The following is a 144,179-nucleotide window of genomic DNA, read 5'->3' as shown; positions in this document are numbered from 1 at the left end:
CCACTGGGCATCACATACAGCCCCAGCTAAAACTTTTCCAGCACATCATCAACAATCTACAACCTATCCTGGAAAACGATCCCTCACTCTCACAGACCTTGGCCAGTGCTCACTTACAGACAGCCCCCCAATCTGAAGCAAATACTCACCAGCAACTACACACCACACCACAGAAACACTAACCCAGGAACCAATCCCTGTAGCAAACCTCGCTGCCTACTCTGTCCCCATATCTACTCTAGCGACACCATCAGAGGACCCAGCCACATCAGCCACACTATCAGGGACTCATTCACCTGCACATCTACTAATGTGATATATGCCATCAGGTGCCAGCAATGCCCCTCTGCCATGTACATTGGCCAAACAGGATAGTCTCTACATAAATGGACACAAATCAGACATCAGGAATGGGAACATACAAAAGCTAGTAGGAGAACACTTCAATCTTCCTGGACATTCTATGACAGATTTAAAAGTTGCCATACTTGAACAAAAAAATTTCAGAAACAGACTTCAAAGAGAAACTGCAGAACTAAAATTCATTTGTAAATTTAACACCATTAATTTGGGCTTGAATAGGGACTGGGAGTGGCTGGCTCGCTACAAAAGCAACTTTGCCTCTCCTGGAATTGACACCTCCTCATCAATTATTGGGAGTGAACTACATCCACCATGATTGTATTGGCCCTGTCAACACTGGTTCTCCACTTGTGAGGTAACTCCCTTCTCTTCATGTGTCAGTATAACAATGCCTGCATCTGTAATTTTCACTCCTTGCATCTGAAGAAGTGGGTTTTTTGCCCACGAAAGCTTATGCCCAAATAAATCTGTTAGTCTTTAAGCTGCCACCAGACTCCTTGTTGTTTAGGTGCCTAAAAGTTAGGCACCTCGACTCTGAGCATTGAAATGCCTATGTCCCTTTGTGGATCCAGGCCACAGAGCAGCTGTGAACCCTGCTGAATTGTCAGGATAAGAGGGGTTTGTGGCAGCTTTGCATCACCAGAGTGATTCAGAGCACGCAACTAGAGTGTGCTGGTGAAACTGGCTGCTAAGAATTAACTACAAGTAAATGGTAGATAAAAACAAGGGATTATTTGGGCACAGTCACTTTACCAAAACTGACAAAAATCCATGAGATTAAAAGATGTCACTTGAAAACCTTGGGTGCATCAAATCCTAAAGCTCCTACTCACTGACTCAACAAATGGGAGTTCTGCTAACCTGAGTAAGAACTGCAAGATCTGGAGTTTTTGTGTTCTGTGTTTCAATACATTTTTCTCTCAACACCTTTGTTATTTAAATGCATGTTGTAGTAGGAATGAGCAAGAAATGGGTAAGATCTACTAACTGATATTAAAACAAATCCAGTGGGCCTGATTCTTCTCTCATTCACACTTTTGTAAATCAGGTGCAACTCCACTGAAGGTAATAGAGTTAAACTGCCATAAAACCAGGGAGGTCAGACTCATGCCTTGTGTGTCTCCAAAATGCATATTAACAAATTATTGTACCAGAAGTCCTGTGCCAGCATAAGCTACACAGATCTCCTTGTCGCCAGCAAGTTCACGGTATGTTAATTTTGGAAGTTTGGCAGTACAAAGCCTGGATAACATTGGGTTTATTTTCACTGAAGTTATGTTTGAAGCCATCTCCTAATGGTATTATCATGAAACTGGTTTCCCCAAACTAATAAAAACTAACCTTCACAATGTCTCAAAGAACATCACTCAGACCAGGGTGAGCTACTAATGGATTTGCTGTACGCCGTGGAGTTAGTTCTGTAACCCTTATTTATACTGAGTTGTGCTCCTAATTTCCATTGATTTAACCCAGATCCTCTAAGACAGCGGTTGTCAAATGTTAGCAACCCAAGAACCCCCGTTTCGATTTAAAAATTTTGGGGACCCCCAAGCCTCCCTACTTAGCCCTTGCCTCACCCTCTTCTCCAAGGCCCCACCCCCCTGCTCACTCCATCCCCCCTTCCTCCGTCGCCCGCTCTCCCCCACCCTCACTCACATTCACTAGGCTAGGGCAGAAGAGGGTGCGGCCTCTGTGAGGGAGTTTGGATGCAGGGTGCAGGCTCTGAGAGGGAGTTTGGATGCAGGGTGTGGGCTCTGGGCTGGGGCAGCGGGTTGGGGTGCGGAAGGGAGTGAGGGTTACAGGCTCTGACCGGGCAGCGCTTACCTCAAGCAGCTCCTGAAAGCGACCAGCACATCCCTCTGGCAGCAACTCCTAGGCGGGGAGGCCTGGGGGTCTTTGTGTGCTGCCCCTGTCTGCAGGCACTGTCCCTGAAGCTCCCATTGGTCGCAGTTCCTGGCCAATGGGAGCTGTGGAGTCAGCTCTTGGGACAGGGGCAGTGTGCAGAGGGGATGCAGGGATGTGCTGGCCACTTCTGGGAGCAGCGCGGACCCAGGGCAGGTAGAAAGCCTGCCTTAGCCCCATTGCGCTGCTGGACTTCTAGTATGCAGGAGGCGCTGGGAGGGAGAGGGAGGGAGTGGGAGGAGTTGAGCAGCAGGGCCCACAGGCCCCCTGGGGTACACCTGGGGACCCCTAGGAGTCCGCAGACCCCAGTTTGAGAAATGCTGCTCTAAGACATTAAGTGTTTTATCATTGGTGATACCATGGAATAAGGTATCAGACCAGTTGCAAACATTTATTCAGCAAGTGATCATGAGTGAAACGACTTTTGGTGGCCACATCTTGTTCATAATGAATGTTTTCCACACCATCATAAGTAGACCTGAAATTATATAGCAGAGGGGCTTCAATCAGGAAGCTCACAGGGAGTCTGACACACTGTGTCTGACCATGATCTGTGCTTGTCAGCTCCTAAACTGCCAGTATTAAAATATAGGCTGAATAAATGCCTGATTTGCAGTCCATCCAGATTACACACGAGATGGACATAATTTATTAAAGCACGTAACAGTTACTAGATTATTTTGAAATTAATGGGTTTCCCTTTGAACTGCGGCTGTAGTTATTCATATTGTTCAAATATTACCTCTCCTTACAAAGTGCTGGCTGATACTGGTGACATGATATATGCTGTTTTTTTCCTTTACTGGTAGATGTCTGATGTTTTGTTACTGCTGTGTCTCTGCCTTTTTTTTTTTTTTTTAAATGATTGTGTTACTTCTTCAGACATTTCCTTGGAACGAAAGTGGCTGTCAAGCTTTCATTCCCAGACTTATCTTAGAGGGATTTGCATTTTACTTGTATTTTAAAGCAGTCCCCCTGTGTTCCAGCCATTTTGTTGTAAATAGTCTCTTCACTAAAGTGAGATGTAGCATCAATACATAAATAATATGTCACAAGTTTCTTTGGGCTATTTACAGAGAAAGCACCATCTCTTCGCTCCTTTCTCGCATTTGAAGTACAGCCTTAGCATTAGAAACAATTCAACATAAATAAAACCAAAGCTCTGCTGAGAAGCTTTTTTAGCCTAATACCACTCAATGATTTGCTCAATATTATTCCCTCTCACCTTTAAAAGTCTAGAATGGCCTCACTGGCCTGATTCTCTATTGTTTTGCACCTTGTGCAGTCTTTTACAACTGTGCAAAGTGGCTGTAAAACATTGCCACCAGTATAAATGAGTGGTGATTCTGATTTGGTAGCATTTTACAACCACATTGCACAGGCATAAATAACCAGACAGGATACAAGTCAATGGAGAATCAGACCCTTTCCCTTTATCACTACAATATGCATCTGGTAATCCAGATTAGAAGCAGGTCACTGGATAAATGAGTTCATACTGAAATAGAAGCCTTATATGAGAGTAACTATAAAGCATGGCCCTTGGATAAGTCCTTAAGCCAAGTCCCTTGCTGCTACTGTCCTCTTTTTGTGTTCCCATCACAAGGACTTTGTTACTAGAGTGGCCCCAGAAATGATTGCTTGTGATCCTATTGTAGCATCATGTCTATATTTCTTTTGTAAGCTCCTTAGATCAGGGATTTGTTTTTATCTGTACTGGGAGGCATCTAGCACACTTCTGGATGCCATTAAAAAAGAAATAATAGTAAAAGAAAATAACTTTTTAAAAAGTACAAAGCAAATCAATTATTATTTGTTTTTATAAACACAAGGTGTTTGAAAATGCTACTTGATGCAACACTAACTGCAGTGCAGTGGAAGAAATTAAACACAGAACTTGAGGCAAGCAACAGTCATTTTTTAAAAAGTGCCTGTACAGAACCAGACAAACCTGTTAATAAAATCCTAAGTAATAATGTGTCTGGGGTCTGTCCAGTTGGACATCAAAACTCCCATGAAACACAGCTAAAAAAAGAAGGAATAAATTACAAGGTCCTGGCAAATATCCCCTCTCATTGGAGCCAATTCTGCTGAACATCCAATGCTGTGTGTGCTAAGTATTTGAGGAACATATAACAGCTGCTTACATGTGACAGCATATGCTTCAGCAACAAAGAGAGTACCCAGGGTTCTGGGTGGGTTTGTACAGCCTGCATTGAAGCCTGTGTCACTACACCTACACTGCTAGATTTGTCCATGTGATATAGGTGAAGCTAGCTTTGGTACATCTACCAGAGCTGCAACAGCACCTTGGATTGCAGGATAGACACACCCTTTCAGATACACCTCTACCCCGATATAATGCATATATATTGAATCAGGGGTGGGTAGTGTAAGAGGGTAGTGTAACCAGGACCCCCTGCTTCATTTGCTGCAGAAATTCAGAGGTGGGTAGTAAATGAGGAACGGGACTGCGTATAAAACAGAATGGTCTTATCATTAAGGCAGTTCAGTGCTGCCCTGGAGAACTGGATTGTGTCCCCTGCCAGAGAGTTCCTGTGTCATGCTAGTCAACCCACCTAAAGGAAACTTTTCACAAATGGCCACTAATTGTGGGTTTCTCATTTTCTGGATGCCTGACTTGAGATGCTGCGGTCTGACTTGCAAAAATGTTGAGCACTCACAGTTATAACTAAAGTCCAAGGGAGATGTACTTTGAACATATAAAGTGCTATATAATGTTAAGTACTCAGAAAAATCAGACCAAAGGTCTCAAATTTGGCCCTTACAATTAATGGACACAGTTTTTATCTTAAACTCCCTGTGCCTCAGTTCCCTATCTGTAAAATGGGAATAAGACTAGCCCTTCACCTCCTAGGGGTTTTGTGAAAATAAGTTAATGTTTGTAAAGCACTTAGATACTGTAGTCTTGAGCGCCACAGAAATATCCAGGAGGAAATTAATCATTCTGCCTTCAGAGCAGAGTTTGAAAAGTGTGCAGGGAATAAGGCCTGGGGGCCATGTGGAACAAAATAGTACATCTTTACCCTGAACGAACACAACCCGATATAACACGGGTTATATGCTAAACAAATCTCCTCTCTTTCCTGCTCCACCACATCATTACTGTTAGTTCAAAATCTTCCTTTTCTGCAGCTCCTGCTACATGGAGCAGCCCTTCTTTATCTCCACATCATCTCCATCTCTTTCCAAATCTCATCTCAATCTTTTCTCTTGTGCCTATAAGTCTTAAATAATTGGATGGAGAGAAATTAACTTTGTAAAAGCTATAAAACCTATTGAGATAGTATTTTATGAAAAACATGGTACAAAAATAAAGCTGTTTTGTATTGAACACAATGGACAGTACTGTGTGTGTACCTATATATGATTTGCTACACTTATTTGTATATTGCAGTTATAATACAATATTAAAATCAATCCACAATTTTAGTTGCTAAAATCAGGAGTCAGCTAATCTTAAATATCAACATTCTTTCTATACTTGTTTATGTTAGGAACCAACACATCCTAGTTCAATTTGTATAGGTATCTCTATAATTAAAATTATCCCTGGCATCTCAACAAGTCAGTGTTTCTTAGGGACTCTATCAAGCTATACACTGTTCCTTTTGTCCTATTTCTTGGGGGGATGGTGGGCTGGGGTTTATTTATTTAGTGTGTGTGTGTATGTGTATGTGTGTGTGTACACGCACTAGAAAATGAGCGTATAAAAGCTTTTATTCATAGCAGGCAGAAATCTGGTGGACGGGGCCAGAATAACTCCTGGGAAAAAGAAGACAGTAACAGGAAACATCCTCTCATCTGGGCAAAGCTAAATGAGAACTCATGAGGAATATTTTCCCAGCCTGGATAATTTTAGAAATGGCAATTTGCTTACTATTCCCTGAAAGAAAAAATAAAATAGGACTGATATCCTTAAATCTACACTATACATAATTGAAATACTACAGTACAATTTAGCCCTTTATATCACAATACATTCTTATTAGCTACGGGTAATGACAAATATGACAGAACTCTCAGACAGTTTACTCCTTCCCTCTGGCTTTATGAAGGCTTCAGAATGGAAAAAGGAAAGGAAACCTGGCTCCCCCTCACCCCCGCTACCTTGACCAGGACTCCTGCCTCCTCTGATCCCTTCCCTGGCTTCCTCTCCATTTATAAGATTTCTTTAAAAAATTATTTAATGATATGACAAACTGAGATCAAGTCTAGCAGCAAGAGGAATCAGACATGTTTTTCCTTGGAAGGCCTGACAAGCATTAGAATGATCCTGTCTCATGGGATTTATGAACTGGAAAAGATCTTCTCTACCAGATTACAGATTTAATATGTTCTTTCAGGATAAATATTTCTCAATCTGCAGATACAATAGCTTGAGTAAAATTACAAGGGCTATCAATCCTCCTATTCGGGAAGAACAATTGCTCGTCTTCCAAGAGGAGTTATACAAAGCCTAATCCTCTGTCCATTATTTTTCAATATATATACAAGTCGACGGACAGATTTTTGTGAGATGCAATGGGCCCCACAATCACCAACATGCTGAATACATCCAGCTGTATCCCGAGGCAGATAGTGTCATCAGCTTGATGTCCCAGTGACTGAGAGAAATAAGCACATAGAAGAAAAGCAGCTGGCTCCAGGTAAAAATCAATCCAAGCTCAAGATCAGGATGGTGTACTCATGCCACATGCAGATGATGAAGTATCTTCCAGACATAGGGTGCATAAGGTAATATATTTTATTAGACCAAGCCTTCGAGCTTACATAGAGCTCTTCTTCGAGTCTGAGAAAAGTACTTACAGCGTCACAGCAAAATACAAGGGGGAATAGATTGTTAAGCATAATGAGTTAACACATGTTGCAAAAGACCATTCTAGGCCATTAGTAATTAAGGAGGATGTTAAAACAACATCTACTAGGGGAAAACATTTTAAAATCAGAAGTCCTGAATAATTTGCATCTAAGAGTCCTAAAAGAGTTGGGTGAGGAATTATCTGTCCTGCTGATGTTAATTTTCAATAAATCTTGGAAAAGCAGAGAAATTCTAGAAGATTGGAATCTTGTATTAATATTCACAACGAGCAAGTGGGATGATCCAGATAATTATAGGCTGGTTAACCAGACATCAATACCAGCCAAAATAATGTAAAAGCTGAAATAGCACTCAGTTTATAATGAATTAAAGCATGTGAATATAAATTAATTCCAGTCAACATAGTATTATGGAAAATAGGTCTCATCAGACAGACCTGATTTCATTTTTGGATGCACTCACAAGGTCGGTTGATAAAGGTAACTGGGCAGATGGAATAGGATACATTGATTTTGTAAAGTATCAGAGGGGTAGCCGTGTTAGTCTGAATCTGTAAAAAGCAACAGAGGGTCCTGTGGCACCTTTGAGACTAACAGAAGTACTGGGAGCATAAGCTTTCATGGGTAAGAACCTCACTTCTTCAGATGCAAGTCATCTGCATCTGAAGAAGTGAGGTTCTTACCCATGAAAGCTTACGCTCCCAGTACTTCTGTTAGTCTCAAAGGTGCCACAGGACCCTCTATTGATTTTGTAAAGCCTTTGACATGGTACCACACCACACTCTGATTAAAAGCAAGGCACATTACAATATCAACAAAGCACCCATTACATGGATTAAGAACAGGCTAACTAACAGATCTCAAAAAATAATCATCAATGGGGAACCATAATTAAATAGGGGTGTTTTGGACCGGGGGTTCCCTAAGGATTGATGCTAGACCCAATGTTATTCAACATCATCATCGATGGTCTGGAAGTAAATATAACATCAATGCTGATAAAATTTGTGGATTCCACAAAGATGGTGGTGTGTAAATAATGAGGAAAGAGCAGATATACTGAGTGATGTGGATTGCTTGGAAACCTGAGTCCATGCAAACTAAATGCATTTTAATACAGCCAAATGCAAAGTTATACATCTAGGAAGAAAGAATGCAGGCCATGCCTACAGAATGGGGCTCTGTATGCTGGAAAGCAGTGACTCTGAAAAGAATTTGGGGTCATAGTGGACAAAGAACGCAAACAAGCTCCCAGTGCGATGCTGTGGCAAAAAGAGCCAATGCAATCTTTTGAGGGCTTGCCTAGTGATATCTGAACACTTGAAATTGGCAATATTGCATCACACCAGGAAGCTGGATTATCCATTGTGATCCTTTCATAGTCATTGTTTTCCAGGACACAGTTCCCCTATCCTGTAAGTATGACCTATGTTCTCTGTTACTAGAAACGTGACCTTGTATTAATATGCATGTTGTTCAAATGAGCCCAGCTTACCAAGTGATCCAGATTCTTTTCTATAACCGAGCTCTTGCAAACATTACTGGCAATATTATTATATTTTCTTCTAGATCACTTAAAGAGATTGAACAGAACTAAGCCAGAACTGGTCCTACAAGACCTCCTAAAATCACTCCTACAATGTTACCACACTATTTGGACTTAAGGTATGCCAGTACTTCAGGGGAAGTCGTGGCTGACTAACCTAATTGCCTTCTATGAGGAGATAACTGGCTCTGTGGATGAGGGGAAAGCAGTGGATGTGTTATTCCTTGACTTTAGCAAAGCTTTTGATACAGTCTCCCACAGTATTCTTGCCACCAAGTTAAAGAAGTATGGGCTGGATGAATGGACTGTAAGGTGGATAGAAAGCTGGCTAGATCGTCGGGCTCAATGGGTAGTGATCAATGGCTCCATGTCTAGTTGGCAGCCGGTTTCAAGCGGAGTGCCCCAAGGGTCGGTCCTGGGGCCGGTTTGGTTTAATATCTTTATTAATGATCTGGAGGATGGTGTGGACTGCACTCTCAGCAAGTTTGCAGATGACACTAAACTAGGAGGCGTGGTAGATACAATAGAGGGTAGGGATCGGATACAGAGGGACCTAGACAAATTAGAGGATTGGGCCAAAAAAAACCTGATGAAGTTCAACAAGGACAAGTGCAGAGTCCTGCACTTAGGACGGAAGAATCCCATGCACTGCTACAGACTAGGGACCGAATGGCTAGGTAGCAGTTCTGCAGAAAAGGACCTAGGGGTCATAGTGGACGAGAAGCTGGATATGACAGTGTGCTCTTGTTGCCAAGAAGGTGAACGGCATTCTGGGCTGTATAAGTAGGGGCATTGCCAGCAGATCGAGGAACGTGATCGTTCCCCTTTATTCGACATTGGTGAGGCCTCATCTGGAATACTGTGTCCAGTTTTGGGCCCCACACTACAAGAAGGATGTGGAAAAATTGGAAAGAGTCCAACGGAGGGCAACAAAAATGATTAGGGGTCTGGAGCACATGACTTATGAGGAGAGGCTGAGGGAACTGGGATTGTTTAGTCTCCAGAAATGAAGAATGAGGGGGGATTTGATAGCAGCCTTCAACTACCTGAAGGGGGGTTCCAAAGAGGATGGAGCTTGGCTGTTCTCAGTGGTGGCAGATGACAGAACAAGGAACAATGGTCTCAAGTTGCAGTGGGGGAGGTCCAGGTTGGATATTAGGAAAAACTATTTCACTAGGAGGGTGGTGAAACACTGGAATGCGTTACCTAGGGAGGTGGTGGAGTCTCCTTCCTTGGAGGTTTTTAAGGCCCACCTTGACAAAACCCTGGCTGGGATGATTTAGTTGGGAATTGGTCCTGCTTTGAGCAGGGGGTTGGACTAGATGACCTCTTGAGGTCCCTTCCAACCCTGATATTCTATGATACTGGCCTACCTAACCCAATGGGGATAAAAGTGATGATCTGCCCTAAAGGAATTGCCAGAGGGTTTGTCTCTGACCCACAGAGGACTCCCCAGAGCTGGCTAATCCTGCTAACCCTTGAAAGGACACGGATACAGCCTTCCGATCAAGAATGGGTGCACAAGCAGTAATACTTTGAAAACAAAAAGTCTTATTTATTTGAGAGAAAAGTAGGTGATTACAATATATTTAGTAAAGAAAGAAAGGAAAAGAAAAGGTCACAACATATACTATTCAGTAAAATAAGAAAGGAAAAAATTACAATGGATCATAGGTAATAAGTAAGGCTACATTTATGTCAGAGGTTATAGAAGTCACAGAATCCGTGACTTCCAGAGACCTCCATGACATTCTCTGCTTCAGCCCCAAGGGCTGTGGGACTCTGGAGCTGGCAACCAGCAGGGCCCTGACAGGGTTCCAGTGACAGGCTACAGCAGCAACAAGCAACTGGGGGTCCCTTACAAGGTTCCAGCAATGGGTCATGTGAGGGGAAAGGGGGACGCCTCAGGCAAGCAGCTAAATAAATATATGGAGATATACCTATTTCATAGAATTGGAAGGGACCCCGAAAGGTCATTGAGTCCAGCCCCCTGCCTTCACTAGCAGGACCAAATACTGATTTTGCCCCAGATTCCTAAGTGGCCCCTAAGGATTAAACTCCCAACACTGGGTTTAGCAGGCCAATGCTCAAACCACTGAACTATCCCTCCCCATAGCTAGGAGTGTCCCATTTTTCCTTTGGCAAATATGGCCACCCTGCAGCTCCCAGCCACCCTGGGCAGAGGGCCTCCCCCCAAGCTTGCAGCTGCCATGGGCAGAGGGAGATCCCCACAGCTTCCAGCTGCCACGGTGGCTGGGGAAACCATGGAGCCGCAGCAGCAAAAGTCACAGACAGGTCATGGGCAATAAACAAAAATTCACAGAAGCTGTGACCCATCCATAACCTTTATTAAAAATAACCATGACAAAATCTTAGCCTTAGTAAGAAGGCACAATTGGATTACTTTTAAAGATCATACATTCAATTGACTCAGAAATTTAAACAGACTATGAGATAAATACAATGTTGCAAGTTGGTACACACTGAACTTTTTATATATATGCATAAGGCCTCTAATATAATAACATAAGACTTATTACAATGTAACATATAAGTACCCAATGCAGATCCATAAAACAGCACTAGGACATAGCATTAAAGAAACATTGAACAATTATCATTCTGTGAGCAGTGGCCAGCCACTCACAGAACGGGGTAGGGCAGATCACACTCAGAAGCAGGCATCCAGACTTATTAAGGGACACACACAAGCACTCTTAAAATAGACAAAAAAAAATCAGACTGACAGTCCTTCACCAATCCCTCTAATTATTAGGGGTCCTTCTGCTCTGTCAATCACCACTCTCAATTCCACACTGCTGTCTGGTTACCCACACACAAGCTTGACAGCTGACTCCTTATAGTTAGTTTCTGGCCTTCTCTGATTGGTTGACCTTTCAAGCTGGGATCTCCGTGTGTGGGTGGCAACTCATTCAGCCAATCAGCCCTGCACTGACATCTTAGCTACTCCTCCTCCTGCCCCCCTGCCTCCAGGTGTTTTAGAGTGGGTTGAGTCATACTTTCTGAAATTTGTTCAACCTTTGTTTCTTACTTGCTATTGGCCAATGTAGGCACCTCAGGATGAAGACAGGTACTTAGTGGGATTTTCAGAAGTGCCTAACTCCCTTAAAGCACTTCTGAAAATACCACTAGGTGCCTATCTGCATTCCGAAGCACCTAAATACCTTTACAAATCTGGCCCTTGACTGGTTTTGTTTAATCTGTCTATTCAAGTCATTATTCTAATTGATGGAACTGGAATAAACCAAAAAGCAAAAAGACTCTTAGAAACAATCAATCCACATCTTTGTTGAAAGACAAAGACAGAAAGACGGTAAGATGGCCTCACTCAAAGAAATGAGTAGCTTCTGTTGTTTGATCATTTCAAAAACAATGCAAGTTCAGTTAAGGACAATTCTCTTTCTCTAAATACATACACACATACAACCAATGATACCATGGGGGAGAACTTTTGTAAATCCCTCACTGAAGTTTTACCACCATATTGAAGGGAGGATTGGGGTGATCTCTCTGGTTTTATGTACTTTTCCCCTCATCTGCATACCACTAAACTTATGCCACAGTGATTATTTATTCCTGGGACTCATAAAAAGCTACTGATGAGCAGATTGAACCAAACAATTTTTTTGTTTAAGTTGGACGGGCAGATACCCCCTAGTTCCCTACAAAGTTTCCACCCTCACTTCCAATTACAAAAGTTAAACACTGTGCTGTATCCTTGGTATATTTTTGAGGAACAAAGTATAAAAGCCTTTTTAGCAGAGTGCATCTTTATATAAGTTTATTTGCCTAGTTGTGCTGCCTCCTCATTTGATTACAGGCATAAGAGAGTTATTATTTAACTGCCAAAGCAAATTAATGGATCCCCTGGTCTCTCACTCCTCCTGAACACAAATGACATGCACTGTGAGCTTTATCACACACTAATGGGGAAAAAATTAACACAGGGTTTATTGCAAGCTAATTGGGTACACTTTTGTGGGAGCCTCTTGTTAAAATATTGGCAGGAGATCACTGTTAAAGACTGAATTTGCTAGAGATTAGCAGAGATAAAATCTAAATGAAATTAATGCCTTTCTTGGTCCTTTGTACTCTGTAGAAAAGATCTTGACAGGGGTTAAGACCTGAATATTTCCACTCCATGAACCTTCTCAATATAATTCACAGGGCAATCTGAAAACATATTTATATTTCTAACATTTAAAAACATTTTTATTCTCAAACTTTTTAGGCCAAATTCATCCTTCAGTGGACAGCAATAGGGTTTCACCAAGAAGTAATATGACATAATAATCTTAGTGGTTAGATTTCAAGAGTTCTGATTTTTAATCCTTGGAATAAGTCAGAGTATAACACTTGCACCCCACCCTTACCACAATCACACAAACAGTGTGGCTTGCTTTCTTTACAGGGAGGATTTGGATGGGATTCATACAAGTGGCTCAGGGGAATGGCAGGGCATGTGGGTCCTTACCTAGCCATTCGCTGGGTTTCTTTTTTGAATGAATATGTAATCGGGTCTGTCACAGAGTGACACTGGCCCTATAAGGGGGAGTAGGGCCAGTGCACCTGTGACTCATCAGCTTACTCCAACTGGGTTTTAAGAAAGGGCACCTCAGCCATATAAAGCAGGGAGTGCCTGATGACATACAGGGAGATGTGGTGAGTCAGAGTCATCTTTCTTAGTCAGAAAGGGGCAGGTGAGAGCTACCTAGGAGTCAGCAGAAGGTCTCTAGGGAAAGCTGCAGAGAGCATTTCTACTTTCTGCAGGACCTCTCTAGAAAGAAGAAGGAGGAATTAGTGGAGGGGCTAGCCTGCTGATCTTCTTGAGCCAAAGGCAGCACTGGGAGGCTGAGAAGGGCTGAGGGCTAGGAAGCCAGACAAGGAGCTAGCCAGCTGAACTTCCTGAGCCAGAAAGCAATGGCCAAAGAAGACTAGAGATGGCTGAAGACTGAGTGTATCAGAAGAAGATGTCTGCTGGCTCTCTGAGCTGGAGAGCTGGAGGACCAGAAAAAGTTGAGAACTGGGAGTTGGGTGGTGAAGAGGGATGCTGGGGCTCTGTGTGATGTATTGGCTGCACTATGGTTATGGGATTTGAATTATGGTTTGTGTATGGGCCTTTTTGCCAATAAGTTAACCCTGCAAGGGGCTAACAAATGGCAAATTCAAAGTTGATTTAAAAAAGTTTTCACATAACACAGAATTAGACTGTTGAACTTGTGAGGCACAAAATTTAGCAAGATTCAAAGAGCAATTGGATGTTTATATGGATAACAAGAATATTGGAAGATAAAAGCTCGTTGTAGGCTGTGTGGCCATGCCTCCCTGTCAGTCTCTGAAGGAGGCCATGCCTCTTTGCTGTCACGTGCCTATAAAGGTGAGCATTAGCTACACTTAGTGCTCTGGTCAGGCAGAACAGTACAGCTGTCAGGGTGGGGCAGCAACAGTTAGTAGGCTCTGACCTGCAATCAGGAGACAGCAATTAAGTACTCCTTGAGCCCCAGGCCCTCAGCCAGGAAAGCAGTGGGTAGGCTCTGGCCTCCAATTGGGGCAGAGTGGCTAAGCAGTCTAATATATGGAGATATACCTATCTCATAGAACTGGAAGGGACCCTGAAAGGTCATTGAATCCAGCCCCCTGCCTTTACTAGCAGGACCAAGTACTGATTTTTGCCCCAGATCCCTAAGTGGCCCCCTCAAGGACTGAATTCATAACCCAAGGTTTAACAGGCCAGTGCTCAAACCACTGAGCTATCCCTCCCCCCTTTGAGCTCAGGTGAGGGTTGCCAAATTTCTAATTGCACAAAACCGAACACATTTTCCCCACCCCCTCTTCAACCCCTTCCCCGAGGCCCCACCCAGCACTGCCCCTTCTCAGAGCCCACACTGCTCACGCACTCCAACTCCCCTCCCTCCGTTGCTTGCTCTCCCCCACCTTCACTCACTTTCACTAGCTAGGGCAGAGGGTTGGGATGTGGGAGGAGATGATGGCTCCAGCTGTGGGTGCAGGCTCTGGGGTGGAGCCCAGGGCTGGGGCAGGGGGTTGGGGTGTGGGCTCCAGCCAGGCAGCACTTACCTCAGGTGGCTCCCAGTTGTTGATGCAGCACAGCTAAGGCAGGCTTCCTACCTGCCCTGGCTCCATGCTGCTCCCAGAAGCCACCATGTCTGGCCCCTAGGCAGAGGTGCAGCCAAGCAACTCTGTGAAGTGCACACTGCCTGCACCTGAAGGCACCACCCCCACAGCTCCCATTGGCTGTGGGTCCTGGCCAATGGGAGCTGTGGAGAGGGTGCTTGGGAAGGGGACAGCACACAGAGCTTCCCTGATCAACCCTGCACCTAGGGGCCGCAGGGACATGCCGGTTGCTTCCAGGAGCTGTGCAGAGCCAGGGAAGGCAGGGAGCTTGTCTTAGCCCCACTGTGCTGCCAACCGAACTTTTAACAGCCCGGTCAGTAGTGCTGACCAAAGCCGCCAGGGTCCCTTTTCGACCAGGCGTTCTGGTCAAAACCAGTATACCTGGCAACCCTAGCTCAGGTGGGGTGCCTGAGGAGCACAGGCCTCCTGGCCTAAAGAGGGGAATGTACTTTCACCCCAGGGGTGAGGTGGCAGGGGGGACACGGGCCCGCCCAATTCCATCATGTCCCAGCCCAGGGCCCTAACATAAGTGGTGGAGTGGTCTGCCACTGGGTCAGCGGGGATCCTCCCACAACACATTGACCTTGTGTCAGGCCAACTCCCAACCATACTGTTACCTGGTTTCCCTGGGCCGCTTCCTTCTCTCCCCCTCAGGTGTACCTGCGTCTGTCATCTCAGGGAGCTCTGGCCAGTCCGCAGGCAGCAGCCCCAACAGCTCCTTGGCATCTCAGTCGGCTGGCAGCCCAGGAAGATCTGGTCAGTCATCAGGCGGCAGTTCCAGCAACTCCTCAGCATCTTGGTTGATTAGCGGTCCTGGGAGCTCTGGCCAGTCCTCAGGAGGCAGCTCCTCTGCAGGCTCCAGCAGCAGGCAGGATGCATCCATCTCCTGTGGTGGCTCTCCTGGTTTGGTCCACCAGGCAGCATGTTGTGCTCCCTCCCTGTCACTCTCTGAGGGAGGCCATGCCTCCTCGCTACACTCATGTTTCATGTCTTAAACCAATTTCTATCTATTCCTACCCAAACTATTAGGGATTAGAATAAAATCTTCCTGGAAGGCAGATTACCTCACATCTGCCTGCTTTGGGGTTTCTTGCACCTTCCGCTGAAGCGCCTGTGTCCAGCCACTGTCAGAGAGAAGATGCTCAGTTAGATGGAGCTCAGATCTGACACAGTATCATAAATTCTGTGTTCCTATTGTGGTGTAAGGTCATTTTAAAATGTAGAGTGCTAAGTAATTTTATCCCTCAAATTACTAAAAATATTTAGTCCAGAGAAACAAGAAATGATAGACCAGCTCTTACTAATTGTTTCCCTTACTGCCAATTCAGGGGTGTAACTCCTACTATTTTAGTCACAGGCTAAGTTCCCCCCAAGCTGCATGGCCGTGCAACTATGCAGCAGGCTATCAAGGGCCGTGCAGGCATGCAGCAGGGAGAGGCTCCTCTCCCCCGGCCCAGACCTCAGAGCTGCCACAGCCGGGGAGAGGTGCCCCAGCCCCAGAGCTGCTGTGGCCGAGGAGAGACACCTCTCCTCCAGCCCCAACCCCGGCCCCAGAGCTGCCACGGCCAGGGAGAAGCACCTGTCCCCCAACCCCAGGCTGCTGCAGCAAGAGAGGGCTGGAGGAAGTCCTCTCTCCCCACCGCAGCCCTGAGGCAGCCTGCACCCCAAACCCCTCATCCCCCCATACCCTACACCCCCAGCCAGAGCCCTCTCCCCAACCCTCTGCTCCAGCCCTGAGATCCTTCCCATACTCCAAACCCCTCATCCCCAGCCCCACCCCAAAGCCTGCATCCCCAGCCAGAGCCCTCATTCCCCCCACACACCCCAACCCTCTGCCCCAGCCCTGAGCCCCCTCCTGCACCCCAAACCCCTCATCCCTGGCCCCACCCCAGAGCCCACACCCCCAGCCAGAGCCTGCACCTCAACCCTCTGACCCAGCCCTGAGACCCCTCCCACACTCTGAACCCCTTGGCCCCACCCCTGCCACACATCAACTCCATATTGGTGCACATAACAAAATTCATTCCACACATGGATGTAAAAAATTAGGGGGAACATTTGTCACAGGTGCTCTTTTACATATCTTAGGGACACCATGACTAAAACTAAGATAAAACACCCCAATTGTTAATGAGGGCTATTTTATTATTAAAGAAAATAAAATAAAACATTAAACAACACAAAAGGTTACATCCATTACTATTTCTTCTGTATGCCTCTCTGTGGAGAGTTTTCAACTGAGATTACACCTTTCAAAGCAGGCCTGCCTTTGGGGCGACACTTTCAGTAAATTGAGACCAAGGTCTTATTTCCCAAAGTTATTGTCAGTCCATTCTTAGCATATCATTACGTAACTAAAACTGTTTATGGATGGGCAAAACAATTTTGTTTAAGGGCAGGTTGATCCTGTTTGGTCATCAGAAATAAAAAATAATTTATAAATGGCTAAAATAAGCAATTTTAACTAAATTGGAAATTGAAGAAAATATTTAAACTACTTACTTAGAAGAAGCCATCTAAGGAGCTGTCTAAAGACAAGCCAATTAATGAATACTAAACATCTTACATCCAACTAAATCCTGCTATTTTTCTGTTTATCAGTGTTTGGCCCCTGTCTCCTCTCTAGGAATACATGGTCTAACCCAGGGATGGCCAAATGACGACTCATGAGCCACACGCAGCTCTTTTACAGTTAAAGTGAGGCTTGCAGAGCCCCCACCCCCACTCTCCACCTACCAGACTGGAGGGGGAGTTCAGGGCTTTTGCCCTGAAGCAGAGTGGTGGGGCTAGGGGCTTTTGCCTAGTGGGGAGGAGGGATTTTGAGGCTCAGCCCGATGGGAAGCACCTGCCAGGACTCAGGGCTTTAGCCCCACTCTTGCTGAAGCCCTGAGCCCCAGCAGGCGCCTCCCGCGGGTCTGAAGCCCCTAGCCCCACCACCCTGCCACAGGGCAGAAGCCATGAGCCTTGGCAGGTGTGCCCAGCTCTCGAACTTCTGAAGATTATCGTATGCAGCTCAGTAAGTTTGTTCACCCCAGTCTAACCATTTGATGATTAACAGGAGAAACTGTTAACATCTTAAATTATAACTGCATTTCAATATCCCAGTAAAATCATTATCTGATTTTTACATCTAACCCCTTGGCAGTACCTTTGCTACTTCCATCTCACCATGTTAAAGTCTTGTTTGTCATCAGGATGGCTTCCTGAGGCTTCCCTGTTCTTAGCTTTCACTTTTCAGCTTCAGTTTTTCTTGCAGAGATGAGATGTTTTGAGTGTGTGTTTTATGTGAAAGCAGAGAGAGTTGTATGCCTTTTTCCTCTCATAATTTTACTGGAGGCAGAATACACACCTTTTTAGGACTGGTTTGAATTTAAATATTTTCTGTTGCTCTTTTTGCATTGGCTCAGTCCTTCATGGGTTGGTTTTGGTGATGCCTTCAGCTCCTGAATATGCAGTCTGCCTAATGAATATGCAACATGCTTCAAGTTGGCTTTGTTCTTTTCTGGTAGGAAAGCCTCAGATAACCTTTAAAGTTTGAGTTTTAACTCTTTATTTTTATTCAGTCCATTGTCTGTGACTTCTTCAGTTTCACTAGGGTTCACAAGAAAATTAAATTCTGTTTTTAAAAAAGTCCAGACGTTTCTTCTGTTTTTTATATAAAAGGTTTTAGTTCACAAAATAGTCCCTCAAATTCAGTAATTCTTCAAGAGGGCCTTCAAATCCAACTAGCCACTAAGGAAAAAGAATGACTTCCTTAACAATCTTTGATGAGGTGATTCTTCTTCTGACAAGTGGGGGAAGAGAGGCTTAAATTTGCCAAATAACTAATAAATTCTCAGTGAGCAAAAATATTCTATACTTAAATAGCTTCTTACATTAATAATCAGCCTAGCAAGGTCATTAGATTTCAGGTTGGTGTACAAAGCATTTTAAATAGAAACAATATTAGGAAATTACATTAGATATTTTGCACTTACTTTTGAAAAGCATGTATTTTAATTATTTGTTATTTCAACAATTAAGAAGTAAAGAAAAGGTTTTCCACAAAACATTCCCAACTGCACAAGTTTTTCCTAAATTTTTAAGCAGAGACTTTCCTATGCAAAGGAGGGGGAGAAAGTGCCCAATTTACAACTTAAGACAAGGATCCTCAGTGCTGCTTATCGTTGAAATAGCCTTTCATCCTTTTAGATAATTAGGTTTATTGCAGCATTTGTTTCCTTCAGATAAGTAATCTTATACAAGAGGAAGTTTGGTTTTTTTGACCAAAGTGATGTTTACTATCTACAGTTTTTTACAACATGCAATTAAAACTCCTATCAAGTATTCTCTACAAAGCATCAATCAGCATAATTAACATATATATAAAATCCTTCAAATCACAGAACAAAAGCAAATCATATAAAGGCCTGAATTTATAAAGGTACTTGGGTCCATAATCCCCAGATTTAGTCACCTGAGGGCAAGCCTACACTACAAAATTAAGTCGACCTAAGTTACATCGACGTACAGCCTCCGAAGTAATTAAATTGTTTTTGTGTCAGCGGTGCACATCCTCACCAGGAGCACTTGCCCGATTTAACTGTCAGTGAGGGACATTGTGAGATGGCTTCTGAAAGGCAACAAGAGTCAATATAAGCAACATAGCGTCTACACTGCATCAACCTAACTACATCGACCAAAGTGCTACACCTCTCACAGAGGTGGAGTTATTAAGTTGGTGGAGTGGGTGAGTTACGTTGGTGGGAGATACATTTTAGTATAGGCACTGTGATGGGGCATCTGCCCCATTCTAGCAGAGAAGGGATTAAAAGCAGTCTAAGGAGGCTGTGCAGGGAGCAGCCAATCCAAGAGCCGCCAATCAGACCCAGCAGGCCCATATAAAAAGAGCTGCAGGGTCAGAGGTGGTCAGTTGCTGCAGGGAGCTCAAGGGAGAGAACTGGAATGTAGTACCTCAGACAGGACAGCTACTATCAGGGAGCGGGGGAGCTAGAGAGAGAGCTCCTGGCTGGCTGCTGGGATTCAATGCCCGGAGAAGAGGGTGAAGAAGGTCCTGGGGCCACAGGAAAGTGGCTCAGGGAATTGAAGCAGCACTGGTGAGAAGTTAAAAAGAGGTAGTGGGAGGCTGCTAGCTACAGGGTCCCTGGGCCGGGACCTGGAGTAGTGTGTTGGGCCCAGGTCCTCCCCCTCACCACTGGGGAAGTGGCTAGACTCTAGAACTGAGATAACCCTCTCCCAGAAGGGGAAAAACACGAGAAGTGACACAGCTGGAGGACTGAGTCATGAAGAGGATGCTGCAGTAGTTGGACTGAGGCAGGACTGTAGGACGGACGGGGGGCCACTAGGAGAGGGTGCACTGGCAGAGCTAATCCCCATGGCAGCCAGCAGGAGAGGCCGCAGTGATGAATTTATATATATAATATATAGTGAGCGAAAGGTTTAAATTAAAATCTATGGATCAGATTCATCTCTGCACTGGTGCACGTGCCAGAATGGGGACAAAGGAGAGGCACTTGGATTTTGCCTCTTTAAGGCTGAGTGGGGTTAGTGCAGCTTTTGGTACAATTCTAACTTGTGTTTACAATAGCCACTGTGGGCCAATGCAGGGGCATAAATCACTGGGGCACGGGTCAGCGCCTTCCATGCCCCCCTTTTGCATCCATCTCCATTCCATCCACCCTCGGTGTGTATTATTTATGCCTGCCCTGGACACTAATATCAATAACAGCACAAAGGAGTGCAACAAGAAATTGTGAGGGATCACTGGCCTCAAACCCAGGCCCACGGGCCACAACTGCCACCCAGCAGCTCACCTGAATAACCAGGGAAGGGTTAGCTTGCAGGTAGCATTGCCCCCAAAGCTGCCAATTGGGGGAAACATCCAGCCCCCTGATTGGCTGAGGAGAGCTATATAAACCAGGAAGTAAGAAGAGGAAATTGTCTGAGCAACTAGAATTGCTGGCTGGCTGCTACTGTATTCATGCCTGCTCCAAGTTCCTGTCTTCCTATTCCACATTCCAGTTCCTGCTGTCCTGCCCTGCTCCAGGTCCCTGCCCCTCGGATTTATCTTTGATTCCATCTCTGGCTCTGACTCTTGGTGTGGCACCTCATGCTGTCTTAGGGTTTGATTCTTGGCTCTGACCACTAGGCTTGACCGCCCACATGCCAGTCATTGCAGAAATATGCCCAGCTAACATGCTGGTCTGCACATTGCTTCCCCAAAGAAGTGTGTCAGCAAGTCAGGGATTATGTCCAGAACCTCAAATTATTACCACATACAGGAGCACCGCCAGCTTTTCCGCCACCCTAGGCGGCGGAAGGTCCCACCCCAAAATGCCGCCCCCCCACAGAGGCGGCGGAAGGTCCCGCCGTGGAAATACCGCCGCGGTCGCCGCCCCCCAAATCTCAGCGCCCTAAGCGACCGCCTAGGTCACCTAATGGGTTGCGCCGGCCCTGACCACATACCCTAGAGAAGCAGCATATGCTAACCAGTAGATGGTGAGTGTGTATGCCACTGCTGTTCACAGGAGCAGCAATAGAACCCCACAACACAAAGCCCCATCCTTCCTCTTGGAATCCTACCCTAGCCAGCAAGATCCCGTTGCAGAGGACACAGCAGGGTGCACCTCTGTGCCCCATCCTGTCATCAGCTGTGCTAAGACAAGATTGGTGAGCCAAATTCTCTATTGGTGTAAATGGGCAAAACTCAGTTGATGTCCATGGAGCAGCACCCACTTACCAGAGTTTGTAAATCTGCTTACTTTACTAATTACAATAAGCCTGGACACCTTTTAGCCCCAGAGGAGAGTGAGTTGGGTTATACTCTGCCTCACACATCATCAGCTAAATTCATCATAATTAAGGCCTGGTCCACACTAACCCCCCACTTCGGACTAAGGTACGCAAATTCAGCTACGTTATTAACGTAGCTGAATTCGAAGTACCTTAGTCCGAATTTACCGTGGGTCCAGACGTGGCAGGCAGGCTCCCCCATCGATGCCGCGTACTCCTCTCGCTCAGCTGGAGTACCGGCGTCGACGGCGAGCACTTCCAGGATCAATCCGGGATCGATTTATCGCATCTAGACAAGACGCGATAAATCGATCCCAGAAGATCGATCGCTTACATCCGGACCAGGAAGTAAGTATAGACGTACCCTTGAACCAAAAATTTCAATTTGGAAATGCCACTTCAGTGCCTCATGGGAGTTGTAGTTCAGGTACCTCACACTTCTCGTCTCTATGGACTGGGCTCCCTGGCCAGTCTATGGATGCCATGATGCACTGCAGTCTCCCGACTTGTTGAGCCACCACATTTCATCATGGGAGTCTCTGGCCAAAGTGCATCATGGGAGATATAATCTAGCTGGGGAACCTAGCCCACAGAGGAGAATGGAGGCATGAGGCAACCAAACTAAAACTCCCATGGGACACCACGGTGACCTTGCAATATCAGTATTTTTGTTTCTGGGTGTTCCCTTTTTTGACAAACGGTCAAGATTTTCCACAAATACACTTTTTGCAAATAATTCATTTGATCAGAAACCCAATTTTCCATGTAAAAGCAGTTTTGACACAATTTTCCACCAGCCTTACATATAAAACCAAGGCCCTGACCATCTGCAGTGATTAAAATATGATGGAATTTTTCTGAACAGTATGAACATTAATGCAGATGTCCTGCTCAAATTTCTACTTGGGCAGTTACATCATGCCTACCCAGGGCCGGCTCCAGGCACCAGCTTCTCAAGCAGGTGCTTGGGGCGGCCGCTCCGGAGAGGGGCGGCACATCCAGGTATTCGGCGGCAATTTGGCGGACGGTCCCTCACTCTGCCTGGGAGTGAAGGACCTTCCGCCGAATTGCCACCGCAGATTGCGATCGCAATTGCGATCGCAGCTTTTTTTTGTTGTTGTTTGTTTTTGTTTTGGCTGCTTGGAGCGGCCAAAACCCTGGAGCCGGCCCTGTGCCTACCTACTAAAAATTCCCCGTATATCTTCAGTCATATGTGCCAAAGATTTATCTTCTCTTATTCCCAGTTATTTTAAACCATGGTTTGTGGATAGCTAGTTGATCAGAAAGTGATAGCTCCTCTTTATTTCCACTTGTTAAAATACATTAAATATATAACAATAGCTATAGATGGAGGTTATGCACTTGCAGATCGGAGAAGGGTGGTCAGTGTGCTTACAAGTAGGAAGTTAGGGGAAGATGATCATGACACATTCTCTCCACTAAAATAGGCTCCTCAGTGACAGGGCCGGCTCCAGGGTTTTGGCCGCCCCAAGCAGCCAAAACAAAAACAAACGAAAAAAAGAAGCTGCAATCGCAATCGCGATCTGTGGCGGCAATTCAGCGGAAAGTCCTTCACTCTTAGGCGGAGTGAGGGACCGTCCGCCGAATTGCCGCCAAATACCTGGACGTGCCGCCCCTCTCCAGAGCGGCCGCCCCAAGCACCTGCTTGAGAAGCTGGTGCCTAGAGCCGGCCCTGCTCAGTGAGCATATCTGAGAACTCAAAGTCTCTGCTATTCTTCACTGTCAGTGCTAAATGCTAAATTGTTGTGTTGTGTTTTCTGCATATCCAAGTTCTGATCCTGCAAGCTGCTGAGTGCCTTGACTGCTTACTGGAGTCAAGATCAAGCCCTTAAACAACTGTCACATTTCAAGGGTGACTGTATTTTAATAGTGGCCAAAGTGATTCTTCAATATACATTATGGCAAAAGCAGTCATTTGTTCAATCAACATCTGAAAAGCTCTTTGAGACTTACCTGGGTATAGGAATGTAATCATACAAGCAACCATGTTTTATTCAAATGAAAGATCAGAAGAAAGGAAAAACTGCTCGTGAAATAAAAAGGGTAGAGTTGGAGGAACAAAAAGTCTCTTCAGGCTTCTAAGAAGGTTTAACCAACAGAGTGTAAAACAAATAAAAAAGCATTAAAAAAATTGACTGTCTCTTTAAATATTTGTCTAGGAAGCAAATCAAAATGTTTCCTTTTTTCTTTTCTATTACAATTTCTGTCACAAGAAAAAAATATCAAAATTTTAAAGTCTATTTACACTCTGTGAATCATAATACTTCCTTGACTTTTTCAAACTTGAGAGTTTTCATTGGCTGGATTCTGGACACGTTATGTTTTTACTCCACATGTTACCTTGACTATAAACCTAAGGACCAGTGGAATGAATAAGCAATTAATTTAAAGAGTACTATAAAGCTCAAAAATATACCACACACTGCTATAATGCAGAGGCTATATTAGGTATTGATTCCAATACTTTATGTTTGAAAGAAGAATTGAAACAGTTCTACAAACAAATTAATTTATTAACAGGCAGAATAGAAAATGTATAAACCAGGCCTTTTATACACAGAAGTTGGTAATTTTGTGGTCTGCCCTAAGTGCTAAAGTCTATTGCTTTCAATAATTGACCCTTCTGTTTAATCTTTGCTTACTGATTATAAAGAACATACAATTACTGGATTTTGATATTCTTTATCTGCCAGTTGAACAAAATTAGCCAGTGTAAATATTGAATTTTCTTGGCTGCAGTCGCCTATCAGAAGACAGTTGGAGCATATCATGGTTATAAAAATACACGTATTGCATTTGCTGTTTTAGCTGTAGCTGACCTGTCCCTGGTTCAATTTAACAGTAATTGGAAGAAGGAGCATTTGTTTCAGTTGATTATCTAAAGAGAATTTGGAAATAAATTATAAAGTGGGGGAAAAGAAAAAGGGAAGAGGAGAAGAGAAAATCAAGTGAGAGAGGATTGGGAGAATCCTTTGGGAAGTAAGATATTTTCATATGAACATTTATAAATAGACTTCTTGTATATGGACAGATCAGAACAATCAGAAAAAACCCTCCTTACAAGGATGTACAGGCACTAACAGTTACATTATTTGCTGGCCTGTAATTGCAAAGACAGTGAGACTATTTTAGCCTCCTCAATGGAAAGTTAATGGCCACTGAAAACTTAAAGGATTTGCAATGAACCTTATACCACCTACCAAAACTGTAACTTAATATTAATGCAGATTTGGGGCTCTTGATTCAGAAGAATGTGTCTGTGTGTTAGCTTATGGGAAATTACTTGGTTAATTAAATCAGGAACTAAGGTGAGTCTCAGATTCATTGGGATGCTTGAGCTAATCTGATCATAGTTTAATTCAGTCTAGTCATTCTTTCTTGTATAATTTTGTTTTGTGAATAACTCATTGGGGAATGTCTATTTTAGGATTTTTCTAAAGTGCCTATCATCACAGAATGTAAGAATTTAGCAGATAAACTAAATGGGCATAGAGGTTTTCTATTAGACTTCTTGTATTCTTCTCCTGTCCCTGGTTATTGAGACCTTTCTTGGGGTAGGGAATTTGGGAATGAAGGTTGTGGGTTTTTTTAGTTTGTGTTTAATTTTGTGGGTGTCTCTAATCTATGTAGGTGCTTATTTGGCCTTCGTCACCACAGTACTTGAGCGCCTCTACTTATGGTAGAAATGTTTTATCAACATTTATTTTTATATCTTCTCTATTTCATCCTTTAACCTTGTGTGTATGTTTTATATTATATTCACACAAAATTCAATGAGATTACTCATGAAATGGTTACAGTAATGGGCCCCTATTCCTTAAGCAGCTTATACAGGCAAACCCACCTTTCCAAAGCACACTTTGTGTGAGCTTCTCATGGCACTATACAGAGTAAATATAAAAATATACCATATAAGCCATAACAATTCTAATACACAGTCAAACTACAATATATTAAAGCTTTTGATTAACTAATCGTTAGTGGTAACTCTATTTTGTAAATACCCTGCTGATGAAACACAAGCACTGGTGCGTTCAGTAGCGAAAGATAACAGGAACAAATATTGTGTTGACCGGAACAGGTTGTCCCTTCTTGTTGCCATTAGTTTCTATGGAAACATTAACTTCCAAGTACAATAGGCCAATGCAACATGTGGTACATAAGCACAATCTATGTCAAGGCAACTGGGAGGACAATTTGTGCCAAACTCCCTCTGATGTTAAAAAAAAATTAAAAACACTTATTGGAAAATGGAATCTTCTGAAAACTGGAAGAACCAAGAAACTACATTTTACATTTGTGTACTTTAAGCAATACATCAAGCAGAATGCTATCCTCCACATGGTATACTAATTAAAGATGAGCCAAAACAAGGAATGAAATCTAAAATGCCTAATGCCAATCTTCAGAGGTTGGGATAAATTGGCACCCAGTTCCAAACCCCCATTGGTACTGGCTGTGCAAAACCAATAACCAGCTGAAAAGTTTCGCAAAACTAAAGCCACTGTCAGTTTGGTCTATGCTGAGTTGCAATGTAGTTGCATATCCAAAAAAACTCATGTGGCCCTGAAGCTACAGGTGAGGAAGATTTATTTGCACCACTGCAGTTTTCAATCAGGTTTAGTACTGCCAACCTACCGACTGTTAGATTTTCTAGATGGGTCTCCATCCAGGCTTACACTGCAGAATTTATTATTATTTAAAAGAAACATTTGCACTGAGGCTTGGATATTGCAAAACAAAATGCCATATAATGACCCCACGTCAACTCCTCAAATGTCCTGGAAATAAAAGCAGCTCTGTAAAGCAGTCTTATGCATCAATAAAGAATACTGAGATGAAATATAAATTAACCATGTGGTTGTATTTATATAAAACAGTTATAACTGAGGGATAAGTGTTTTTGAGTCTAAGGCTACTAAAACTCAGATTTAAGGTGTCTCAAGTTGGGATTTCAGATATCTACACTACATTAATAGTCATTAATAGTCAAATTTTGATTTAAGTCAGGGGCAGCACCAGCCTCTTCCGGTGGGGGCGGGGAGGGCTGAGGTGGGATAGACAGAAAATTGAAGGGGGCTGCGCTATATTGGCACAATTAGCTAGGCTGCTGTTGATAGATGGGGGGAGTGGGCAGGGTCGGCTCCAGACACCAGCTTAACAAGCAGGTGCTTGGGGCGGCCAAGGGAGAGGGGCGGCATGTGCAGCAATATGGGGGCGGCAGGTCCCTCACTCCCTCTAGGAGCGAAGGAACTGCCGCCGAACTGCCACCGCCGATCTTGGCTTTTTTTTTCCCCCCCAATTGCCGCCGCCGATCGCGATTGCGGCTTTTTTTTTTTTTTTGCTTAGGGCGGCAGAAATGCTGGAGCCAGCTCTGGGAGGGGGAGCTGGTTACAGGTACAGCCCAGCATGGCTGCAAGTTCCTTTTGAAGAGACAGTGAGAGAGAGGCTAGCCAGGGAGGAGCTGACCGCTGGAGGAGGTGGAGCAAGAGGGGAGAGTTTGGAGCAACGGCCAGGGGAGCTGCAGAGGAAGGGTGCTACAGTCTCAGGGACAAAAAGAAGAACAGGAGTATTGTGGCACCTTAGAGACTAACAAATTTATAAATTTGTTAGTCTCTAAGGTGCCACAATACTCCTGTTCTTCTTTTTGCGGATACAGACTAACACGGCTGTTACTCTGAAACCAGTCTCAGGGACAGTTCAGCTCACTGAACACTCACCCAGCATTGTTCTCCGGCTCTGCTTTTCAGTGACACAGAGCAGGGGGGAAGCACAAACCCTGAAGTCGTGGTTCAACTGTGCGTTTTACCATGAGGTAAATAGCTCCCCTGTGGTGCTTGGCAAATCCCTGAGCTGGGTGCCTCTATGTGAGCCAGCTGGGAAGCCTTCTCAGCTGAAATAGTTTTGGCTTGCTTCTTCTCACTGTCTCTTCTCCACCGCTGCTGGCGGTGGTGCTGCCTTCAGAGCTGGGTAGCCAGAGAGTGGCGGGTGCTGGCCGGGCACCCACCTCTAAGGCAGCACCACCAACAACAGCAGTCCAGAACTGTAAAGTAAGGGTGGAAATGCCATACTATGCCACCCTTACTTCTGTGCTGCTGCTGGTGGTGGCACTGTCTTCAGAGCTGGGTGCCAGGCCAGCAGCCACCACTCTCTGGCTGCCCAATCTGAAGGCAGCACTGCCGCTAGCAGCAGCGCAGAAGTCAGAGTGGCAATGCCATACCATGTCATCCTTACTTCTGCCTAACATTTGACCTTTGCACTGGGAGGGGTGGCTACTGAGGGACTAAGGCAAATTCTAGGTTGGCTATAGCCCTCCCTCCCCCCAGAGCCGCCCCTGGTTTAAGTCCAAGATCACACACAAAGTCTCTGGCAGAATCCATGTCTCTAGACTCCAAATCCCATGCCTAAAAAAAAATTAGTGTCCATCATCACTACTTGTAAATGTTAGCAAGGTAATTTATTCATTTTAATGTAGCCCTTTCTCTCTTTTTTCCACTTATTACTGTTGGTCAGCATTCTGTCTCTGTGTTCATCCAATTCTCTCTTAAACCAGTTGCTTGGTCGTAGCTTACTATCTAATTATTAATTTGTGTGGTTGTGCTGCCACCATCTGGTTAACTTATTAGCAATGGAATTGTATATGGTAACGAGAGCTGGGCAAACTATTTGGATTAAAAGACGCAAACGAAGTGAAACACATTACCAATCAAAAATTAATCCAGGTTTTCTGGGGTCTATCAAGCTTTGGGAAAACCTGGACATACATTCCAATTTTGGTCTACTCACTCCTTCCCCATGCAATTCCTGCCACACCCTTTATCTTCTGTTGAGTTCTTGGGTGCCCGGTGTCCTGCAGCTCTTCTCTGCTGTTAGCTTAAGAGGCAATTAGCTGACCCACTCCCAACCTCTTCACCATCACCAACCTCCCTAGAGCTACTGCAGCCTGCCTGCTGGATCTTCAGGGAAACGGGCTGTTTTCTCACTTCAAGTAGGCAGCAGTAGGAAGACCTAAAAGGGCTTCAGAATGTACTGTGCTATCATGCATGAATTAGGTTCTATGTTAAGTTATGAAGGGAATGGGTGATCTCCTCACCCCCCACCCTATAACAAAGTCATCAAGAGGTAGTGGGGAAAGCTTGGGCCTACTGAGGAGATATGGGGGGCCTATGGAGAAAAGAGTTGTTTTAATAGACATGAATGGTGTGACCAGCAGACAGAGGTGTAGGAATGTGTTGAATGGCCAGTGCTACAGGCTGGGGTGCTACGATTTGAGACAGAGCAGCTCGATACCTGCTTGCATTCCTGAGGGTCCTGGTATCACAGCAAACTAGGTCCATCTTCAAACCTGACCCCCTTACTCCAGTTCCACTCATCATACTACAATCCTGGCTTATAGATTTGTGTAGAAGCCATGCAGAGCTCCCCAGCATCATATTAATTTCAGCCTCAAACTAGGTGAAATTCAGTCATTTTGGTTGTTTCTCTTTGAGTTTTTCAGGTACATTCAAACCTTCCTGCCTTCTCCTCTGCAAACGGATACCAGTGTGAATGGTCTTTAGGGAAAAACCAGGTTGGCCAGCAAGTTGAGCCTGATAACTGGTTCTGAATTCTCCTATTCTTGTGATGCAAACTACCTGCTGAGTAGACTTTTATAAAATAAAAACCAAAATGTACAAACCTTGTGAACCAACAGAAAAACTTAGGCAAAGGAGAGAACTACATGGAAAACATAAGCACACAAGTCAATTTTATTGGGATCTTATAAAGTTTCTCTCTCTCTCTCTTTGTGCATCGCACATTTGAAAGAAATAACTAGATCTAAGCAAAATATAAATATTCAGATTGCTCAGGTTTGAAGAATAACAGTTTTCAAACATTTCAAAGAAGTTTCTTTGCCGAAGTTTGAATCCATGGAACATACTCTCTTCATCAAAGGAGCAGGCATTATATTTTCATGAAAAGCCTGATGCATGAAATGCACCCCTGAATACTGCTGTTTTGTGATTTCTCATGATATAAAGGATTTATGACTGTGTTCCCTATAATAAGAACTTCTCATGATGGATAATAATAAATCATTATGGCTAAACCTAATTCTAATGCACTGACTGTATTTCAAAAGCTGTTTTTCTTTTCTCATTTGTAACTCTTCCTGCAGGTTGTAAAATATAGTGAGATTTATTTTTATACAGTGACCTTAGATATAATGAAATGTCAATACTCAGCTCTACGTGCATGTTTTCTAAGAACTTTTAATAAAAGGGAAAGGGAATCAAGCATTAATTTGGGAACCACAGCCACATTCAAAAGCATGCAACCATAAGCAAAAACCCAACCCCACTGTGAGTTGAGCAGTGTCATTTGCCTCAGTTTCCCGCTGGTGGGAAAGTCTGACACACAAATGTCCCTTTAACACATCACTCCCCTTTCCCTCTGCTGCACCCCACTCACAGTTGGCTGTGCTTGGTTAGCCAAGACTCAGCGTTCAGAGGTGTGTTCGCAGGGGGTTGCCTCCCACCCCAGAAAGGGGGGGGGGGGGAGTGTTGAGCAAAGTTGCCAGTTGCTGTGCACTTCTGCAACTGGCTGTTTGCCACTGCTGCGGCTGCTTTTCACTGCTGCTTCTGGATGCTCCCTGCCACTTCTACAATACATGTTCTGGGGTTCCACCCCTTAACCCAGATCTTTAGTGATTTCAGCTCTTAGTGATTTCACTGGGAAGCAAGGAACCTCACTGCCAGTACAGCATCTGCATTTTCTTTCCTTCTACTACTGTCCCAACAGCAGGTCTAAAATATAGTTTATCAGCAATTCAGCTTTGGTAATCACAGAACAGTGACTCTCAATTAAGCCTAGTTTAAACTCTGGAGAGAGTAAGGTCAAACAGTATCTAGAACTCTTTCAGAAACAGCCATACCAAGAAGTACAAACTCACACTCCATCTCTACTGGGCTTTGGCATCCATACCCCTGCTTAGCAAGCAGGGCCAGCTCCAGGCACCAGCCCAGCAAGCAGGTGCTTGGGGCAGCTAAGGGGAAGGGGCGGCACGTCGGGCTGTTTGGCGGCAATTCGGAGGCGGGTCCCTCTTGGAGCGAAGCACCTGCCCCCGAATTCCTGCCGAAGAAGAAAGCAGTGCGGTGGAGCTGCCGCTGGCGTGCCACCGATCGCAATTGCAATCACAGCTTTTTTTTTTTTTTCTGCCGCTTGGGGCGGCAAAAACCCTGGAGCCGGTCCTGTTAGCAAGTAAGGTTCAATTTAGGGTGACCCCTCTTGATCAGGGCAGAGTAAGTACAGTTCAGCTGCCCTTTACTCATTCAATAAGGATAACAACATTTCATTACCCCTGCACTCAAGTCTAAAGTGATTTGTAACCCAGCTCCAGCCAAAAGTGATCATTTTGACAAAGCAGCTCCATCATGCTGCACACCAGGCACAGTAGGAATGTCTATGCAAACACTGTCTCTTCCTGAAGTCTTTTCTACCAGCTCAACACCAGATGTCAAGAGAGAGCTCATTCACACCCTGCTTATACGTCTAATAAAAGAAACAGATGATACAGACATGTATCAGGAGGAAAGGCAAGGTCACATCACATTCTCCGTCCAAGAAGTCTCCAGAGCATCCTGCTTCTGCTACCAGCACCTGGAAGGGCCTATTAAGAACATGTAAGACAAGAACCAGAGTAGATTTTGGGAAGCAAGCAGGAAATCCCCTTGAGCAATGCTGCTGCTGTGTTTCTTGCAGGGCCACAGTGATTCTCGGCTGATTTAACAACAGGCTGAAGTCATACGCTGTCTGGTTTGGGTGCCAGTCAGTCTGATCATTTACATCCTTAGGAAGTAAAGTGACAAGGAAGTCCCAGTTCCCCCATTGGCAAACTGGAGAGTTGATCAGAGGCTAACAAACTGCCAGAGCATCTGGCTGTCAGGTGTAAGAGCTGCTAGCCAGACACTAGACCCTTTGTGGTCTCTGCACAAATAAAACCTTTTAATCCTCTGCATTGCCTAATATATTACAACAGTCAGTGTGCCGGCTGGGTTTCTGTGTGTGGCACATCCACAGACAGCTCCTAAAATCTGTGGCTCCTCCTAAAGGGGAAGAGCTCCTGATTCAGGAAGTAACCCCGAGAGTAAGATTGGAGAGGTGGTGCTGCCTGCCGTAGGAGAAGTGAAAATGGTTTTGGAATCAGCAGCACCAGGAAGGGAGCTGCTTCTGTCCCCTCTAACAGTGATAAATACATGTTCTGCCATTAGTGAGCTTGTGCCAATGTCATTATTCAGGGGACTCTGCCTGCTGGTGCTAACCCACCAAAACAGACCATGAGGTCACACAACAATATATAGATAGTAGTACGTGAATTTAAGTCTATTATAAGGGGAATGTTATTAGTTTCCTCAGGATTTGGAGGAAGTGAGAAAAGGAGTAATCTTATCACCTCTCAAACCTTTGTGATCTCTTTTTTCCAATAGGTCTGTCTGGGCTCTTGCTTAGTGTTCTTCACAAAGAGAAGCATTATAGAGACTGGAAAATAGTGTATTCATTTTTTTGTGGCAAACATACAGGTGAGCTGTGTAAACATGTGTTCTGAGATAAGGATACTTCCTGAATGTTTTCCCACCTCCTCCTCCTCATCTGTACTTAAGTGTATGTGCATGCAGACAATTGTATATGGACTTCATATTAAGAATTTGTCCATAACATCAGTTTTGGACCCAAGTAAGGTTGTAACACCCCCACCCCCAAACTCTCATGGGTTTGTTTGGGGTTTTGTTTTTAAGGCTCTCCTAATTTCTTCCATCAAACCTGCAAACTCTTTCCCTCATGAAAAATGGCAGCCACTTCCCATTACCTGTAGTTTTTCCATGTGAAAGCAAGGCCGCCTCTAGTTAATATGGCCACTATTTCCTATTGTTTTCAATAAGACAGAAGCCAGGCTTCCCGCTGGGAAGATGGCATCCTTTGGGCTTGAAGGTGAGGAAAATGGCCCGAAACTGTTAGGAAACAGGGGAATATGAACTGTAGGACTAGGAAGAAGAGATTTTTAAGGTTAATAGACATTAAAATGTGCCTTGAAAATCTGTTGTTGAAAACTACAGTTCTCTCTCTCTCTCTCTCTCTCTCTTTCCTCTTTTAGCTATCTGGTGGCAATCACCCCCAGGAAATGGGACATCTTGTCTCAGGACTCGGGAGCATTAATGAAGCTAAAGCTAAAATATACAATTCCCAGGAAAGGAAATCACTGATGCTTGACAAGTAAGTTTCCCACTATTGTTATTTTCTCAACCTAAAGACTCCCATTTACTTATGGACAAAATTTCCATTTCCCTTAGCCTAGCTAAGGAGAACCACTGCAAGGCGACAGGCAAGAATACCTGCTCAATTTCCTGTGTAGAGCCCTATTGTCTCCTATATGTTAATTAAGAACCAGAGAAGTGGAAAAACAAAATGTAGGTTTAAACCAGTTAGGAGTTGGTGACCCAAAAACCTGAAAGTTCCAGAGGTCAAACTTCCTGATACCTCAAGAAGTCTCTATGCATCATAGAATCATAGAAGATTAGGGTTGGAAGAGACCTCAGGAGATCATCTAGTCCAACCCCTTGCTCAAAGCAGGATCAACCCCAACTAAATCATCCTAGCCAGGGTTGGACTAGATGATCTCCTGAGGTCTCTTTGTCAAGCCAGGCCTTAAAAACCTCTAAGGATGGAGATTCCACCACCTCCCTAGGTAACTCATTCCAGTGCTTCACCACCCTCTTAGTGAAATAGTTTTTCCTAATATCCAACCTAGACCTCCCCCACTGCAACTTGAGACCATTGCTCCTTGTTCTGTCATCTGCCACCACTGAGAACAACCTAGCTCCATCCTCTTTGGAACCCCCCACCCCCTTCAGTAGTTAAAGGCTGCTATCAAATCCCCCCTCACTCTTCTCTTCTGCAGACTAAATAAGCCCAATTCCCTCAGTGTCTCTTCATAAGTCATGTGCCCCAGCCTCCTAATCATTTTTGTTGCTCTCCGCTGGACTCTCCAATTTGTCCACATCCTTTTTGTAATGGGGGGCCCAAAACTGGACGCAATACTCCAGATGTGGACTCACCAGTGCCGAATAGAGGGGAATAATCACTTCCCTCGATCTGCTGGCAATGCTCCTACTAATGCAGCCCAATATGCTGTTAGCCTTCTTCGCAACAAGGGCACACTGTTGACTCATATCCAGCTTCTCATCCACTGTAATCCCCAGGTCCTTTTCTGCAGAACTGCTGCTTAGCCAGTCGGTCCCCAGCCTGTAGCAGTGCATGGGATTCTTCCATCCTGAGTGCAGGACTCTTTATCTTTCATCCCAGTTAAGAAGATACACATTTTGTTTGCCTGATGAATCAGATAGACATCTCTCTTCATTCAATTATCTATCTTGTTCCTCTAATGTACTGTCTCAGTCTATCATAAGTCTTGACAGATATGATGAGTGTTAGATGTAATGAAAGAATATATGAATGGTATCTACTGCATTTAGAGGAACTATATAAAGGACTGTGTGTTCTCTCATGCAAGTCATAAACAGAAGAGATAGGAATGGGATAGCACAAGAAGGAAAAAGGAATGTTGAAAGATAATCACCTAATCAGGGTATAACTTTGGAATATTAAGAGCCATTGTTTAAAAAGTGGGATCCCAATTAATAGTTAGGGAAAGTGAACAACAATACATGAAACGAATTAAACCCTCGGACTAAAACAAGCATTGAAGAAGTTTGTTATACACTGACACCATCTACTGGAGAGCAACAGAAACAGCACAAAAACTGAGAAACTTGAAAGCTGAGCGCCATTTGGCAAATGGCCAGTAGAAATCACAGGATACCCTGGTCCAATGAGCCCTGATATCACGGTATATAAAACTGAGGAGTCAGTGATAATCCACCCAGTATTCCCCGTCCCGTACTCAGTCAGGCCTAAGTAGATGATAAAGGTTAGAGAGATTTCAGTCACACAGAAGGAAAATAATTAGGGCTGTCGATTTATCGCAATTAACTCAAAAAATTAATTGCGATTAAAAAAATTAATAGAATACCAATTTAAACATATTTTGGATGTTTTTCTACATTTTCAAATATATTGATTTCTATTACAACACAGAATACAAAGTGTACAGTGCTCACTTTATATTATTATTTTTTATTACAAATATTTGCACTATACAAATGATAAACAAAAGAAATACTATTTTTAATTCACCTCATACAAGTACTGTAGTGCAATCTCTCTGTCATGAAAGTGTAACTTACAAATGTAGAAATTTTTTTGTTACATAACTGCACTCAAAAACAAAACTGTAAAACTTTAGAGCCTACAAGTCCACTCAGTCCTACTTCTTGTTCAGCCAATTGCTAAGACAAACAAGTTTGTTTACGTTTATGGGGGATACTGCTGACTGCTTCTTATTTACGTCACCTGAAAGATTTGACAAAACTCAAAGAAGGTACCAGTGTGAGATTTCTAAGGATATCTTGACCCAAGGTTTAAGAATCGGAAGTGCCTTCCAAAATCTGAGAGGGATGAGGTGTGGCGAATGCTTTCAGATGTCTTAAAAGAGCAACATTCCAATGCGGAAACTACAGAACCTGAACCACCAAAAATGAAAATAAGTCTTCTGCTGGTGGGATCTGACTCAGATGATGAAAATGAACATGCATCGGTCCACTCTGCTTTGAATCGTTATCAAGAAGAACCCGTCATCAGCATGGATACATGTCTTCTGGAATGGTGGCTGAAGCATGAAGGGACACATGAATCTTTAGCACATCTAGTACGTAAATATCTTGTGATGCCGACTACAACAGTGCCATGCAGAAGCCTGTTCTCACTTTCAGGTGACATTGTAAACAAGACGTGGGCAGCACTATCTCCTGCAAATTATAACCAAACTTATTTGTCTGAGCGATTGGCTGAAGTAGGACTGAGTGGACTTGTAGGTTCAAAAGTTTTACATTGTTTTATTTTTGAATGCAGTTATATTTTGTACATAATTCTAGATTTGTAAGTTCAACTTTCATTATAAAGAGAATGCACTACAGTACTTGTATTAGGTTGTAATAAAAAATAAATATAAAGTGAGGATTGTACACTTTGTATTCTATGTTCTGATTTAAATCAATATATTTGAAAATGTAGTAAACAGCCAAACATATTTAAATAAATGGTATTCTATAATTGTTTATCAGTGCGATTAATCACGATTATTTGTTTTAATTACTTGACAGCCCTAAAAATAATCCAACGCTGATGAATCCAGGGTGTAGATTCAAGCCAGTTTATGTTGGAGATCATGACATTTTATTAGAAACCAGATTGTGACAATCCAGCTGCCTTTTTTCTTCAGAGCTGCAACACCTCAGCTAAGTGCAGACAGCAGACAGGCAGCAGCGATCCCATGATCCCCAAGGACTTTCATTAGAAGTCAGGGAATGGGTCATTCCTTTTTAGGCATAGAAGTATGATAATCTCTTTTTCTATAGAAGCTCCCAGGCTCTTAACCCTAAGGCCTTCTTTACTCACAATCCTCACAAGGAGAATCCTGCCCCTTTATCCCAGTTTTTATTCCTCCCCTTTGTTACTTCCTTAACTGTATTCTAGATTGCAGCACAGATCCCACGGCCAAAGGGGATGCATCACCTCAACTCAGTCTAGTGCCTCTTTGCAGCCTGACATTTTGGAAGTCTATGAGCAATATTATCTGCTCCTTCACACCAGAGATTTCCACCATCACCATGTATCATTCCCATGCACAAGGAATGCATTTTGCCATTATCTCTGAGCATTATTTGGTCCATTTCAGATCTTCCTCCCCATCAGTAACATGGAGGCTCATAGGAAAGTTGTGAGTAACACCGAATCTAGTTACAAAACAGAAATCCCTCTCACTTTAGCCTGGGGTTGTAGATGATGCTTCTGGACCAAATGGGATACTCGGACATTCAGGAAAAAATCTGCAAGAATGACATCAAATAGACTTCAGGACAAGTTTCTCCTTCAGTGGAGAAATGCTCATGTAGCACCCCGTATCCACCCGGTTTCCTCCTTTAGTCGTGACGATATCCTTACAGGTTTTGATGGACAAGCCTGGGTTCATTTGGATCCAGCCTCCTGCTCAGCAGGGTGTAATTTCTTTATTGTCTTCCCATGTGAATGTATTTAGCGGTGCCTCCACCCCCGTCATTCCTTCCTGGCAGGTCACCAGAGCAACTTGGAAGGAAAATGCTAAACACAGGGTAACCCGCACTTACTTGCCAGATAGTTGGAGACTCCCAAGAAATAATACAAACATATGCAATATATTCAACACAGTAATTAATATTAAGCAGGAGGTAAATATACTATAACAGGGTAAAACACTATTCTTAGAGTCACCGATCCCCTGGCTGACTCAGACACCATGTGAGCAAATAGTGAGGGCAGCTGCTTTACAAAAGGCCATGTGCCCTTTGTGGGAAGCTGAACCAAAGGATCAGAGAGCAGGCTGTTTTCTCCTAACTCTGAAGCATTTTGCAGCAGGGGCTTTTAAATCTATATACTTCACTGAGTGGTTGGTTAATTAGATAGCTGACTAGCTAACTGGGTGATTTCAGCAGAGGAGGAGGGAGAGTCTGCATGGATTCTGGTTGAAATCAAGCAAGCTGTGGGAAGATGTTGTTGCAGTGCATTTGGCTCAGCAGACTGCATAGATTTTGGTGATCAAACGCTGTAACTGAGACTCGGGTGAACTCAACCTAAGTATTGCTGTGGGGACTGACCTCTTTAGATTTAAATTGTTTTCTTTATTTCTGTTTATGTACAAATGTGACGCCAATGTATGTGGATGATAAAGTAGCCATGTTATGTTGTAGAAATTAAGTTGTTATTATTACTATTATTGTTATTATTACTATTATGTTTCTTTATCTTTATAAAGTTGGTACTTAAGAATTAATTTCATTCCTTTTGTTCTCTTTGAACCTGAATGTGGGAAGGTTGACTCTGTGCAATCCTTGCTGAAAATCCTCAGTGACTGAATTCTGGGTCTCCTGGTGCTTTTCTATGGGAGTTGGGGGTGGGGGTTTAGGCACTGGAGAAGGGTAGTGAAGTAAACTCTAGCCCACCCAAAGGTTATACAGATATGCCTGCTATCCTCCCCTGAGTCGACAGGGGCCCTTGTCCTTCTAAATAGTGTCTCTCTTCTCTCCCTCTTGGTTGCCTCAAAAACTCTGAATCTGCTCTGGGCTCCCCATTCCTACCAGGGATCGTGCACCTCTCCCTGAGCTACCAGCACACAGAGTCCCAGGTGAGTTCCTTGGGGTTACACTCACGTGACTCTGAAATAAGTGAGGGAGCATCCTCAAACTTGCTATGCCTTGAGACACCTCACATAACTAGTTGTAGTTGTACTACAATTGTAACATGAGACCCAAGTTCAATTTTTCTCTCCCCTGTGTTATCCTTTTGAATTTGAGAGAATGAATAAGAAGTTCTATGGAAGAAAGGAAACACAATCAGCCTGTCCTGCCAAACCAAAATCACAACAGACTCAGTTATTTCCAACTTGCCATTCTGCTGTCACTTAATTCCATCCAAGCTGCCCATTTATATCAACAACCTAACAGCCTTTTTGCTAATATCTGTGTCACAGAAATGCTTGCAGGTATGTCACCATTTTGAAGCTAACCTTAAAGTGATTATGTCAGAAGTCATATTTTAAAATATTACACACACATGCGCGCGCGCGCAAAGAGAGCGGAACAAACCAAAATTTTAAATACAAAACATTGCAAAAAAGCCTACTTCATTAAATATATTCAATAAGAAGTTTTTTTTAAAGGAATTGACATATCTCACTCTTTAAAACACTATATCCACCTTTTAATATATTTTAATTTTCAAAATCTCTTTTGCAGCATTCAAACTAATTTTATTTTACTGAGCTTTTCAGTTCTTAAAGTTCTAAATATGTTGAAATGGAAATAGGGCTGCATCAACTAACACAGGGATTCTCAAACTTCATTGCACTGCGACCCCCTTCTGACAACAAAAATTACTACACAACCCGAGGAGTGGGGACCAAAGCCTGAGCCCACCCGAGCCTCATGGCCAAAGATTGGGAGGCCAAAGCCAAGCCCCGGGCAGTAGGGCTCAGGCTTCAGCTTTGGACCCGGGCCGCAGCAAGTCTAAGCCAGCCATGGTGATCCCATTAAAATGGGGTCATGACCCACTTTGGCATCCTGACCCACTGTCTGAGAACCGCTGATTGGATCATTTGGGGCTGGGTCCTTCTGCATTTGGATTGTCTTGCTATTCTTATTTGTATATCTCCATTTCTACCCCTGCTCACCCACTGCATTCTAGCATCTATGGACCTCTGCCCCAGCATGGGTGGAAACATCCTTACATAGATCCCACCACCCATGTGCAGCAGAACTGCCCTGGCTCCTGTCAGGGGACTGAATGGTGGAAATTTGATGTCATTTATCTGAACTAACAACTTTGCCAAAATGTTTTGCTTTTATGGAAAGAGAGTCCCTCAAATGTGGGCCACTTTAATTCTGAATGAGAGTGTTCACTCGGGTTTAATGCAGTTTAACTAATTATTTTAAATTCACATCTTTACTTAATTTAGATTAATTTTCCTAAGTGTCCCCATGTAGACAATCCCCTAGACTTAAATGGAAGTGGCCTGATTTTCAGAGGTGTGGAGCACTGGCAGTTCCTGTCAACTCCACTGGGAGCCAGGTTTGGTCAGCACCTCTGAAAATCTGGCCACTTTTGTTTATGTTCCAAAATATGGATTTCTGTCACCCACATTCAAAAATTTTGACCCAAAAGTATGTAGGGTCCAATCTCCCATTTTTGCAGTTCACTTCCCTACAACCTCCTTGAGGTCCTACTCTCTCATCTCTTCCTGCTACTGCTTTTTACATAGAAACCTAGAAGCTTGTTGCCAGTAGCATCACCAAGCAGACAGCAGGCCAGATGCCCCTCTGCAGCTTCAAGGGACATCTCCTCACATTCACTCCCTGATGTGGGTGAGGACATCCTCTTCTAGCTCTTCCCCAGGGGACATTAGGAGCTTCTTTCCTCTCTCTGTCCTATTAGATTTTCTGGAGTTCCAGGGGCTTTTCTTTCACCCTTTGTCTCTCCACTTATGTCCCCAACCCCGTGGGTATGGTAAAGGAGCTTCTCCTCTCTCACTTTCTCTCTCTGTTGGAGGGGTCCCACCCCGATTTCTTGCCCATGGGTAGTGATACCTCTTTCTGTGGTTCTCTCCACTTTCCAGAGGTGCAGGGCTTCATCTGTTCTTGTGTCTACTGCAAAGGATCAAATGGGGAAGGAGGAACAGACTCCTTGGATTTAGGTCCGTTGGTCACCTCTTCTCCTCTGCTGGGAGATTGGGAGTAGTGATTAGTTCAGGATGTGCTAACTACCAAGCCCCCAGTAAACCCATTTTACCATTATCCCTAAATGTTATTAAGCTATGTGGCATCTTGTATCTCCTCGGTAACATGGAGGGCAGACAGGATCACAAAAGGGGAATCCCTTTCACCTCAGTGTGAGGCTTTTGAATCAATGTATTGTCAGACAAACCAGAAAAGATCTGGAGGAGCAACAGAAAAGAAATGTCAGATCAAGTTTCTCTCAGTGTAACTTCTCATCTGCACCTGAAACAATCTGAGGGGCATCCTCAGACCCCCTGTGCCCTGACATTATACTTTTTAGATTACAAGCTCTTCAGAGCAGGGATTTTCTCTTACTATGTGTTTATATAGTACCCAGCACAATAGGACCCCCAATATTGATTAGGACCTCTGCATGCCACTTCAATAATAACAAATTTAATTAATAATGAATAATACATTACATTAGACTGTCACTAAATGACATTGCATAATTGGGAAACTGAGTGCAAATTATTGAATGTAACCAAATAAATTTTTTTAATCAAGAATTCTGCATCACAAAATGTATTTGTTAATTTATCTTTACAACTGTAGTTCTTTTATAACACTTCATAATGTACAGGTAAGTGTACTATAGAATAGTGTGCAAAAATAATAAAGTCTCAGTATAATTTGCACAACTTCATTGCACTACTTTATGAATCTGTTCCTTAATCCAGCATAATATAAACATATAGGCCATTAATAAAGTCTTAAATATAAATTCATTCTAATGGAATACACTAGATAATTCAAAATTATTTTATAATGTCTGAATTTACAGCAAAGCAAAAACGCTAGTAATCTAAGTAATTTTGCAAACATTTTACTGTCCAGTTAGAAGCTTTCCTAAGTGGAAAATGAAACGCCTTTGATTATACTGTTATTTCCAGATGTTTAACACACACTGAATGCTACACTGCCACGTCAGATATATTCAAGCTACCTAGTTGCTATGGAAACCCTGTTGTCATTTTTTTATGTAACTGAAGCATGCACAAATTGGGTCAAAACCTTTGCATTCACCAAAGTGAGATTTACCAGTTTAATTCTGTTTGTTCATAGCAGCACAAACTACATGTCCTTTAAAGGTGATTTTTATAGTCTGGACTGTCATTTCTGGAACAGATATTAAATATAATTACCAAGCTTCATTTGACTTGGAACATTAAAGCTGGTTTCTCTGAATGTGTCATAGCCTAGAAATGTATTTTACTTTCTGTTCGGGAGAACAAATCAGTATGTGGGCTGATGGCCATTTGGTCACTGGCTTTAAATATCTGGCCACCAAAAACTTGGGTATGGTTACTAGCCATCATTTTAAATACTGAACACAAAACACTGGAATCAGTTTTGTGCCCCTTAAGTCTCCATTTTAGATAAGTGCAAGAAGAACAGGCCAAGGATATTTAGAATGCATCTCATTTAGAATCGCTCATCTCTCTTATGCTATCATGATGTCTCACAGTCCCAAGCAGTAATATATGTCCTTGTTGCTTCATATGGGCTAATTTCCCAAACTTGAGGAAGACTATGAGCAAAACTGACTGGGAGGAAATATTTAGTCAGAAAAATGAGAATGAAAATTGGGAGTCCTTTAAGAAGAGTCTATTAGATGGCCAAAAAGCCACAATATCACAATCAAGAATCAGGACAATTTTGGCTAAAAGCCCATTCTGATACAGTGGCAAAGTTGAGGCAGCAATTAGAAATATATACAGCAAATGGAAAAAAGGGGAAATACATAGCAAGGAATACAAGTTATGAGGCGTAGGTAATGAATAAGATAGACTAAAGGCAGAGAAAAATCCATGGCTGACATGACTAAAACAATAAAATGGAGTTTTTAGTACATTAGGAACAAAAGAAATCCTAGCAATAGTATAGGCCAGGGGTGGACAAACTTTTTGGCCTGAGGACTACCTCTGGGTATGGAAATTGTCTGGCGGGCCATGAATGCTCACGAAATTGGGAGTTGGGAGGGGGTGAGAGCTTTGGCTGGGGGAGCGGGCTCTGGAGTGAGGCCAGAAATAAGGAGTTCAGGTGTGGGAGGGGGCTGCAGGCTGGGGCAGGGGGGGGATCAAGGCTGGGGCAGAGGGTTGGGGCATAAGGGGGGAAGAGCTCAGGGGTGCAGGCTCCGGGCTGCGCTTACTTCAAGCAGCTCCCGAAAGCATTGGCATGTCCCCCCTCCGGCTTCTACGTGGAGGCACGGCCAGGTGGCTCTGCACGCTGACCTGTCTGCAGGTGACACCCCTGCAGCGCCCATTGGCCGTGGTTCCTGGGCAATGGGAGCTGCGGGTGCAGCACTAGGAGCAGAGGCAGCATGTTGAGCTCCCTGGCTGCCCTTATGCGTAGGAGCCAGAGAGGGGACATACCACTGCTTCCAGGAGCCACGTGGAGCCACGGCATGCGCAGAGCGGGGCAAGCCCCCTACCCCATTCCCTGGCTGTAGCACTAGAGTGGGACAAGCCCCAGACCCTGCTCCCCGGTGGGAGCTCGAGGGCCAGATTAAAATGTCTGAAGTGTCAGATGCAGCCCCCGGAAAGTAGTTTGCACACCCCTGGTATAGGCCCATAGATTGAGATGGTAAAATTGTTAATAACATTGCAGAGAAGGGAGAAGTGTTCAATAAATATTTCTATTCTGTATTTGGAAAGAAGCAGGATGATGTATTTTATCACAGGAAAATGAGGTAGTACTTTCTAGTGCATTAATAACCAAATAGGATGTTAAACAATGTCTGCTAGGGATAACTTCTACTTGGGTTGCCACCTGGACATGGTGGAGAAGCTTGCATATACACCTCTACCCCGATATAACACTGTCCTCGGGAGGTGAAACTGCGTTATATCGAACTTGCTTTGATCTACCGGAGTGCGCAGCTCTGATCCCCTGGAGCGCTGCTTTACTGCGTTATATCTGAATTTATATTATATCGGGCCGCGTTATATCGGGGTAGAGGTGTACTTAAGCCCCTAAGAGCGATGCCATCTGGAGTCCTGTACTCCTGGTAGGGTCACCCATGGCAGTAAACTCGAAGGCAAGGTACCAGACAAAGTGCAGCCCAGCACAAGTGATCACCAGGAATCCCTAGTCACAGACCCACATGCAATCTTGCCCTCCTCCGCAATGGCCCCAAACTCGTCCCTGGACTCCAATGGTACTAGCTCCTTAAATTTGAGCATAGAGTTCCATGAGTTAAAATTATACCCATTAGCCACTGGCATCTGGTCATAAGCCCATATCAAGGTTTTATCCTCCCTCTGATCCTTGATTAAGTTAGTCACTCTAATTAGAATGTTCCCCTCTTTGGGCAGGGACACCATTTCATTTTTAGGTAAACCTTCTGAGGGAACTTCCCATCGGACAAATCCTCCTTCTCCAGGATCCAACTGCTCACCTACACCTGCCAGTGTTGCAGGTTTGAGACCCCTACTCCCAGGGTTACTTGAGTTAATCCCTTTGGGAACTCTAGGGCTGTTTTAAATCCCCTCAGTACCTCAGATAAATGCTCCCAATCCCAATGCAAGATAAGGGCTAGGCTAGGGTTGAGGCACCACTACAGGGAAGTTTGTATTTTCCTCTACAGTCAATTGCACATATGCACTAGGAAAAGGTTTGACATCTCAGTGAATACACTTCAGAAAAATAGTCTCTCTGGGGCTCTCAGTGTTTGGGACCAGGTCGTGCTAGTCCAGGGTCCGCTCAGGTCCAGAATACATCAGGCCCATCACCTCTGTTCCATTTATCCAAACAGGATACTTTAGCTGGCTTTCAGTGGTCCACACCTGTCCATAACCACACTCCATATAGGGGCATTCATAATACCAGTGACCTGGGCACCCGCATGAAAAGCAAACCCCCATTCAATCAGACACTTGAGAAGTCGCTCTAGACCCATGTTGCCTGTCCTACCAAGGTCTAGGTCTAGGTATTCGACCGCCAGGGTCATTCAATCCTGCCCCCTCCCCAGGGTAGGAAGGGTACCTGAATTCTCCACCTGTTGTGAAGGGGTTGACTCAATGCTGGTGTCTCCTTTTGGCCAGTCAGAGCATAGCAACTCTCTCCCCAATGGATGTCTCCTGCCAATGGCCTCTTCTCCTCTACCTCTTCCTGTGACTTGGCCCTCCAGCCAGGTCACTTTAAAGTCTCATCCCTTCCAGGGTTGTCCACAAACAAAATGCAAGGGGAATTAATACAAAAAACCTTCATACGAAATAGAGGGGAATGATTCCTTCCCAAGGTGCAACAGAATCTGGTCCACCCTCCCCTCATGGAGGGGCCTTTGGGAAGCAGTCATCTGCAATTCTCCTGCCTTCAGATAGCCTTTTCCTCAGAAGCTGAGGTTTGGAGGTCTGTTCTCTTCCCTGATCTGACAACAAGTGAGCTGCTCTGCTCCCCTTTTAAGCTCCTCCTCCAGCATATGCATGTCCAGCAGGTATGGCAGGGTGGAGCTGCCTGAGCCCAGAGAAGCTTCTTAACCCCTTGTTGTTCAGCGTGAAGTTGAGTGGGCTGAAATGTAGGGTGGGCTGAAATCTCATTGGCACTTGCCTGGGCACCCATCTGGATGCCAGTATGGCCAATGCCATTGACATAATTATCACATGCTGTGCACTCCATAATGCTTCTGAGGATAACGAGGAGTGCTTGCATCCCGATTCGGCATAGGACAAGTATGGCTTACAAACTCTGTCCAGGTAGCTGGATCCCACATAAATGCACTCTGGTCCTGGTTCCCAGCAGGCATGGGAAATCAGGGATTCCATATGTGCACACATCATGGAACAGCAGGGAGGTAGAGGGTGGCATCTCTCTGTGCCGAGGAACATCTCCCTGTGCCAATACTGGAAAAACACATAGGGGAACAATGGCATATCCATGTGGGGCTACATAGCTGTATGAAGGTTTTGTTCTGTGGCCTGATTTTAGGAGATTAATATTATTGTTTAGATAATATGGGTTATAGGCTCGCCAATTAATCTGATCAGAAGATAATAAGGGTCTTGTCCCAAAATCAGGCTACACAGAGTTTGCAAAGACCCTCGAGATGTACTTTATGTTTTAGCTCATCACCACCTATCTAGGATAAAGGCCTCGAACATATGTATGCTAACTTGCCTTAGCTCAACATACAGGATCTAGCCTGTAGGTTACTTGTGTTACAGCCAAAAATACTCTAATACAAATCTATAAACCTATTGTAATAAAACAAATATTCAAACCCATAAGAAAGATATATAAGCAAGCAAGCAGGCTAGCTCTATTGGCTACAGTTCCCTGTAGCTGACGGTCATTAGCTGTTCATTCCTGTGACAATTCACATGACCTCTCCACTCCCTACCTTAGGGAGGGATTTGTGCTGTTGAGAGCGGTGGCCAAGTCATACTGCAGTCATTGTGCAAGGCTTGTGTCATAACTGTTCACGCTTGTTTGCAAATCTCTGTTATTGAGAGCTCTCAATCTCTCCTAACGACCTTATCAACATTTGCTTTTGGGGTGTGCATTCGTTCTATTTTTATAACTGTTGTTTTTCAGTAATGCTAGCTGCACTTAGCAACTGTTACGGAGCACTAATCCCAGGGCTGAAACAGGTCAAGGGTTTTTGCAAAGGCGGGGGACATGAAAATGAAGGTTAGTATCAGATGCCTGTATTGATATTTGATTTGTGTTTCATTTTTCTGCATGTGAAACAAGCCATAAAGATGTTTATCTAACCATTTCCTGGGTTGTGAATTCAGCTGCTTTTAGAACAAGTAGTGCTTTCTGTAAGCACGTAATACTAACTGTACTTTCCCTGCCCCTCCCATGTATCCTTGAGACTTCAGATATTTCTTAACCTGGGGGGCAGGGCTGTGATGTGGGACAGACAGAAAGGTGTTCGCAGTATGATGGCACCAGAGAGTTACACCATTGCTCTTCATTTGCTGTGAATCCCAAACCTGAAAACCTCTTACAGTCATCATACTTAGGAAGGGGGTTCCACACTCAAGTCAAAGAAACTATAATATTTATTCAAACTAGTTTGTGGAAGGTGTAATTGGAATATTTTAAAAAAGAAATGTAAACCAACAAAACATAATGGGACTGAATCGGTGAAATATGGCCAAATGTTAATGTTTCTGCTAACCACCCTAAACAGCAGCTGGAGCAGGAGGAGGCAGGGCTGGTGGTTCATGGAGAGTGAACATGGCAGCAGGCGAGCCCTGAACTAATTCGGCCACTAATTCTATGGGCCTTTCCATTAGGGCATGCTCCCCTGCTCTAAGGCATGCCTGCTGCTCCATGAACCAGTTCATCAGCATCTCTTCCTGCTGAAGAGCCCAATCCTTACATACCCTAAGGAACTCAAACTGCTCATGATTTCTATTGTCCACACCAATGAGCAGGTCCTCCAGGGTCCTTCTCCATCTGCCTCGGCGGTGATGTCCTGCCCTTCTGGTGGAATGATTTCCCTCTCAGGAGCAAAAGATCCTGGCAATTCAAAGACAACTGTAGCATTATTTTTTTTTTCCTTTGGAAGAAGCTGAGAAATTATCCCACATACAAAATGATGAGGTCTAAATTAGCAGTAACCCCTCAAGAAAGAGATATTGGAGTCATTGTGGATAGTTCTCTGAAAACATCCACTTAATGTGCAGCAGCTGTCAAAAAAGCTAACATTAGAACCATTAGAAAAGGGATAGATAATAAGAAATTATTAATGCCTCTGTATAAATCTATGGTATGCCCACACCTTGAATACTGCATGCAGTTCTGGGCGCCCCATCTAAAAAAAGATATATTAGAATTGAAAACGGTACAGAGAAAGGCGACAAAAATTATTAGGGGTATGGAACAGCTTCTGTATGAGGAAAGATTAAAAAGATTGGGACTTTTCAGCTTGGAAAAAAGACGACTAAGGGGGGATATGATAGATGTCTATAAAATCTTGACTGGTGTGGAGAAAGTGAATAAGGATGTGCTATTCACTCCTTCACATAACAAAAGAACCAAGGGTCACTCAATGAAATTAATAGGCAACAAGATTAAAACAAAAAAAAGAAGTACTTCTTCACACAATGCATAGCCAACCTGTGGAACTCTTTGCCAGAGGATGTTGTGAAGGCCCAAACTATAACAGGGTTCAAAAAAGAACTAGATATGTTTATGGAGGATAGGTCCATCAATGGCTATTAGCCAAGATGGTCAGGGATGCAACTACATGATCTGAGGCCTGGTCTACACTTGGGGGGAGATCGATCTAAGTTACGCAACTTCAGCTACATGAATAACGTAGCTGAAGTCGATGTACTTAGATTGACTTCACCACGGTGAGCCGACTGTTCCCGCTCCCCTGTCAACTCCGCCTGCACCTCTCGTACAGGAGTCGATGGGAGAGTGCTCGTGGGGTCAATTTATCGCGTCTAGACTAAACGCAATAAATTTACCCCCGCTGGATCGATCGCTGCCTGCCGATCCGGCGGGTAGTGTAAACATACCCTGAGCATCACTAGCCTCTGTTTGCCAGAAACTGGGACTGGATAACAGGGGAAGTATCACTTGATGACTGCCTATTCTGTTCATTCCCTCTGAAGTATTTGGCATTGGCCACTGTCAGAAGACAGCATAGTGGGCTAGATGGACCATTGGTCTGACCCGGAATGGCCACTCTGATGTTCTTATAACCAGGGCCGGCTTTAGGATTTTTGCCGCCCCAAGCAAAAACAATTTTGGCTCCCCCCCCACCCGTTTTTTTCTTACCCCCACCCCCAGCCCCACCTCAACTCCGCCCCTTCCCAAAATCCCCAGCCCTGCCTCCTCCCCCGCTGGCTCTCAAGCCTAAGAGGGAGGGAGGGGTAGGGAGAAGCAGCGCGTGCGCCGCGGCCACTCGGGGTCTCCCCCTCCCTCCCGGGTTTGAGAGCCTGGGAGGGAGGGCGAGCAGTGGCGCGCGAGCGGCAGCAGCGGAGGTGAATTAGGGCGGCCGGGCACATTTTTAGTGGCGGCATGGCCCGCGCCAGAATGCCGCCCCTAAAAATGTGCTGCCCCAAGCACCAGCTTGTTTTGCTGGTGCCTAGAGCCGGCCCTGCTTATAACATAACTTTGTTGTAGTAGGCCACAATTTTGATACTTTTCAGCATTCCAGAAATGCAACTCTTAGACTATCCTTGCTTCCCAGATAACTTTTGTAGCCTCTGTGGAAAGTGCACGGGCTAATAATGGTAAGATACATATACTAATGTTTTTAAACATGTAAAATGGTCATACAATGGAGATACCTGGAGAGGAGTGATTGGGAGGAATGGCCTCCTTGATCTGGACCCGAACGGTGAGTTATTATTGGACTTCTGTGCTAGTTGTGGATTGTCCATAATGAACACTATGTTCGAACACAAGGTTGCTCTGAAATGTACTTGGTACCAGAGTACCTTGGGCTGAAGATCGATGATAGACTTCATAGTTGTCTCTTCAAACCAAGGCCATATGTTCTGGACACTTGGTTGAAGAGAGGGGCAGAGCTGTCAACTGATCACCACTTGGTGGTGAGTTGGATCCGATGCATGGATAGACATGGGAGGCCCAAATGATCAGTGCAGGTCACCTGGGAATGGCTGGTGGAGGACCTTGTGTGGAAAGAATTGAATTCCCACAGCTGGAAGAACTCCTCCTGCATTCTGGGTAAGGTCTTGGATATTGAGTCTGAGTGGACCATGGTCAGGGCCTCAATCATTGAGGCAGCCACAAAAAGCTGTGGCCTGAAGACAGTAGGTTGCCTGTCATGGTGGCAACCCTAGGACCCACTGGTAGACAGTAGTGGTAAGGGAAACTGTCAAGTCGAAGAAGGAGGCCTTCCGAGAAATTCTCACGAACAGGACTCCTGATATGGCTGAGCGGTCCTGGCTGGCCAAGAGGGCTGTGGCTCTCGGCAGTTGTTGAAGCAAAAGCCTGGTCTTAAGAGGAGTTTGGAAAGACCATGGAGAATGACTACTGGATGGCCTCAAAGGTGTTCTGGCAAACCATTCATTGCCTTAGGAGGGGTCAGCAGCGCATTGCCCAGGCTGTTCTCAGCAAGTGAAATACTGACCTCGACTGAAGAGCTTGTTGAGAGATGGGAGAAGCACTTTGAGGAACTCCTCAAACTGATGGACATGCCGTCCTTTCAGGCGGCAATGTGGGAAACTTCTGGTGAGATTGGATCTATTTCTTTTGATTAGGTTGCTATGACAGTAAAGGAAGCAGGGGTGGATGAGATTCATCCAGAGATGTTGAAATCATTGGACAATGCTGGGGTGTTGTGGTTAACATGTCTCTTAAATGTTACATGGAAGGTTGGGGTAGTGGTACCGATCTTTAAGAAAGGAAACCAGAGTGTGTGTTCCAATTATAGGGGGATCATATTCCACAGTCTCCCCAGCAAATGCCATAGTGCTGGAGAGGAGGTTACACCCGTTAGTTGAACCTTGGATTCAGAAGGAACATTTGGATTCTGTCCTGGACGTGGAACAACGAACCAGCTCTTTGCTCTCTCACAGATATTCGAGGGGTCATGGAAGTTTGATACTCTGGTCTACCTTTGTTTTGTAGACCTGGAGAAGGCAAATGACCATGTTTCCTGACATGTCTTGTGGGAAGTGCTGCGGGAGTATGAGGTACCAGTGCTGCTTTCGCATGCTATCTGATCCCTCTATTTTCAGAGTGAAAGTTGTGTTTGTATTCTTGGCATTGTTATTACAATGGACAAGCTATCAAAGTTCAGCCGAACTGTGGAGTGCATCTGATACTGGGACTTACAGGTGGCATCTCTGCTGTTCACAGATGATGTCCTTGTTGCTTCTTCGGACTATGGTCTCTGACGTGCACTTGAAAGTTTCTTTGCTGAGTATGAACTGGCTGGAAAAAATTGGGCTGTTCTCTCCAGGTGAGGGGGAGCAGTTGCCCTTAGTGGAAGAGTTCAAGTTTCTTGGGGTCTTGTTCACGAGAGAATGTAAGTGTGAGAGTGAGATCGACTGGCGGATTGGTGTGGTGGTGGCGGCAGTGATGCGGGAGCTGTACCAAGTGGTAGTGAGGTGGGAGCTGAGTTCTTAGACAAAACTCTCAGTTTACAGGTCGATCTATGGCCGCATTCTCACCTATGGTCATGAACTTTGAGTAATGACTGAAAGGACAAGATCGTGGGTACAAGCGGTGGAAATGAGGTTTCTCTGCAGGGTGGCTGGGCATATTCTCCGAGACAGGATGAGGAGCTCGGCTATACGGGAGGGCCTTGGAGTAAAGCCACTACTCCTCTGGATCAAGAGGCACCAGCTGAAGTGGTTCGGGCACCTGATAAGGATGCCCCCTGGGAGGCTTCCTTTGGAACTCTACTGGGCATGTCTCACTGGGTAGAGGCCCCGAGGCCAACCCAGGACATGCTGGAGGGATTATATCTCCCGGCTGGGCTGGGAACGCTGGGGAATACTCTAGGAGAAGGTGGAACCTGTTGCAAAGGACAGGGAGGTCTGGTCCTCCCTACTCTCCATGCTGCTGCCACGACCCTCACCAGGAAAAGCAGCATAAAGGAAGAAGAAGAAGAAGATAGCCATATTGTTTCAAAGGGGGTGGGGACGGAATAGTTCCTTTCAGGGCTATGTCACCAGACTGCAATTTCTTCTTTAAAGACTGGCCAACATTTGAAGAACATTGTGGTTTTCAAGGTACCAGAATGGAAAAGAGAGGTTCCTTTCCAATCCTATGGAGGAGATCCAGCAATCTATGTCAGAGAGATGTTTCTGCTAATGGCATGGCCCCAACTGCTGCTGCAGTGTAAAAGTGAGCAGCATAGCTCAGTCTGGGGGGGTCTGCCGAGGAGGAAGGACGCTTGGTAGGGGCTCCAGCCCAGAAGCCATTACAGCCCTTACCTACGGGAGCTAAAGAGCCCGAGACCTGGACCAGAGGTCTGCCGCTATCGGAACCCCAGGGACCGTCCTGCGCTGAGAAGCCTGGAAGCCCCGATACCCTATGGACTGCTGCTGCAGGAAAGCCGGTCGGAAGTGACCCAGGGAGGGAAGGGGGTAGTACCTCGCACCCTCATGAGGTCAGCATGTTTCAGTGGGAATCTCCGCTGACCCTATGGCAGACCGCTCCAATGCTGTTAGGGCCCTGGGTTGGGGCCCGGTGGAGTCGGGTGGGCCCAGGCCCCCCTACTGGGGCCGCCACCCCCCTGCTGATGGCCTCCAGGCACTGACCACTAGGTCACCCTACCCTGCCTCCGAGGGTGGCTTTATTGACTCTGGCCGCTAGGCCATCCTATCCTGCCTCCAAGGGTAATTATATTGATTCTGGCCACTAGGCCACACTACCCTATAGTCAAGGGTGGTTGTATTGACTCCGGCCATTGGGCCAAGCTTCCCTGCAGAAAGAAGAAAAGCCCTATTGACTCTGGCCATGGGGCCACACTCCCCTGTAGTTAAGTGGAGTCCTACTGACTCCGTCCATTGGACTACATAGCTCAGTGGCTGAGTGCAACCATATTGATTTAACCTAACCACGGGGCTACCACGCATGTATCTCACCCCAGGGTGACGGGGGGTACTGGCCCCGCAACAGCTTCTCTGAAGTTTCAGATAAGCACCACAAGCCCCTCACCTCTTCCCTCCACAGGGTCATCACACTGTTTATCCCACTGCCAGATCAGATCCTTCTCCCAACCCTGTTTCCACCAGCTTGTGCCGCATGGCTCAGTGCAGGGAGAGGCTAAACACTAGGGACAGGAACATTAATAATCTTCCAAGGGACAAAGGAGTGCTGTACTAACTTTTCCTCAGACAACCAGAGTGTTCCCTTCCCCTTCCTGACCAACTCCTCCTCCAACCCTACCCTCCAGCCCATTCCACTTGGCACCCATTTGTAAGGGGATGGTAAGATCAGGGGTGGGAGAGAAAACACTGAAGCTCTGTGTCTTCGAAGGAACAAAAGAGCTATAACTAACTTTCGACAACCAACTATGAGTTTTCAGATTTAAAATTTTTATTAAAACTAATGTTAAAAAATTATATAATACACAGGTTAAAAAAAGTGTGTCTGTACATCTGGATATAGTGCTTAGATTATCCACAAATACAAAGTTTGTTTTAAAAGTCATAAGATACATATACATAATCAGCAATAACCCAAATTTAGGTGAATAAATGTAACAATACAGTTTAGATATTAGCATCCAATTATTCAGGTTCATTACTCATTAAAAGTTATACAGAGAGTTGACTGTGGAAAGCAAATATCTCAATGAATGAAGATTGTCCCTCAGTAATTGAGAATTTAGGGTAGGTTTTCCATTAGAAAATACAATCCATTCGGGAAGTATTTGAGTTACTTTCCCGACTACGCTTCTCATTGATACTCCGGCTCATCCCTCCTCGTATTGCCGATGTCTGGTTATGTGTTCTAGGTAGATGTCCCTTGACTACCTGATGGCGTTCGACACCATGAGTTGCCGCATCAGCCAAGTGTAGCGTTGACTGAATCCGCATTCTCTCAGCACTCGCTCATTTCCGGGGTCCCATACGCCCGGGCTCTGATGATCCACACGTGAGTTTGAACCTTATAGCCCCTAGCTCTCAAGGTGTGGGCCAGAGGGGTGTATTTCTCCAGCTTTCGAGATCGGGCATCACAGAAGGCCGGGGTCCTGTTTTCAAAAACAATTGAAAACAACTAAGACATTTCTAAACAGGCCTCTCCCTTCCTCTGGTCCACATGGCCTTGGGACCATCACTGCCTGCATGCTAGCTCAGAAATGCACAGACACAGAGGCACAATGATTATTCATCAGTATTCTGTTTCATAGCTTCTACCAAGTGCATAATAGTGGTTCATTGGAAATCAATAAAATCATTGATTTATAGCCGTGTTTATCCAATTTGTATTCATGTATCATTGTTGTATCTGAAGTTGGGAATATTGACCATGTCTCTGTATTTCAAATGTGCTACGTTGGATGAGGCCAAACAATGTTAGTGGCTTATTGAAGAAATGCACACAAGCATACGGATTACCCCAGGAACCGTGTGCAATAGAAACCTTTTAGAGATAGCTCTACACAATGGGGACTGTTTGACACAGGTCACAGCAAAAAAGGCTTTCCAGCAAGTGGGGGGAAGATCTAAAAGAGAGACAATGACAACATGAGGAGTCCTCACTCTCCCTACAATAACACACATGAAAACACCAGAGGAACAAAGACGGAACTGTGGGAAGTGATGGACCCAAGTTAAGATCTTTAGCCAGTGTATGAAAACCTAGGAAAGCCAAGGCAACTTGTGCCTTAAGAATCTGCCAGTCTGTTTATCAGTCAGGGTGAGAATTTGTTAATTTGTATTTTACCTATCTAGTGTGTTAAGCTCAGTCTGCAGCTTTTGTTTCATTTTCTTAGTAATCTGCTTTGTTCTGTTTGCTATCCCTTGAACCACTTAAAATCTGCCTTTTGTAGTTAATAACATTTGTTTTGTTTATAATATAACCCAGTTTCTGTCATTTCTAATGGGGGGGATGAGGTGTGCATACCTTCCTCCTCATTGAGGGAGGAGGCAGATTTCGTAATATACCTTTGGGTCTGCACTCCAAGGGAGGTAGACACCTGAGTACTGAAGCAAGTCCCTTAAGATGAGTCTTCCCAGAGCTGATCTGCAGCTGGGTGTGGCCCTGCCTGTGTGTGTGTGTTAGAGGAGGCTTTAATAGCCTGGCTCAGCATGACAGATTAAAGGGGGCCCATGCTGGCAGAACAGATAGACTCAGTGGTATCTCAGCATATCAGGTGGCATCCCAAGGGTCCAACCTGTCACAAACATAGTCAAATGCAAATGTATCTAGAAATAAGGAATACAGGCTGTACACAGAGGATGAGGAAAGCAAGAAGTCTGGAAAAGATTTAGGGGTCACAGTGAACAAGTGACAAAACTTGAGCTTGTTGCTGTGGCAAAAAATGGCTAATGCGAGCCTTGGATCTATAAGAAGGGGAGTAGCAAGTAGAAATAAGGAGGTGACTGCTGAGACCGATACTGGAATAGCACATATAGTTCTGGTGTCCACATTTTAAAAGTGATGTTGAAAAATTGGAGAAGGTACAGAAAAGACCTATAAAAGTGATTTAAGGGCTGGAGAAAATGCTTTACCATGACAGCCTTAAAGAGCTCAATCGGTTTAGTTTATCAAAAAGAAAAAAGAAAAGAAAAGATTGAGCAGTGACTTGATTACAGGGTATAAGTACCGTCATTGGGGAGAAAATATTGGGTACTAAGGGGCTCTTTAATCTAGTGGAGAAAGGCATAACAAGAACCAGTGACTAGAAGCTGAAGCCAGAAAAATTCAAATTAGAAATAAGGCAGAATATTTTTAAAATGAGGCTGGTTAACCATCAAAACAAATTACCAAGGGAAGTGGTGGATTCTCCATCCCTTGATGTCTTCAAATCAAGACTGGATGCCTTTCTGGAAGATGCTTTAGCCAAAACACAAATTATGCTTTAGTCAAACATAAGTGATTGGGCTCAATACCGGTGTAACTGGATGAAATGTAATGGCCTGGGTCACACAGGTCAGACTAGATGATCTAATGGTCACTTCTGGCCTTAAATTCTATTCATCTATGAATGTTAACACCCACCTCCACCCTGCTCAAAGATGCCAGCCTTCATCACCCTCTTGTTACAGTTTCAAACAAGCACCTTTATGCTTTCACCCATGCAAGCCCCTTGCACTTGGGAGGAGCTCCCTGTAAATATTTGCAAAGCCAACTCATTGCCCTCCTTCAAATCATTCCTCAAATCTCTCTTTTGCCATGTTGTCTACAAAAAACTTGACACCAGTTAGACAGCTGGTGTGCTGACCAGTATTGTCTCATTGATTCTTATGTTCCCCCATCTGTCTGTCTACACCTGTTGTCACTTGTCTTATACTTGTCTTTCAGTTCTGTGTTTATACAGTGGGACAGGTGACTAGTATAATTGAGTCAGAATCCACTGTAAGGTTTGCATTAAAAATGTATTGAAGATGACTGGCATTTAGATGTGACTTTCTACACCTACAGGGCCTGATTTCCCACCACCTTGTCCCCTGTGAAGTTAACTACATTTGTGGAAAGAAGGTGTAAAATATGACCTTTCTGAACTGATCATGTTTCACACTCACTTTTGTGTAAATGATAACCCAGGGTGCAAGGTAGTGGAGAATGTGGTCCATAGACACCCTTTTTAGGTTTACAACATTGCTTACAACAGTTATTCCTGATTAAAACTGAAGCAAAAGATGGGCGAAACAGGGACATATACTTTGTGCAACAAGGATGCCAGACTCTGAAACAACAATTGCTCTGACAATATTCATATTTTTATTGATGGCCGTGCATTTTTACTGAAAGAAAAAAATACAAACAATCCAGATTACTTAATATAATAGGCACTTCTATAGAGTGAGAGATGCAAGATCAGGTCCATAGTTCCAAAAATTACAATTTCAAAGACATTTTGAAATTCCTACAAGTTCTGTTGGTGATCATGCATGTTGTGCACGCATTCATTTTTAGTGAATTCATAATTTAGGGCATTAGAAAGCCCTAAATCTGTTTTACATATTAAGGACTCACTTGTTAAAGAAATCAGCCATGCATTTGTGAGTGCAAAATAGAGCCATAGTTTGGGGCATGGAAGTGCATACCTAACTAGTTTACAAATCAGATCTGAAAGTATCCTTGACCATGTTGACCCTACTCTAATGGGATTTCTATTGAAATCCGTGAGAGTCTTGCTTAAGTAAGGATTGCAGGAGTCTGGAAATTCATGTCAGATAAAGGAAATAATATATTTTTCTAAATCATCTTAATGACACACATGTGTTTTGCTGCATTTTACTGATAATAGATTTTTTTTCTGATAGTTTCTTGGCAACTCAGATATGCAGAGAAACTAATTTCAAAAGTCAGCATTACTATCACTTTATTATTTAAAAAAAATGGGAAATGCAAAGATGTGTGTGTTAAAATGCTGCCACCAGTTCTGAGAATTTCATAAGAGGCAGCTGAATAGAAATTAATGAATGCAAAAAGTCTTGTGCTCATATGATAAATATTATACGTAGGACCTTCTCATGCAGAGGTGAGGGTGCTAACCCACTGAGCTATAGTGACATACGGTAGTATAATATCATCAGGCATAATTTCATAAAGGAAATAAAATTGATTAAGTAGTGCTGAAAAGTGCAGTTAACAAAGTAGTACTGTATGTAAATATTTAACATAATTCGTAAAACTGGATTATTTAACTACATGTGAGAGGCTTTAAGATTATGCTGATATATCAACCAGCATAATTGCTAGAAAAGCTATAATTCTACGTTAATAGGCTGCTATTTGAAATACGGATTATAGGTTCTTCTAATTTTCATTGAAACTGATTTAATTCTGATTAGCTTATTATTCTCTGCCCACGTATCCCAATGAATCCCTGTTGCAAGAAACTTTCCCGTGAAACGATGAACACCATTGAGATTTGCAAGGCCACACTGATTGAACCACCAGCCAGTGTTATCGCTGAAATTACTGCAGCTCTTCACAGGCTGCTCTTGGATAGAGCATACTGGGTTGCATCCATCATTATCTACATCAAAAGTGCTAAAGGGCATTGCATTCTGGTTATCCTCCTTTCTGTATCCTCGAAATGCATCACCTGAGTGAAACAGACCAGAAAGAAACTGCCATAAATGTTAAGATAATTATTTTTTGTACAAAACCAAAGCCCTCTAATTAATGCATAAATTGCATTTTTTATCCTCATTTGTTGGAAAGCTGCATTTCTTCAAACATCCAGGGTGATGTGTTGTGGCATGATACCACAACTGTGTGTGAGAGAGAGAGGGAGAGTTATGTGCTGGAGAGGGAGGGAGAGAAAGGAATAGTTATTACTGAAACCAGGAGGAATACTGAGAAGTGCAGGAGAATTTGAAAAGAGTCAGAACAGATCATGGCTTTAATGTGGCTTTCTAACAATAACTACTTAGCATGCATGTAATCTAGAGCTTTCTGTCCTCAAAAATAGAAACAAAAGATGGGGAAACAGAAAAAAAGAGACGTTGTGATTCAGATTTTCAATGGTGGCCTCTAATTTTGAATGCCCATTTTTAGACACCTAAGGCCTGGTTTTCAGAGGTGCTGAGCAACCACAGCTCCAGGTGAGGGCTGTTTCAAGTTGGAATCTAAAATATGAGGTCACTTTTGAAATCTGGTCCACTGTGAGTGGCTCCGGGCCCCCAAGAGAGAGGAATTCTGTAAACTATGTTCATTATAACACAGGAGTTCTAGGCTACCAGTCCTGTACTTTAAGCAGGAATATTACTACTTCCCACATCAGGTTAAATAAGACACAGGACTGTCTATTGCTGGCTACCAAAAGAGATAAAGTGTGAAGAGAAGTTAGCAACCATCAGTATAGTTTTGGAGGAATACTGATACATTTTAATAAATGTGACGGAAAACAAAAGGGCTGAAATGAGATGAAGTGTACTGTAAGATCGTTAATAGAAAATTGAAATACCTTTACCCGTTTGGAATGGCCTTAACTCTTCTTCGATACAAGTACTTAAATTGTGATTTCATCCACTACATTTGCAGAACTGCCAGTGATATCAATGGAAGTTCTGCACACTCTGGGCATGATTTATTCTATTCAGTTTCTTTTTCACCCTCATCAGCATGGCATCAAAGCATCTTTCAGTAGTCCATTAAACAACGTGACTAACATCTGAAAAACTCTTATTGACTTCAGTAGGCTTTAGAGCAGGCCCAGAGCAGCTAAAGAATCAGATCCTTATTACATTATATTTCTCACACTTAACTTGAATTTACTCAAATTCCTTCTTGGGGTGGGATGGGGGGGGATTATGCCTACACAAAAAATAAACCTTGGTCCAACCAATCACCATAGGTTGATTTCACAGCTTTAAAATTCATCATTCACAGAAATAATTTATTTTATAGAAAAACACAAATTAGAAATGGACATTTTTCATATTATCCTAACTAAATATTTCATCATCTCCACCTTTTTTAGACAGACTTATTTTAATACTTAAGAGCGTGGTCTTACCAGCAGTTCCTGAATAACGCCCTACATGGATTTTAAAGGAACACGCTTCATCCTCTAGCCAAAAGTTGTCATAAGATGCATAGGCATATGTGTCATCTTCAGATTCCAAACCCACATAAAGCATAAAGCTTGTTGTTTTCTGATTTACTATATGAAAAACTTTCCTCAGTCCAAGCCAAAAGTCCCCTGTGAAAAAAATATAATATAAATCACATAAACTTTGTAAAAAATATCTATAGAAACAAAATTATCTCTTCCATTTTCCCCACTCTATTTCCCTTCCTGGACCAAAAGTAATGACTATTGCGCTGGTTGAAAGGAATATGCTTACTTAAAAGGCTTAGGAAGGAGGAGAAGGTTCTCTAGTTCATCATGAAAATCTATGAACTGGATTCTCCTGTACACATGTCCTTACTCAGGGCTGGTCTACACTAACGCTGTGAGTTGATCTAATTTACGCTAGTTCAGACACTCTCCTATCGACATAGCTTCCACCTCTCGGATAGGTGGAGTACAGACATCGATGGGAGAGCGCTCTCGCATCGACTTAGTGTGTCTTCACCAGACCCACTAAATTGACACTGCTGCATCGATTGCAGAGGTGCCAATTTAGCCAGTAGTGTAGACATGGCCTCAGTGATATATATACAGAAGCAAGAACTAAATTGCAGTATACACTGCAGGTGTACAAAAAATTGGGTGGATTGTCTGCTTGGCCACACATAATCCAGTGTCAATCTTAATAGTAACATTGCTAAATGTTAGAGCCACATCAAATCTCAAACCCTCTTGATAAGAACATGTTTGAGGTGTGATGCATTTATGAGCCTCAGACCATGAAAGCTTGCCCAGCATGGGTTGTGGTTCTTTCTGAAGTTGAAAAATTGTGAACTTTCCTTCCTTTAACAAGCCCTGGTACTCCTCTGAAGGAGGAGCTGTCCTTAGACAGAACTTTTCATTTTCTGATCTTTTCATTTGCTCACAACTTTCAGAAACTTGCAGTTATTGGGATGAAATTTTACAGGACCTAGGCTCTGCTTCAGGAGAAAAAAAACTGAAGTATGAGCAAAAAGAGTAGTGACTTTTTAAGTATGAAATGAATGGGGGAAAAATACACTTGATCCTCCAGCCCTTGTGCAGCTAAAAATCCCATGGAATTCAGTGGGAGTTGTGACACTCTGCACCCCAAATTCACCATATTAATACATAATTGTGATATGTTTTATACAAAGTATGCCTTGAGGTATCATTTTAGAAGTCTTAATCTGTTGAACATTAATATCCTGTTAAGTTGTATGTGCTCTCATTGTATATGAATCTATGAAGTTTCACTATGTATGTGCCATTGAAACATGTTGTGAGGTTGGGAACAGCCACAAGCAGTCTTTCAGGTACAACAATAAAAAGGCCAAACAACACGGCTGACTCATTGAGGAGAATACAAACACTCACAAGGATTACCTCAGGAACTGTGTACAACAGGAGCGGATTTACCCCAAAACATACCACGCCGTGGCAGGGGGCCTCCAATGACAGGGGGCCCCAAAACATAGGCGTGGGAACAAGGGGTGTGGGCGGTGCTGTAGCACCCCCACATTTTATTCAGGGCTCTGCTGCCGTCCCATACCTGGGGTCCCGGCTGCTGCCTCACACCACATATGTTAAAACATATTGTTAGGAGCCCAGAACCACCTGGGCTCCTGGGGAGACAGTACGGCGCAAGCCCGGCCATTGGGGCTGCAGCGCAGCTGCCACGGCTAAGGGGGATCACAGCCGTCCGCTTTGCAAGGACCCAGCAGTCAGGGGAGGCGAGCAGAGATCAGCACACGGAGGCAGCAAAGTGGCCACCAATGGAGCCGTATCCCGCCTCCTCACCTTCAGGTGGGTGTTCAGCCTATGTGGATCTCTGCCCGTTTCTCCGGGCCAGGCCACGGTGCCCCAAGCTGTCCTTGGCCATGAAGATCTTGGTGTCTCCTTCTCCAGCCCCATGGCGGCTCCACTCATGTCTCCGGGATACCTGGGGTCCCGCTTACCGCCCCACACCCTGGGCTCTGCGGGCTCCACTGCTGCCCCACGGCCCACACCCAGGTCTGGACGTGCGCCTGGGGTGGACAGGGGTCTGGCTTTCAGCACCTCCACTATTCAAAATGTTTTAGCGCCACAGGCGTTAAACCTGGGTCCACGGCCCACCCAGGCCCATCCATGGCTACACCCTGGCTATTTCGGACATTTTTAATCTGCCTAAAATTGAGGTCAGTTTTTTAGCAATAATGAAGTGATACTATGAGTCTGGCAGTCAAAAACACCAAAAAATGAAGGCAAGGCAAGAAGACTAAGCTAAGCAAAAAGAGAGTTTATCATCTTATTTTAAAAAGCTTGAAGTATTGAATAGTGGACATTCATCAAAGTATGGGCAAGGAAACATCTGAATTATCTGATCACTTGCTGAGTTGTGGGGATACCATGATGACTGCAAAAGTTGAACAAGTGGACTCTGAAGTGACAATGGAACTACAATATATTGGTAATTTTGTCGAAGTAAGGGAAGAAACCTACCCTGAAGACACTGCATTATGACCAAAATCTGTTTAATTGGATATGATAGACCGAAAAATGTAGGTAATATGGAAAATTTGAGAAAAGAGTATGAGGTTGGAGGATGAAAGCAATTTAGAGATCTTCATGAGTCCCATTTTCTGAGGATGAAGAAAAATGGGATGACAGAACTGAGAAATTGGTTGTTTTTTTTTTTTTTTTTTGGAAACTGCTAAGGCAGTCTACTGTTATGTTTGTTTGCAAATTATTCCCTGACCATGGTAAAGGAAAGCAAACATTCATCAACGGACACTCTAATTGGAGAAACATTGCAAGACATATTGCTGATCATGAAACTCCCAAAGCTCATATTCATGCTATGTGTAAGTTTGTTCAAAGGTGTAAATTATCTGGAAGAACTGATTCTGTGTTATCGACTCAGTTTGAAAAGGAGTGTTCTTATTGGAGGAATGTGCTGAGATGTGTTGTTGCCATGATCAAACTGCTGTCTTCTTTGGGACTATCTCTAAGAGGACATGATGAGTCATCACTGTCAAATCGAAAAGGTAATTTTTCAATTTGAATATCTTGAAATATCATAAAACTTGAATATCTTAGTGAATTTGACAATTTTCTCAAAGAACATTTGAAAAATTATCAGTATTGTGGCTCAGGGAAGACCAACTTTTTAACACATCAAACCTACGATGAATTCATCACTATAATGACAGAGCGTCTCAGAAACCAATTCACTGATGAAGTAAAGGATGCCAAGTACTATTCCATAATAGTCGATTCAACACCAGATGTGAGTCATGTAGACCAATTAACATTAATTTTAAGATATGTGACCGCCAATGGTAAAATTGTAGAGTAATTTCTTTGTTTTGTCCTGCTAAAATCCCACACTTCTGAATGTCTAGAGACAACTGTTTTGGAAATCATTGTAAATTTAGGTTTGGACATCAAAAACTGTCGTGGGCAGAGCTTTGATAACGTCACAAATATGGCAGGAAAATATTCAGGTCTAGAGGCAAGACTGAACAATGCAAGCTCCTCTGCTTTTTTCATACCATTTTCCAGCCATTCATTAAATTTAATCTGCAATGCTGCAGCCAAATCTTGTGAGGGAGCTACACATTTTTTTGACTTTGTTCAAAATGTGTATACCTTTTTTTCAGTTTCCACGCATCGGTGGAGTATGCTACAATCACGCTTGGAGCAGGCAAATGGAAAATATTTGACAGCCAAAAGAATTTGTGACACCAGGTGGTCTGCTCGTGCAGATGCTTGTTTGGCTTTGAAAATGAGCTGATATAAAGAAAACCTTATTAGACATAGTCATATCAAATTCTGAAAAAACTGAAGCAAAATCCATAGCAATAAAGTTTGAAAAGTATGATATTGCTGTTTTTACTCTTTTGTGGAATCATTTACTTCAAAGAATTAATGCCATCAGCAAATTCCTGCAAAAGGTTGAAACAAATTTACTGAATGCTGCACAATTGTTAGCCTCAGTCAAAAGTTTTATCATGGAAATTCGAAATGACTATAGCTCGGTGGAAGCAGAGGCACTAACAGTAACAGAAAAATTAAGGTTCCTCTGATACATCTGACAAGAAGCATTAAAAAAACAGGAAGTTATTTTTCGATGAAACTAGAGATAATGAAATCAATTTAAAAGAGAAAGAGAAGATCATTGTTGAGACGTCAATGTTATTTGTGACACAATAATAGTGCAATTGCAGAGTAGAGGTGAATCTCTAAAGAAAACTGTTGAATTATTTTGCATGTTTTTTGACAGAAGTAGGAACGAAAATGATAAAAGCCACTACCGTAAGAAATTAAGCGAATTCTACCTAGAGGACATAGACACAAATCTTTTTGAAGATGAAGTGAAACATTTCATTCATTTTATAGAAAATGATGATCTTCGAGATCACCAGTTGATTTGTATAGACTTGAACATGATGGTTTGCAAGCAACCTTTCCAAATATAGAAACCATTCTGAAAATATTTTTAACAATACCGGTAACAAATGCTTCTAGTGAACATTCTTTTTCTGTATTGAAACAAGTTAAAAATTGTTTGCAAAATATGATGTGTCAGGAACATTTGACAAGTTCAGCAATATTGACAATTGAAAGTGCGTCTTTACAACATATTACTTACGATGACTTAATTGACAATTTTGTAAAGAAAAAGTGTAGAAAAAAAGTATCTTTTTTTTTTCAAATTGAATAAGTTTCTTCAGAGGAAGTTAACTTTTATTTTTCCATTCATGCATCATCTATGCTTTTTATTTTTACACATTGTTCACATTAGCATAATGCAAATACAAGATTTCATATAGACCAGAAGTTCTCAAACTGTGGTCCGAGAACTCTATTCAGGTGGAGCGAGGAAAGTTTATTAAGTTGTTTTTTTTATAAAGCGCTCTTACCCAAAGCACTTTACAATAGTTAGCTAACGGTACAAACAACATTTGGAAAGATCATTAAGTGGTCCACCGAGACCCTCAGCAATTTCCAAGTGGTCAGTGAAAAATAAGTTAGACTACAAAAACAATCAAGATACCTCACTTTATTTTCATTTACTTCCTATTACTTATAATATAGGAGGAGGATGAAGGAAAAAAGAATGAAAAACGGAGTGGGGAGATAAGAGAGAATGTTTTTTCTTGGCTGGGTCCTGAGGTGTGTGTGTGAAAATGAAGCTGCGCACAGGGCCCCACTAACTCTAAATCTGCCACTGGCATACAATACAAACCTCTCAGAGATAGCACATACCCAAGGGAGACTGTTTGACATATGTCACAGCAAAGGATCTTTTCGACAAGTTGGAAGAATATATAAAAGGGGGAAGTGACATCATGAATTGGCTTCACTCCTCTTACAACACAGCACCTGAAAAGACCTCAGGAACAAAGACTGAACTGGGAAAGGGGGCCCCAGGCGGGAAAGAAGGAAGCCTGCCTCTGTAAGGAAGCTTGGTAGGCTGTTTATACTATCTAATAGGGTGAGACACTGCTTGATTCAAATCCTATCCAGTTTAGATATTTTAGATTGTGTTTTTGCTTATTTCCTAGGTGATCTTCTTTGATCTGTACACCTATCACTTATAATCACTTAAAATCTATCTTTCTGTAGTTAATAAATCTATTTATATTTTACCTAAAAACAGTGTGGTTTGAGTGAAGTGCTTGGGGGGGAAACCTCAGCTCAGTTAACAAAGGCTTGTACACATTTCTCTCCACCCTGAGGGAGGGGTGGACTGGGTAATAAATTTATACTGGTCAGGCTTTTGAACAGGGCAAGACAATACAGCTCTGGGGTCCTAGGCTGTGGAGCTGGGGAGAAGCCTCCATGTAACTGCAGCTGGGTGGGTCCCTGCCTGTGTAAAGGTTTGTGTGAGTGCAGGACTCAGCACGGTCTGCAGCTTGTCCCAGCAGCAGAGTGTGAGAGGGCACCCAGGCTGGTGAGACAGAGGACTCAGTGGTACCCCAGTTCCAGGTTGCATCCCGGGGGGACCTGTCATAGGAGTGTCGCCAGCATTAAGACATCATGATTGGGTCCAAAGCCCTTTTTTACAATAAGAAAATATACTTAGAATCTGGAAAATTTAGAACGTTTATCTCTCAAACATATTAAATTAGTACCTGAAAGATCTCCAAATCCATCCAGGTATTCTGACCAATTTCTTTGGAAGTCAATTACCCCGTCGGTTCTTTTCTGAATCACAGTCCATCCCCCTCCTTTAAAATCCATATCACACAAAACCTAAAATAGAAATGTCAATGGCTAGTGAATATCCTCTGATGAACCACTTACTGATGCAGCTGCAACATGGAAAATAACTTTTAAAAACCAGGACATTTTCCAAAATAACGTCCTTTTAAAATGTATCAGCAAAAGTACTCTAAGATAAATGACTGGAACCAATAATGTTATAAGATATTTCTATATTGCCTGTTAATTGATTGGAAGGCTTGATCAGAGAATTACTGAACTAGTGGAACCACCTTACATATATATATGAATAAATATATTATCAGATGTGTTGGGGGAAGTACGTGTGTAGACACAGACACACACCCCCATAAACATTCTACTATGTTTGTATTTATCTCAGTTTGAATTGGAAACATTTGCAGTGGGTATGTATTAATAATGTTCAAAATTACATATAGGTGCAAGAATGTTCAGTGTTACATTTCTACTTCAGCAGAACAAAATTGAAAAAAGACATTAAAGGCGACAAATATTTCATCACCATTTTGTGCATTTTCCTCCTTTGCTTCCTACTGATCCTCTTAATTTAGTTTTCCAAACAACTTCTTATCTGAGAATTTTTTTTCCTTTCCAGTATTGTTTGTTATGCACGGGAAACACAGACTCCTAACTGAAGGACTCACCAGGTATAGGAAGTAAAGAAAGATCTTTTTTTCAGATATATCAGAATCACATTAATTTACCCTAGTGGGATGGAAAACTCTGCATAAAATAGATCCTGATCCAATCAAGCACTTAAGTACATGCTTAACATAGGCAAGCGTGTAGTCCCATTGAATGCAGTGGGACTACTCACATGCTTGAAGTTCTTCACTAGATTGGTACCTTAGTCAAATTTATGCTGTAGGGTGTGTTAGAGATAGAGCCAATGCATGCATACGAGATCACATTCCTCAGTAGGGAATATCACATCATGTGCTTCACTTTCTCCTGCCATTCAAAACCTTTTGAACCCCAATATAACCTGACTCAAATATTGGCATACTCACCCATTGTCAGGGCTTCTGTACACTAAAGACATTTTTCAAATATTTCCCACCATAGCTAATGCTAGCTCAGCTGCACAGGTGTTATCAACATTAGGAGCCCTAGTGCAGAACAGTGTGCACCATTTTAGACATCACGTCACCTAAACTTGTTCAAAGGAGGTCTAATCATCACAGGGCTTACAATGGCGGTTGCAGACAGTGACCTATTTATTTCTAGGCTCCAAATGTTACCAACACTAATGGAGCTGAACTCCGTAGAGCTGTAAGTCAGTGGGAGTACTCATGACAACAAGGATAAGTACTGAGTACACTGTTGTTGCTCAGTAACTGATGATAATATAAGTGAAGGAAGGAATCCTGGAGCGAGTTTAGTAAATTGTTTCCATGTTCTGCTGAGTGAAAGCAGCAGAAAGTTTATGAGCCAGATCCTTAGCTGTGCCACAGCAGCATACAGCAAAGCAAAGGAGAGGAGTTGTAATGTTGGTCACCTTCGCCACTCCCAGAGCCTGAGTCTGGACAGGAGCCAGTTTGGACCTCAGCACAAGTTACAGCAGCCTCAGGGCTGCACTCTTCTGCACCCAGCTGCTTATGGCCCCAAGTGGCTTTTCCTGCAACCAGGAACTGCAGGAACACTGCAGCACTCTTTCCAGGTCCTCTTTCCTCTGAAAATGTCCCTTATGCTGGAGCCAGGAGGGGGATAGCATAGAGCTCACTATGCTGAATCTATACAACCTGGGGATTCCTGAATCCTCAAGTAACTGAGTAAGTCAACTTCCTGGATGCTTTGAGCTGGCCCTAACCTGTGGAAAGAAAGAACAATGCAGGGGCTAGAGCACGTCAGACCTGCTTGCTGGGAGAATCACAATGAACTACAGGGGCAGCCTAAAAACCCCAGTCTGAAAAGAGAAGGATACAATTCTCTACCCATAGAGAGGTGATGGCCTGAGAGCTTAATGGCATTCCTAGAGCAGACCACAGGAGGGAGACAAAGTACAGTCACCCCAAAAACTGTGACAAGGCTAAAGATATTTTGTTTTTATTTTAGTTTCTGTTCATTTGAGGGGCTTTTTGTTTACTATTGTTGGTCAATTGGTTACTGAAATTAATACTTTTATGCTGGCTTTGGTAATTTTTTTTACTGGGACATACTGTCTTTTTTTGTAATTTTTTTCATTTAGTTATGTTTTACAAGCCTTCCACAGCTCTTGACTATGAGTGCCTTAGAAATGAATTATGAGTTATTTTGTCAATAGGTTTATGTCTTAATTTCTTGAGACTTTTGTTCTTCTATGTTTTAAGCTTTAATTACAAACACGTGTGTTTGTCTTTTGCTCTTTTTATGCCTTATCACATAGGTGGTTTTACATTAAAATCTTTTCCAATATCATTCTTTAATAAAATACACACCCATACTTTTGGACATTTTCAGGGAGATCCTGTCAGCATGATCTGCATTCAGATCTGTGTGACATCTATTAGACATGAAATGAGATACCTTTCTGTAAGTGGAGGTTTTGTTCTCATTATTTATTGTTCCTTCATGGTTATAATTAATTTATGACTATTTTTCCCTTTGTCTCCTGACTCTGTCAGTATTTTAAGGAATCTCCCCACTTACTTGATGTCTCCCACGTCTTCAGATATTGGTAGTAAACGCAAAATGTAGAAAAGTGTCAAAAATGCTTTTGAAGTGAAAAGAACTTTTTCATTTCAGAAGTGTTTGCACTGTGCTCTGAAACAGGTCATAATTTAACCACTTGAAGCCAAAAGTTACAGCAAATGGACTAAGCAATCTCTTTTCTCACTGAGAGGTAATAGTTATATCTCCTCCAGTAAACACCTGATTTTGGAAAAGGCATGAATAGTTTTCTCAGCTGGAACCCTCCACTTCAGAGCCAAATCCTGACTCCTCAAGAAAGCCGGGAATACATGAGTTTTGTGCAGTGGGTCTGCCTGGAATTGGGAAAGAGAGAATCCTCCTCACAACATTCTATGGAGCATTAACGCAACTGCTTCTGTGGACACTACTACTGCTTTAGTAGCATCTGTGGCCTCTGCAGTCTACTTCCATGGGTAGAGTTGGCTGGTGATTCTGGGTAGATTTTTTTTTTTGTCCTAAGCCCCATCTCCTACACTGTGGTGAGAGAACTACTGAAGGACAAAGTTCTTTAGTACACACTGTGTAGCCTCCGCAGCTGGGAGAAGAACCACATTTCTGCTACTTTTGAGGGCTCCCAAGGCCCTTCTTTAGCCCTTTGATTAGATTTCGCCATATATGACAGTTTTGACTACACAGGACTACAGGTTTGGGCTCAGAGTTTTGTGACTATTTTGTGGGATACAATAGTAGGGTCCTCAGTGGGGTGGGTGGCCTAGTGGTTAGCATCCACTCAGTCATGGGGTAGTGGTAGGGGACGCCGGCCCACCCACTCCACCAAACTCCAACCCAGGGCCTTAGGAAGGGTCAGTAGCATTGACCCCTGGAGGTGGGGGGTTGACCTTTTGAGTTATCCTCCCTGGGCTGCTTCCTATCACTGCTCCCTGGTCCCAGATAAGGAAAAAGAAAAAAGAAAACCAAACTGTCAGCACCAACCAGGCTCATACAGTCCTGGTACTTCAGGGCATCTCTAGCTCCTTTTGGCACCAGCCTGCAGCGTAGGTCTGTACTCCTCTCCAGCCTTCTGAGCTGGGTTGTTCTCTTTTCAACCCTGTCTCCAGTTGGAGCATGCTCTGCAAGGTTGGAGGGGTGGGGGTAACTGGACCAAGTATTGTCCTTCAACCCCTTCCATCCCAGTGTGCAGTTTATATATCCCATCACAGGGGTATATAATTGGCTAGGGCTGGGTGGGATATTTCTACCTGCTTCCCCCATCCCTGTTTTGTTACAGCAGAGAAGTATTTATAATTAGGTATTATATTGTAGTATTTGTTTTGCCCTCCATTCTTCTTCCAATAACTGAATATCCCAGACATGTATATGCAAAATTAAAGTGGAAAGGCCTGTGGATGCAATGCCAAATCTCAGCTAACACATATGGACTTCTGCAAACAGAGCACCCAGAAGCAGAAACAAAAGAAAAACATTGGACATTGAATATTTTTTTTTAAAATAAGAATTTAGTCTGTTTGGGTTCTGCGAGTTCCAATTTTACCCAGACTTTGAGGTCAGAATCAGAACTAAGATCATTATCCTCCTCTCCCACTACCTTCCCCGCTGACAAAGTGGAGAGCAAAAGTGTGGAAACATGTGGATTGGGTGGAAGGGACATACCCAACCATACATAGGCTTCAAGGTACTGATGAGGGTTTTAAAATTCACATTGCTGGGGGGAAGGACAGTGCAGCTAGGAAACCACAACCCTATATGCTCCCAAGGAAAGAGGCCCCAAATTTTCTAGCAAAAGGCCACATAGCTTAATGCAGCATTAACTCTTTCTCTACTCCTGTACTCTGCCCTTAGATAAGGAAGGATTATGCCGCCACAGTGAGGAACCCAGTGTCCATGTTGCAAGAGAGCATCTCTGTCAATTTTGAGAAACTAATCGTGGGAATAAAGATTACAAGAAAATGCCCTGACATCTATGGGTGTGGGGACAGAATTTCTTTCAGTTCCTTAGTATTTGTGCAGGTCTGTGCCATTGTCTAGTCATGCTCCATGGCCCTTCCATGGCCCTTTTATTCACACTCATGAGAGGAGAGCAAAAAAGCAATGGCTTTTCCACTCTGTAGCGGGGTGGACACCCGCTCCTGCCTGGGAGGGCTGGAAAGCAGCCCTGGAGAGGGCTGCAGCTCTAAAAGCTCGGCTGATTGGGGAAGTGGCCGCAGCTGGGCCATGCCCCAATCAGGCCACAGCTGGCCTGTATAAAAAGGCTGGGAGCCAGGAGCTCACACACTCTCTCTGCATTCTCAGAGAGAAAGGCCTGGCTGCAGGGAGCTAGAGACAGGGTACCTGAGTGGAGCAGGGCTGGGGAAAGGCAGAGGAGCCAGGGAGCTCCAGCCTGGAAGGCCCCAGGCTGTGGCCTAGCATTGGGCCAACAGGTACGGGGGGTTGCAGAGGGCAGCCCAGGGGGAGGCAAAGGCAGCAGGTCCAAACCCAACCTTGCCTGTGATGAGTGACGTATACTGTAGTCTGCCCCAGGGAGTGGGGGCTAGATGGTGACTGGCAGTAGCCTTACACTGAGGCGAGGTGGGGTTAGTGGGTGGGGTTTCCCCTGGGTGGAGAGACCCAGAGTGTGGGGGTACTGCCAGGGGGGCAGCAACCTGGAGAAAGGGGCACCGGGGTCCTGGGAGGGACATGGGGGCCAGCGGTAAGGCGGATCACCAGCCTGCAGAGGGTGCTCCGAAGCTGGGACGAACTAATTCCCGGAAGAGACCAGCAGGAGGCACCGCAGGGGTCAGTCTGCACCCTTACACACTCACTGAATGATGTGTAGTTTTTATAGAGAAGGATGATTCATTGGTTAGTGGCACTAGCCTAGAATGTTCAAGATCAGGTTCTGCTTTACCATAGATTTGAGAGACCTTAGGCAAGTCACTTAACATCTCTGTGCCTCAGTTCCCCACCTGTAAAATAGAGAGAATTGCACTTCCCCCATCTCACAGGTGCGTTACGAGGGCGACAAAGTGGGTGAGGAAATAATTTTTATTGGACCAACGTCTGTTGGTAAGAGAGTGCTGTGTAAACTCAAAAGCTTGTCTCTCTCTCACCAACAGAAGTTGATTCATTAAAAGATATTACCTCCTCCATCTTGTCTCTCTAATATCCTGGGACTGGCACAGCTACAACAACATTGCATACAAGGGGTGTTATAAAGCACTCTGCTATTATGCTGATGGGGCCATATAAAGTACCTAAGATAGTAAGTTTTCTTCCAGGTGGTTTTCACTGTATATGAAAAGAGAGAATATGGCTCTGTATCTGAGATTATATTTCTTTGCAAGAACTGGGAAAGATTTCAAAATTGTAATTATGGCAGAGCCACTTAGTATAATTCTTATTCACACAATGAGAAATATCCAAGGAAAATACTTTAAAATTAAACATATTCTAAATACATGTTTTCAAGTAAAGTCTGCCCAATATGTGAGATAATTTTATTACCTCATAAGGGTAATTTGATCCTTCTGGATGGATTATGTACAGACCGCTGGGAGTTTTTGCAACTGAACCTATGGTATCTTTAATATCGGTGCAATCCAGTCCTAGAGAACAAAATTATTCAATATAATTTAGGTTAAACACTGCAATAACAAATACAGATTGCGACAAAAGGAAGGCACTTAGATGTAAAGGTATGAATGATCTCAAATTAAATTTCGTTTGTCAAGTAAAATATAAAATTATCTTTAATCAGAGATTTATTTTGAAAATGTGAATTCTCTGGAATGTGGTAAGGTCAGAAATAGGCAGAGAATAGAGAAAAAGGAACTTTCCACAAAAAGTCATTAAGTGCAGTTGATCTTTCTAACCATAACTAGCACTGCATAGACGATTACACACCATGGATCTGATCCTGCAGACCTTACTCAGGCAAAGATCATATTGAGTCAATGGAAACTTTGCCTGAGTAATGGCTGCAAGATAAATCCCTTTAGGGTTACCATACGTCCTCCTTTTCCCGGACATGTCCGGCTTTTCGGCAGTCAAATCCCCATCCGGGGGGAATTGCCAAAAAGCCGAACATGTCCGGGAAAATGGAGGCTCTGCTCCTCCCCGACTCTTCGGCTCTGTTTAAGAGCCGAGCTGCCCGAGCGCTACCGGCTTCGGGCAGCCCCCGTGCCTCCAGACCCTGTGCCGCTGGAGCCCGGGAGGGGAAGTGCCCGGCTGGGGGTGCAGGGTCTGGAGGCATGGGGGCTGCCCGAAGCCGGTAGCGCTCGGGCAGCCCGGCTCTTAAACAGAGCCGAAGAGTCGGGGAGGAGCAGAGCCGCGGCGGCTGGAGGCTCTGTGTAACTGACACTGTGTCAGTTACACAGAGCCGAAGAGGAGCAGAGCTGCTGCGGCTGGAGGCTCTGTGTAACTGACACAGTGTCAGTTACGCAGAGCCTCCAGCCGCGGCAGCTCTGCTCCTCTTCGGCTCTGTGTAACTGACACAGTGTCAGTTACACAGAGCCACGGCAGCTGGAGGTTCTGCTCCTCTTCGGCTCTGTTTAAGAGCCGGGCTGCCCGAGCGCTACCGGCTTCGGGCAGCCCCCGTGCCTCCGGACCCTGCGCCGCCGGAGCCCGGGAGGGGAAGTGCCCGGCCGGGGGCGCAGGGTCCAGAGGCAGAGGAGCTGCCCAAAGCCCAAGCGCTACCGGCTTCACGGTTTGCTGGGCAGCCTCCAGACCCTGCGCCCCCGGCTGGGCGCTTCCCCTCCCGGGCTCCAGCTGCGCTGGGGAAGCGCCGGCTGGGGGCGCAGGGTCTGGGGGCTGCCCGGCAAACCCTGAAGCCGGTAGCACTGGGGCAGCCCTTTCCCCGTGGCTGGGAGTGGGAGGGAGGAGGGGGCGGAGTTAGGGCGGGGAAGGGGCAGAGTTGGGGCGGGGCTATGGGTGGGGAAATGGGCGTGGCCAGGGCCCGTGGAGGGTCCTCTTTTTTTATTTATGAGATATGGTAACCCTATGGTAGCGCTCGGGCAGCCGTTTCACATGGCTAGGAGGGAGGAGGGGGAATGCGGGCGCTGAGGGGAGGGGGCGGAGTTGGGGCGGGGAAGGGGCGGAGTTGCGGCAGAGGTGGGGCCAGGGCCCCGTGGAGTGTCCTCTTTTTTTAATTTTTAAATATGATAACCCTACCTTTATGTAAAGCAATTGCTGACCCTCTCTTGTAAAGATTTGGATTTATAGTTTAAAATTCCTTTAAATCATACCATAGATCAAAAAGATTTTGCTTAAAAGTATTGGGACAAATCCTGCTTGTCTTACTCAAGTGAGCAGCCTCATAGAACCCAATGGGACTGCTTAGAGGTGAAATTCCTCTCCTTGGAAGCATCAGAACAAGGGCTTAAGTGTAACACAAGTCTTGTGTTTTACCAGATGCACAGGCTTGACTTTCACCCAGTGTGAATAAGGAAGCAGGATTTTGCAAGGTGCTGAACAACCCTGCATCCCCAATTCAGAAGGGACTCAGCACCTGTGTGACAGCAAACCTGATATTTTCCACAAATATTATCCATCTGATATAAGTTTTCTTTAAAAAGAATCCAAAGTACTTTTGCAAAATTAAGATTTTAAAACAGTTCATAAGTTTTCCAAAGCTTATGCAGTACAAATCACTTCTGAGTAGCTATTATAAATCCCATATCTTCTTGACTTTGTTTTTTTCATTTCCTTATCAGGACACTTATAAAGATAAAGAGAAAAGATGTAAAGGTTAGACAAGAAAAGTCCTTACCATGAGACTGAACTGCTTTGTAAGGAAGTGGATCCAAATGTTTTCTCAAAACTTCTGCATTCAAAAGTAGGACCCTGTTCATAAGTTCACTCACCTGTAAGTTCAGAAGTAAACAAGCGTTTAAATACACTCAGACTGGAGCACTGAGATTTGAAGTCTTATGATTTGCTTCTTCCCTTATACAGATGTTCTGTAGTTAATTTCTATGATGCATGGCGATGCACACTTTACATATCCGTAGGCCATGCTGAATGCCTGATTTTCTACTGCCTTGTATTTGAGCAATCATTTAGGACTTGATCCAACTGCCACTTAAGTCAAGAGAAATTTTTCAAAGGACTTCAATGGGACTTGGGCTGGAGCCTTATATCTGTGCAAAGTGAGTGCACAGTGGTTGTTAGACACTATCAAAGAAGAATGGCAGTGTCTTACATGCCATAAATACTTAGTTATATATATAATACTACCACAGTAACAATAACTATTAATGTGTGTCCTAAGTGAAAAGAAATTTTCATATTATAAATAAAAATTAGTACCTGATTAGAAAGATAATCCAAAGAAGATTGTTGGTCATCCATCATATTTCTTACCAGTTTTTTTGTACTTCTTGCATATTCAACAAGAGAGTTCTGCAAATTTCCTAAAAAAAGAGATATTGACACCCACTATAATATTAAAACTGTAGAACCATTTTAAGCTGCATAAACTTCATGCTTATTTTATGAAGTTTAAGTGAACACCAAAGATGTATTATTTTAGAGTGCTTAAGTGAGACTTAAGTGGTGCATAGGCTCTGGACTAGGCCCTCAGGAGACATGAATTGGCATAGCCCTATTGACTTCAGTGGAGCTGTGCTCATTCTGCAGAAGATCTGTCCCCTCAGAAAGACTCTCTACACAAGGATGAATCTCAGCCTCTTACAGCATTCTTAGGTACCAATGTGAATGATATCTTAGAAATACAAATGCAAATAAAAGACAGATAGATATCTAAGGTTTTTTTGTCACCATAGCTTCAAATCTTTTGCTCATCTACCAACACTCATGCTTCTCGGCTTTGCTCACATGCCAATAGACCTAACTGTAAGACAGACAGAAGATGAATAATGCATATTAAAAGAGACACAGAAAAGTTAAGCGACCTGTTAGAATATTCTATGGCAGATTGCAGCAAGCTCTGTGGGGTTTGACAAGGCAGGGGAGAGAGCACAAGGAGTCCTCTTCCACCTGGGTATCTGCACAAAGGATAACCACTGTCTCAGCCCTTTAATGCCCATCAGTAAATCCTCTGCACGGTGCCCAAACTGAGTAGCTAGGTGTAGTGCTGGCCCATGTGCCTGGAAAGAATCAAAGTAAATACAGTTTGCTATAGGTACATAGAGCATAGGTGAGTTTGTTGCTGACCCAAAGGCTTTTCTTAATGAATACATACTGCACATGTAATGTTTTTCTCCTCGTAACATTTTAGCTTGAATATCACATGGCACAAGGCATTGTTCCTTTTGTTTTGAAATAGCTGTTGATGTATTTTTCTCTGCAGTCTTGGGTGGTGTTTCCATAGCACTACCATTGAGTATACCCTGTTATACCAAATAATGGAAGACAGATTATATTTTGAATTTGCCTTTTTATCCTCATCTTAAAAAATTAAAGACAATAATTGGCAGCTAGTAACTCAAAGCAAAGACCATAGAGGTTTGAGCCCAGGTACTGTTGAGTGTTTCCTGCTCAGAAGCCCCCCCCCCCCCCCCAGAGGATTGAGCCAGAAGTAAGTTAGACTTTTAAAAACAATCTTAAAGGGCTCCTAAGAACTGGCTGGTGAGCTACTTCCACCTCCTGGCATTGTAAACCTAAGGCCTGAACTCACAAATACTTACTGACAGGTTTCAGAATAGCAGCCGTGTTAATCTGTATCTGCAAAAAGAACAGGAGTACTTGTGGCACCTAAGGTTTTGTAGTAGGTTTTCTGGTTTTAAATTAAAACTGATAAAAATGCATTGCAGCTAAAAATCTGAGATTGGCTTTTTATAAAAACTTACCATTTGTACCTAAGGTGCCACACGTACTCCTGTTCTTTTTGCAAATCCTTACTGCTAGGCTTAGAGCTTGCTGCCATGAGCAATCCCATTAGAGTCAATGAGACTGCTCACAATATAGCAAGTATCAGAGGGGTAGCCGTGTTAGTCTGAATCTGTAAAAAGCAACAGAGGGTCCTGCTATTGTGTGGCCAGGGAGGTTGAAGTGTTCTCATACAGATTTTTGTATATTGCCATTCCTGATATCTGACTTGTGTCCATTTATCCTCTGGACACAAGAGGATAAATGTATGGCAATATACAAAAACCTGTAGGAGAACACTTCAACCTCCCTGGCCACACAATAGCAGATGTAAAGGTAGCCATCTTACAGCAAAAAAAACTTCAGGACCAGACTCCAAAGAGAAACTGCTGAGCTCCAGTTCATTTGCAAATTTGACACCATCAGATCAGGATTAAACAAAGACTGTGAATGGCTATCCAACTACAGAAGCAGTTTCTCCTCCCTTGGTGTTCACACCTCAACTGCTAGCAGAGCACCTCACCCTCCCTGATTGAACTAACCTCGTTATCGCCACACTGATTTATACCTGCCTCTGGAGATTTCCATTACTTGCATCTGAAGAAGTGAGGTTCTTACCCACGAAAGCTTATGCTCCCAATACTTCTGTTAGTCTCAAAGGTGCCACAGGACCCTCTGTTGCTTTTTACAATATAGCAAGTATCACATCCAATAGTCCTTGTTTGCAGAGTCAAGCACCACGTCTAAACAAAATTATTTATGTTGTGGTGAAGAAGCAGGTCTTCAGGCTTATCCCTTTTTACTCACAATTGTAGTCCCACTCTGCCTAGTACATAGTACAAATTCATCAGGTAGACCCCAACCTGGCAAATACTGACATATATGCATAACTCTACCCCAGTTAAGAAGTCAATAAACTCTAACCACATAGACAGCTCATATTTACAATCAAATACCACAACAGCAAAATATCTTTAATTTCCCTCAAGCAGAAAGTTTAAATGGACACTATTAACTAGAAATCTAGCCAATTCTAAACAAAGAAGGGGGTCAAAAACAGTTTCAAGGCACTGCCCCCATAGGGTTTTGTGGTTATACATTAACATTTTCACACTTTTAAAATGTTTTTCACTCCCCTGTTGCTGTGTGAAACCCACACCATCAACAGGGGAAACTGATTATTCACAAAGTTCTGTCAAAGTAAACAAATTAAAAACATGTTTTCTCTGATCCCTTTGATAACCATAGGTGTTACTTGTAACAATATAGGTAAAAACTCAAAACTAGTTTCTGCCTTGCAGAAAGGAAAAAATGCAATTAACTTTCCAAACATTTTCTTCAGATTCCTTTTTTGCCCTCTAAAGACTGATGTTTTTAAAATGTCATTGTGTTGTTACAACACTGCATAGTGATTGTCTATTGTGCTATGCAAACTGAAGCATGATTCTTATAGTATTAGGATTTTAAAAGGAAAACCTAATTTAAAAGGAAAGAATTATTTCTAAAGCATTTTTGGTCCTCCCTTCCTGCTCCAGATTCCTCCCTCTGGCACTAAGACAACAGTGGCATAATACTGAATAAGTTTTTCATTGGCACCTGTTTTTCATTTTTAAAAGTGAAAGCAAAAATTACAAAAGATTGTGAACTGACAGGTTTTAGAAAATCTCTTGAATTACTAGTAGTAGCATGTGTCTCCTCTGCAGATAAATTTGTATCTTTCTTGGACTGCAGATTCCACTCTCAGTTGAAAATAATCACAAAGCGAAGCAAGAAATGTTATGTAACAGTTAAAACCAGACCACTTGAAATAGAGTTTCGGTCCAAGATTTCATCTTGGCTACCAACCAGGCTGTTGGTATTAACCAACATCCATGTTCAAGTACACAGAGTCAATCTATTATTTTTAACCAGTATTTATATAAAAACAAAAGCAAACAATTATTAAAAGACAAAGGGTGAGATTCTGATCTCAATTATACAGCTATAAATATCTGTGTAATTCTACCGAAGCAAATGTAGTTACTCTGGATCATATAAGTGAAATCAGAAACTGGCCCAAAGAGTCAAAACTCAAATAACACTCGTTAAGAGGAATGTTTCTGTGTTCCATTGTTAATGAACTAATTTTCTTGCTGCAATTTTAACAGAGTTTTTTTCTTTCTCAGAGAAAACTTAACTTTTCTATACATCATAGTCCATCTAGGGTAAAACAATCTACATTTTAAAAGCATCACTTACTGTTCAGAACCTCTATTCAGTTGCATTAATTATCTTATCAAATCAATGTAATTGAAAACCTTACCTTAGTAGAACAGGGTCTGACATTACCTAGCACAGTCTCACCCCCAATGAAAAAAATGATATTTAGACAGATCAATGAAGTTGGACTAAACTGGATCATCTTTTACTTGAAGAAATGCAAACGCTTCAACAGGTTTCAAATTTCTGTGGAAAGGCTTGTTCACTATGAGGTCCTGAGTCAAGTATTTGGGAATGTGTACAGCACAAATCGCAGCCAGCACATTAGTCCTTTTATGCCTGGATTTAACAAAACACATTTTATTCATAGAATAGAAGATTTATATACTGCACTTAATACAGTGTTTTGACCCTGAAAGCAATTACTGCTTAGTATCTGCATATGACACAATTAATGTATTAACATTTACACTGTAATAAGATTGTGATAGGTCTTGGGAAATGTTGCCCTTCAAACATATTTATTTGTATTTAGTGGGCTGGACTGGTTGAAAGAAAAAATGATTAATTAGTGCCTAACTCCTTTTATAAACACTTTAACCTAGAAAAAAACTGTCCATATTTTTGCACTAACATTGCTATATCTCTGGGTAAGGAGGCAGTTTCAGAATACAGTATGCAGGTTTTCTGGTTTTAAATTAAAACTGATAAAAATGCACTGCAGCTAAAAATCTGAGATTGGCTTTTTATAAAAACTTACCATTTGTGCTATATTGAAAACTGTTCATAGAGGGGACTAATGGACTTTAAAGATTTCTCAAACTCAGTGACAGAATATCTCTAGGACCAAAGGGACTTCGAATGGACTAGTTTTTAAAATAATTCAAGGAAAACAATTTTTATTCCTAAAAAATTTCCCACAGTGGATGTGCCTAAAAATCTGAAAAACAGGAAAACTAAGCACCTAAACCATTAATCCCTAACTATAAGCCATATATTCAGGTACTTACATCTTTTACATCGAACAGTACAATTTGGGCCTGAAATTCCCCATGCTTGATTTCACCTCAAAGCTGAATGTTTTTGAAAGTTTAGTAAAGATCCACTTGACTATTTTCTGTGATCCAAGTACATGTGAGGATTGATATTTGGTATGATATGATTCAATATATGAAAATCCCCAGCCTGAGGTATTGTATTAAGAGAACATCATGGCTAGTGAGCAATTGGTATATGCTGTAGTAACCCTGACTGCAGTAAGATTTGAAAATAGCTATTAAAAAATCCCATTTTGTACCAATGATTTTTTTTTTCAGCATGAAAATATACTGTATGTGGCCTGATTCTGACAGGAGAACCTATAACTCTCACTAAAGCCAATTGTAGCTGCTGATGCTCAACATCTCTCAAAATCAGACCCTAATTCGTTCAAACAGGTGTCATTGCATCCGTGTAACAGTGTCAGTAGGAGTCAATAATATCTAATCAGAGCACCAATAACTTACTTGCTCATGGTTTACAGAGCTAAATTGTGCCCCACAGGACATGCCACACAGGAAAGTAAGGGGATGAAAGACTCCATCTTACTCCCCTGCACCAGCTACCTACAGAGAATGTTACTCCTGGGGGAATTCTGTGCCACTGCACATGCAGAATTTGCACTGAAATTAATGGGTTTTGCACAGAATTTCCTTTTCCTCCACAGAGCTGCTGGCTGCCACTAGGGTCCGCGGACCAGGCAGAGCACACTGCCAGGGGATGGGAAGGGAGCCCTCAAGGAAGGAGGTGGTATGCAGGAATCTCCACACAAACCCGGGACCCAGAATCAGGCTGTTTCTCCCTCTGGATCTCTGTGGGGGACGGGGTGCAAGTGTCTGGGCAGGGGGCCTGCAGCTGGGGTCTGGGGGGAGGAGGTGCGGGTGTCTGGGCTAGGGGGTGCCCCACAGCTGGGCTCTGAGAGATAGGGGAAGGGGGCGTGAGTATCTGGGTTGGGGGGTGCCCCACAGCTAGGCTCGGGGGTAGGGGATGCGTGTGAGTGTCAGGGCCGGCTCTAGGATTTTTGCCACCCAAAGCAAAAACAATTTTGGCCACCCCCCCGGTTCTTTAATTACCCCACCCCTGGCCCCGCCTCAACTCCGCCCCTTCCCCAAATCCCCAGCCCTGCCTCCTCCCCAGGGGGAGAAGCGGCGCCCGCGCCCCAGCCACTCGGAGTCTCCCCCCCTCCCAGGTTTGAGAGCCTGGGAGGGAGGGGGAGACTCTGAGTGGCCGCGGCGCGGGCGCCGCTTCTCTCCCTCCCTCTCAGGCTCTCAAGTCTGGGAGGGAGGGCGAGTAGCAGCGCGCGAATCAGCTGTTTCGCGCACCGTGGCAGCAGCAGCAGAGGTGAGCTAGGGTGGCCGGGGCACATTTTTAGGGGCGGCATTCTGGTGCCGGCTATGCCGCCCCTAAAAATGTGCCGCCCCAAGCACCAGCTTGTTTTGCTGGTGCCTAGAGCCGGCTCTGGTGAGTGTCTGGGCTGGGGGGCACCCCACAGCTGAGCTCTGGAGGGAGTGGGTGTGGGTATCTGGCCCCGCTGCTGGGCTCTGGAGGGAGGGGGCAGAGAAATAGGAACTGGGTTGTCGTAGGGGTTTCCTTAATTCTCTACTCCTGGAGGAATTTTTTTGTCTGTATTGTTACAGACAAAATTGCTGATAGGTATTTGAAATAAATTACCAAAATAATTGAAATTGGCATGATTATATAGTATTATTTTTTAAAATAAAAATGCAGATTTTTAAAATATTGTGCACAGAATTTGTAATTTTTTGGTGCAGAATTCCCCCAGGAGTAGAATGTGTGGAGGGAGATAGTAATGTTTACTCATTCTTCTGTACACATGGGTGAGAAGTAGAGGGGAAGTAGGCAGAGCCTTTACTCTACCCCCCCACTCCAAGCACCAGTCACCACCGCTGAAGTGGAGCATAGAGACAAGTAAGATACACAAGGTAAAAGGCTGCAACAGATTACTTCCCCATGGAGAAAGGGGGAACCAGACTGGTCTGCTCTTGCAGCAGCACAGTTACCTCTTACTCAAGGCTTGCTGTAAAACCACAATCTTCATCTTTGCTCTCAAACAGGCAAAACTCCCATTGACTGCACTGGGACAGAACAGTATTGAAGTACCGACCCATAACTTAAATTCAATATTTAATAAGAGGGTTGACTAAGTTCCAATGGATTATTGGAGACATGATTATTGGAAAATATGTATTACAAGCATATATGTAATTTATATATATATAAAAGATGTTTGATATTTATAACATGTTCCATACAACATTTGAAGTTAATTAATACATCATTAAAGTGGTGGAAGTGGCTGGAAGTTGAAGTTAGATAAGGTTAGAATGGATATAAGACATATATTTTTAATACTGAGAGTAATTAACAATTGGAACCGTTTACCAGGGTCGTGATGGATTCTCTATCGGTGGCAATTTTAAATCAAGATTAGATGATTTTTCTAAGAGATATGCTCTAGGAATTATTTTGGGGAAATTCTGTGGCCTGTGTTATACAGGAGATCGGACTAGATCAGGGGTCAGCAACCTTTGGCACGCTGCACGCCAGGGTAAGCATCCTGGCGGGCCGGGCCAGTTTGTTTACCTGCCGCGGCTGCAGGTTTGGCCGATCACACTGGCTGCAGTTCACCGCTCCAGGCCAATGGGGGCTGTGGGAAGCGGCAGCCAGCATATCCCTCGGCCCACACTGCTTCCCACAGTCCTCATTCCCCTCCACTCCCACCAAAGCTAAACGATTTGGGAGCAGCCACCTCTGGAAGACCTTGAAGACCCTCTACAAGGGGGCATCCAAGCCATTAGGAAATAGGAAGAGGAGGCCCAGAAGACCCACCATTGCTCTCTCCTGCAATCCCCAGAAGGTATATAAGGTAAAGCTGGGGGTCCTGCGAGCTGGGACGTCTGTTTGCCAGGAGGCTTGGGATGTGCAAATTTTGTCAGTTCAGGTCTGTGAATATTCACAGATCTAGGCTGATTTTTTTATGGATAGGATTAGAACTTGAATTTTCCGAGATTTCAGATAGGTTTAGGATTCTAGGCAGACTGTTCTACAGCCCTATTAACAACTCTGTTCAAATGAAACATGTTGATTAAGGGCTAATAAAGCTTTTCTGACAGAATGAACTTTATCAAACAAAAATAAATATATGGTTTAAAGAAGTGGATTGTGGGTCAAATCATAAGTGGAGATACCTCACAGAAGCAACAAGTAAGCAGGGGCTATTCAGTATTACACTTTATTTAGTCACCAATGTTATATCTGGACCCAGCAGAGAGGGACGTAGACACAGGCACAGAGGGAGCTGATAGAAATACAGCTGTCTACCATGCTCACTTTATTGTTCTGGCTGCAAAACTGAAATGAGCATAAAAGTGAGGCTTTGCACTGGGGAGGGGGAGTGCTCACAGATTTAAAGACAGGACATCACATTTCTTCATCCTACTTTTAAAAGCTTTCTAAACACATATACATTATCATTTACACGGTTAACATGAAACACTGAAGAACACCTCACTTCTAAACGATTTGGGAGCAGCCACCTCTGGAAGACCTTGAAGACCCTCTACAAGGGGGCATCTGAAGAAGTGAGGTTCTTATCCATGAAAGCTTATGCTCCCAATACTTCGTTAGTCTAAAAGGTACCACAGGACCCTCTGTTGCTTTTTACAGATTCAGACTAACACGGCTACCCCTCTGATACACGAAACACTATATAGCCTAACTAAAATGACAGACCTGCGGGTGGCTATATTACAACAGAAAAACTTCAAAAACAGACTCCAACGAGAGACTGCTGAGCTGGAATTGATATGCAAACTAGACACAATCAACTCAGGATTGAATAAGGACTGGGAATGGCTGAGCCATTACAAACATTGAATCTATCTCCCCTTGTAAGTATTCTCACACTTCTTATCAAACTGTCTGTACTGGGCTATCTTGATTATCACTTCAAAAGTTTTTTTCTCTTACTTAATTGGCCTCTCAGAGTTGGTAAGACAACTCCCACCTGTTTATGCTCTCTGTATGTGTGTATATATATAATCTCCTCAATATTTATTCCACTCTGTATGCATCTTAAGAAGTGGGCTGTAGTCCACGAAAGCTTATGCTCTAATAAATTTGTTAGTCTCTGAGGTGCCACAAGTACTCCTGTTCTTTTTGCGGATACAGACTAACACGGCTGCTACTCTAAAAGTTGCAGGTGGACTATCACAGATTCTTAAACTGAAGGGGACTATTCTACTTGAAATAGCAACTCACTAACTAAACAATTTATAAATTCAGGTGAACAACTGATTTTTCCACTCTCTTGGGATAACATGGTGACCGTGGTACTGAAGTGTCCTGAACAACAGGAATCAACTGGACTGGTACAGAATTAACTGGATCTGGTACCAAAATTTCTCCCATTGGTTTCTCCATGCCATTAGGAAAAATATGGGGAAAAAACTTCACCCACTCCGTATGGTGAAGCATCACAAGCCAATTGTAATGGTAGTGAAGCATCAAAGTGCATAAAAACTTTGGCTGATGTCAGCAGTATCTTTGCTTCTCTAAATGTACACTCACATTCTTTAGTCCATTTCCATTTTTTCTTCGCTTGTAATAGTTTATGTAACGACACCAATACTGTCACCAGCTTAGGCAGAAATTTGCTGTAGTAATGAAGCAATCCTAAGAATGAATGTAATTGTGACATATTTTCTGAAGTTGGCACTTCAAGAGCTGCCTTCTCTTTCTCTGGTGATTTCCTTAAGTCCATGGCATCAATGACATGTCCACGGTATTCAGCTGAAGTTTTGAAAAACTCACATTTGTTTCAACATGCTCTCAGTCCATGATATTCCAAATGTTGCAAGACACCGTCCAAATTTCAAACGTGATCTCCTTGATCCTTTCCTGTAACAAGAATGTCATTCAAATAGCACTGAACTCCATTCGGTCCCTTCAGGATCTCATCCATGGCATTCTGGAACAGGACAGGTATTGATGTGATACCTAAAGTCAACCTGTTGTAACAAAATTAGCCTTTTTCTGTATTGAGTGTGAGATATCTTCAAGATGCCGAATCAAGCTCCATTGGTAGGTATGCATTGAGCAAATCTAATTTACTGAAACACTGTCCTCTACTAAGAGTAGCAAACAAATCTTCCATATGAGGTTGTAGATACTGGTCTGCAAATAAAACTGAATTCAGTGTCACTTTGAAATCTCCACAAATGTGAACGGAACCATCATTCTTGATCACTGGTACAATGGGTGTAGCCCACTCACTGTGTGAAAGCAGTGACAGGATTCCAGTGTTTACTAAATGGAGCAAATCAGCTTCTACCAGAGGCCTCAGAGTATACGGCATAACTATGGATTTGCAATATTTTGGCTGGCTGTCAGACTTAACACTGAGTTTCACTGACACATTGCTCATCTGTCCAAGCTCTTTTTCAAAAACTTCAGTCTGTCCAGTATTTCTTGAAGATTTCAAGGTGCTTTTGTGATCACCTTGATCTCAGTCCAATTCACTTTGTGCTCCTCAAGCCAAGATCTGCCAAATAATGGTGGATATTTTTCTTCAGTCACATACAAGGGTAAAACAACAGATTGTCCATCTAGTTTAACTTTCACCTGGAGTATCCCTTTTAGGGTATCCTAATTTTTCTCTGGTATAAGTCTTCAGAACTGGAGGTTTCTTCCAGAGACGATTGTGACAAAGAATGATAGGTACAGGCAGAAATCAATGAAACAGCAGCTCCAGTATCAAGCTCTATTCTTGTAGGAGCTTCTTTGAATAAAGGTGTGAACCAAAGCCATTTCTGACTCTAACTTCTGATAACGTGTGTAGTTCTAGGTCTTGGTCAATGTCACTAAAGCTCTTGTCTTTTTTCAACTTATGAATTCCTTCCTCGGAGGGAAGGCCCTGCTGCCGAAGTGCTGCCAAAGAACTAAGTGGCATGGAGGAGCTCCCATGGAAATATCACCTATCACGATTGCGGCTTTTTCCCCACCCCCCACCCCCCCCGCCCCGGGCCGCTTGGGGCAGCAAAAACCCTGGAGCCGGCCCTATTTGGACCCAGCAGAGAAAGAGATAGACACAGGGGGAGCTGATAGAAACACAGATGTCTGCTTTGCTCACTTTATTGTTCTGTCTGCAAAACTGAAAGCACCACAAAAATGAGGCTTTGTACTGGATAGGGGGGCATTGCTCAAACATTTAAAGGGACAGGACTTCACAGAATATGTGACAGATTGACAATATCCTGTAGTATCCTGGATAAACCTTAAGGAATTAAGATACATTTTATTGAATTACATTAAACTTTATTGAATTAAGATTAATACCTTTTGGGGTACATTGTATTAAAAATGCAATTGTATATGTTCTCTAGTAGGGAGGGAGGTGCTAATGTACTTCTTCTGTTATCAGCCCTTTGAAGCCACGCCCCTGGAAAGGTTCACATATACTAGTTCAAACTGGATTCTCCAGGGACCAACAAGCAAATAAATGTTTTTTGGATAAATAGTCTGGTTTTAAACTGGCTCATGGCCTTCTTCCTCATAAATCAAATGGACAGGATTCCTGTCCACAGAGGGCCACAATCCTTATGATAGGGATGGAAGGACTGGGCTACTGAGGCCTCATAAGACTGTCTGGTTGTTCTGAGCTGAAGCTCTGATGAACTGGTAACTGCAAAGAATCCCCTTGGGTGGAGGGTTGAAGGACTGCACCTGCCAGAATCCATGTTAAGTTGAACTCTGGTGAGCTTATTAGCATGCATGTAGGATCTTTAATTGTTTTTACTATGTTTTCTCTGTAATGCTTTTACCTGAAGAATAAAATAGGCTTTCATTAAAAGAACTGTGTGGTGCCTTGTAACTGTAGCAATTACACCTATTAACTGTCTCTGATGAGAAAGCAAGCAGATGTCCTTGGTAAACCTGCCTGTGTTGGACATGACCCAGTGAAGGCAGGGAACTGTGCAGCTTGACAATACTCCATTCAGAAGGGAGAGAGATATGGGACTCCTCCCAGAAAAGCAACGGCTGGGGAGCTGGAAGCCTGAGAGTGGATACTTTTGCTGGAACATTGAGGTGAAATACAGGTACAGTTGCCCTGAATTGTGACAATATTCCCAACTTAAAAGTGGGTGTGAAACCTTACTATTCTGTTTTGTTAATGCTTTATACCTAATTTGTACTGGTGTAAAGCATACGCGGTGATTATTGTGCTAGTGTTTAGCTAGCATGAGAGCCAGGATTCTTGGAGTCTTGTCTCAGCTCTGACATTTATACACTGGGTACTTTTAAGCAAGTCTCTTAGCCTTTTGAGCTTCAGTTGTCCCACTTGTAAAATGGTGATAATAATGCCTACCTCAGAAAGTATGGTGAGCCCTGTACAGCAGTTTTAAAAAAAGAACTCAAATAAAAGTATTATTTTTATTCTCATCAGTACAGCCACAGAACAGCTGCACATTATGAAAGAGAAGAAGAAGTGGTTTAAAAACAAACATAGCTGCCAAGAAGTGCCTTGCCAGGAAATCACCGGGGCATTTGGCCTTGTGCTGACATCTCATCCAAGGTGTGGCAATATCCCAGTATTACACACCCTGTTCTGTCTTATTGCTTAAAGTGCAGTTCTTCTCTGAAAATAACGGAACAAACAGTACATTTTTATTCCACACAGCTGCTCCCTTTTTGTATTATGTGTTATAACTGCATACTGTAATTACAAATATAATTGTTCATTGCTGTCTATTCATTTTAGCGTTGCAAAGTCAGCACAGCTAGCAGAAAGTGAGCTGAATTCTATTTCATGTTCTGCATCATCAACAAACAAAATTATTTACTAAGGTAATCAGTTACATCTGTGCAAACCCACTGAAGGCAATAGGCTCACTAAAGCATGTTTTGATCTGCAAAATCTTTATTTTCAGTAACGAGACAGCAAAGAATCCAGCCTGAGTTTGTAGGGCTGGGGGACAGGTAGAAAATGACATCCTTTTACCATAAATCAAGAACAATATGGAAATAGTTGAGACAACAAACATAGAACCCCAGATAATGCTAAAAATTAATATTATTCTAAAAGCATGTTAACACCCTGTGCTGCCACATCACTCGCTAGGCTGTCCTGCCTGCTGATGAGCAGTGTCTATATGCCAAGTGCTGTACTGTGTGGAGGGAATGAAAGGAGTACAAAATCCTCCCAAATGTCTCCAAAAGGGAGCAAAGTGCAGCAATAAGTATTTCAGAGTAGCAGCCGTGTTAGTCTGTATCCGCAAAAAGAACATGAGTACTTGTGGCACCTTAGAGACTAACAAATGAAGTGGGCTGTAGTCCACGAAAGCTTATGCTCCAATAAATTTGTTAGTCTCTAAGGTGCCACAAGTACTCCTGTTCTTTTTGCAATAAGTATTGTTCTCCATATCATCATTCTGAGCCAATAAAAGGCCCATTTGAAATAACATCAGTACTGCCAAGTCCAAGCATTCAAAAATGAGTTCAGGCTTCAAAGAATCATGAGATTGGATTAAAATCATGAAATTGTTTTCTAATATTTAGGATAGGATCTTTAGGATAGGAGTATCTTTAGGATATTTTTCTATTTTTCAAGGTGCACTCAGGTTTTCCAGCTTTTCTCAGCAAACATGAAAGATAGAAACTTGCAGAAAGCAAGCAAGTGTAACACTGACAGACCCTTGGTGGACAGGATCAAACCTAGGACCTGTGGACATAAATGCATGAGCCTCTACTGCATAGGGTTACCATATTTCAGCGAGCAAAAAAGAGGACGGGAGAAGCCCCGCCCTAGCCCCGCCCCTGCCCCTCCCAATTCCCGCCCCCCCTGACCTCCCAACCCTCCCCCCGTTCCTTGTCCCCTGACTACCCCCTCCTGGGACCCCTGCCCCTAACTGCCCCCCAGGACTATCTAAGCCTCCCTGCCTCTTGTCCCCTGACTGCCCCAACCTTTATCCACACCCCCACCCCCAGACAGACCCCTGGGACTCCCACGCCCCATCCAACCACTCCCCACCCCCTGACAGCCCCCCCCAGAACTCCCAACCCATCTAAACCCCTCTGCTCCCTGTCCCGACTGCTCCGATCCCTCTCCCCACTCCTGCCCCCTGACAGCTCCCCCCCAGAACTCCCAACCCATCTAAACCCCTCTGCTCCCTGTCCCCTGACTGCTCCGATCCCTCTCCGCACTCCTGCCCCCTGACAGCCCCCCCCAGAACTCCCAACCCATCTAAACCCCTCTGCTCCCTGTCCCCTGACTGCTCCGATCCCTCTCCCCACTCCTGCCCCCTGACAGCTCCCCCCCAGAACTCCCAGCCCCCTACCCCCCCGCTCCTTGTCCCCTGACTGCCCCCTCCTGGGACCCCTGCTCCTAACTTCCCTCCAGAACCCCACCCCCTACCTAAGACTCCCTGTTCCTTGTCCCCTAACTGCCCCCTCCTAAGACCCCCCCCCAACTGCCCACCAGGACCCTACCCCCTACCTGTACCCTGACTGCCCAAAACTTTCTCCACTCCCCCCAAAAAGCCCCCCCCCGTTTCTTGACTGCCCCCTCCAGAACCTCCCTGCCCCTTCTCCTGCCCCCCTTACCCTGCTGCTCAGAACAGGGTGTTGGGCTCTGTGCGAGCCGGACACGTGGCTAAGCTCCCCAGCACAACAAAACCCGGTCCCTGGCCCTGCACAACAAAACCCGGTCCCTGGCCCGGACCGGGTTGCAGGGGAGAGCTGCCCTTGTATCAGCACAAAGTGCTCTCGCTCCCGTTTTGCTACGCTGCATGGCAGTAACTGCTCCCAGTTGCAAAAGGGGAGGGCTGCACTTTGTGCTGAGACACTTGCTCAGAATGCAGGGCGGAGCTCCTCTCCAGCTGCTCCGGAGTCCAGCCCGGGACTTTCCTGCAGCCCTCCCAGCCGCTCCGGGGGAGGGGGGAAATCCCGGACATTGTGAGTGCTTTACAAATTCCCCCCGGACGCTATTTTTAGCACAAAAAGGAGGACATGTCCGGGTAAATCCAGACGAATGGTAACCCTACTACTGCATGAGCTAAAAGCCACATGGCCCTTAGCTAAGGCTATAGGGCAGACGCATTAAGCTAAGTGGTCTCGGTGCCACTAGATGGACAGAGTAGAACACCCAGGAGGTGTGTGGGTTACATACTCCCCCTAGCTGAGGAAGCATATCCCGAGCATCAGAGACTTTCCTGTTGAAATCCTGGCTGAGTCCCCACTTTTAACACCGACAGACCCCGGTTGTTGGCGGGTGGGATCGAAGCTGGGAATCTCTGGAGCTTAGTGCATGAGCATGTACTGCATGAGTGAAAAGCCACATGACCCTTCTTAGCTAAGGCTGTAGAGCAGACTCATTAATCTCTCTTTAAATGGTCTCGGTGCTACTAGACGGGACAGAGCACCACACCCAGGAGGTGTGTGGGTTACACAAGCAGACAGTCTTACCAGATACAAGTCATGGAACTAGGGCTTTAAGAAGAACTCAAAACATCATAAGACTTCTGATAAAATTGTGAGAGTTGGCAAAACTGTTAACATGATTTACGCATAAAAGTGTCCCAGTATTACCAGTTCCCACAATTTTATCACAAGACTCACCATGTCTGGTGTTTTTGTAAAGCCCCAGCTCCAAGAGTCACGTGATTACATGAGAAATTCACCTTTAGTTTTTTTTAAAAGAAGTATCGGTCATTTTCTTAGAAAACGTGACTCCTTAAAGCTTCAAAAATTAGATAGGAAATAAAAAGAACTCCAAATGTATGTTTTTTAAAAACTCATCTTTTGGATGTTCAAGGTTTTTGAACAGGTTATCAGGGTTAGCAACATTCTCCCCACATGCTTCTCCCTGCAATTCTCACCCAAGCTCCGTCCACTCCTATCCCCCCCTCTGCTCAGGCCCCACTCTGTCTCCCAGCTCCTCCCCCTCCCTGCTCCCTGCCCCGCCCCCTCCCTGATTCTAGCTCCGCCCCCTTCCCGGGCCCCTCCCGGTCTCCCAGCTCCTCCCCCTAGCCTTGCCCCGACTCAGGCCCCGCCCCCGCCTCCCTTGCCGACGGTGCCCAGGCTCCTCCCCCGCCCCTCGCGTCGTCCCTGGTTTCCGTTGCGAAGGAAGCGGCGTCTCTGGTTGCCAAGATGGCGGCGGGGCGGCAGAGCCCCGGGGCCGTGGGCGCCCCCGCCCAGCACTGATCTGGCGTGTGAGGGACCGAGCGGGCCGGCGGCAGGACCTGTCATGGGGGCGGCCCGGCGGGGCTGAATGGAGCCCGGCGTGAGGGCCGCGGCGGGTGTCAGCCCCGCACAGCGGGAGCCGGGCTCTGCTGCCCCGGGCGGCCCTGGCTGGAGGAGCCTCTTGCGCCCCGAGCCGGACAGCGCCCTCCAGCGCCCAGCCGGCCCCTTCGCGGGCGGCGCGTGCGCGTATCCTCCGCGGGTCCGGGGCATGGCCACGCGGGCTCTGCGGGGGGAGGGCTGACGGGCCCCACGGGACGCTCCCCACCCCCCGGGAATGTTGGAGGAGGGGGCGACGGGCCCCACGGGGATGTTGGGGGAGACAGGCCCCAGCGACAGGCTCTCTGGGGAAGAGGGGGAGGAGGTGCATGGAATGAGTCCCTTGAGGAGGGAGGCTGGTGATGGGAGGACAGGCCCCATGGGGTGGCTCACTGGGGATGTGCGGGAGAGGCTTGATTCAGCAGTCCCAAGAGGTGGCTGCCTCAGAAATAGGTAGGACAGCCACCCCAGGGGTGGGCAGGACTCAGGATTGCTCAACAGCCCTCAGGTTGAGATGTGGGTGGGGTTTGTCCAATGGATGGGAAATATCCTCCCCAGTGGTTTTACAAGAGGGTCCTGCTTACACTATTGTCAGGGTACCCAAGGTACCCGGTCCCTGTGGTGCCCCCCAGTGTGGTGGCAATATGGGGTTATTCTTGGATTCTAAACAGTACCTAAAACCATTTGGTTTTTGTTTGGTTTGAACCTTCTCTTTTTCTCTAGTCTTGCATACAGTAGATAGTTTGGGGACATATCTCACCGTTGCACAATTTGATTCAGCTTTACCTGTGATGGAATTGATGGGAGTCCTAGTGTAGACAGGACACTCATGCTCAGCAGTATTTTTACTACTGTGTCACTGAGACTTGCCCTGATTAGACAACATAGCAGTAACAGAGCCTGTGCTCTGTGTGCACTTTTGCTCCAACTACTGCTACCCTTGATGCTACTATACCAGTGGTAGTACAGTGGTTGGCAACTACCAGAAATGTCTAGCCTATGTGTTTGTTTCCCTGCTGTCTATATAACCTGTGTTCATAATCATTGTATTTCTACGGCACCCATTGCTGTAATGACTAAGCATATGGGCAGTATCTGATTAGATACTATTATTATTTATTTGTTAAGTAGTGACATGCTTGGTTTTGAATAAAACAAAGAAAAACACTCAATCTCTGATCCAAACATTTCATGATCCAAAATACAAAGATTATATTTTAGACTGACAGCTAGGACTTTCAAAGAGGCCTAAGGTAGTCAGGCACTCAACTCCCATTGAATTTTAATGGGAGTTGGATGCTTCAATCCCTTGAGCTGCTTTGAAAATCGCAGGCCTCGGTATTAAAATGACAGGCACTTTACAAATTCCTTAAATAGATTATATTAAATAAAACATTAATGTGTATTGGTGCCCCAGGAAAGTAACGGGCACAATGTTAAGATAAGGCAAATATTGGATCCAGCTTGACATTTAGGCCAGGTCTACACTAACCCCCTAATTCGAACTAAGGTACGCAACTTCAGCTAAGTGAATAACGTAGCTGAAGTTCGAAGTACCTTAGTTTGAACTTACCTCGGTCCACACGCGGCAGGCAGGCTCCCCCATCGACTCCGCGGTACTCCTCTCGTCTAGCTGGAGTACCGCAGTCGACAGCGAGCACTTCCGGGTTCGACTTATCGCGTCCAGACAAGACGCGATAAGTGGAACCCAGAAGTTTGATCGCTCGCCACCGATCTACCGGGTAAGTGTAGACCTACCCTCACTGTATAGATATGTATTTTAAGCAAGAATTTTGAGTTGGAATTACTCATTACATTACAGATTAAACAATGACCATGTAGGGATTTTTTAATGTTATTTTAAGAAATATTTTCCCTTTGATAACCTTGCTGTCTGGTAGCTAGTTCAGATAATAAGGAATGATGTATCCTCAGCTCTACATAATAAAGCTGTAATTCCATGTGGTAACATCATAAACGCAGAGTGCAAAGCCTGAGTGGGTTGATATGGTCATAGAAACTAAGTGATGGAGTTACAGTCTTAGTGTATGTAAATTAAGGCAGTACCTTTATTTAAAATTATACATTTGTGATAAGGAGCTATTGTGTAATTACTGGTAATCTGAGGAATCATCATCTTTTAGTTGCTCATGGATAGTTTACACTTTCTTAAAGAAGTACATAAGGCTCGTCATGCAAAAGGATCCGTGCAAACATGCTATTATACCCATGAAAAGTCCAATTTTAAATCTGTACCTAAGACTGCAAACTTTTTTGTAATCATTCTAAAACTTAATAAGAATACTGCATAGGAATTTCAAGGATTTTACCTACATTTTCTGTTGTCTTTAACATAATGCCATGGTCAGAACTTTGAAATTTCTTCTTGAACGAGATTTAGAAGAAGAGCGTGAAGCATTATTAGAGGATCAAAAAATATGTCGGAGTCGGGCACGAAAACTTTGTATAGAGACAAACAGAAGAAGAAAGTAAGTAATTATGGGATTTCGTTTGGGTTGTGTTTGTATTTTGTTTTGTAAGGACTTAGTCAAGTTGTTAGATATTTGATATATTGATATTCTTATTCTCACATTTTAAAAAATCTATGGATCTAAGTAGTAGCACAGCTCCATTCCAGAGAAATCGAGGATTAGTTTGTTGTTATAGGACACCCAAAATATGAAAAGAATAGTGTGTCTTCTTCAGAGTTTCTCATTATATGGAAACTTTTTTCTTTAGCTTTAATTAGCTTTGTTGATCAGTATTACCTTCCCTTAGCAATATTTCTTCATCGCCTGGGCCTCATCTATATTCCTTGTGTTCTCAAAACTCTCATTGGCTTTAGTGGGAGCTCTGAGTTTGTAACAAATACAGGATTGGACCCTTTTTATTTTATTTGTAACAGTCATCTTGTGGGTATTTTAAATGGCAACTCTGAATTTTCTACCTTTCCTAATACTTGTTGTATGCAAAAACATGACAGTTGGCTAAAATGATCAAACACAACATTTTGACAGATGACCTTTGAAAAGACTGATGGCCTCTGAAAAAACTCGAGAAGTCTGTTTATTAATAGTGGACTACTGTCATTAAATTGATATTCATGCAGATGTTATATGCACTTGCATAACAATTCCATTATAATAGTAGCCTTAAGAAATATGCTGTGTTTCTAGATTATGATCCAGGTAAAATAATTAGTTAAATAATGTAGGTATGATGTATATCAAATAAATAATTACTTATTTGTATGGCAGCTGAGATATAATTTATCAGTGGTTGAACTGTAAGTGTGTTGTGACAGGTTAACAAGTCGAAGATGAAAGGGAAACTGTACCTGTTTTGTTCTGCTCAGCAGTCTGAAAGTTGTAAAGTTCTTAGTGTGAATAAACTGTGAAATATACAAAATATAGAAAACTTAAAAATCAAGAGCCACTGTTCCCCTTTGTGGGAAAAATAATGTAGGGACTAGGAAGTCCCTTGAGTTTTAACTTATTCTTTCTTCCCGATTGTTCCATTGAGAGGGATGTGGTTTACCTCCTCATGAGTGGGTCATTGGATTAGGCCTGTAAAATTTGGGGATATTCTGAAATCCATTGGGATTTCAGAACACCTACAAAGGGCATGAGTAATCATATGAATGTGGCAGCCTCTATGTTGCTGTCTCGGCTCCCCCAGGGCCCACACTGCTAAGTGGCTGCACCAAAATTCCTCCCTGAGGAGTTTGCATACATGTTGCAGAAATTACTCTTGGTACCACTAGCTGTAACTTCACATTTATTTCTGATTAAAAAAAAAAAAATAGAGAGATCCATGTGGACCTGACAGGAGCATATCGCTGAGCACCTAGCTCTACCCCCTTCCTGCTCCTAATAGCACTAAGATCCCTGTGCTGTTTGGGCCTACAAAATGTAGCAGAGATGCTGTTCTACCTTCTCTGCCTTTTTGTGTTGTTCTGTTCTGTTCTGCATCACAAAGTGGAGGGGAGCATGTGGCCTAACATTTTTACTATCACTTTTTAGCAACACAATAACTATTACCAGCCTACACTTGAAATGCAAATTATATGACAAACTTTGAGCCCCAGTCTGAGATAGCCCAGTGTGCAGAGAACTATTTTTGAAGTCAGTGAAAATTCCTTTTATAGAGAGCTTGCAGGTTTGAGCTTTTTATTTTCAAACTTTTCCATGTTTATTGATTCTGTATAGTATTTCTTATCTTCTGAAATTTCACAGTGAGTTAGAGTTTTCTCTTTAAAGTCATATATATATAAAAATAAGCTATCATATAATGTGCTGTTTATGTGCCATATGTGTTCAGTCAAATGATGAAACACAAAAGTATTGGAACCCATGCCTGATGTATGGTGTTCCAATTAGTGGTTGGAGTTGGGCAATAGCTACATAAGGAGACTAGAGGCAGTCTTTATTATTCATAGAAGGGGCCACATTTAGTAAAATTTACAATCAAGGGTCTTACGGCCAATATCTGAACTACTTTGAAATTTGGGTAGTAAATCTGCCTATTGTAATCTGGGTAGTGTATGTCCTCTCCAATTCTGTATTCACTTTTTAAACCTATAATTCCACTGAAATTTTTTCAGAGGTAATGTATTGCAGAATACAAACAAGGTCTTTGCCCCTTCTGCTGGCTCAGTATCATTGATTGTCTAATAAATGCTGTCCTCCAAGCTGTCAGTGTCATTGTTATTGATACAACATGAAAGGCAGTTCGGTTCCAGAGATGTAGGGTGTACAGAGTGTAATGCTTTCACATATTTTAGACATTTTTTAATCTACAAAAAATTTTGGGCTGATTTCATTGCTCTGTAGTGCAAAATGGGTGTAAAATACTAACTTTCTCATCTGTCAGTAGTTTGCATTCACTTTGTAATCATTTTGCATTAGTTTAAATAACCACACAAAGTGCAGGGCACTGGAAAATTGGGCCCCAGATGTCTCTATCTCCAAGGGTATGTCTACACTAGAAATGCCACAACAGCACTGCTGCAGCTGTGCCACTGTAGCACTGTTGTGTAGACACTTGCTACAGTGATGGAAAGGGTTCTTTCACTGTTATGGTAAATCCACCTCTCGGAGAGGCGGTAGGTAGAATTCTTCCATCAACCTAGTGATGCCTACACCAGACCTTACATCGGCTTTACTGTGTTGCACAGGGCATGACATTTTTAACAGCCCTGAGCAATGTACTTAGGTCAACCTAACTTTGTAGTGTAGACCATGCCTAAGATAGTTTGCAAATATTCCCCCCTTAAACAGCAGAAGTAATTGGTATAAGTCTTTTTTACACTTCTTCATTTTCAGTCCAAGTAGTAACAAGTGTTTAGTCTACATAGGAGTATACCATCCATCACCTGCTTGTATAATTTCATAAAATTAACCAGGAAATATTTCCACCATCTGCTCAGTCTACTGTTTTTAATATCAATGATCTATTTCCACATAATGTCTGGGCAGTGCATTGTTGATTAAACCTCTTAAAGCATTAGATTTCAAATTTGCTATAAACACTTTGGCAGCTATTGCAGAAATTGCTGCTGGATTGTTTATAGAAGACAGAAAAACTATGTTAAAACAATAAAAGTAAGGGAATTCTTCTGTTAACTCTCACTTTTTCATAAAAACCTAGAACTGGAAGGGACCTTGAGAGGTCATCTTGTCCAATCCCCTGCATTCATGGCACAACTAAGTATTATGTAGACCCTCCGTGGGAAGTGTTTGTCTAACCTGCTCTTAAAAATCTCGGATGATAGAAATTCCGCAACTTCCCTAGTCAATTCATTCCAGTGCTTAACAACTCTGACAGTTAGGAAGTTCTTCCGAATGTCCTACCTAACCCGCCCTTGCTGCATTTTAAGCCCATTGCTTCTTGTCCTACCCTCAGAGATTAAGGAGAACAATTTTTCTCCCTCCTCCTTGTAACCACATTTTAGCTTCTGTTGACACTATCTTCATACAATATTTGTTGTTTATTTTGCGGGTATAAATTACAAATGCTTTCAAGTGTTTGTATGAAAATAATCTTTATTACTTAGTAAAAGGTCAGTGGTATAATATAATTAAACATACCTCATAATGCCCTTGTTTTACAAATAATGAAACAAGCAACAAATATAATAATAATACTTTTCACTTTCATTTGAGAATCTGACAGCATTAATTAAGCCTCATACCATCTCTGTCAGGTATGTAAATAGTCCAGTTTTACAGAAAGGTTAATTGAGCCACAGAAATGTTCTCCTTCTGGGCCCCCCATACTGCCAAGTATCCACTATTTTTAGTAACTTTTGAGAGCTCAGTTTGATACACCAAGGGCCTAATTTTCAGAGATGCTGTGCTCCTGCACCTCTCATTGACTTCCATTGTATTTTGGGATGTTCAGGATTTCTGAAAATCAGATCTTAAGTGTTTCAGTTTCAACATTCAAAACAAAAGTAACATCAAAATTTTGGCTAAGTTGCTTGCTCACAGACACATAGCAAGCCATTGACAGAATTGGGAATAGAAACCAGAAGTCCTGATTCCCAATACCTTCCTTTAACCACTAGAGAATGTTGCTACCCTTCAATGAGACAAATGGATTGATTGCATACTCCTTATGAAGTCATAATTGACAGTGAGGTCAACGGAATGTAGCTTGAGGAAGGAGTGTAGGACAAGCCCTTTATGATAGGAACTTTATGTTGGAACTGGTTTTTACATGGCCTAAATTCAAATCTAAATTTACTATAGTTTTCTTGTACATGTCTTCCTTTTCTAGTAGGTTATATTCAGATCTAGGTACACTTCACAATAATTTACAGTCTCAAGCAAGTAAAAGGCATTTATCATATTAGTCTAGTACTGGATCCAGTATTAATTTGACATATTTGGACAAACCTGCTGATAGTTATTGGGGGCCATTTCATGACATTGTTTTTAAGCAGAAGTCCTCATCAATTTTAATGGCAATTTAGACTAAACATGCTGGGAAATTTAACTGGGAGATGAGCTTCCAGTCACTGTGATCCCTGAGCAGCAGAGTTCAAAAATTTAATCAGAGTGGTCACTGCTGCAAGAATATTTGTATAACCCTTCTGCCTGTTGGAGTTGGCAGCAAGAAGGACCGGGTTCAATATCTAGGGGTTCCTTTTCAACAATACAACACAAAACAGGCTCAAGCCCCACCCAGTAGCCTGGGACAATTACATACCACCCCCTGGGCGCCTCTAAGAGGCAATACTTCCCTTCTCACAAGCACAGAGTCTGAGTGTAGAAAAGAAACTTTTAACAAAAGGAGGGTAGTAACCTGGCATTAATTTGGAAAAACACCATAAACAGGGTTCATAAACATAAACCATGAGCAAAAGACTCACCCCCGTTTTCCTCAGGTTCTTAAGTCCAGCCACCAAAAATGTCCCTTTAACGTGTTCGTCCCTTCTCTGCACCCCACTCACAGTTGTTGTCCTTGGTCAGTGCAGACCCTGAGTTGAGAAATGCATTTGCTGAGTTCAGCTCTGACCCTGGGTGGTAGTGCAGGGGTAAGAAGGCACTTTATTCACTCTGCTGTCTGGGCACTCGCTCGCCGCTCCTCTCCGCGGCTGCCTTGCTGCCCAATCGCCGCTCCGTTCCTTTCCGCGGCTTCTCCGCCGCCGGTTGCCTCTCCGGCGGCTGCCCCATTGGCCAATCGTTACACCTCTCTGCCAGCCATCCTGCTAGCTGATCACTGTGCTTCTCCACTGGGCTTTGCTCCACCGGCTGATCACTGATTCACTGGGATATGTTTAGGTCCCACCTCTTAACACAGCGCTTAGTGATTTCAGCTGTTAGTGGGGAGCCTCACTGCTGGTGCACACTGGGCAGTCTCTTGCATCAGAGATACTGTCCCAAAGCAGGTCTAATGCTTAGACCTAGATTATCAGTGACTTCAGCTCTGCAGCGTGTAACAAGACTCTCAGGTGGGTCTTAATCAGCTCTGTTACTATACAGTGGAGAGAGGAAGGGTCAAATGGTGTCTAGGGCCCTTAGGCTTGTATTTTCCGTGTGTCTTTGATTAATAAACTTGACCCCTCAGTAGGGGCATTGTTCCTTATGTAAAGCCTCCTTAAACTTATTGATGACATGGGAAACTGAGGCAGGGAGCACCTGCAGTGCCATACTTGGCCAGCAGAGTGTAATATAGGGAGGATATGCCTTGTTACATAACTCTTCCTTGTGAAGCATCTGGTACTGGCCACTGTCAGAGACCAGATACTGGTCTAATCTGCTTGGCAATTACTATATTCCTCTCATAAGGGAGGGTCAGATCATCTGATCAGAGTTAGCAAATAAGAAGATTATAATATGACCCCTCTTCTTTGGCACTTGTAGGACATTGTCCAATTTCAAAAATGTTCTCAACTGAACCCTCATTTTCCAGTAACTCTGAAGTTTGTGTGGCACTGTAATCTGTCAAGAAGTAAGCTTTTAAACTAAACAGGATATTATAATATTATGCAAATAGTTTTATGAAGGCATTTCTCTGAGTGTAATTATAATTCCTGTGTGATGGGTTATGTTCATCAGAAAAATAACTGTTATTTTTACTTTTTAAATAGAGCACTTGAGGAAAAACAGAAGGCAGAAGAAGAAAAAGAACTAAAATCTAGAGAACATATCCTGAAACAAAGGAAACTGAAACTTCAAGAAGCAACTGAAAAGTTCCAGCGTGCTCATCTCCCTTTTTCCCAACGCAGGAGAATAGGTTTGGAAATTCATTGCACAATGTAGTGAATCCTCATATTGTATGTATTTGTCAGTATAATGCTTCCTCAAGTGGCCAGGACTGTGAGTCAACTTGTTACCCTTCTGCCTCCAGTGATAGGAAGATTTGCTTGTACTTAACTTAGAGTCAGCTCCCAGACACCAGTCTGTCAGCTACCCAAACAATCGTCTCATGGCAGTGCTAGCCCTCACTTTGCATTGCAAGTTAACAACAGGTGCACCCCAATCCCTGAGCCCCCTTAAAGTGTTCCCCTGCAGTGTTCAGCCCTTAACCACTATACTCACAGAAATTATCCTCTAAAGGTACAGTGCAAACACCAGCCTGTTTGATTTAGCTGAGGATCAGCCCCAATGTAACCTCGCAGCACTGAGATATATTTATAGTAAAAACAAACATGTTTATTGTCAAAAGGCTAAGATTTAAGAGATAGTGGAAAAGGATAATGATAGAAACAGATATAGTTACATATAAAACAAAGTATAACAGAGCATAAACTGTAATCAGATCAGTTTATATAAATCCAGCTCAAACTGGATTAAGGCTAGACAAATGTCAGACAATATTTGGAGAGTACTTGGAATCATCCATAGGGCCAGATCAAAAAAGATCCATTTCTCTTGTTATTACTAGACACAGAGAAAGCCTTTGATAGAATAGAGTGGAACTTTCTTTTTCAAGTCCTGTCCCATAAGCAATGTTCTCTCTAATTTTTTACATCCATGTGCGGAATGAATTTTGTTATGTGCACTGATATGGACGTGATAGTGTGGTGGAGATGGGGGTGAGGGATTCAGAGTGTGGGAGGGGACTCAGGGCTAGAGCAGAGGGTTGTGGTACAGGGGGTTGAGGGCTCTGGCTGAGGGTCCGGGCTCTGGGGTGGGGCCAGGGCTGAGGAGTTTGGGATGTGGGAGGGGGCTCAGGGCTGGGGCAGAGGGTTGGGGCATGGAGGGGGTGAGGGCTCTGGTTGAGGATGGGGGCTCTGGGGTGGGGCCAGGGATGAGGGGTTTGGGGTACAGGCTGTCCTGGGGTTGCAGCGAGGAGAGGCTGGGGGAAAGGCACCTCTCCCCACTGCGCACCTGCACGGCCCTTGATAGCCTGCTGTCCCATAAGGACTTTGGCCCCCCGTTCCTTTAAGAGATAAGTTGTCTTTACACCTGCCCAAAGCAGCTGTGCAAGTTAATGGAGTTAAATCTCCCCTTTCTGAATTGCACAGAGGGACTAGGCAGGGATGTCCATTGTCTCCTTTTCTTTTTTTGCACTAAGTTATCGAGCCTTTTGCACAGAGAATAAGGAACAATGGAGCTATCATGGGATTAAAACATTCAGGAACACATCAGAAAATAGCATTACATGCACATGGTATTATATTATTTTTATATAAACCAAGTATTTCCCTAAAATGAGTTTCTAAAGAAATCCAGGACTTTGGGAAAGCATCTGGATTTAAAGTAATTTATGCCAGATCTCAAATGTTAGCTTTCAGTTTGCCAGACTCTGAAAAGTCACTCCTCCAGAAAACATTTGGGTACAAATTCTATAAGATACTTGGCAATTCAAATCTCAAACAACCTAGAAGAACTCTATAAGTTAAATGTCAAACCACTACTTCAACAAATGAAAAAAATAGGCAATTTTTTGATTGGGAAGAATAGTTACAGTCAAAATGAATATTCAGACAAGGATATCTTTCTTATTTTAAAATCTTTCAGTGATTATCCTAGATAAAACTGTAGCAGGAATACTGAGGATGCTGTTAGAATTTACATGGAATAAGAAAAAACAAGAGTGAGAGTAGATACTTTGTATAGACCCATTAAACAGGGTGGACTAGCTTTTCCAAATATTCTATGGTATTATCAAGACAGCCAACTCAAAGCAGTAGTGGATGGGGGGCACTCTAACCCAGCCAAAGACTGGGTCTGTATTGAACAAAAAAATTGTGTAGTATAGTCATATACCACTTTTGAGGCTATCACTTAAATAATCTTTGTCAGATTTGTTGTCACAAATGCAGCAGCATCAACTGTGAGTTAATGTCTCTGACTTTAAGATCAAATATCAAAGTAAAAAAACCTGAAAAGGATGGTACTACTTTAGGGCTTAATCATGGCTTTTCCATGAGCCCAGAGTGAGGGTCAGGCTGCAAATCACAAACACTCTCGTGGTTTCCCTGCTGCTTCAAGGCAGGAATAAATGGTGCCAGTGGTCAATAGCTATACCACCTAGTGTATTAGGGAGGTGGAGCAAGTCCCCACCCTGTTCTGCCCATTTGCACAATGGGAGATGTAGTGGTTCTGTGGAGCACCTTTCTCCTCCTGCACTACTACCTATGATGTGGGAAGTAAGCCATAATTTACCCTGGGAAAATACTAGACAGAATTATTCAGTCATTTATCAGCTTGTATAATATGGTTTGGCTAAAACAACAACAAAAAGAGAGTGGTATATTACATATTTCTTTCAGCAATGTAGACTAAAGACAAATGCCAAAATTTTAAAATTCAGATCAGGCTCCTGATTAATCCATATTTAGGCATCTAAATAGAACTGGCCTGGTTTTTCTTCAGCGGTACTGAGCAACCCCAGTTCCCAGTGATGATCAAACCATTTCTGTTTATTGTTAGTCTGACTTTAGGTATCCAAGTTTGAAAATTGTGGCCAAAACCTTTTATGATAAAGTTTTATAGAATGTTTCCTGATGATGTGTCTTTCCCTTTAACCCATATAGTCCAGAGAAAACCAGCTCCTCGATTAGAAGAGGCCCTTGAACAAATTCAAGGATCAGTTTTAACATCAGGGTTATATTTATCATCATCTAATAGGCACAAAAGTAGCTGCAGGTAAACATTTCTATTTATTCTATTGTGTTTAAAAACTAAATTATTTAGCTAATGCGTTGCAATATACAGCCAATAATTGACACTACTCTTCTGGAATTTTGGCAAACTATCTAGTGGCAAAAAATGCTGCTATGAGTACTATTAAAATTAAAATGTTGTGCCATATTCTTAAATGTTTGACGTCTACATGGCACAAAAGCAGAGGAAAGGAGGCAAACCTTTGCACTCCCCTAATCCTGAGGGCTAGTTCAATCCCCAGCATCAGTTACAGCAGCCTCAGGACTGTTCTAGCCTGAACCAGTTGCAGTGGCTGCCAAAGGCCATTCTCCCATCCCAGGATTAGAATGGGATGAATAATGAATTTTCTTTGTTCTTGGGCAGTTCCAAAAAAAATTTTTTTTTAAGTTTCATTTTGGGTTGAATTGAAACATTGAAAAAATTTCAAGTCTCATCAAAATGAAACATTTTATTTCAACCTAACTTGAAATTTTTTGTTTCAATTTTGGGCATTTTAACAAAAGCAAAGGAGGAATAGCTTTACGAACAGCAGGAATGAGGAGGAGGAAAAGGAGGTGGAACCCTCCTTATGAGCGTTAGCCCAGTGGTTAGGAAACTCAACTGGGATGTGGGAGATCCAGGTTTAATTCCCCTGCTTTCCCCCTGCCTGATGTGAAGAAGGAATTTGAACTTTGATCTCCCATGTTGCAAGAGTGTGTCTTAGCCGCTGGGCTGTGGGATATATGTAGCATTGGTCTTTTGTAATCTCTCCTCTTGAAACTCTTCCACTTGGTATAAATAATAGTCATGGGAGCAGGGAATTGACCTTGGGTTTCCCACATCCTAAACGAGTGCCCTAACTACCAGGGTATAGAGTCTTTCTCTCTGTTTTTTCCAGTCCCAATGCCTATTCATTGTCATTCTCAGTAGCATTTTGTAGTCATTCATAATAACAATTTCAAGTTGGGTTGAAACAAAATATTTCATTTTGACCATTCTGAAAGATTGCAGTTTCAGTTTGGTCAAAGCTATTCAGCGAACTCAACACATATTAGTGAATAATTCTGGGTCATCCAAAACTGCATTTTTCAGTGAATAAACTATTAGCTGAAAAATTTTTCACCAAGCTCTACCCAGAATTGCTGGAGGACAAGAAGATATGATATGAGTAGATATTATTCCCATTTCATGTATGGAGAACTTGGGTACAAAGATTAAGGTCGAGACTATCTATTAATTTTGTATTTGAGGCACTTAGGACCTGATTTTTCAGAGTACTTAGCATTGTACAGTACTTACTGTGTTCAAAGCAGAACTTCCATTGACTTCAGTTGCAGCTGTGAATGCACAGCATTTCTGCAAATCAGACCCCCAATGTATCAAAATGGGCACCCAGAAAATGAGGAACACATAATTATTGACCTCCCATGAAATGTTTTGTTTAAATGACTTGCCCAGCATCACACAGGAACTCTGTGGCTGAGTCAGTTCTCCAGGAAAGCATTCAACTGTTTTAATTGTGATACCATCCTTTCTCTTTCTAAAATCTTCTGCCTCATCCACTATATACTTTCCAACTTCTATAAAAATAGTATGTGATCATGTAATTAAAGACTGTATTCTAATATGTACAACACAAGGGGGCTGAATTAAGGTTGCACAGTCAACTTTAATCTGGCATTTCCTAATTTATGAGTGCTTGATTTTGCAATCTTAATGTTCTTTGAATATAGTTATTGTGTGTGGTTTCCTAAGTTTAACTCTATAATGTGACACCATATTGACACCCACATGGATCATCAGAAAGGTTGGAATCTTTATATCCATTGCATAGACTTTTCCCACTTGAATTAAGTGGCTAACTGCTAACAGTACTAGGTTGTCATTCTCTCTTGTGGACCAGCACTAGAGGGGAATGGGACATTTTGTGGGTTTCTCTAGGAGGGTGGTGAAGCACTGGAATGGGTTACCTAGGGAGGTGGTGGAATCTCCATTTTTAGAGGTTTTTAAGGCCCGGCTTGACAAAGCCCTGGCTGGGATGATTTAGTTGGGGTTGGTCCTGCTTTGAGCAGGGGTTGGACTAGATGATCTCCCGAGGTCTCTTCCAACCATAACTTTCTATGATTTTTCTGTGATTTGCTGACAGCAGAGGAAAGGTGAGGCTCAGGAACCTTTGGTTCTAGTCCAGGCTGTAGAGGAGTGTGTGTTTTAGTGGGCAGCACAGACTCTTCTTCCCATTCCGCCCAAGCATGATCCCTTCTGCTCCTTCCCCTTTTACCTGCCCCTGTCCCAGTTCTGTCCTTTCTCCACTCCATAGGCTTCTCACCCCGTCTCATTGCCCAGTCATTCCTAGTCCCTCCCCCCAGCTTCTTGTTCTCAATGTCCTGCCCGACCAGACCAAGTACCCTCCCGGTTCCTCATCCAATCTGTCTCTGTTCCCTTTCAGTCACCCCTGCTCACATTTCTTGTCCTCAGTGACTTCCAGTTTTCCTCCCTGGCTCCTCATCCAATCTGAATGTGTGCCTTGCCCATCACTGTGCTCGTGTCTCGGTCTTTGCCCAGCCAATCCCAGTTCCATGCACCATGACTCTTCCTCCAAGCTGTCTCTACTACCTTCTCCTTCCCCTGCATCACTAATTCTCAGTCCCATCCCACCCCTGCCAGTCAATTCCTCATCTGACGTCAGTCTTCCACTCCACCCCATTCACTGGCTCCCAGGTATCTCCCACCTGTTTCCTTCCATGGCTTCCAGTCGAAGTGTCTTCTCCCAGCTTCCAGTCGTAGTGCCTTGTCCAAGCTCCCAGTCTCCTTGCCAAACCAGTATCAGTCTTCCTCCATCCCTACTCCCAGTCCCATTTTTCCTCTTCCCCCACTAGCCTTCAATCCCAGCCGTCCCTCCCTGGCTCTTTATCCCAATGTACTCCCCCACCCTACCCCCAGTCTGTTTTTTGTCTCCTCTGCATTCAAATGGGGCAGCTTCCTCCTCCCGGCTGTCTGGGGCCCAGCAGGGGGTCATTGGAAGCACAGGAGAAACAGGCTCCCTGTTGTCTTTTTCAGTGCCAGGATCGAGCCTGCTGCAGCCCAGAGCTGCAATTGCCGGGAAAATCTTGCTCAACCATGGTCTGGAGTATGTACAGTGTACACATTATCTTTGGGGAGTTTAGTTGCAAAACTCTGGCAAGTCTCTACTGAGCATTTGTGAACTCCAGTTCTTCAAATGCTTATGATAACTTGGCCAAATTTGGGTTAATTTTCGTGGGATGGCAAAGCCACATCCCTGACACAAAGCTCTCCTCAACCCTTGCCAAATTCAAATCCCTCTTCCAAGGCATGGGGGCACTAGAGCTTCTCAAAGAAAATATCACCAGTATTTTTTAACATGGGCAAAAAATAACCCTAGACTCATTCTTGGAAATGGCTGAACCATTTTGTCAGAAGCTTTCCAAAAGAATTCAGCCTGAGGCAGTCATTAAGCATGAAAAATTTCAACCCAAATGGTTAAAGTTTGGCAAAGCTATAAGCAACTGCGCAACCTTAATCGGTGGTGCTATCAGCCCCACCAGTAATTATGTATATATTATGTTGCCTTTATTTGGGAGATATTATATTCTTGCCATGTACTTCAGCATATTTCTTATTTTAAAAGTTATGTATTGTAAACTGTATAGTTAGATCAACAAATACATAGTTTAGTTACTTTTGGCTTAATTTTTATTTTCTCACACCAAGAACTACAGATTCTCCCTCTGATTCATCAGCATCTAAAAATGGCTTCTTACATCGGAAGCAGATCTCCACAAATGGTGGCTATGATAAAATGATCCAAGAAAACAGTGGAACAAACTTGGATAGTGACCAACTTCTCTTCCAGCAAAATCTGGAGGAAATGCAGCGACTCCTTGAAGAACAGCATATCAGCAGCTTGGCGGTAGGATTCTTTGAAGTTATTCACTAAATAATGTTTCTTAAGTGTCTTACTAAAAATTAAAAGTCAGATAGGCAGCTATCCTCCTGACAGTCTGATTCTGTTTCAAGTGATTGCACATGTCTATTCAACTTTAGGGGTGTGTGTGCCCAGTATACTAGCAGTATCAGATTTTCCCTTAGTGGTACCAGTCAGGACAGGATGTGCACTGTCTGCTGCTTCGTGCTGCTGCACAATGATATAAAGGAGAGATCCGCCCATGCCCCTCATCCCCAGTTCCTTCTTACTGCTCATGATGGCTGTGGGAGTGTACTACTTTGCTAGTGCAAGAGTTTCCCTCTTTCCTAGTCTTTCCTGTTGTATATAGTTGGTACTTGTTAATAGTTTTAGTGTAGTATTTTACCTAGTAGGTGTCCTTTTTTACACAGTGCTGCCAGCAGCAGCGCAGAAGTAAGGATGGCATGGTATGGTATTGCCACCCTTACTTCTGCACTGCAGAGCTGGGCCCTCAGTAAGCAGCTGCCGCTCTCTGGCCGCCCAGTTCTGAAGGCAGCACAGAAGTAAGGGTGGCAATTCTGTGACTCCTCTGAAATAACCTTGTGACCCCCCTGCAACTTCCTTTTTGTCAGGGCCCCCAATTTGAGAAATTCACGGGGGAGACCAGCAATCTGTGTAGTATAGGGGAAAAGCACACAAAAGACCACATTTCATGGGAGGAGACCAGATTTCAGGTCCATGATGTGTTTTTCATGGTCGTGAATTTGGTAGGGCCCTGCTGATGAGGCAGTAGTGTCTGGTGTTTCCTCACTTCTCCTGGACCATTACGGGGCCCTCCAAGACCTCCTGAAGAGTGTGACTTCCTCCCTACATATGCAGGCAGTAGTAGTTCAGGAGAGCTCACAAGATTGTTGATATGTTGGGATCTGTGGGGCCCTCTTGAGTGGCACTCCCAATAAAGGAAATTATTCTGGAATTCACAAAAACATTGTGGCAAATGCCATCTTCCCTGACTCCCACAGCTAAAAGGACTGAATGGGAAATAGTATGTCCCCTCACAGGGGTTTGAACATTTTTATATACACCCCCCCCCCCCCGGTGTCTTTGGTGGTTTCAGCTGTTAACTAAAGAGAGCACCAGAGTCCACAAGCATCTACCCCAAAATCAAAAGATGCAAAGAAATGTGATCCTTTTGGGAGAAAAGTTTATTCTACAGCTGAACTACAACTATGGATTTATAATCCGTAAGCATTGCTGGGCATTATGACTTCTCCCTCTGGGATAATATTTTTAAAATTAAAGATGAGTTGCCAGAGGAGGCCAGACAAGAGTTTCTCACAGTGTAGTGAGTGAGGCAAGATGGTAGTCAGGACCTTGCTACAGGCTGCATTGAACGCTGCAGATTTTGCTGCCAGAGCCATTAAATCAGCCATTACAATGCATAGCTGTTCGTTGTTCCAGTCAGCAGGTCTTCTTCAAGAGGTCCAACAGACCACCCTTTTGAGGGACCAGTGTTTTTTTTCTCAGCAGATCGACTACAAGCTTCAGAGCCTTACAGATTTTAGGATTCCACTGCCAAAAGAAGATGCAGTTCAGCCTTCAGCAGTCCAACCATTATACTTTTTTACACATTGTTGGCAGGACCAGTCTAGGAAAAAAGGGAACAGTTACAGGAGGAGACGACCTTCACCTTTTTTGTCTTCTGTGAGCTCATCCAGCCAGCCTAGGAACACCAACACTCAGTTTGACATTCTTGTTGAGGACAGTTTACCAGTTTGTGCTTTGCCAGCTTCTCCTATCTGTTTTTTATCCCAGCAGGCTATCCTGTTTCCTAAGGGCTTGGACCCATATCACTACAGACCAGTGGGTCTTAAGCATGGAGGAATTGGGATATATCCTTCAATTTTACTTCTAATTCTATTTCCTCTTCCCTCCTCTCCCCCCCCCCCATTCCTATTCAAGGACAACTCTCATGAGGAAGTTCTCCTTCAGAAATTATAGAACCATACAGTTAGAAGGGACCTCAAAGGTCATGTAGTTTAACCCACTGCCAAGATGCAGGATTTGTTGTGTCTAAACCATCCAAGACAGATGGCTCTCCAGCCTCCATTTGAAAATCCACAGTGAAGGAGCTTCCAAAACCTCCCTAGGCAGTCTGTTCCATTGTCATGTTTGTCTTACAGTTAGGAAGTTTTTCCTGAAATTAAATCTTCTATGCTGTACTTTGAAATAGAGCTGTCAAACGATTAAAAAAATTAATCGTGCGTTTCATCGCACTGTTAAACAATAATAGAATACCATTTATTCAAATATTTTGGATGTTTTCTACATTTTCAAATATACTGATTTCAATTACAACACAGAATACAAAGTGTACAGTGCTCACTTTATATTTATTATTGATTACAAGTATTTGCACTGTAAAAAAACAAAAGAAATAGTGTCAAGTATCAGAGGGGTAGCCGTGTTAGTCTGAATTTGTAAAAAGCAACAGAGGGTCCTGTGGCACCTTTAAGACTTAACAGAAGTATTGGGAGCATAAGCTTTTTTGGGTAAAACCTCACTTCTTCAGATGCAAGTGAAATAGTATTTTTCAATTCACCTAATACAAGTACTGTAGTGCAATCTGTTTATCATGAAAGTTGAACTTATCGTGAAATGTAGAATTATGTAAAAAAAATTGCATTCAAAAATTAAATATAAAATTTTAGAGCCTGCAAGTTCACTCAGTCCTACTTCTTGTTCAGCCAATCACTCAGACAAACAAGTTTGTTTACATTTGCAGGAGATAATGCTGTCCGCTTCTTGTTTACAATGTCACCTGGAAGTGAGAACAGGCGTTCGCATGCCACTGTTGTAGACGATGTCACAAGATATTTACGTGCCGGATGTGCTAAAGATTCAGATGTCCCTTCATGCTTCAACCACCATTCCATGTGTCCATGCTGATGATGGGTTCTTCTCGATAACAGTCCAAAGCAGTTGCATGTTCATTTTCATTATCTGAGTCAGATGCCACCAGCAGAAGGTTGATTTTCTTTTTTTGGTCGTTCGGGTTCTGTAATTTCCGCATTGGAATGTTGCTCTTTTAAGACTTCTGAAAGCGTGCTCCTCATCTAGTCCCTCTCAGATTTTGGAAGGCACTTCGGATTCTTAAACCTTGGGTCGAGTGCTGTAGCTATCTTTAGAAATCTCACATTGATACCTTCTTTGCGTTTTGTGAAATCTGAAGTAAAGGTGTTCTTAAAATGAACGTGTGCTGGGTCATCATCCGAGACTGCTATAACAGGAAATATATGGGAGAATGCGGGTAAAACAGAGCAGGGGACATACTATTCTCCCCCAAGGAGTTCAGTCACAAATTTAATTAACGCATTATTTTTTTAACAAGCATGATCAGCATGGAAGCATGTCCTCTGGAATGGTGGCCAAAGCATGAAAGGGCATATGAATGTTTAGCATATCTGGCACATAAATACCTTGCAATACCAGCTACAAAAATGAAATGCGAATGCCTGTTCTCACTTTCTGGTGACATTGTAAATAAGGCAGCATTATCTCCTGTAAATGTAAACAAACTTGTTTGACATAGTGATTGGCTGAACAAGAAGTAGGACTGAGTGGACTTGTAGGCTCTAAAGTTTTACATTGTTTTGTCTTTGAGTGCAGTTATGTAACAACAAAAAAATCTACATTTGTAAACTGCACTTTCACTACAAAGAGATTGCACTACAGTACTTGTATGAGGTGAATTGAAAAATACTATTTCTTTTGTTTATCATTTTTACTGTGCAAATATTTATAATAAAAAATAATATACACTTTGATTTCAGTTACAACACAGAATACAATGTATATGAAAATAAAATAAAATAAAAAAATTAATGGAGATATCCTATCTCCTAGAACTGGAAGGGATCTTGAAAGGTTATCGAGTCCAGCCTCCGGCCTTTAGTAGCAGGACCAAGTATTGATTTTGCCCCAGATCCCTAAGTGGCCCCCTCAAGGATTAAACTCACAACCCTGGGTTTAGCAGGCCGATGCTCAAACCACTGAGCTATCCCTCCCGCCAAATGTAGAAAAATATCCAAAATATTTAATAAATTTCAATTGGTATTCTATTGTTCAACACTGCGATTAAAAATGTGATTAATCACAATTAATTTTTTTAATCGCGATTAATTTTGAGTTAATTGAGTGAGTTAACTGCCATTAATCAACAGCCCTACTTTGAATCCATTGCCTCTTGTTCTTCCTTCTGTGGCAAGAAAGAACAACTTTTCTCCCTCTTTTTTATGGCAGCCTTTCAAGTATTTGAAGACTACAATCACGTCTCCCCTTAATCTCCTCTTTTCCAAACTAAACATACCCAGTTCCTTCAGCCTTTGCTCATATGGTTTGCATTACATCCCTTTGATCATCTTTGTTGCTTGCCTCTGGATCCTTTCCAGTTTCTCTACATCCTTTCTATACATTGCTGAAACAGTACTCCAGCTGATGCCCAACCAGTACTGAGTAGAGCAGTACTATCGCCTCCTGTGACTTGCATACTATGCCTCTGTTAATGCAACCTAAAATTGCTTTTGGTTTTTTTGCAACAGTATCACATTGCTAACTCATGTTGAGGCTGTGATCCACCACAACTCCCAGATGCTTCTCAGCTGTGCTGCTACCACTAAGCCATCATCTTCGGTTATCAGCTCACCTGCATTGACTAGTGGACCCACACCATCCCTGATCTTTCTTTTTTATCTTACGTATTTGAAAAACAGGTTTCAGAGTGGTAGCTGTGTTAGTCTGTATCAGCAAAAACAATGAGGAGTCCTTGTGGCACCTTAGAGACTAACAAATTTATTTGGGCATAAGCTTTCGTGGGCTAGAACCCACTTTATCAGATGCATGGAGTGGAAAATACGGAGCAGGTATAAATACATAGAAACAATTCAACATGGAGACAATTCAATTAACAATTAATTAGAATTAGAATTTCCCCAATACTAATTTCCCCCTACTGTTACTCCCACCTTCTTGTCAGCTGTCTGAAATGGGCCACTCTCATTACCACTTCAAAAGGTATTTTTGAAGTGCTCTTAATTGAATTGTCTTGTTAGACTGACCTCACACTTGGTTGAGCAACTCACATCTTTCCATGTATTTATACCTGCTCCTGTATTTTCCACTCCATGCATCTGATGAAGTGGGTTCTAGCCCATGAAAGCTTATGCCCAAATAAATGTGTTAGTCTCTAAGATGCCACAAGGACTCCTCGTTGTATTTGAAGAACCCCTTCTCTAACTTTCCTTGCCAGCTGTAACTCATTCTTTGCCTTGGCTTTCCTGATTTTGTCCCTACACGCTATTCCCTTGTATACTTCCTTGGTGGCATGCCCTTTCTTCCATTTCCTGTTTGTTTTCTCTTTTGGTTTGAGATAGCTAAAAAGCTCCTTGTGCAGCCACATTATGCTCCTGTGGCTCTTATTATCTTTCTTCTGCATTGGAATAGATGGATGTTGAGCCTCTAGTATTACATCTTTTAGGAACTGCCAGCCTCCTTCAACTCTTTTTCTTTCCATGGGACCTTGTCTACTGTTTCTCTGAGTTGGCTGAAATCTGCCTTTCTGAAGTCCAGTGTACTGGACTTATGTTCTTATGTTTTGCTGTTCTTATGTTCTCCTTTCCTTAGGATCTTGAATTATATCAGATCATGATTACTTCCTCTCAAGTTCCCGACCACCTTCACATTCGCAACTAATTCATCCCTACTGATCAAAACCAGATTCTAAACTCCCAGACAAACTCCCTCTGTTTGCTTCTTCTCTGTACAATCTCTCCTCCTATTGGGAGCCATAGAGGAAGTTCTTCCTTTATGCAGAGGAAAGGGGTTACTTCCTAATTCCAAAAGCTAAAGAAGGTCTCAGACCCATGCTAGACCTGCAAGAGCTGAACAAATACATAAAGAAAATAAAGTTTCACATGATCAATCTGGTTTCCATTATCTCCTCCCTGAATCCTGAAGACTGGTATGCTGCCCTTAGCTTAAAGGATGCATATTTCCAAAATCAATAGTGGCAATACCTCAAAGCCACAGGAGATTCCTCAGATTTATGGTCAATGAATCCCATTATCAGTTTGCAGTCCTGCCATTTGAACATAAGAACGGCCGTACTGGGTCAGACCAAAGGTCCATCTAGCCCAGTATCTTGTCTACCGACAGTGGGCAATGCCAGGTGCCCCAGAGGGAGTGAACCTAACAGGTAATGATCAAGTGATCTCTCTCCTGCCATCCATCTCCACCCTCTGACAAACAGAGGCTAGGGACACCATTCCTTACCCATCCTGGCTAATAGGCGTTAATGGACTTAACCTCCATGAATTTATTCAGTTCTCTTTTAAACGCTGTTATAGTCCTAGCCTTCACAATCTCCTCAGGCAAGGAGTTCCACAAGTTGACTGTGTGCTGTTTGAAGAAGAACTTCCTTTTATTTGTTTTAAACCTGCTGCCCATTAATTTCATTTGGTGGCCCCTAGTTCTTATATTATGGGAATAAGTAAATAACTTTTCCTTATCCACTTTCTCCACATCACTCATGATTTTATATACCTCTATCATATCCCGCATTAGTCTCCTCTTTTCCAAGCTGAAAAGTCCTAGCCTCTTTAAGCTCGCCTCATATGGGACCCGTTCCAAACCCCTAATCATTTTAGTTGCCCTTCTCTGAACCTTTTCTAGTGCCAGTATATCTTTTTTGAGATGAGGAGACCACATCTGTACGCAGTATTCAAGATGTGGGCATACCATCGATTTATATAAGGGCAATAGGATATTCTCCATTTTATTCTCTATCCCCTTTTTAATGATTCCTAACATCCTGTTTGCTTTTTTGACCGCCTCTGCACACTGCGTGGATATCTTCAGAAAACTATCCACGATGACTCCAAGATCTTTTCCCTGATTTGTTGTAGCTAATTAGCCCCCATCATATTGTATGTATAGTTGGGGTTATTTTTTCCCATGTGCATTACTTTACATTTATCCACATTAAATTTCATTTGCTATTTTGTTTCCCAATCGTTTAGTTTTGTGAGATCTTTTTGAAGTTCTTCACAGTCTGCATTGGTCCTAACTAGCTTGAGCAGTTTAGTATCATCTGCAAATGTTGCCACCTCACTTTTTACTCCTTTCTCCAGATCATTCATGAATAAGTTGAATAGGATTGGTCCTAGGGCAGACCCTTGGGGAACACCACTAGTTACCCCTCTCCATTCTGAGAATTGACCATTTATTCCTACCGTTTGTTCCCTGTCTTTTAACCAGTTCTCAATCCATGAAAGGACCTTCCCTTTTATCCCATGACAACTTATTTTACATAAGAGCCTTTGGTGAGGGACCTTGTCAAAGGCTTTCTGGAAATCTAAGTACACTATGTCCACTGGATTCCCCCTTGTCCACATGTTTGTTGACCCCTTCAAAGAACTCTAATAGATTAGTAAGACACAATTTCCCTTTACAGAAACCATGTTGACTTTTGCCCAACAATTTATGTTCATCTAGGTGCCTGACAATTTTATTCTTTACTATTGTTTCAACTAATTTGCCCGGTACCGACGTTAGACTTGCTCATCTGTAATTGCCGGGATCACCTCTAGAGCCCTTTTTAAATATTGGCGTTACATTAGCTATCTTCCAGTCATTGGGTACAGAAGCCAATTTAAAGGCCTATCCACAGCCCCCATGTTTTTACAAAGTGCATGAGAATAGTGGCTGTGTTCCTAAGGAAATCAGGAGTTTAGCACTGGGATTGCTAATAATGAGGGAAAGTCAATCCTCTCACCTGTTCAGAGAATACAGTTTACAGGAGCAGTCTTGAATTTTATGGACGCCAAAGCATTCATCCCACAAACCAGATTCTAGACAATGTTGGCCATTTCATTAGAACTGACAACATGGAATTACCTCAGGCTTCTGGGGCACATGGCCTCATGTACTTAACGTGGTTTGACGTACCAGGCTGCTTCTCAGGAGTCTGCAGAGCAGGCTGTGCTCAATGTGCTCTTTGATTCGTGATCCGCTGGACGTGTTGTTTCGAGTACTCACAGAAGTCTTAGCCTATTTGGACCGGTGGATGGACCAGCGTATGTGTGGGAATTTGGTTTGTTTCCCCACAGCCTACTTTGACTCTGGTTATAGACTCTTCTGCCCTAGGTTGGGGAGCCCACCTAGGAATGCTGCAGACAGTGTTTAGTCTATTCTGGCCAGGATTTAGCTCTCCATATAAACATGAGAGTTGAGATCCATTTGTCTAACTTGTCATGCTTTCCTCCTCCATATCAAGGGAAGGAATTTACTAGGTCTTACCAACAACAGAGTGGAGATGTTATATATGAATAGATAAGGAGGGACCAGATCAAAACTTCTATGCCAAGAGGCAATACTGCTTTGGTAGTTTGGCATCACCAGCTCAGTCCACTTGAAGCCTGCCTCCTTCCAGGTGTCCAGAACTATCTGACAGATAGATTGAGCAGATTTTTCACCAGTCACCATGAGTTGACTCTCCAGCCAGATACAGTGAGATACCTTTTCCAAGTCTGGGCCATTTACTACATAGACCTGTTTTCAATCCAACACAACAGGAAGTGTCATCTGTTTTTTTCACAGGCAGGTCAAAGTCCAGGGTCTCTGACAGATGCTTTCCTGTTGCCCTGGAAAGACAATCTCTTGTATGCATACCCTCCAGTTCCACTCCTACCCAGTGTTGTTAAAAATCAACAGGACCATGCACTCATAATTAGGGCTCTACCAAATTCACAGTCCATTTTGGTCAGTTTCACGGTCGGAGGATTTTAAAAATTGTCCATGTCATTGTTTCAGATATTTACAGCTGAAATGTCATGGTGGTATAACCATGGGGTCCTGACCCAAAAGAGGTTTGCGGGGGGATTGCGAGGCTATTGTAGGGGATTCGCGGTATTGCCACTTTTACTTCTGCACTGCTGCTGAAGGAGGCACTGCCTTCAAAGCTGGGCAGCCAGAGAGCAGCAGGCAACACAGACATGAGGGTTGCATGATATGGTGGGGGGAGTAGGGCCGGCCTTACTGGTGTGTGACCGCCCAGGGCCCCATGGTCAGGGGGGCGCTGTGATTCCCCACACACAGCCAGCCCAAGGCCCCTATGACCCCCGAGAGCTGGGCCCAGAGCCAGGAAGAGGCAGGGCTGGGGACAAGGGCACTGGAACCTTTTTAGAAGGGGGCCACCACCAGCACCGGAACTGGAGGGGCCAGGGGGCTATGCCCACACTTTTTAACATGGATGTAGTTTGTAGGACAGGGACCAGCATTGCCTCCCCAAACTGCAAGTCTCGGGCACACGTGGAGCACCACTGGCAGGGGCTTCACTTTGTGGTGCTAATAACAGTGATCAGATCCCCCATCATGTAGTACAGCCCCTGCCAGCACCGCTCCGTGCCTGCCTGAGGCTTGCAGTTTGGGAAGGGCAATGCCACCCCCTGCCTCCCAAACTATGGCTGGGTTCAAATCCCCCCTGGTTCTGGTGCCGTTGACTTGGTGCTCCTACCATGCGCCGGGCTGCAGCTGCTAGTCCCAGCTGGGCTGGGGAGGGACAGGACTTCCTCTTCTCCTGCAGGGGCTGCAGACAGGGACAGGTCAGACCCCACCTCTGGGAACCTCCCCCAGGTGCAAGAAGCTCTGCGGCCGCTCCCTCTGCGTGACACCTCCCAGCATGGGTTAGGTGTGATGCGGCAGGAAGAGGAGCGAAGGTGCGGAGCTTCCTGCAGCCAGGGGAGACTACTAAGATGATCTGAGGAATGGAAAATCTACCTTATGAAAGGAGACTCAAAGAGCTTGGCTTGTGTAGCCTAACCAAAAGGAGGAGAGGAGAGATACAATTGCTCTCTATAATACATCCGAGGGATAAATACCAGATGGGGAGGAGTTACTTAAGTTAAGCATCTATGTCAGGGGTCGACAACCTTTCAGAAGTGGTGTGCCGAGTCTTCATTTATTCACTCTAGTTTAAGGTTTTGAGTGCCAGTAATACATTTTAATGTTTTTAGAAGGTCTCTTTCTCTAAGTCTATAATATATAATTAAACTATTGTTGTATGTAAAGTAAATAAGGTTTTTAAAATGTTTAAGAAGCTTCATTTAAAATTAAATTAAAATTCAGAGCCCCCTGGACCAGTGGCCAGGACCCGGGCAGCGTGAGTGCCACTGAAAATCAGCTCGCGTGCCATAGGTTGCCTACCCCTGATCTATGTGGACACCAGAAGAAATGCTATAAACTGGCCATCAACAAGCTTAGGTTCAAAATTAGGTGAAGGTTTCTAACCATCAGAGGAGTGAAGTTCTGGAACAGCCTTCCAAGAGGAGCAGTGAAGGCAAAAATCCTAACTGACTTCAAGACTGAGCTTGATAAGTTTATGGAGGGAATGGTATGATGGGACTGCCCATGATGGCATGCTTCATTGGCAACTGCCAGTAGCAAAAATCCCCTGGAGATAGGACACTAGATGTGGGGGGGCTCTGAGTTTCCTCAGAGAATTTTTTCCCAGGTATCTGCCTGGCGGGTCTTGCCCACATACTCAGGGTCCAACTGATCACCATAGTTGGAGTCGGGAAGGAATTTTCCCCCGCGTCAGATTGGCAGAGACCCTGGGGGGGTTTCACCTTCCTCTGCAACATGGGTTGCAGGTCACTTGCAAGTTTAAACTAATGTAAATGATGAATTCTCTGTAACTTGAAGTCTTTTAAACCATGATTTGAGGACTTCAGTAATTCAGCAAGAGGCTAGGGATCTATTTCAGGAGTCAGTGAGGTTCTGTGGCCTGCAATGTGCTGGAGGTCAGACTAGATGATCACGATGGTTCCTTCTGACCTTAAAATCAGTGAGTCTACAATGATCACTCACTTTTCTCCAATTACATGTCCCTCAGGTTTTTGAAGAGCCTGGGCCAGTTATATCCTCAAGTAGAGGATCCTATTTTCCCTTGGAACTTAAACTTGGTGTTAGCAAAGCTAATGGGTCTGCCCTTTGAACCATGACTACCTATTCATTGCTTCATCTTTCAATGAAGGTGGCAATTACCTGTGCAAATAGAATAGGAAAATTGAGAGGTCTGGTATCTGACTGGCTGTATACAGTCTTTTGCAATAACAAGATGCACCTATACCCTCATCCAAAGTAGTTTCTCACTTTTACATTGATCAGGCAATATACTTACCAATTTTCTTCCCTAAACCTCATGCACACACTGGCTGCTAGGAGGGTGTTAGTGTTTTACTTGGATAGGACTAAACTGTTTAGGTCATCCTCACAACTGTTTGTGGCAGTTTTGGACAGGATGAAGGGGCTTCCAGTCTTATCCCAAAGAATCTCGTTGTGGATTTCCTCACGTAGGTATTTGTGCTATGAAATGGCCAGCGTAACTCTGCCAAACAGTATACTAACATACTGAAAGAGACCACACACAGCCTTTCTAATTCAAGTACCTATTCTGGACATTTGTAGAGCTCCACCTTGGTCTTCAGTGCATACTTTTGCTTCTCATTATGCTATCTCGACAGTCTAAAGATGATGCCAGATTTGGACATGTGGTCCTTCACTCAATATTCAGGTAGACTCCAATCCCACCTCCAGATTGAATTGCTTGTTTAGTCAGCTGAAGTGGAATTGACCTGTGTAATTTAGGACCAAAAACAGGTACTAACCTGCTCCGTAACTGTTGTTCTTCCAGATGTGTTGCACATGTCCATTCCACATTAAAAAATTCTTACAGCCATTTAGTTGAGCGAAACTAGTACTGCCATGCTTTGTAGCAGGGACTTGAAATTTGGAAAGGAGGTTGCTCAGGTATCAGGGATGTTTTTTGTAGTCCATATAAAATTTGCCTGTGTTATAACCCTCTAAAAATTCTCAGTTCGCACCTGCTTTGAGGAGACCTGTTAAAGTGGCAGTTGAATTTGCCAAATATTCCATCTGTAATGAGCATGCTCCAGTCCAGCTCCAGGGCAGAGGCTGAGCAGGCTTTTCCCTGCAACTGCTCGTTTTGGCAGCCAGAGGACACTTTAATGCTGAGCACAGTAACTGAGAGTAACTTCTCTCCCCTGCTCTCAGTGCTCCTGCTGCTGGGGCCCAATCCAGGCAGTGTGCAGGAGAAGGAGGAAACAGTCTGACTGGATTGCAAAGGAGTGAGTAATGCAAGAGGTGAGGGGAACAGGGAGAATGGGAGCAGGGAAAATAAAGCATAAGGGACAGCAGACGAGAAAGGGGGCAGAACTGGAATTATAGGAGGGTTGGAAAGAAGATGGGGGGTGTAAAGGAGCAGAGGAGGAAAGACAGCCTGGGCAAAGGGGTGTAAAAAGAAATAGAACACACTCACTTAGAGACCGTGAATTGAACCCAAGAGTCCTCAGTGTCTACATTACTCTGCTGGTGGCAAATAGCTGTGAAACCCGGTGGCAAAGTGTGTGTCTCATCTGCCTCTAGTGGCTGGTCCACAGAGAGGATGATAGCCTACTACATCAAATGGAAGATGTCTGTGCTGTGTATGTAAAAGTGCATTCCCTAATGACGCAGATAAAATAAAAACTAACCAAAAAATAGAAATTTTATTTTAATGTAATTTCTTATGTTCAAAGAATGGTAGGTGGCAATTCAAGCACTCAAAAATTAGAAAATACCAGAATTAAGGATTGTGCATATGCATTATGTATGATAAAGACTTTAATTACATGATCCCAAACTATTTTTTCCACATGATCCCTGCCTCATTCAGTGCACAGGATGGCTGGGGCTTTGGAAATCTGTCAAATGTGTATATAGTGGATGGTCTGCAGGACCCTGCCTCATTTGTTGCAGAAGTTGGATGGTGTGTAGTGGATTAGGCAGGGGAGTGCAGGCAAAATAGGAGTGATCCCATTGTTCAGGAAATTGAATGTCACTCTGGTGAATTGGATCCTGTCTTTGTCTCTGCCACAGATTTCAATGGGTAAGTTTCTTAAACCGAAATGTTTACGATTGGCTGCTAATTGTGTTTTCCTCATTTTTTTCTGGTACTCCACGAGATTTTCTGGTGTTCGGAGCACTCACAGCTGCAACTGAACTCCATTAGCTCTGTGCTGGCTATAAAAATGCTAAATATTCTGAAAAACCAGGTTCAAGGTGTCTCAATTTGGGGACCCAAAATTAGTGGACACTTTTGGTCTTTAACACTCTGTGCCTCGGGGTTGCCAGCTATAAAATTAAGATAATACCATGCGACTCATAGAGGTGTTATGAAGATAAATTCGTTAATGTTTGAAAAGTAGATGTAATTGTGAGAGCATTATAAAAACACCCTTTAGGAAATCAATAATTTTGCATTCAATTCAGGTGTGGAGGGTGTGCATAAAGGCGTGGTCCACACATTGAATGAGGGGAATAAAAAGAAATATTGAGTAATTAAATCCCCATTTACTGAACAAGGCAGAAAACTATGAAAAAATAGTACCTGATCTGTACTACACATATATAAATTTCATTGTATTAAACATATGGGAAATAATGAAAAAACTTGTTTTGTTTTTATTTCGTGATGAGTTGATAAATTCAACCTTGAGAAGACCAATCCTGCAAACACTTATGCATGTGAGTAACCTTGCTTGCATCTCTTTAAGTTGACTCATGTGTCCATTGACTGCATTAGTAAAGTTTCTCCTGTGTATTTGCAGAATTGAACTATACTTCTTTAAAACTAAAATGTTAAAGGTAATTAATGGGAAAATGAAATTCATTTTTGCAGTACCTTTGCAATATTGTGGAAGGAGTTGACCTGCATCATCAGTTGCATCTTCAGTGCATGTTCTATCATGCTGCCTTGTTCAGAGATCTAGACGTGACTGAGATAGAATGGAATGCTCTTTTTTTTATACTGTTTGTCAGAGTGTCAAAAAGTTGTATGTTTGCAGTGTTATTGTAGCTGTGTTGGTCCCAAGATATTAGAAAGACAAGGTGGGTGAGGTAATAACTTTTATTGGACAAAATATTAAAATATTAAATATTACATTAATTTTAATTTAATTTATTAATATTGCTATTAAAATATATTTTCTCGCCTACCTTGTCTTTCTAAGAAGTTGTATAGTTTCTTGGGCTAATTAGGGAAAACAGTTTCTTAAAAGAAGTGTTAGGGAGTATATGGAACTTGCATAGAAATCAAGTTTAATTTTGATGAAGAGTTATATTCAAAGAAATGGCCTTTTTTATAGATTAAGACATAGCTAAAATTGAATGTGCTGGTGATATGACAGAATCAGGTGACCTCTATATTAATTTTCCTCTTAGAAAGGTGAATGACATCAAGTTTTTGTTGGCTCTCATTCAGTCCTGCAATATAGCAATGTAAGCCAGATTATTTTTCTATTCCAAATGACACTAAAGTAAAATTTATATTAGCTATAACCCTTATTAATCAAAGTAAAGTATAGCTGCCCAATTAAATTAAAATATAGCTGCCAGTGTATTTCTCAGAGTATTCTTATGTTAGTGAAATTACAATTGGTTCCAAGCACATGTGCTTTCTTGATTTATAGAATGAAATTACACCTTCACTCAAGATCTGGCAATCTGGGTTTGTGGTTTCAAGGGTACCTTGCATAGATACAGGGGTCCACTTTAGCAGATACTTATGAGGGTAGGGGCCACAACATAGCAAACTACAAATGAAAGGAATCTACTTCACAGAATAATTAATACCTCAAAGCACTTTGTTGTGAAGAAGTTAGGGTTGCTACACACACAACATGCGTGGCACAAACTACAAAAGCATGGAAATGAGAAGTTAAGACACCTAACAGTACATAACTATCAACTCTTCTACCCACAAGTACACACCTTACCTTTACAATTATCATGAACATGACTTTAACTGTGCACGACTACCCTGTCCCTTTTGTTCTTCTGCACACTCCCATTTACCAGATTATTTTTTCCCCAGCACTAGTAGTTGTGTTTGTTTGGTGAAGTGGTTGTGCTGGGAGAGGTTAGTTTTATAAAGGAATGTAATCAGGAGGAGAGTTGAAAGTCAGGAAACATCAGAATTAAGGTTGCCTATGCAGTCTGTTTGGTTTCTTTGTGCATATGCATTATGATACAGTCTTCAATTGTATGATTGCAAACTTTTTTCCACAGGAGCCCTCCCTAATTCAGTGCACAGGATGGACTGAATAATCACCTATTTAATATGTATTTTCATCCTCATCATTCAGTTTGTGGCTTTATGCATTTGTGCGTGTCCACTAATTAGGTGGGTGGCCCTTCATTCTCTTGTGTGTGGCCGCCCAGGCACGCACCTTAGAGGGAACTATTCGTGGACCACCTGAATGCAGCTCGCAGACCACAGTTTGAGAACCTCTGCTGTATAGTAATGCATACACACAAGAGAGCCAAATCAAAGTTCCAAAGGAACCTTAATTCTGGCTTTTCCTATCTTTTGAGTGCTTGACTTTGCAACATTAACGTTCTTTTAAAATAGTTTATTTAATGTGATTTCCTAAAAATGTTTCCAAAATTAAAATAAATAAATAAATGTCTTCATGTGGACCCCATATTGTGACTATGGGTCATTAGTAAGGTTGGGTTCTTTAGATCTATAGTATAGCCTTCCACCACTTGAGCTAATGGAGAAACTAGTAGAATACAGTGCCATTATCATCCATATCAGAGGTTCTGTGGTCTGCGGTCCTGCTTTTATCCTATCCACTCCACAACTCCTGCCCCTCTCCCTCCCCTCTGGTCTTGTAATGTAAAGTTTTGTGCAGCCTTAACTATAGGTGTTACAATGTGTGTTACGTGTAATTCCAAGAACCTTTATGAAAGATATTATTCTCTACCAGATTTTACAGAGTTTATAGGATTTTAGACACATTTCTGTAAGACTTATATTCATTTCATCTTGTTAGGACTTTTCCCTAAGGGTTCCTCAAGTAGGGTTCCATCTGAAATGCATATTTAAGTTAGGAAGCTAAATTTAAACATAAATGGATAAATATTAAAATGGTGGATAATATATTGTGCTTCTGGAAATTCACAAGCCATTTGCAATAGCAGGTTTTATCCCACAGGGACAACAAACAGACTACCTTACCTCCTCAGACATCAATAATTCTCATAACTGTAAAAATGATTATATGTAAATAGCAAATAACATGAGCCACAGAATGACCCCTGGGGACACCACATGGAGTTCAATAGTAATAGAGTCTAAAACTACTGGCAGTAGCCTTTGAAGTGAGATTTAAATTATTTTGGGGCATTGCCTCTAAGACTTGCACTGAATTCCATATACATCACACACTGTCATAATTAAATATATTCCACAAAGGGTATTAGCAAATATAGAATATAGAAAGCATACTGATAACTGAGATGTAGAAGATGAATTACTGGGTCTGAGCAAAGCCTTTCAAATCTCCGATCAATTTAGAAGCGTCAGGATATCAGTGTTTGTGACTGCTGGGGAAACATCTAGGTTTGGGGTAAAATTTTCAAAAGCACTTAAGTCCCATTAACACTCAATGAGAGTTATGCACCTACCCCACATAGGTTATTTTTAAGACCCAACCTTTGGTATTTGTTGCCATCCTACTTATATAATCAGTAGTACAAAAATGAGACAGAGTGCCTGGAAAGACACTGGATTCTTTCAATTCCAAACCAGACAGAAAAGAATTTAGGATTTGAGTACTGTTAATGAAATTCTCAGTCCCAGAACATACATAATGGGGATTGAATATTTGGTTTCACCATAGTAAAAATTATTCACAGGAAAATGCTGTAGTTAAAATCAAACTTTTCCCCAGTGCAAGATGTCTTTTCCAAATATCAAAATAAATATTAAGGCAGTCTATAGTAGTTTTTTTTTCAATATTTGTACATTCTATTTTCGTACTTCTAAGTTGCTTATATGTAGGTTTGGGAGGATTCGATTTTTATTGGTTAATATTGGTAAACGTTGATTTCATCAGACATACACAAACTTACAAAAAATATTTCCACCAATGATGATTGAAATTTACAGATAGGCAAAGTAAGAAAAATGCTGCTTGAGAACTTGAGTTTGATTTACCAATATTTATTTTGTATATTTTGACATAATATTGACAACTAATGTTTTAATGGTTATAAAGCTTTAACTTTTTGAGTCTCAGTGTCTACTGTCCTTAAATCCCCCCATATTTTTCTGCAGCTGTGAAAATTTAACTCAATGAAAATGCTTCAAACAATTAATACTATCCCTCAAACTTATTTTAAAAAAATCCAATTCTCCCAAGCCTACTTCTATATAAGCATGTGCTTAAGTGCTTTGCTGAATTGGAACCTATGTAGTTAAAGCAAGAAGAGTGCTAGAAAAAAGGGGAATAGAAGAATGGTATTTTCAATAGATGATAAGCAGTAGGTTCTCAGTTCTTACACACTTTCTTTTAAAAGTAGGCTAGCATTAGGTGATGGTTATTGTACTCTTGGTGTTGTAAAACATCAAAAATGTAACCTAAAAAATGACTGCAAGTACAGTCAATCTTGCATTTCATTGCATGATGGTCATCAAAGAAGCCCACAAAACAAATGCAAGTAGAGGCTTCACAAGGAAGCAACTAGTATTAAATGCTACACACAGTCTTCACTGCTGTTGGCAGTAAGCCTCAGATCGCCTTTACTTCTTCCCTTACTTGCAATGCACATTGTATGGACAGGGAAGACAATGGGCAGAGAATGATCATGTCAAAGGAATCAAGGGCTAAAGTGCTGTCCTCATGTAATGAGATGCTTAAATGTATTTGCCTCTTCTTTGGAGGTGTAACTTGGTGATTGTGCAACAAAACTCTCAGTTAATAGAGGTTCAGATTCCTTTGGATTCCCTGACTTGCTTATTGCTTTTTACTTTGCACTTACATAAGCAATCTCTGCACATGGTCGATGCAGGACCAAGCCTTAATGTAACAGAACGAGCAACAGAACAAATAGTTTAATATGGAGAGCTTAATTCTCCACTGCACCCAATCTGTGCTTGGGTGCAGTGAAAGAGGGAAGACAGAGGCCAGCTTCAGCACAAGTTACAGCTGCAGGTGGGCAGTTTTAAATTACACCATTGATGAAATGTTCCCTTAAGGACCTTACCCCAATGGGCAGTCAGATATAGCAGACCCTCACTGCGCCATACACACCCTGCCATGCCCCCAGTCTACTCCTGACAGACTCCTCCCTTCTCTTATGTTGAGGGAGAGAGAGTTTCTGGCATATGAGCATCTTTATGTGGCTATTCCTCCTGTGCAGTGGAATTTTCCAATGAAAATCTCCAGCTATTTCAGGTTCACTTTGGTCCACTTATATGGCACAAAATGAACTTGGCTGACTGGAGAATCTAGGCCTGTCTACCTTAATGCCTACCAGATTTAGTGCCTTTTTAAATTTGATTTTAAAATGTTAGCTAATCAAAGGCAACATTTTCTAAACATTTCATACCCTGTGCTCATCTAAATACTATCAAAACAGTGCCAGTATGAAAATTGTCACCCATGCAATTAGATGCACATGAGATTTACACATAGTACATCCTCTATTAGGAGAACCTGCATTGCAGAAAATGAACTAGTAAGTGTTTTCCATTCCTAATTAATGTGTACTGTAATATGACCATCTGAGCGGGAACAAAAACAGTGGACAATAATGTTAACTATTTCTATGATGCTATGTAAATAAAGTATTGTGTACATTTTTAATAGAAAAGTTGTGAGAATCTCTTCTGTTATAAGATACATAATACTTTCATTTGTCTAAATGTAAGTCACACTTGCAGAATTTTTCTTGCTTGAGTGAATAATATATTTTGATGGGTAAGGTAGACAAACAGAAGTTGTGCCTGGGCTGGTAAATTTTCATGATGCTTTTGCAAGGCTGAACTAAGTAAAATTTTCTGTCTGTAAATCAGAAAGCCTCAACTTATTTAGCTACTAAATTTTCTCTTGGGGATTGATTTGACTGGGATTACATGGATGATCTTTATAAGGAATTATTCTGCGGGGTAGGAGAAAAGAATTCATACATATAAACACAATAGCAACTCCTGTTTGAAGTTTTCAGGCAAACCTCTGTCTGGGCACACTTGTATCGGTTTAAAACCGCGTCTAGCAGCTTAGCTTGCAACTTATACATTTACAAATGCAACTAAATTGATGTAAGCCAAGTTTACTCTGATATAATAGTGTCCACACAAAGTTCTGCCTTAGTTTAACTAAATCAGTTTAGAAATACACCTTTACTTAATATGGTGCAACTTTAGGTGGAGACCGGGTATAAATGAGAATAAGGTCCTTGATTTCTTGTTGCACATTTTTCCCAGCTGGAAACACTACAGCTAGTCCCAAGGTGTGGTCTTATGTAGAAAATTTAGAGAGGAATTTTCCCCCCCTTTTTTCCCTTCTTTCTTCAGCTGTGAAGCTCAAATAGAGGTTAAAATATAATTTGGCTAAAAGGAAAGGTTAATAAGTAACTAACAAAGCTCTATATATTCTGTTTTACTAGAAAGACACCAGCTTGCATAGTCTTACTTTGAAAATGTTCCCTAAAGGGATCTTTGCCTACACTTGGTTCTTTGTTCTTGTATTTGGTTTCTTTATCTCAGATCATAACTATAATATAAGCCTGCACCAGCATCTGAACATTTAGTGCAAGATAAGATTTAATTCAACCATAAAAAGTCTTTCAAGATACTTTTGTATCAAAAGAGCTCTCTAAATTTTTTATTTTGCAATTGAAAATCATTGAACAACTTTAAAATATGCAATATTGTAGTTTAACAATAACATTAATATTAAATTAAATAGCATTCTGATGAGGAAAGATGTGCTTATTTATTAACAGATTTTTTTGTGGTTTCCTTAATAAGCCTTCAGAAATTCAACTCTTTCAACATAATTGTTAAAGGAGATATAAATTCTTACCACAGTTAGTCCTGTTTCTTGCAATTTGCAAATGTTTCCCTTTAAAGTTACAAGACAAAAAAAAATAATGCTCGCACTATTATTCTTAATGCATCTCCTACTATTTTTTCACCAGAATGTAATTAGGGTTGCCAGGTATCCTGTTTTCTACTGGAACACCCAGTCAAAAAGGGACCCTGGTGGCTCCGGTCAGCACTGCTGACCGAGCCATTAAAAGACTGGTTGGCTGCACTGCCGGCGCAGCGGAGCTGGCAGGCTCCCTGCCCCGCTCCCGGAAGTGGCCAGCATATCCTTCCGGCTTCTAGGCAGAGGGACGGCCGTGGGGGCTCCGCACGCTGCTCCCACGCCGAGTGCCAGCTCCGCAGCTCCCTTTGGTCGGGAACCGCGGTCAATGGGAGCTGCAGGGATGGCGCCTGCAGGTGGGGACGGCGCACAGAGTCCCCTGGTTGCCCCTCCCCCTAGGAGTTAGAGGGACATGTTGCTACTTCTCGGTAGCCGCCTGAGGTAAGCGCCACCCAGAACCCGCACCCCTCACCCCCTTCTGCATCCCAACCCCCCGACCAAGTCCTGAGCTCCCTCCTGCACCCAAACTCCCTCCCGGAGCCTGCACCCCCTCCCACACACCAACCCCCTGTCCCAGCCCAGAGCTCCCTCCCACACCCTGAACCCCTCAGCCCCACCCCCCAACCTGGAGCCCTTCCCCATTCTGGAACCCTCACCCCCTCCCACACCCCAGTCCCCTGCCCCAGCTCAGTAAAAATGAGCGAGTGACTGAGGGTGGGTGGATGAGAGCGAGCGACAAAGAAAGGGGGGATGGAGTGAGCGGGGGAGTGGGATCTCAAAGAAGGGGCGGGGCCTCGGGGAAGGGGCAAAAGGGCGGGGCAAGAGTGTTTGGTTTCCTGCAATTAGAAAGTTGGCAACCCTAAATTTAATTCACGTTAGATTCTGAAATCAATTGTCTAGTCTATAGTGTTGAAGCAGGGCATTACAACTATAACAAAAAGAAGTGGAGAGAAAATAGGAAAACAATTAAAAATGCAATTTTTCTTTCATTGTTTGTGTACAGTTTCAGACATTACTACCTTGTGTAATGATCCCATTAGATATCATAAATTATTTATGTTCAGGCTTGGGCAGTACTGAAATGAAGACATCCACCGAACACCTAGGTATTGAATGAGATGACTTTGATGATTGAGTAGGTGCCACTCCTTCCTCTGAAATATTACTGTATTAGTGTCTCACTAAGGTGTTTTGGGGAAGTGGATGGCACTGCACTACTGTATGCTTTTGGATGTGATCTAATTTCCTTTCTCCTGAGAGACAAAAAGAAAGAAATCAAGATCCTATGTATTTCTTTTAAAATGTGTTATGTGTTAAGATACTCTTGTGATGAATGTTGTATAAGATCATAGGTGGTTGTGTTCTAACCACTAGTACTGAGAAAAGATCTCATGACACTTTGCATAAGGATAAGGATATTCATTCCAATATTATGGACAAATTCCAGTTTGAGTTGTAGCCATGGCCTCACTCCATCTTCTTTGTGCGGTTCCAGAAGTGTAAAGGGGATGGAAAGGTAGCTTAAGTAATAATTTCCTCATAAATACAGTATAAAATACTAAAAGTTAGAAGCTATGCTTTTTTCTGATATGTTCCTAATTCACAACCCAATTATCTACCTCTGCAGAGATCGTAAAATTACAGAGGGTTAGAAGGGATGAGGGTTTTACCATCAGATATTGGGTATTAGCAATAAACTTTTAAGGTGAATTTCATTGCAAACTGTGAAAAAAATGATTATTGGATTCTCCTGTCCACTAAATGAAGATAGCAAGTAGAGCATTCCCTTCATATAGGGGAACACTGTACCAGGTGAAAGTTGTCAGGGGCAGCATGGTTCTTGGACATGGTGGAGAGTCAGGGCTTGAATATTTAAAATAACATGCATCTGTTTTATTAAGTGGACCAGTTTGAAAGTTCACATGGGAGCTGCATGTCTCACCATGTATTGACTGTAAAATATCTTAAAAAATAAAAACGCCTAATTGTTGGCATTTCACTGCTTAGTGCCGACAGTAACCATCTTGTCGGAAAGTAATATAATTTGTGGGTCACACAAAATGAGATCAGTTCAGTGCAAGAGACAATATTTTGAAGCCCCACAACCCCCTGACCACAGCAGAACTATTGTGGTTTCACTGCATGGATGGCAGCAGGATTTAGGAAACCGATGTGTATTGTCCCTTGAATGCCATAAAGCCCAGATCTCCAGGATGCTCCTTGTGTCTTAGCACCCAGGGAAGTGTTGAGGATTAGACAGTAGCAATAGATCCATGAATACACCAATATATTTTTTAATTCTGCTCTTGAAGAACTGATATAAAAACACAGAAATAAAATCCTTGAATTATACATCTGTTTCCTTAGAATGTGATCTCAAAAGTTCATTCTTTTCTTTTGTAAAAGATGCCCAGATATCAATTGACTTGAATGAGAATACTTCAAGGCAATTGATGATGCTGTGAACATAAAAGTGAAAATAACTTCCATTACTCTACTGAAAGTATAGTAGTGTTTATCTGATTTTAACCTAAGCTTTAATTAATATAAAGAACAAAACTGTACTAATCAATACAATAGCATATTATGACTGTAACAAGTCCTGTTTTACTTCTGTTTCAGAATTTTCACCAAGAAGTCAACCAAATAACGAATTATGACAGCCCGTCAAGCCTGGACAGCCTTGAGGCAGGAGAACAAAATGAAAATTATACAACACCCAGTGAAACATCTTTGACTACACAGTGGGACGACTCTGTACCCTACAATTCACAAAAATCACAGTCTACGAATAAGAGCTTCCTTGATACACCTGAACTAACTTTTTCTAAAAATCAGCATGTAAATAATTGGCTGATAAATTTAGATACCCCAAATAGCCAGCCAAACGCTCCTTTTCATGACACTTTAGCTAAACAAAATGTTCTAATTCCTGCTGAAAATGTACACAATCCAAAACAGAAATCATTTGTTCTTAGTGGAACAGAAAAAAGAACAACAGACATATGTACTTCTGATAATCAAATAACCTTTGTAAATAGTCCGTGTACTTTTCTGCAAAATAGGAAAGAGGAAAAAAACAATATGTTGAAAGTTCCATCTTCTGGAATGGTTAGTAGAGAGAGTTCATTAGCCACTGATAGCCCTGTGTTCAAATCCAGCAAAGCCTGGGCCACCTCTGATCCTACTCCAAGAGAAAGAGTTCTAGATTCTGTACAGGAGCAGAGTTCTGAACTGACTCAACAGAGAAGAACCACCTCATCAGTACAAACCTCAAATCAGCCTATGGCAACACCTGTCATCTTACCTCCAAAACAGTGGAATTCAGCTAGTGTTCACAACAGTACTTTCTCATCTAATCCTTTACAAAAGGGCAAAAATACAAATACAGTGCCAGGTACTGATAATCTTGACAATTTGTCAGAAACAAAAGATGAAAACATAAACAAATTTAATGGTATTAATCGGGGATCATCTTTATTTCAAGACACATCTAATGCTTCCATTTTGTGCAACACTGATCAAGAAGAGGACAAAAAAGAAGAAAAGGGAAATGTGGATGAAGCCATGTCACCTTTGTCTAATACAAAGTTTAATTGTGACTTGTCTGAACATCACAGATACCTGAGAAATAACATGCATGAGCGAAAGGGAGTGAAATTGCCCAAAAGCATTTTAAAGAAAGAATCTAAATATGAAAATTATTGTTTCAAAGCAGTGGTTTTGAACCGAAGGATCAGCTTTGGGAATCAAACTGCATCATCTATCAGAGACAGTCTAGAACTGGCAAAAATAAAAGGGAAAGATGCAGAAAATCAAAAGACCAATAAGAAACTTAGATGGTTTGATGAAATTGACAAAATAGTAGTAGAAGACGATGAAAAGTGTTCAGAAAAGACCACCACAGGAGTATCTCAAGCACAGTTGCAGCCATCTTATGTTCAAAGTAAACTCAATGCTTCTAACAATAATTTAAGAAGTATTCCTGCTTGTACCACAAATTCTATCTGCACAGAAAATCACCAGGATTATCCTCCGATATTCACAAAAATTGTTGCTGCTGGGGGCTCAGAAAGAGACTATATGCCTCTGCGTTCTTTTGTATCTACAGGTTACCACTTTGCTAAACAAGCTTGGATGGCATCAAAGGGTGATGAAAGTAAACCCCCTGCATATAGTGGTGACTCTAAAATTCAGAAAGGTAATCTGCGTAAAGGTAAGACAAAGATAATCAGAAGACCAAGATCTGCCAAAACCCAGTCAGGTTTTACACCTAAGAATAGAAAGGGCACTATAATCCGACCACAGTCGGCTAGTGAAGTTCATAAGATTATAAAAGCTCAGGGTAAAATCATTGTACCTCATCCACCACCTAAACCTGTACCAGGCAACAGGACTGATCAGAATGTAGCAGACACTATGTGTCAACCAGTAAATTCTTCCAAATGTCAATCCAACACTACAAATGGCAACTATGTAAATGCAAGACACCTTTTGCCAGCAGATCAGGTTTTAAATAGAACCACTATAGAAAATAATAAGAGTATTACTTGCAGTTCTGACTTGGTCACTGTGACATTGGCACCCCCGCCTTCCTACAACGTATCTCCAAGTGAGCCTTTGGAAAAGACAAATTATACTTTAAATAATATTCAGACAATTGCCCAGCAAGACAGCTTGATAACTGGTACCAAAAGGAAACCTGTATGTGCAGAAAATGGACTACGTCTTGATCGTACACCAACTGATGAAGAAATAAATCTTTTGTGGCAAGGTGTGCATAGTGCCCTAGCTCAAAAGGATTATGCTGCGGGTAAGAATCATTCTTGTTTTTTTCAAAATAGGGAGTTTTAAATTATAACAGGCTCTTGCATTCAGTTACGTACATTGTTTTCACCCTTTCACACAACAGTTTGAAGAGTTTCTACTTTTGTCATTATCTATCATCTCCTAGAGGCCCCAGTCAGAGATGAGGGCCCCATTTTCTTGGATACACTACAAGCATTAAATAAAAAGAAAATCCCTGCCCCAAAGACAGGTGGATGAAACAAATAGATGTGGGAGGAGGAAGGCAGAGAATAAGTTAAAAGTAAAATGAGTGAGTTTTACATGGTAAACTATAGCTTACCACCTGCCAGCCACTATCAGCTGGCAGGACTCTGTCATCTGGGAAAATGTTTTTTGAAAGGATCTCATGAAAGAGCCATAAATCTGCCATGTTTTTAAAGTGATTGCTCTGTAAATATTTGGTATTGCGAAGACTCTCAGTCTCGCTAGCACAGGGAATGTTTCAAAGAAAGTTGCCCATGTTAATAGAGAAATGAAAGTGGAAGAAATTTTTAACAGCCATATGTCACTGTGCTGGCAAATATTTGTGTCAGAGAGAATTTATAGAAGCATTACGCTTTACAAAAACATTTTCTGGGAACATTACTGGAGAAATAACTAGGGGCAAGACAGAGCAAAAGATACACAAGAAAATTTAAGAGAATAAATCATATCTTCCTGCTAATTAACTTTTAAAGCATGTTTCAGACTGATTAATTTATATTTACAAATGCTTTCCCAGTAACCCCTTTGCACTCTAGCCAAGTTCTGTGCCTTAGAGCAGTAATGGAATCCTGAGTCCCCACACTGCACCCAGCTGAGATGCTGTGTGATTTTCCAGCCTTGCAACCTCTTCCAGAGGCAGAGTCCAGGACTTCACCAACTCCACTTCATGTACCAGCAGCCACTCTGTGCCTCCTACCATACTGTTATGACCATCCTGAGGATCACTCATGCTGGTGCAGAGCCCCCTTTTATTAAAATAAAGAGCTTCCATGTCCCTTATTGGGCCTGTCACTTTATTTACAGTACGTACACTGTGTCTCTCAAAAACTACTTCTTTGGGGAAGAGCAGAGTGCTTTGAATATATTTTGTATGAAAGAGGCAGGAAGAAAGAGAGGAGAGTTTCTGTTTCCCTACCCTTCTGTGTCTCCATACAACTGAGCAGAATAACTTTTAGAGACAGATTTTATGTGTCACATGCAAATATTTTAAACCTCTTCCCCCGCGTCTCCCCCCATACACACCTATGTACTGGAGGGATAGATGGAGACATTCCCTTTTCTTTGAAAATCAGCAGTGGTATTCTTTTGGTATCTATTCATTATGTCTATTGCATTCTTTTAAGTCAGATTATTTATATTGAATACCCAAATTTGGTTTTAGTGACTCATTATTTATATTACAGTAGTGCCCAAAATGTTCTCAGCACTGTACAAGCATATGAGAAGACACAATCCTTGTCCTAAAGTTCTTTCCAAGAGAGAGCAAATCCTGCACTGTTCTTCTTCAGTGACATATAGTGTTGCAACAATATCCTGAAGTTCAGCAGTGTGTGTGAGCAGCTTAGAAAACAAAAAATATTATTTGCTGCAACATACAACCTACTGTATATTAAAGAAAAACAAAATAGAGAGAGCAGTCAGGGAGCGAAATGTTCATTTCCATAAACAAAATGATCAGCTATGAGGGTCTTTCTTTAAATGTTTTAAATGGAGCTGGAAGCATCAAGTGGTGTATTTACTGATCAAGGCATAGTATTCCCTAAGGGTTTGATCCTACATGGTGCTAAGAACTCTGGCCCTTATCCAACAAAGCACTAAACATATGCTTAACAGTAAGCACTGGAATGGTACCACTGATGTCAGTGGGACTAATTCACATGCTCAGAGTTAAACACTTGCATACGTGCTTTGCTTTATAGGGATAGAGTCCTCAATACCTTGAATGATCGAGTCCTAACATATTCTATTACTGTGTTGGGTAAGTCTCACCAAATCTTTAGTCCATAGTTTCTTCATAGATCCAAATACACCTCTACCTCGATATAACGCTGTCCTCGGGAGCCAAAAAATCTTACCGCGTTATAGGTGAAACCGCATTATATCGAATTTGCTTTGATCCACCGGAGTGCGCAGCCCGGTCTCCCCCCCCCCCCCCCCCCCCCCCCCCCCCCCCAGCACTGCTTTACCGCATTATATCAGAATTCATGTTATATCAGGTCGCGTTATATCGGGGTAGAGGTGTACATCTTGGCTTACTTACCAATGAAACTAATCTTGGTGCAGATCAAGAAGCTCACTTCCAACTCTCACTGTTTTTCAGAAATGTATTACTTGATTAATAACTCAGCATTTTAAAATTTTTAATGTTCCTCAGTATATAATGAATACAACTTCATTACATTCAGTTTCATTTCAGGTGATTTCCGGCATTACGATGCTTGTTACAATAATTCCTTTAGCACTAATTTGCAATCTACTAAAGCTAATATATCCCATGTTACTATTGATGGTGGCAACCTTCTGACCAGTTTTAAATCATCTAGAATGAATGGATTTTTCTCTTCTTCATCAAATGGTAAGAGACCTTATTTGTTAGATATCACTGTAGTAAAAACGACAGAGAAAATGCTGTTAAAAGCACCAAAAGACATTCTGGGGCAAATTTTCAAAACCTTACCAAATTGTGTACACAAAAAATGGTCAAGCACACATATAATTGCACATGCAGAACCCACATTTTCACATCAAATAACTGTAAGTACAAAATGGCATATAATATCTGTTTGGGTATGCAAGTTCCCAATTTGCACCTGCAGATTCCATGTGCGGACGTATGTTTCCCTACAGGTGTAGGTTAGAGGCTGAGTTTTGAAAATGTATTAAAACACTGAAGAAAACTGAATTAAGTTTGCAGTATAGTATCTAGTTTAGGCTTATGCATCTGAAGAAAATTGCTGTAGTGTTTTTTTGTTTGTTTGTTTTAAATACATTAAAATGAGTACAAATACTCATAAATTAGCAAGGCAAAAACAAATATAGCTGAGGAGCTCTAATATGTACAGCAGTGGTAGTAAAATCTCATGGGATGAAACTTAGTCAAGTAAATTCAATTCCGTGAACTAGTGAGCAGCCCCTACAATGTGCTGAGTTCTCTTAATTACTATTAAATCCAATGGGAGCTGAGACCATGCAGCCCTTAGTAGGAAGCACTGATTACCCGGGATAGTCAGGCCCTAAGGGAGTTTCCTAAATATTGCCTATCTTATAAAATGGAATTATTGTTTGGCATGTCATTAGACATTGCTGTATCACAAAAGTAACTCGGAAGTTAGCTAACTATTATATTTTCATCAACCTTAGGTATTTATAGAGGATCAGTCACTATACAGTAGAACCTCAGAGTTACGAACTGACCAGTCAACCACACACCTCATTTGGAACCAGAAGTACACAATCAGGCAGCAGCAGAGACCAAAACAAATTCAGTACAGTATTGTGTTAGACTTAAAATAAAAAGGGGCAGGGAACAGCATTTTTCTTCTGCATAGTAGTTTCAAAGCTGTATTAAGTCAATGTTCAGCTGTAAACTTTTGAAAGAACCACCATAATGTTTTGTTCAGAGTTACGAACGTTTCAGAGTTACGAACAACCTCCATTCCCGAAGTCTTCATAACTCTGAAGTTCTACTGTAATATCAAAGTGCCAATAATCTTTGCACCTCTGTATTTAGCATGCCTTTACATACTGGCTGCTTTTTTGTGTTTCTCATTTTAGGCGCTGTTCCCGTTACAAGACGAAAGCAAATTTCCGACAACAGCGAAAATAAACGTAGAGCTCTTTTAGAACAGAGAAGACAAATTGTAGCCTCTGCAGGAAGGAGATCCACTTATGATGCACTGGTAAATATCAATTTCTGGGATGTTGAACTGAAAATGTCAGTCAAAGGTTGTCACAGAATAATAGTTTCCTACTGCTGTATACTTGTTGGAGGAATAATGGAAAATAAATATTGAAGTAAAGTCAAGATGTTAATTTTAAAACAGGAGATTCCGATTCTATGACTAGTTACTTTAAGAAATGATTGATGCAGATACATTGATTTGTTTGATGGATAATGATACAATAATGTGAGAATTACTCAATGTCCTGCTATTGACCTGCTGCATTCTGATTGTCTTAGAGAAAATATTTAATGTTCTTCAGCCAGTCGACGACTAGCCATACAACTCCCTAGCTGAACATAAATATATATAGCAATCTAACTGGCTGGTGCACACTCTCAGCTCGCTTAAATAAGAGGTACAGACAAATATGTGTAACAACTCATGCGGTACCCCGATTAACAAAGTAAAAAGGCAGTTACATTTCCCTCATTCCTCCCAGCACTGTGCTCATCCTCATGATTCTTCTGCCCTTTTCCTTTAGGACCACAGCTGAAGCCTCTCCCTCCTTCGTCTCTTTTTCTTGCCTGGGAAAGCATGTAATATGAATACATTAAATATATATGTACCAGTTCAAAAGTTTGTGTGCCTTTTGGGGTTTTTTTTTCCCCTTTTCTGTTTTTACTTCTTATTCCCTTCTTTTTTTCCCTATCATCTCCCACTTTCATTTTTCCCTTTTATTTTCACACAATTTTCTCTTTTTTCCCTTTTTTCAACTGCTTTCTCTATTTCTCCCTCAATCTCTGTTTCTCTCCCTACTTTCCTCAAATCTCTTTGCCTCCTCACAACTTTTCCCTCTCTCTCAACCCATATCTCCTTCTGTTATCCATGCTTATGGTAGTCCAGTTCCCAAGCCTGGAACTTTTCTTAGGGGCATGTGGCCTTTCTCCTTTGCTGCCTTCCTCTAATGCTAGTTTGAACCTAACAAGAGAGTGGCTTGGACAGAGAAATGGAGTGCTGATATGTGATGCTGCCAAGAAGAGCCTGTATGGCATTCATGTGTATTTGGAGCACTGAACTGGCATGCAGCTAATATCTTAGGGAAAAAATTTCTATCTGATCTTTGTTGTAGAGCACTATTGAATAATCTGCACTTATTTTGCACATGAATTTTCCATGGGTATACGGGAGCTCTCCCTGCAAAACGAATGCAGAATGTACAACAGAAATCTACATTGATGGTCAGAGAGGAGAATTTTACCTTAACCTTGAATTTTAGTTGAGAATGGAAATTGCATGCACTAGTTACACATAATAGAATTTCATGTCATAAGATTTATGAAAACTTTGAGAAGGCCAAACCAAAGCCCCAATCCTGCACATGTTTAACCTTACTCATGTGAATAAGTACTCGGCTGTTCTCAGTGGTGGCAGATGACAGAACAAGGAGCAATGGTCTCAAGTTGCAGTGGGGGAGGTCCAGGTTGGATATCAGGAAAAACTATTTCACTAGGAGGGTGGTGAAACACTGGAATGCGTTACCTAGGGAGGTGGTGGAGTCTCCTTCCTTGGAGGTTTTTAAGGCCCGGCTTGACAAAGCCCTGGCTGGGATGATTTAGCTGGGAATTGGTCCTGCTTTGAGCAGGGGGTTGGACTAGATGAACTCTTGAGGTCCCTTCCAACTCTGATATTCTATGATTCTATGAATAAAGTTAAAGTGTGGGAAGTGCTTGCAGGATTGAGGCCTAAATTCGATGGAGGCCAAACTTACTTAATTCTTTCCAAGATCTATATTATCATGAGTATTATAAAACATCAGCAAACATACAAGGTACTAAAATTAGTTACTTGCTGATTTTATGTATTGTTAATTTAAGAGAACCTTTTGTTCACAAAGAAAAATCACTTGGCTGGATCAACTCAGAAGTTTCCTATGGCTTACGTGTCTATCAGATTACATCACCAGTGAAAAATAACAAGCACTTTCAGGAAACTAAAAAGGAAAGTCCCAAGTCCCAAGAATCTTCCATTGAAAATTAATGAGAAAGTCCAACATTGCTGCAAACATAAAAACAGTTTCTCTGCACATTCTCAATAGTTTTTAACTATTGTCACAGTGAAATACTTTATCTTTCCTTACAACAGATGTATTATTTTCTTTGGGGGGTTTACTGCTATAAACCAGTCACCAGAAATACATAGACCAAATGTTATCAAATATCTTTATAGAAGGCATACAGCTGTTATGAGATTCATTAATCATCATTGTTTATTCCAAATATAAATGTTTCCTTTGCATAAAAACATTTTGTTTTCATCATTTTGTATATATAAAGTGTACATAGCAGAATTAAATATTGCTGTGGCTGTAAAAACTTGTAGTGGTAGTGACATCTTACTGGAATGTGATTTAGTTTAGGGTCATCTCATATGGTTGACATCATGGATGCTGTTATTGGCACCAGGCTACTTGTCATTAATGTCAGAGCTAAATGCATTAGACAGATAGGCATATAAAAATGCTCAGAGTTTTGATTAGAACTTTTAAATAAAATTTCTAATAGTCACTGGGCTCCTTGTTTTTTAATATTTGTAAAATAAATGAATAAATAAAAGTGTTGTTAAAAACAAAATCAGTCATTAGAGGATTTTACAAAATGCACATTCAGAAGAGATTAATAGATTCTAAGACCAGAAGGGACTGTTGTGATTATCTAGTTTGACCTCCTGCAAAACACAGGTTTTAGAGCTTCACTGAAGTAATTCCTGTATACACTGTCAATTAGAAAAAACATCTAATCTTGATTTAAAAATTGCCAATGATGACAATAAAGAGACTATAAAAATACGAAACTATGCGAGTACAATCTAGTAAAAGTGTAAAACAAAAGTCAACCAGAATGCCTCTAGGGTCTCTTGCTACTGTGGATCCTCTCCACACTTCTCCAGTGCAGGCTGTTGCTTAGAAACCACAATATGCACGAAGGTATATAGACATTTTTGTGTACTTTAAAAAAGCTTTATTAATTGCTCATATTTTTCAAAATAGCTTTTGAACTTGAAAACACACAGCCTGTAAACTTCAGTAACATAAATATCTTAACTAAAACATTAAAAAGCTCCAGAAATGTTAAGATTATTTTAAATAATATTTAAATATTATTCTGATAAAGTGATCAATTTTTACAGAATAAAGTACATACTGTCCAGCTAAGTCCATTTCAATGTGCATTTGAGCCAGTGCAAACTGTGAGTGGCATCCCTAATTCTGATGAAGGTACAGTAGTTAATTTCAGTTCCATTCTTTGTTATAGATAAAATAGTTGCACTATACATCAGCTGTTGCCTTGTAGCATCAATGATTCTGAATCAGAAAGTATGGTCTGTTGGCTGGAAATAAAGATTTTTCCACTAAAAGTTAATACAGCACAGCACAATATCACGTATATCTGATTGGTGGATTTAGAAGAGCATCATGAAAAAAATAAAGTCTCTATTCCTTTAGTGTTGTATTTTTTTTAAGTGTATGACAACTATGTGTACAGGCACAGTATGTCACTATTAGCTGGTCGTAAAGCTGGTAGGACTGGCTCCTCCACCAGCTATCTTCCTCTGCCCCATATTAGGAGCACAGGCAACCTTAATTCTGGCATTTCTTAACTTTTGAATGCATGACTTTGCAACATTAATATTGTTTTAATGTGGATTTTTGTGTGCAGTATATCCATGAAAATGAGCAATAGGTCTAGATGTGATAAAATATTCTCATTTGAAAAAGTTCAGACTGTGACCAGCTCTGTAAAATCTTTAGTTTCAGAAAGCACTGCCCAGTTTTTGCTGGCAGAAAATCTAGCAGGTACATCAGTTACAGAAGGTGAAATCCTGGCTGCTATGGAAACAGTGCAACCACCTGGACAAACCATGCTGCTTAACAAGGCCCAGCGACGAGGCATGAGTGCACTGTCACTAGAAGAACAGAAGATTCTTCAGTCACTTGATCGTCTCAATCAAAGGTTGCAGAGTAAGTACAATATATAGCAGGGATCGGCAACCTTTGGCACGCTGCTCGCCAGGGTACTTACCCTGGCGGGCTGGGCCGGGCCGGGCCGGTTTGTTTACCTGTCACGTCTGCAGGTTCAGCTGATTGCGGCTCCCACTGGCGTGGTTTGCCATCCCAGGCCAATGAGGACTGCAGGAAGCGGCGTGGGCCGAGGGATGTGCTAGCCGCTGCTTCCCGCCACCCCCATTGGCCTAGAGCGGCGAACCGTGGCCAGTGGGAGCCGCGATCGGCTGAACATGCGGACGCAGCAGGTAAACAAACCAGCTTACCCTGGCAAGCTGCGTGCCAAAGGTTGCCGATCCCTGATATATAGTATTAACATAGTAATAACTTACATTTTAAATATTGGTTTGTGTGACATATAAAAACATAAACTATGTAGCTATAAAGACCTATAGGTGCATCTGCTCCGTCCTGTTGCATTTGTTATTTAGTAAACATACCAAACAGTAGGTACAAAACCCTTACTCAGGCAAAACTCATTTAAAACAATGGGAGTGTTGCCTGAGTGAAAACTAAGTAAGATTTTTGGATTTGGATTTGTCCCCCCCGTTAAACTTGTGTATGCTGACTGGTCCCACATGATATGGTAGCCTGAATGACATATCAATACAACTTCTGAACAGGAATTCAGGTTTCCCCTTTCCATAGCAGTGGCAAAAGCAGAGGAGAGGAATCTTGCAACCACTGGGAATCTCTTTAGCTGTAGCACAGAGTCACTGATCCCAGAAAAACAGCAGTTCAGACTTCTCTGTTTTAAGAAGCAGTTTTAGTATGATGTCCTCTGGATTAGGCAGAAGGAGATATTAAATGAGAAACACAGAAAAGTGGAAAAGAAAATACTCTATGAACTGTGAAGGAAAAAGAGAGAGACACACACACATAGAGGCAGATAGAAAAGAGACAGGAGACAGTGAAACTAAAGAAGATAGCAAAGCAACAGACAGAAGATAATTAAAATGGAGAAAAAGTAAAGAAAACTAGAAAGTAAAAAAGAAAAGTCCAACAAGGAATATTAAGGGAACAATGAAAGAAATGTAAAAGTAATGACTGCAAACCATACAATTACAAAAACTAAAGTAAAACATTGCTAGTGTGCAATTAACTACTGCACATTGTATTCCAAATTTATCAGACACTGTGGGCTCAATTCCCCTTTTTATCTAAGCTCCACTAGGTGTAACAAGGGAGTAGCCATCAGATCTGGCTCCCTAATTCTGAGTCTATCCACACTGGTGGTAGGTAAAGTAGCTGACAGGTCCCAGCACCCTCCGCATTATGCCCTTTCCCTCCCCTGATGGACCCCCTACAATAGAGGCAGGGGAGGGTGGCTGGTGCAGAAGTCGACTCTGCCAGCTTTACCTCAGCAAGGAGTTCATCTCCACAAGAGGAATTATCCCAAGACAATTTACAGCCAGAATCCAGCCACTTTGCAGTATGGGTACGAACATCCATCACCACCTGACGTTTCCAAGTGGTTTTAGCCCCAAGTTATGTAATTCTATATAGAATGTGTTGCAGTAATCTATTCTGGAGGTGACAAAGACATGGATCATTATGTCAAATATATCTGAAAGAAAAGGTGACAACTTTCTGGCCAGGTTTAGCTGGCAAAAAAAGCATTCTTGACAGAGATGCCACGGTTTTGTTAAACCTTCACCATCTCCGCTCCCTTTATTGTTTTGTTTTACAGAAAACCTAAATCTGGGACTAAACCTACAAGACAGTGTGCCTTCAACATGGCCATGTAAATGGATAACTCGTTCTGAGTGGGGGTTTTTTTGTTTTTGTTTTTGTTTTTATATCCCATCTCTGGGGAACTGGCCTTCTCTTTTTCAAATTTGGATTTCGTTTTAGATGCTACAGGCTTAATTTACAATTCCAAATTTTAAAAATACAAATAAACTAGATGTTTCAACCTCCCTCAGGCCAAAGAAAAATAGTTTACTTGTTAAATTGCAGTTAAATTGTTGTATTTTCCAGTCTTTAGGAAGGTTGGTACTGACTTGTTGACTGTTGTTCATGTTTTTGTTCTAGCATGTGTTTTATATAATTGTTGCATCATAGTTTTGTACTCTTTTTAGATGTCCAAGAAACCATTGCCAAAAACCTATCCACGTCAAGTGTTTTACAGATAATCTCTCCTTTGGTAAGCATTTAAATTTACTGTTTTCTGACTTAGTAGGTATTGACATTGGTTTGTTTTAGGATTAACTGAGTTGCTAGAATTTCAGAGTGTCATTTGCGTGGGATAGTGTTCGTAACAGGGCTGTCTGACCTAGTGGTCAGAGCCAGAGGTGGAGTTGGGATTGCACTCGGGAGTCACACCAAAGATGAAAGCCAGAGTCAGAAGCCATGCTAAGGATCAGAGCCAGGGTCAGGGTCAGAGCCACACCAAGGATTAAGATGGAATCAGAGTCAGAAGTCACACCCAGGGTCAAAACTGGAATCAGCAGTTAGCATCAGTGCAAGGAAGTAGGAACCAAGAAGAAGGTGCAGGGCCTGGTAGTGGGAGCATGGACTAAGCATGGTGATAGGAAAAAGGATTAGGAGCCGAACAAAGAAGCAGGGACTTGATCTCAGGGGTCTAGGCAGCAACAGGTCTAGCAACTAGTTGCTCAGACAAGGGGTAGGACGGGAACAGGAAACTTTATACCCAGTCATAGGCGCCGACTCTGTGGGTGCTCAGGGGCTCAAGCACCCACAGAGAAAAAATAGGGGGTGCTCAGCACCCACGGGGCTGGCCGGAGCTGCTGCTCCAGTGGCTCTGGGCTTGGCCACCAATCAGCTGTTCAGTGGCTGGCCCTATGCTCCCAGCAGCTCTTCAGAGGGACTGCCCCACCCTTCAGCTGTTGAGCGGGGCTGCCCCTCCCCTCAACTATTGAGCAAGGTTGTCCTGCCCGTCAGCTGTTGAGCAGGGCTACCCTGCCATTGGATCCTCTCTGCCCCCTCCCTCCCTCACTGCCCTAAAGGTAGGAGGAGGCAAAAAGGAGCAAGCAGTGGGTGGGAGGTGCTCAAGGGAGGGTGTCTTGGGGGGAGGATTGGGGGCGGGAAGAGGTGGAGTGGGGGTGGAGCTCGGGGGTGGAGCCAGTGTGGGACACCCACCGGAAAAATGAAAAGTCAGCGCCTATGTACCCAGTGGTGTCCAATCAGTATTCTGCTGTTAGTCACCTGACTCTGTGAATTAGCAGGCAGGGCATTAGCTGGGCATTAGGTACAGTTCGTTCATCTGATCCTTCTGTGCAGTGTCACTGAGGTGGTTCTTGCTCAGCAACCTTGCAGACCTGGATTTGAGACCCTCAGCGCCTAACAGAATAAATTAATGAGCTGTATGCCCGAAATGTTAAGTGTATTGTTAGGATTTTATATCAGGCTTTGAAGTCAATGGAGCTAGGTTGAGTATACATTTACACCAGCTGAGTATCTGGCCCGTCAGCTTTAGAAAAGCTTGGCTTTAGGTGAGAATATAATGTAGCATTCCTCTTCTGGAATCTGGAGCAGTTTTCACAAAGCCTACAAAGTTTCCAAAGAACAGTTGCTTTGCAGGCTCATATGAGCCAAATAAGGCCCTTTATTAGTTATTTTTTCCTAATAATGTAAGGAAAAAAGATGTGCTGTATTGTGACCTGAAGGATAATCAATTGTGTAATGAAATATTTTCATGACCTGCAGAGATCATTTCATGTTCTACAACTAATCTGCATTATATTTCTTTTTTCAGTATTTATATTTCCTGTTTTATATAGTTTGGTTTCTTTAATATAATATAACCAATACAATACCAGTTTCAGGTATATATAGGATTGTATAGGCTAGTGAGTATCTTAAGCATAGATTTTACACTTCAACTTATCACTCTGTTATTCAAAAAATATCATGTGTGATTCAGTATTCTCTGCTATTTTACTCTACATGTATATTGAGAAAAAATATAGACAGATGACTGTATATTTCACGCCCAGTTCTATTACCCAAAAAATGTATAATGAGTGTAAAATTTGGACTGAAAAAAGTTACTCATTCTTCAAGAGGCCTCTATACATTCCCACTAGTGGGAGTTGCACCAGTTGTACAGCATAACAGTGAAAATCTCTGAAAGCAGTGCCTGTGGAAGCCCTCGTACCTCTACTGATCCAATGATACCAGAAGTAAGACGGTAAAAGAAGGCAGAACACTTCAACTGCCTCCATTCCTTCTAGCCGTGATAGTATGTGTGGAATTTTAAAAGTCAGATTCCCCTCTCCTGTACCAGAGGGATTATTACCAAGGATACTAGTGTGATTTTGTATACAAACTATATAATAAGGTATATTTCCTGTTTCAAAGAGTTTACAGTTTGACTCCGGCTCTATAGAAGTCCGTGGGAGAGTTCGATCTGCTTCAATTCCCATGGATGTCAGTGAGAGAGGGGGGCATTCAGTACCTCAGAGGAAAGGCTCAGCACTTTGCAGACTCAAGTCCCAATTCAAGATATAGGGACACAACTTTTTATATAGCTGAAAATAGAAGATCACTTGATATTGTCAAATTTGGTTTTATGTTAAACATCATAAAATATAAATTGTCATTTTGTGACCCTAGGCACCCCTGTATTCACACCTTACACACTACTGCATTAATATTTGTACAAAATATGCCTTTTGAAGTATCATATGAATGCTAGCAATACACTGGTCATTAATATTATTTCTAAGATGCATATGTTAATCTTGTATGTGAAATTATGAATTCCCTCTGTATGATGTTACAAGAACCTGTTTAAGACAAGAGAGCTTAGCCTAGGCGAAGGTGATAAACAGGTCTGTCCTAGACAAAGGCATGTGAGTTTACTTCAATTTGCATATTAGCAGTAAACAAAGCTATCAAGCTAAACCAGTGTGTTATCCTGATCTTGAACTTGGGAGACAGAGAATTAACAGGGCTCCTGCACTCCAGAGAGATAGACGACTGAATCCCCAGGAGGCCTCCCTATCTTTTAAAACAAAACCAACCTCTTTGGGGATATAAGGAACAGAAAGAGACTCCATCTTGAACCTTCACCTTAACGAGACAAAGAAACTAAGTGATTTAATCTTTGTGATAGATCCTGACTAGGTCAGCCAGTAAAAGGCTGGAAAGGAGACTGGGGGTCAGAGAAACCATCTTGAACAAAGACTGTATCTTGCTAGATTAAGTTTTAGACTTTTAGATGCGTATTTTCTCTTTTAGATGCTTGTAACTACCTCTACCTTTATCTCTTTTATTTGGTATCACATAATCCATGCTCTTTTGTTAGTTCACTTGTTTTACTTTTACTATAAACCAATTCAGTGCTGTGTTTGAAGGGTTGTATTTACCCCAGTTAAATTAATAAAGTGTGATTGACTCTTTAACAGACCAGCAAACTTAATATCTTCTGTGAATGCACAGTGTAGGGACTGCGCATTGCAGAGAAACATCTCGGAGGAGCTCAGGGGCTGGAGTTCACTGATTGCTACTTACTAGGTGAGGTTTGGGCTGGGAGAGCCTTGAGGAGTTTGCCGGGAGGAAGACAGACTGGTTTAGCAGGCAGCTGACACACAGTCTAATAGCCAGCAAAACTCGCTCTTGCTGAGACAGAGGGATAACACAGTAGCTCACAGCTCTGGGTATCCCCAGCAGTATGTTACACATATAAAAGCATTATTCTTCAATTTGTCATAGAACATTCAGCAATCTGCATCCTCCCCTTCTGTGGACCCTCCATTAGCCATGCGAAGGTATCGGAGTATGTCAGCTGACACTCTATCACGACTACAGAGAAGATACTGACATGGACTAACAAAGGCTGCTTCACTGGATTTTATTTTAATACAGCCTCGTGTTCTTTATGTAATGTATACTTGTATTCAAAACACTACACACTATAAAATCAACCACAGTGTAAGGATGTAAACAGTAACACAAGTAATGAATGTCAATTAACTAGTTTACATTTAAGACATTTTATTATGCACTTTACTGTAAAATATTGTATTTTTAAAAGAATGGAAATACCTCACATTTTAATGAGTCTATTGCTGGTTGTAAATGTACTGTATATTTAATTAAAATGACATGGAAAAGAGATTATTTTGCTACTCAGGTTAAGATTATGTATAAACTAATCTCCTATCTTCATGGTTTTCTAGATTTGCCAATAAATTCTATTACATTTGTAAAAGGTATGTTGTAGAAAATGATCTGATTATCAATAATCCATGGAGCAGCCAGGTAAATGTTGCATCTCTTATCTTTCATCTGATGGCCCCACTCCAAACTACTACAGACTTGTCTATGCCTCTCGGACAACAATTCTGTTTGATGGCCCTAAAACTGACCATGCTGTCAGCTTCATGCTTCTCTTGGTTTCTCTTCTATCTCCTCTTACTGAAAAT

The 144,179-nt window shown here is 42.6% G+C and overlaps 2 protein-coding genes and 1 long non-coding RNA gene across 5 annotated transcripts; 2 read left to right on the top strand and 1 right to left on the bottom strand.

The window, feature by feature from the left end:
- Positions 1 to 55,390: 55,390 nt before the first annotated feature.
- Positions 55,391 to 77,375, bottom strand: ANGPTL5 (angiopoietin like 5). The gene is made up of 8 exons (XM_054016578.1): positions 77,205 to 77,375; positions 74,277 to 74,424; positions 73,382 to 73,485; positions 72,843 to 72,936; positions 70,580 to 70,680; positions 64,357 to 64,477; positions 58,163 to 58,348; positions 55,391 to 56,746 (listed from the first exon to the last, which is right to left on the bottom strand). The coding sequence occupies exons 1-8, from the start codon at positions 77,301 to 77,303 to the stop codon at positions 56,427 to 56,429; spliced, it is 1,173 nt and encodes a 390-aa protein (XP_053872553.1). The 5' UTR covers positions 77,304 to 77,375; the 3' UTR covers positions 55,391 to 56,426.
- A 7,808-nt stretch (positions 77,376 to 85,183) lies between these two features.
- LOC128831736 (uncharacterized) lies at positions 85,184 to 85,899 on the top strand. Its single transcript, XR_008443848.1, has 2 exons — positions 85,184 to 85,257; positions 85,605 to 85,899. It is a non-coding gene; the product is annotated as an uncharacterized LOC128831736 (long non-coding RNA).
- Positions 85,900 to 89,308: 3,409 nt separating this feature from the next.
- CEP126 (centrosomal protein 126) lies at positions 89,309 to 143,933 on the top strand. 3 transcript variants are annotated; one of them, XM_054015596.1, is made up of 12 exons: positions 89,309 to 89,584; positions 91,804 to 91,923; positions 98,031 to 98,176; positions 100,926 to 101,037; positions 104,764 to 104,962; positions 127,633 to 129,823; positions 132,260 to 132,418; positions 133,618 to 133,742; positions 136,914 to 137,001; positions 137,536 to 137,745; positions 139,869 to 139,933; positions 143,467 to 143,933. In XM_054015596.1, exons 1-12 carry the CDS (start codon positions 89,427 to 89,429, stop codon positions 143,572 to 143,574), a joined length of 3,681 nt encoding a protein of 1,226 aa, XP_053871571.1. In that variant the 5' UTR covers positions 89,309 to 89,426; the 3' UTR covers positions 143,575 to 143,933. The 3 variants fall into 3 exon arrangements, 2 of the variants coding, with proteins under 2 accessions (XP_053871571.1, XP_053871570.1); XM_054015595.1 differs by lacking the exon at positions 143,467 to 143,933 and adding an exon at positions 142,111 to 143,458; XR_008443522.1 differs by lacking the exons at positions 136,914 to 137,001; positions 137,536 to 137,745; positions 139,869 to 139,933; positions 143,467 to 143,933 and having other exon boundaries at positions 132,249 to 132,418; positions 133,618 to 133,707.
- Positions 143,934 to 144,179: the final 246 nt, after the last annotated feature.

This window comes from Malaclemys terrapin, chromosome 1, assembly GCF_027887155.1.
Source record: "Malaclemys terrapin pileata isolate rMalTer1 chromosome 1, rMalTer1.hap1, whole genome shotgun sequence".
Lineage (NCBI taxonomy): Eukaryota > Metazoa > Chordata > Testudines > Emydidae > Malaclemys > Malaclemys terrapin.
The sequence above is the reverse complement of the archived record's forward strand: the minus strand, read 5'-3'. Positions and strand labels throughout refer to the sequence as shown.

Bases quoted from the DNA above. Each gene is read 5' to 3' on its own strand.
- ANGPTL5 (XM_054016578.1), bottom strand. From the start codon at position 77,303: ATGATCCAGTTTAGTCCAACTTCATTGATCTGTCTAAATATCATTTTT. The intron at 73,486-74,276 runs GTATGTATTCAT...CTCTTTTTTTAG, and splicing joins AGAAAAACATTACATGTGCA to GAAATTTGCAGAACTCTCTT. The intron at 64,478-70,579 runs GTAATAAAATTA...TTTCTATTTTAG, and splicing joins GATCAAATTACCCTTATGAG to GTTTTGTGTGATATGGATTT.
- CEP126 (XM_054015595.1), top strand. From the start codon at position 89,427: ATGGAGCCCGGCGTGAGGGCCGCGGCGGGTGTCAGCCCCGCACAGCGG. The intron at 104,963-127,632 runs GTAGGATTCTTT...CTTCTGTTTCAG, and splicing joins AGCATATCAGCAGCTTGGCG to AATTTTCACCAAGAAGTCAA. The intron at 129,824-132,259 runs GTAAGAATCATT...GTTTCATTTCAG, and splicing joins TCAAAAGGATTATGCTGCGG to GTGATTTCCGGCATTACGAT.